This window comes from Salvia splendens, chromosome 21 (genome assembly GCF_004379255.2).
Source record: "Salvia splendens isolate huo1 chromosome 21, SspV2, whole genome shotgun sequence".
NCBI lineage: Eukaryota > Viridiplantae > Streptophyta > Magnoliopsida > Lamiales > Lamiaceae > Salvia > Salvia splendens.
The window spans coordinates 24,249,426-24,388,640 of NC_056052.1; the positions used below are offsets into that span (position 1 = coordinate 24,249,426).

Here is a 139,215-nt window from a genome sequence, read left to right on the forward strand (position 1 = left end):
TTATTGGAGATCCTAAAATATAAAATAATAATATCTTGCTCAATTATTTTTATTTGAATGAGGTATGAGACCATTACCGTCGCCCATTTCCTACAAGCTTCAAACCAACCAACCAACTGTTATTATTCACTATCAAGATAAGACTATATTATCTTACAATAAATACAATTTAATCTAAAGAGCTCGTGCTTTATAACCATAAGAAAAAAATAAAAAGAAAAATCTCAGTTTTAGCCAGGTGTAAAATCAAGATAAGACTATATTATTTTACAAATAAATACAATATAATCTCAACAGCTCCTGCTTTATCTCCATAAAATAAAAAGAAGAAAAATCCAGCTTTAGCTTGGTGTAAAATCAAGATAAGACTATGTTATCTTGCAATAAATACAATTTAATCTAAAGAGCTCGTGCTTTATTTCTATAAAAGAAAAAAGAGTAAAAATCCCAGCTTTAGGCAGGTGTAAATTAAGATAAGACTATATTATTTTACAATCAATACAATTTCATCTAAAAAGCTCGTGCTTTATTTCCATAAAAAAAATTGGAAAAATCCTAGCTTTAGCCAGGTGTAAAATTCCTACTTTGACTTTAATTCTTCATTTTGTAAATTTGGCCGTATCAAATATCAATATATGATGGAAGAGTAAAATAAATCAAATAATTAAGATTAATTGAATAATTAAATTTGGAACCGGATTGACTTTTGAGTTTTGGGTATGAAATTCAATAGAAGTTTTCCGCATTCTAGAAATTATGTTTGGTGAGTCCGTAAAAACCATGCAAACGATGTCGTTTTTTATGCCCCAATTCCTTGTTCATTATGCCCTAATTCTAACAATTTTTCCTAGACGTACAAGCACATAATCTTTATGATTATGTTCTCAACTACAAAAGGAAAAAGAAATAATCTACCTTCAATTTAGTTCGTTGATAGTTGCATTTTCTGTAACCAACTTTGGCCGACAACCATTTAATACCATCTTAGATTTTTATATTATTACATTTTTCTTCTGGCAGTAGTTGCCTTCAAATGTGCTTGATGATAATAATGTAAAACTAAATGTATACTCGATAGGGATTCTTTTTAAAATAAGAACTACTAATTTTAAAAAACTAAATTAATTAACTTATTCTCAAAAGGATAATATATTAAGTATTTTTCTTATTAGTAACAAATTTAGATAAAGATTTATTAAAATTATAAATGAGCATCATAACATTTTCATGAAACGGAAAAAACCCACAAGAATATGTAAAGAAAATTTCGTAAAACAACATAAAAACTTGGCAATCCTTTTATGCATGCGGCCTCGTTTGAGGGAACGTGATTCTAAGTTATAGTTATGAGCACTGTTACATCTACGCACAATATATTATTCAAATTTTCAAATAAACAATTTTATCTTTTATGAATAAACAACATTATATAGTTTATTAAATAAAAAAAATCAACACATGACCAAGGATTCCACATAAAATGAGAAGAGAAACGAAATTTGCCATAAAATTTCTATTTTTTCATTTATTTCGACTATCATATAAAATGCAATTTCATCAATGGATTTCAGAGAAATGGAATAGATGAAAAAGTATAAACCTTCCTTGATTTCTGTCTTCCATTTTTTTTTTAAAAATGTGATCGTGCCTCAAATTCTTTGAGCAATCGGTTAGTCAAATGCTTCATGGATAGATTGAATGAAATAAATTCACCAGAATTAAACAAAATAAAATAAACATTGAATAAAAGGAAAAGTCAAATAAGAGTTTGGAATTTTAGATATTTTAATCATATCGTGTGCTTTTTCTCCCCATTTCACAGGGCATAATTATTGATGCATAATATGGTTCATTTAGAGTCAATGAGAAAAATAAAAATTTAACCCAAGGGACGTGGTCGAATAGTATGAGACTCGTCTATCATTAACTAAGTGGTCAGGATGTCTTTGAATATAGAACAACCTTAAATCTTTGGGCTAGGTACCCTTGATAATTACAAATAAAAATTAAAAACTAAAATAAAATTGTGAACTCGACTGTCCTTGCCAAAAAGTAAAATCTATTTCAATTAGTATTATTATTATTCTAATAAAAATAAAATCAACGTACTAATTACTCTTAGTAGTTTATAGTTATACAATTGCTTCTAGAATTGCACTTATATATTATAATATTTTGATTTTTTGAATGATTTATTCTTCAATCAATATACGTATCTTAGGTCTTCAGATAAAAATGTGTCTAACCAAAAGTGCATAAATAAAAATATATGTCCAAAAAATAAGGATTGGGCTTATAATATGGAGCTGGAGGTATAATATGCTGTTATTCTCACTTTCTCATAGGCACCCTTATATTCCTGAAAAATCATTTATCGACTGAAATATATTTAGCAAACAAACCCAAAAATTCCAGGAAACTAACAAGAATGCCCCCACATTTTCATGGGCACTGCATTTCTATACAGAGTTCATAACCAGACTACATCCCCTTTCAATAACTTCAAATTCTGGTTCCATCATTAGTTTCACAGTTGAGCCAACACGGTGGAGATGGCGGGGAGGTGCTGAGCAACGAGGCGTCCCGCGTCTCTCCACATCGAAACCTCTCTTTCTTTCTCCTCTAGCTGCTGCACCGCGTATTCTAAAGCTGCTTCAAGCTCTTTTATCCTCTCTTGCTGCCTCACCTCCAACACTTGGTACAACTTTCTCTCAAGCTCTCTCGGAGATACGCCGTGGAACTCATCCATGCTATATTCGTGTCCTTCGCAGCACGCATTTAGGCTCAATTCAGCTGCATTCTGCTCCACATTTACCTGTGCCATCACAAAATTTGGGGAAATCAAGAATGTAATGAAATTCAAATTCGTTAAGCCTATCATCAAGAAATAAGTGATCAATAGAAAATCTGGCATTTTGTACCTCTGGATGTAAGACTTCTCCATCCTCTTCGAGTTGAAGAAGACCGATTTCAGCTTCGAGTTCTGCCTCAAGTTGATCCATTCTCGAACTACCCTCCAGCCTAAATTGATCGCAGCGGAAAACAATTTCAGGCTGATTGACATCATTTGGGGATGAGCATTGAATCGATTCATGCTGCTCCTTATACATGATTTCTTCGACATGAGCTTTGGTGGATGCAGAGGGCATGTAAAGGTGTTCGTCGTCTTGATTTTCGATCTCTGTTTGGAGATGCTGCAGAAGAGATTCAACTCTTTTCCTCAACTCAGCCATCTTGTTGAGCTCAGTTCTAACAAGATAAATCATACCATACCCAATTCCAACGTTGACTGGAGCCTCTTTCCCAATTTCTGCAGAGAGAAACTCACAATTCACAAACGACTCCATCGAAGCTATAATTGAATACTACTATATTCACAAATTTACCTGAAAAATCTTCCGAGGAAGGAGATACCATTCCTATTTCACTCTGTACATCTAGATCCGCATCGATTTCCCCTTTCCCCCAATTTCTCTCTGCGAATTCTGTTCTCGAAAACCTAGATTTCCCGCCATTGAACCAACGCCGGAAGATAAACGATGGCGACATACAAGTTAAGCTCCGGCAGATTTCTGTCCTCCGCCGCGGCCTCCGATCCTTCACCGCCGCAGCACCGTCGCAGCTCATCGTGGAACAACAATACGAAGAAGCTCTGCTAGGGTAGGCTACTTATATACAGAATTTGAATCGCATTGCTGAATTAAAACATAAGTGAATTAAAGTATATGGAAATCTGATTTCGAGTTTCCATTAATGGCGGGCAGAGAAATTGAAGAGCGTTTGGTGAGTGAGCAAATAAATCGATCACGGGAATTAAGTGAAATGCTTCAAATTCATTCATGGGGGAGGGAAATTCTGAAAGGTGGCGATTTTCGAGATTTCTGTATTTAATTGGGTACCTAACGCAAAACCCAATATTTAAAGTGCTTCAAATGTAAATGATTGCCGATTCAAAGTTTGATAGAAACAAATAAAGGTTGGCAAATTTTTGGAAAAACCACGTGAATGTCAAATTCTAATTCACCTCGCAGCTATAAAATATTAGTTGAAAATTTTAATAAAATTCGATTTTATTTGCCATTATGTTATGAAGAATTATTTTGTGTGTGGACATCATTGCCAGTTAGTTAAACAATGGAGTATTATATTTTAAACTGAAAATATCAATATTTATGGAAAAGTAATTGTAAAACCCATTTTGTTTGTCCATGAGCATTCTTACACTTGGTGATATTCTTTTCATTTGTAAAAAGTGATAGGCTAAGGATTCAAAGCTCATATAATAGACTGTCAAGTGTTAACCATATTAGCAACGACTAAAAGAAACACAAAACACCATTAATTTTATACCATGTCACGGTCGCACTTTGCTAAGGATAGCAAAGTCGGGAAACCGTGACTAGGGGTGGGAATTAAGAATAGGGGAAGAGAAAAGGAATAAACAATGACTGAATATTCACTTAGAATTAAAGGGAAAACCAACTCAAACAAACTCTTAATCACCAGAACTTGAATGAAAATCTTACTTTTCAATAAATAATTATCAGAGTACAGAAGAACAGTCGATGCTATCTAGAACCTTAGTATGCAGCGGAATGGACACGGTCACATGTATGGAGACATGCACCTCCGAGAGCCTCTACATAAAATAAAAAGAAAATCATAACTCTGCTCAGCATTCTCCACCATCACTGCTCAACCTGCACATTTAGAAATATATGCATGGCTGAGTACAACGATACTCAGTGAACACATTGCCGAAATATACACATATACGTTGAAAATATTACCATGCCATCACAGTAACACTCGAGAGTTTTCTCTTAAAAAGTCTGAGCTTACTAAATTCTTTGTGAGCTAAAGTTCGACTGATAAGTCTAAGTTCTTTCTGTACTTCTGCCATATCTGAACACCAAGTGCCGTGGAGATGGTGCTCTTCCACGGTCACCTACATCTTTCTCCAGCCCGGGAGGTGGCCACCTCCCAATGGCCTCCACTACATCATCTTTGTGCCGTAAAAGGTGGTCACCTTCCACGGTCACCTGTGCACACTAATCCGAGTAGGGACACCACCCTCACTCGGACCCGAATTCGATTCTTACGTTCCAACCAAACAAATAGGCTCCATACAGATAAAACAAATCATTTATGGCAAGACAACATCATGTGCATAAATAACAAACATAAGTTTTTTTTCATTCACATTAGTATGTAGGATAGAAAAGTTCACCTCGTGCGTTTAAATTTCTTAATTCGGATTTCCATACTCCGACCTTGACTTGCTCGTAGATATAGCCTTTTGAAAACAATAACGTATACTTAATCAGACTCAAGAAAGCATCTACTTAAAATGCATGCATCCTACATCTGTTTTCATTTTGTTATTTGTTCTTTCTTAGGGATGTTCTAAAATTCTTTTATAGCAATTAGCTGCGTTAAATACTTCCTTTCTTTTTTGGTTTATGCAGTTGCCCGACATCACACGTCCCCAAAATCCACACCCTCTGCCCCATTATGCTCATGGCTAAAGTCACAACTCATTACGTCATGGGATTTAATTAAGGCGCTATCCATTTCAGTAATATATTTTGGAAAAAGAATCGCTTCAAGAATTATTTAATCGTTCAGATTTTAATGCAGTGTCCTCGGCGGAATTCCGTATCCGTGCATACCATGCACAATGGCGGATGTCCCGCCGCGAAATTTCGCCATGTCTGTCGGAATTCTGCCGGGACGAACGCCATTGCTGATGCTCTCATGTGAGGTTTGTGTTTTCCATAAAGTTGTGCAAGATTCCTATGTGATGAGAAGAAATAGAAAAGGGCTAAGAGTTGTAGTTACCTGCTGTTGTTGAAAAACTACCTTGCTAACTCTGAACTCTCTCACTTCTCATTCTTTGAAATTGAATGAAGTAATTGGATTGTTCTGTTAAATTTTTTCTTGTGTGTGGGAGTATATACATACGCATGAAAGATGGCATTTTGTTGGAGATTTTGTTAAGACGGTGGAGTGATTTGGCAATAAATTGAGGAATCCACGTGTGGAGTTGGGAGATGGAATATGTATTGGGCCTGTCATAAGAAAGAAGGAGAACATGAATTGGGCCCTCTCCATGGTGACTCCAACGAATATGAAGTGGGCTGGGATTTAGTTTATAGGCCCACATATATAAACCTTAATTCCCTGGATTCCGTTTCCTAGTTTTAAAGATGTATACAGGTAGTTAGACTCAGTAAAATAAAAAGGTTGGTTCCTTTGGTGTGACAATGTACTTATTTATGTATGACATTTAATTTACTAAGAATTTTAATACTTATTTTATTCTTTTGATCTTTTGAAATTTTCGGCTAAATATTTGATGTCATTATGAGAATAACTAAAAAGATGGAAAAAGTCAACTATTATTCGATTACGTTATACGTATCACTTATCTCATCTTCATAGGTAACATGTGGAGTATTAAGACAAAAAGATAAGAATTAGATTCGATACAAACCGATTAAATTATAATATCCTACCATCGAAAATTGTGGATCGATATATCCCTCATTTATAGCGGGTAGAATCACTAAAAAGTACACTAAAAAATACAATTGCCATTACAACCAAACAAAAGTAATACACACACATACATGTTAAAAGCATGTATAGAAGTCGTAATTTATGCGATAAATATATGACTTCAAAAATATTCCTCCCTCCGTCTCCTAATAGGAGTCGCTCTTTGACCGGGCATGAGTTTTAAGAAATGTAGAGAAAAATTGGTTGAAAAAGTTAGTGGAATGTGAGACCCACATTTTTATATTGATTTTATAATAAAATGTGAGTGGAGTGAGTTATAGTGGAATGTGGACGTACCCTTTATGGTAAAAATAAAGAGTGACTCTTAATGGGGGACGGCCCAAAATGAAAATTAGCGACTCTTATTCGGGGACGGAGGGAGTATTATTTATAGTGATATCTATGTAGTAGTAATACTTTTATTTATTTGTTTTCAATAAAGATCTCTTCACTTTTCTTGTTTATTATTGTACAGTTTGTGTGATAAGATAAAAATAGGGAGCCAATTCAAACAACTTATATTTATTCCCTTTCTCAATTTAACATTCCGGGCCTGATGTGTAGATGGGTTAAGGGTGGATGGATTGGCTCATTTATCCAACACAAGCTAGTGTGCTTATAACCTACTTATTTCATACTCCTTTATCAGTAAGTTATAACTCTAAGATCTCTCTTTCTTACCAAAGAGGTACAAGGTACTTAGGTATTTTGGATTAATCTATAAACATTTTTAAGCATATAGTAATAGTGTGCCCCTTTTCTATTCTCTTAACAAAATGCTATATTTAAATAACTCCGACCAAAGGTATATTTTTTGTTTGTTTGACAGCATATGAATGACTGAGATGTCTAGTAAATTATAAAACGTTAATAAAATTTAATTTGTAATTATAAGTAGATTAAAATAGGAGAGCAAAACCTATAATATTTTAACCTATTAATTAATAAAATAATATATATGCCCTAATAATACTAGTACTTAACTCTTGCTCGATAAAATTGAACAACCTTTTATGTCGTTGGTGACGATCACGTGAATCGCACGACCAGAATCCAACACTGAAAATGAAATAGAGACGACAAAAGCCGCACCGTGCACTCCGCCTTTCACTTACACTTTTCATATCTCTCATTCTCAATAGTCAATACCCTCACCCCCAATTTCTAGTTTAGGGTTTTTTCGAAACATCCGGTAATTTAATTGGAAATATGGGTGATTGTTGTGAAATTGAAGAAGGGGCGTATGTGGATAGCTTGCTGAATCTGGAGTGGTTGAGGAGGAGTCTGGTGCGAGAGGAAGATAGCATCATCTTCAGTCTGATTGAGAGGTCCAAATATCCGATCAACTCGCGATTGTACGATCAATCCGCTGCGCCTTCTCTGCTGCACTTGTTCATTAAGGATTCCGAAGCTGTTCAAGCTACGGTATGTGTGTGTTTGTGTCTTTCAAATTTGAGAGCTTTGCGTTTCTTCTTTTTTGTGAAAGAAAGACCTCTATTTTTTTTGCATCCTTGCTCTGTTGATAATCATGATGCCATCATTCATACATAAAATGTGCGATATATTAAGTGCTTTTTGACCATTTACCACTTGATTGTATTGGTTTGCATTCTAAAAACAATTATCATAGGATAAGCAACAATATTGCAACTGCATCCAAATATCTAACTCCAGTTATACCCTTCTAATTGAATTTACTTGCATATTTTTTCAATATATTTTGCACATTTGGTTGAGTAAAAAAGTTCATAATCATTCTGTTTGCACTTTGCAGGCTGGTCGTTACACATCACCGGAAGAAAACGCATTCTTCCCGGATAGCTTACCTCCTCTTAAACACAATCCTGTAAGAACTAATCCCAACTCACACTCTCCTCATAAATCTTGAAGATTTATTTTGGAACTTTTTAGGTCTTGCATCCTTCAGGAGCATGCATCAACATAAACTCCAAGATACTCAACCATTACCTCAACACACTGATCCCTCTCATTGCTGCCAAGGGCGATGATGTTGGGAACTATGCCGCCACTGCAGCCACTGATCTAGCATGTCTGCAGGCTCTCTCGAGAAGGATCCATTATGGCAAATTTGTGGCTGAGGTGAAATTCAGAGACTCCCCTCAAGACTATACTCCGGCTATACTTGCTAAGGTAGTTTCATCCTTTCACTGCAGCATCTGAATTTGTTTGGTTATGCTAATGTGATGGAGGATGGGCAGGACAAGGATGGTTTGATGAAGTTATTGACGTTTGAGAGCGTGGAAGAGGCGATCAAGAAACGAGTGGAGAAGAAGGCGATGGTGTTCGGGCAGGAGGTGGAGCTTCAAGAAAATGACAACTATAAGGTTAAGCCTGAACTGGTTTCTCAGCTCTATGGGGAATGGGTCATTCCTTTGACTAAATTTGTTCAAGTCGAGTACCTTCTTCGTCGTCTTGATTGAACATTTTTCCATTGTGTCATCCCCTCTTGATGAACTTCAACACTCAGATCAGCATTCTTTCATGTATTTGAGTTTGTGTCCGAGGAATTAATAAAATCTTCAATGCTTGCACCTTTTCTTCTTTGTGAATGTGAAGTGAATTAGTGTCTATGTTTCCTGATATGTTTTGAGCCTTTTAATGAATTAATTAACGTTAATAGTAATTCATCTCCCTTCTTCAATAAGCGTCCTATTAGAAAATGCATTTTGCCACGAATAAATGCAACTATTTGGGTTAAAACACAGCTGTTCTAAATATTGGAAAATTAGCTATTAACATTTAAGATTAAGCAAAAAGTAATCCTTTAATTTTGGGGCTTCTTTTATTTTCAATCAAGTTTTAATTTACATATACGTACACTATCGTTATACGTATAATATAGTCCAAAATTAATACTCCCTCTTGGTTGATCTCACTAAATTACAAAAAGAAGTGATTTTTTGGAAAAAAAAAGATTCGGTTTGAACTTTAATGAGCAGTACTGTTGTACTCAATGTTTTAAAAACCGGACCGGACCGGACCGGCCGGTTCGACCGGTCGGACTGCGAACCGGTAGGTAGTCCGGTCCGGTTCACCCCTTTAAACCACCACTGCATTGAACCGCCGTGAACCGGTGGAACCGGACGGTCGGACCGGTTGGACCGTGAACCGGAAACCGGTTTTCTATTTTTTTTTTCAAAATTTTTAAAAATTTGTTGTTGGTAGAAGTTGAACTCATGACCTCTCTTCTAGTTAAGAAGACCTCTAACTCATTATCAGTAGTTTATATCTGCTGCAACAATAGAAGTTTCACAAGAGAGAATGTAGTGTGTAGAATGGCTGAATTGTGGTGATTTTGGAATGGATATGGTAATGACTGAATTGTGGTGATTTTGTAGTGTTTGATTGCTGTTTCACTACGACTCAATTGGGTGGTGACGAGTATGAGGTGTATATAGGGGATATTGTGGATCAGCTCCGCGAATACTTCCCGGATTCTTCGTTCATAGTATTTAGTTTCGGAGATGGGGATTACCAGAGAGATATCACTAATGTTCTAGATAAGCATGGCATAACAGTGGTTGATTACCCCAGCCAGAATGAGAGCTGCCCGGTGCTCACGGTGGAGATGATCCACCACTTTCTTAGGTTGAGTGAGAGCTGGCTCTGCATCGGGCAGAGGAACGTGCTCTTGATGCATTGCCAGAATGGCTCCTACCCTGTCCTCGCCTTCATGCTGTCAGCATTCTTGATATATAGGAAGCAATACTGTGGGGAGAGGAAAACTTTGGATATGGTGTACAAGCAAGCTCCTCCTGAGGCTATGCATTCGCTCTCGCCTATAGACCCATTGCCTTCACAGTTGAGGTATCTGCAGTATGTGTCTAGGAGGAACATAGGGTCCCGTTGGCCTCCCTTGGACAGGGCTCTGACGTTGGATTGTGTCATTCTTCGAGCTATCCCCAATATGGATGAAAAGGGGGGTTGTCGTCCCATATTTAGGATATATGGACCCGATCCGTTGATGGCTGCTGATCCAAAAACTAAACTGCTCTTCTCTATGTCGAAAAGAAACAAATCTGTGATTTACTTTAGACAGGTAGTATGTTATTTGAGGTTTTTTGACCTATGTTTAAGTCTTATGATAGTTTGGCTCACATTTGATATATGCTTCATTTTTTCTCGTATGTGTGAATGTGATTATGTTTCTTCAAATCATTTTAGCTCAAAAAAATGAGGCCATTCTGTTTTAGTGTTTCCTTCTCAATGTTCATCTTGATCGAACTTTTTCTTTCAGGCAGACTATGAAATTGTTAAACTTGATATCAATTGCCATGTACAAGGTGACGTTGTGCTTGAGTGCATAACTCTGGACGATAGCCTGGAATACGAAGAGATCATGTTCCGTGCGATGTTCAATACAGCGTTTATCAGATCAAACGTACTGATGCTTACCTGTGACGAACTTGATACATTGTGGGACGCCAAGGACCACTTTCCCGAGGACTTCAGAGTCGAGGTAAGCACTCATGCCTAATTCCTGAATCTGGCATCCTTAACTTATTGTAACGATGGATTCTTGTCTTTCTGGCTGGATGTAGGTTATTTTCTCTGACATGGACTCCACTTCTTCAATTGTGATGCTGGACTCACCACCTAACCAAGAGATTGAAGGTCTTCCCATTGAGGCGTTTTCTCAGGTTCACGACATATTCAACGACCTCGACTGGGGAGACACTGAGATAGACAATGCTCTTAACATAATCCAACAAATGACTGTCTCTAGCATTCTTGAAGAGAAACTCGATTTTACTAGAAAGGAGAGCTGGCAGAATCCTGCTCTGATTGAGAAAGATGAACATGTGGAAGATTTGAAGGTTACTTCTTCTGGTGATTTTCATGCATTGGTTGAAAATGAGACAAGTTATCCACCGGCCTCTTCAAAGTCGTCCTTTGATTTCGATAATTTTTATACCAACAATACTGGACTGCATGTTTCTGTTCAGAGACCTGCTCAGTCCAAAATCATATCACCGCGATTATCCCAAGCATCACCATTTAGTCAACCCGCGTATGTTAGTTCTCCGCAAGGCTCGTTGGGACGTCTCACAAGGTACCGCAGTGCACCAGTTGGGATTACAGCTCTGCTTGAAGATGATGATGAGATGGAATCTCTTCTGTCAGCAGTCACTCCGAGTTCAATGAAATCGGGATTAGGAGCTGTTGCTTCTGCTCCTCCTCCTCCTCCTCCTCCACCACCACCATTGCATTCTAGTCCTGACTTATCTCCTTCCACACCGCCTCCTCCCCCACCGCCTCCTAATATAGGAACAGCAGAGCCTCCAAATTTACCATCAGCACCTTGTCCTCCCCCTCCACCCCTACCCTCATCTCCTAAAACCATCCCTCCTCCAACAGGGGCGACCCCACCTCCGCCACCAGCTAGGTATGTTCCACCTCCGCCCGCTCCATCAAAACCTGGTGCCTCTTCTTCTATGCTGTTTTCATCTACCACTGCTGCAGTGGGTGGAAAGAAGTTGCTAAGGGCCGGTGTAAAATTCCAAGCTAAAAAGGCATCCCTCAAACCGTATCACTGGTTGAAGCTAACAAGGGCTATGAAGGGCAGCCTATGGGCTGAGACACAAAAACCCGAGGAGGCATCAAAGTATGTCCCCACACCTTTTATAGTTTTCTACCTGAGTCACTCTCACCAGATTATGCAAGTGGTTTTAATTTTTTCGTCTTTTCTTATGTCATCTTTGCAGAGCTCCCGAGTTAGACTTGGGTGAGCTCGAGAGTCTTTTCTCAGCTACTGTTCCAAATTCAGATCCTCGGAAAACATACATTCGTGGCTCAACAGTCAGATCTGATAAAGTCCATCTGGTAGGATTAAGCAGTTAAAATTTAACCTGAGCATATTTTCTTTTTGCAATCATGTTCTAGTATGATTGAGCCCCCGAAGGGCATACACAATGAAGGTCTTGAGAAACATTTGAACTCCTGCAGATTGAGCTCTGAAGGGCGTACAACTGTGAAATCATGCTGACAAAAGTTAAAATTCCTGTGTCTGATTTGATGGTAGGTTAAAATGTCAAGAGTATTCACATAATGTATGTCTTTGTGCAACCTCCCTGGTTATGCTTTATCACGATTTAGAAACATCAGCTATGCTCCCGAAGTAGCAATCGTTTGCAGGTGATTGTGAGAAGTAGGAAATGTATAATCTGGGATGATGTTAATGTGAAGATACCTGATGATTGTGAATCATGTTTGTTGTGGTGATGAGAAACAAATAAGCCCCAAGTTATTCTTCCATTAGCTTTAGAGTTTTGTACAGAAACATATAGATCCCTCATAAAATACAAGTTATCCCTTGAGCATGTCGTTCGCTTCCTCTGATTGTGGTATGGGCATTCTTTTGACAGAAATCAGCCCTTGCTTTAGATGACTCAGCACTGGATGGTGATCAAGTTGAAAATATCATTAAATTTTTTCCAACCAAGGAAGAAATGGAACTCCTCAAGGTATTTCCTTGTTTTCAGTTATCTCATATGTACGAGCAATAGTTCAAGGCGTATCGGTGGCTATAACTTTTTCTTACAGAATTACAAAGGTGACTTCGAGAACCTTGGCAAGTGCGAGCAGGTGATGCCATTAGATGAACAAATTTCTTCTCAAGTCTGATATCAATCAAGCTGGTTTCATTACCTTACTGCATTAGCTTAACGTTCATGTTTTGCAGTTTTTCATGGAGCTGATGAAAGTTCCACGCGTTGAGGCCAAGCTAAGAGTTTTCTCATTTAAAATTCAATTTTGCTCCCAGGTCTGAGAATAGTATACTTGCCTCTGTTTATTGTTAGTCCTTTCCTTGATGTATTGACTGGTGAAATAAGTAGTTGATATTTTTCAATTTGCTGAACTACATTTCCGCGCAGATATCAGATTTGAGACAGAGCTTAAACGTCGTGAATTCTATATCTGAAGAGGCAAGTGATTTTACTCTCTCTTCTCTATAAACTACCATCTTTTGGTGAGAATTGTTTTTATCAGGTCAGGAATTCTGTGAAACTTAAAAGGATCATGCAAACTATTCTTTCACTTGGTAATGCATTAAACCAGGGAACTGCTCGAGGTGAGTTGAAACACCGTTTATTTTGTAATTTGAGAGTCTTAAGCTTACATTTATACTTCCATTCCTCAGGTTCTGCAGTTGGATTCCGATTGGATAGCCTTCCAAAACTCGCTGAAACAAGAGCTAGAAATAACAAGCTGACACTTATTCATTATCTGTGTAAGGTGGTATCATCATTTCCATTATACGCACAGTCGATGAAGGTGACCTCTTATACATATCCCTAACCAAATCGCTTAGGTGCTAGCCGAAAAGTTGCCAGAAGTGTTAGATTTTCATGAAGATTTAGTAAATTTCGAGGCAGCAACAAAGGTATTCTCATGTCCTACTCAACTTCCCTTTCTTTTGATTTTGTACAACTAATTGTGTCTGATACTTTCCGCTGCAGATTCAACTCAAGTACTTAGCAGAGGAAATGCAAGCCATTACCAAAGGGATTGAAAAAGTTGTACAAGAGCTTACTGCTTCTGAAAGTGATGGAGCTGTATCAGAGACCTTCTGCACGGTAATTCAAACCTCGCCCTCGTTGAGTATGGCTTTTCCTGGCTAGCTTTTTCAGACTATACATCTCAGTGTTTGGTCAAACGGATTTCTTATTTCCAATCTTCATACTGAATTTTTAGATTTTGAAAAACTTTTTGGGCACTGCTGAAGCGGAAGTAAGATCTCTGGCTGCACTTTATTCCGGAGTGGTAAATTCCGAGCCTTGTTGATATGATTCTCTCCTCCCTCTATCTCTACTTGGCTACTCTAAGGAATTTTGACGTTTTTTTAGGGAAGGAATGCAGATTCATTGGCTCATTATTTTGGAGAAGATCCTGCACGTTGCCCATTCGAGCAAGGTATTCTTATTCATGTTATATTATAGCTCAAATCATCGAACTTTCTTTCTTCATCATGGATAGGCATTACTCACCACAATTTTTTTACCTTTTCATGCAAAATGAGAGATTGAGATGGTTGTGCAGTTGTGTCAACTTTGCTCAACTTTGTGAGGATGTTTCTAAAGGCTCACGAGGAGAACTGCAACCAACTGGAGCTCGAGAAGAAGAAGAAGACGCAGGAGGAAACGGAGAATCAGAAGCTCAAAGGAAATGCTTCAAGCAAGGAGCTGGACAATGAGAATGGTATTGCAACTGCAACAAAACTGTCTGGACTTCTATAAGCCTCAGCTGTAAGAAAATCGACTGATCAACGGGGCCCGGGAGACGGTCTAAGGCGATCTTCACCTGTTATTCCCCTGTAAATAACAAGAATCCATATTTATTTAGTCCACTTTTGATGTAGGAAGGTTGAGAAATCTGAGATTTGGAAAAGCTCTTGTTTTTTTGTGTTGCTGATTTCTAATGTAATTTGCAGATTCTTGATCACTGTCCGAAAAATTATTTGTGAAATTATTACAACAAAAGTGCGCTTATCTTGAGTGATACAATATATTGATAAAATAACGTAAACTAATTCACTGTTTATTTTGATGTATTAATAATTTTGAGTTTGTTTAACCATCTTTCCATTCAAATATTCATTTTATTTGTATTATGATAAATGGAAAAAAAATGTGATAAAGTCGTTAGGATGCTTTAGTCTTCAATTCATATTTTAGTGTGAATCTATCCAAAGTGTTTGTTTGGTACAAGGTCTTGCGCATTTATTAAAATTTTAAAATATTATTAAGGAATTGAGAGGAATATAATGTTGCAGGTGACTTCAACTTTTCATTTTGGATAAGCCCAACTCAGCTACTCTTATCTAAGCTATTGACTCCAAATGGCAAATACATTGAATAACATATATAGAAGAGTTTGATTCTTGTACGCACTTCTCTTTTCTCAACCAAAAAAGTCAACAAAGAGAAACATTATAGGGAGAAAAACAAATTACATAGTAAAAAAATTGAAAAAATGCAAAAAATAATAAATACTCCATCCGTCCTCGAATAGGAGTCCCGTTTTTCCATTTTATCCATCCACTCACATTTCATTTAAAACTAATATATACAAGTGGGACCCCTATTCCACTAACTTTTTTCATCCACTTTTTTTAACATTTTTAAAACTCGTGCCACTAAGAAATGAGACTCCTAATGGCGGACGAATGAAGTATTGACTAGTCCAAGTCAATAAAGATAATAATAAAAGTATAATGCATAGCACGTGTTCCTCCTCAAACTAAAGTAAGTAGACTTTAATTAGAACTCTATATGATTATTAATTAAATAAGTGGTGGCGTGAGAAAAAAGACTATTTTTATTAATCTCAACCATAACCTCAACAAGAGTTGTGATCAATCGAACCAATTTTAAAGACCGAACTAGAGATCAAATCTGGGCCATTAGATCTAGTTTTTTTGATGAGATGTGCTACTGTGTAAATTTTTCGGTCTTCATTACAAGCTCATTTTACTTCATTGTATAGGTTTATTACTTCATTCCGTACGTAATACCTTGAAACTACAACATGTTTTTACTTTCTTCCAGTAGGTTTTGAAATGATTCAACATATGTTTCATTTGAATTCATTGACCTGAGTTTTTACTTTATTTACATTAAAAAATACAATTTATTCAAGTGCGTTTATTACTTCATTCAGAAACGTTATTACTTCATTGGATAAGGTTTTTACTTCATTCCAGTAGGACTTCAAATGCTTCTACACATACTTCATTCAAATAATTTATTACATCATTCCATGTGTTTATTACACCATATCAGCGTTGTGGCGGTGGTGATAAATATTGTAGAGAGAAAGAACGACACCCGACGGTGAAACCGCATTTACGTACTGGAATGAAGTAAAAACCTACTGGAATGAAGTAAAAACCTACTGGAATGAAGTTAAATCTTCGTAACATGTTAGTATGACTTATTTACCTTCGGATGAATTAAAATAGGCTCGTGATGAAGGCGAAAATAATTGATAAATTTGTGTCTCTCATCCATAAAAAACTAGATCTAAAAACCCTAAATTGGTATGGTTCGGTGGTTCGGTCTTTAAGAGTGTATTTTTGAATAATGAGACTCACTTCAACAATATTTAATTTATTGATGTAAAAATACACATAATTTCTACTCAGAAAGCACTCTTGAGATTAGGGACGGAGCCAGAAATACTATATAGTTGGTGCAAAATTCCATACAAAGACATTTTAAGGATTTTAGAAGGGGCATTTATAAAGGTATTTTCAAAAAAAAATTTAAAAATAATGATCAAAATAGCACAGATGAAATTTTTTGAGGTGGGGCATTTGCCCCTTGTAGGATGCATGTACGAGTTGAGATGGAGAAACTGTCGTCGTTTTCCTCGGATCCGTCGTCTAATATTCTGCCGGTGATGGCGGCCACAAGCGCCGCCGTGAAGCTGTGATTTCTCGTTAGAGATGAAGCCATTTGCTCCACCAAAACCTGCTGATTAATCTCACTCTCCTCATTTTCGATTCTTCTGCATATTGTAGGATCAATGTTTGCTGCTGCAGGGACTGGTTGTCCGACCGGAGACTGGAGCGGCGACGCCGGTATTTCGGTGCTGGAGGGGTGGTGGTTGTGCTGCCCTTCATATATCACAACTAAAAGAGATGGATCGCCGGCACTTCTTTGTACCTATATATTAAACAACATTCTTATTTTCAAGCTCATGTAGTGTGATAGTATGATTGATTTGTAGTATTTGCCAAAATTTTATGGTTTGGAAAAAGGCCTATTAGAAACACGATCAAATTCTTGTTCATCCCGCAGCTTTAAAAAAACAGTCGGGAGAATCATGATATTTTAATTTGTTCTTAATTATCTCGTGGAAAAAAATGTGAGAAATTTGATCTGATATTAGAGACGATGAATCATACGTAGACGTTACCGCCAATGAATTAATTGGCATCGTATGTTCATAAATAAAACATTGTTGTTTGGTTGAAAAACATTACAGTACATCACTGGTGTGCGACCATATTATTTTACCGTGAGATAGAACAACTCCAAATTTCATGGTTTTTCCGACTGATTTTCAAAGTTGTAGGACATGCCAGAATTTAACCAAATTGCATGTTTTTTCAGGCAATTTTCCCTTAGCAAAAATCTAATCTTTTGATTAACTAATCACTTTCATCAACATGTAGGGATGGTGGTTTTCTCACCTTCTTCTTGACAGGGCAAGTTGGGGAGAGTGAGCACTTATAGTAAGCTCTTGGAGAGGGATTATCCCTAGTCACTTTTTGTCCATATTTCCTCCATTGATATCCATCCTTCACAATCTACAAGAGTTCAACAATCCCAATGAGAAAACATTATCAAATCTTTGAATTTCACTAAACTTTATTACAAGAGAGTCTTGTAGTATCAAACTAATGCACGTAACCCGAATCTTGACTAGTCAAAGAGTAACTAGCTAACTCACCAGGCTTGTATCAGATGGATCGATTCGGACATGAACTCTCGAGGTGTTCGACCTAATCTCCCTTGGCCTGCCCGGTGAGCACTCGCCGCAGCAGCTGTGGAAAATGTGGCCTGAGTTTTCGAGTTGGTCGGACTTTCTTTTCCTCGAGGCTAAGAGCTCTTCTGCAAAATCATTTTTGGCGAAATCTTGGTAGTTTCTACAAACAATGGTGAGTAATTCGTTGAGTTTCTTGTTCTCCCATTTCATTCTGCTCAGCTCCTGAATCAGCTCATCATTCTGCATTGCATCATCATCATCATTACAATTCTGTTAAGCCATAGTAATTAAAGCCATTCATTCTAGCTATATCTTCAAAATTAATATTAAAACCGATTACTTAATCATTCAACTGAGCGCAACTTAAATGATAAAACCTACTAAATAACAAATTTAAGGATTCAAATTATCAGCACTACTTTTATGTAAAAATGAATAATTCAATAAACTGTTTTTGAAAAATAAAATTATTTCCAAAGAAATTGCTGCTTACCGATGTTTCGTGCATGGGTTTGGAGTTGAGGTCTATAAACTGCGGATTCGTCTGCAACAAGGTTTTCTCCATTTTTCTTGAAGATATGTGTGTGTGTGTGTGTCTGTATTTATCAATGATGAAGATTAGTTATACACTTTGTTTGGTTGAGTGTTTTAGTGAAAGAAGGAAAATTGTCTGAATGGTATAGAAAAGAAGAAGTTGGAATTTATAGAGAAAAGACTGTTGAATTTCATTCTAAAGTACTCAAAAGTCTTTATTTATGAGTCGGAAAGTTCCAGGAAGTTGGTGTTAGTAATAAATTAATTGCTCCCTTTGATTTAGTTTTTTTTCTAGCAACAACTATTATAATTTCCTGGTCCACTATTTGGTAGTAGTATAATTTGATTATTTATATAATTAATTTGTCTATAAAATATATCTAAAAATTATAATAAGCATGTTGAACTAATTTTGTAATTAAATGTAATGTCAAGTCAATTAGTGGAATGCAAAATAAAGACTTTAATGCAATTCCAAAATTCGGTGTTAAGTAGGGGAGTGTATATATTTGTTACTGTTTTTCTTAATTTATAAAATATTAACATGTTATAAATTGTGTGGGGTATGTATAGTAGCGAATAAAAATTTGTATTCACATTCATAATATGGCGTTTGCTCATATCATGAGGCTGCTTTTATATTATTCAACAATTTTAATGATTTGATTTGTTAAACTTATTGATTAACTAGTAACTACCAACACTGTAATTAAGAGTCACTTAATTAAGTAATACAGCTACAAGAAAATTGCGAATTGGTGACTTAGAGTCAATATACATATGTGTGTGGTCTATTTTTCCCTCACTTTTACGTAACAACTAATGGCATAGAGTTGAATATGAGTCATATGACATAATTGTGTACGTCATTTGGTGACGTAAATTCACATTAGCAAAAATTGTTGTAAACATGTGGGACGACGAGGTTCATCGTGTGTGATTATTGCTAGGTTGTCGTATTAGAATGAAAAATTGTCGAGAAATAAATGAAAACGAAATATAAACCCTCAATTTTCCACCCAAGAAAGATACGTTTTACATTATAACACTAGACATCAATATTGCCTCATATATACTTCCTTTCTTCGTCTATGTCTCATTTGAATTCGGCACAAATTTTAAGAAATACTGTATTAAGAAAAATGGATAAAAAAAGATAATGGAATGTGGAACATATCTATCATTATTTATTTATAGTAAAAGTGAATTAGGGCTTCTAATCACAGACAAATTTAAATTGTAAACCGAGACTCCTAATGACGGAGAGAGTAGTAAAATACAGTAATTAATTAAAATAAATTATGTATCCATGTAAGTTAAATACATATGTATAATTTCTTGATTTTTTTAATAAAATTAATAAGTACTACTACTATACTCCCTCCGTCCTCAAAATATTATCCAAGTTTGACTCGACACAAATTTAAAGAAATGTTAAGAAAAGTGATTACAAAAAGTTAGTGGAATGTAGGTCTCATGTTTATATATCAATTTTATAATAAAATATGAGTATAACGATCAGTGAAAAGTGAGGTCCATTTATCAAAATGAAAAAAAAAACAAAGTAGACAAAATTTTACGAACGGACCAAAGCGGCAAAACTGAACAACATTTCACGAACGGATAAATTATAAAATAAAATTCAAGCAATCAAACATATGGTGATTAATGTGGACATAAGAATTATTTGCGCGTTATGAAAAACAAAATAATGGAAGTTATGATTCAAAGACTAATTATGAAGGTAACTGACATATGAAATGACTTGATTTAATGGTAACGGATTTATACAAAACCATTGAAATTTTAAGGCAAGTTTCATATTGTGACGTCATCATGGTTAGGTCATGGAAATGACGTCACCAAGAAAAATCAATGAAGAATATAGTATTTGTAATCATGTAGACCTGACCAGCTATTGCTTCGTGACAACTTAACTACTCACAGTCGACAACATGTATTTGGATTAATCAACATCATAAGTTATTTTTTTATTATTCTCTTCTTGTTAGTACATTTCACAATTTGCCAATCAAATAATGCAGCGTGTGTCTGTGTCACTCTGTGGAAATGCAACGACTTTTACCAAAACTAATCCTGCAGTAACAAAACACGAGGCCCAAATTTAAGTTGGCCTGAAATAATGGGCCATCAGGCCCAAATAGTTTTCTTTCTATTTTACAACCCCTAATAATGGGCCCTACCTAGACCGTTAATCAAATCTATTGATTTTGATTTGAATATATAAATAAAATAAAATGAAACGCAACTTAGATCTCTTTCGCACGTCTACGATTTATAAATAGCAATTCATATACATAGAGTTATATGTACACACATTTTATGTTATATGTTGACAAATTTTCAATCAACTAACTACAAACCAACAAACATGTGTGACCTTAATTTGGCCACTAAAAATTAATAATAATTGAGATTAAAAAATATATAAGCAAACCAACCTTACCCCTCAACACAAATTTGATCATCACGATTGAACACATTGTCCCCTTGCCAAGTCCAAACCACATCCTTCAAGGCCGGCCTAACATCCTCCTCGCGAAACTTCACATACTCCAACGTGTCGCCCGAGAGCTTCGAGAGCTCGACCACCGTAACCTCGGGCGCCACCTTGAAAACCTCGGCCGTGACGGATAGCCTCCCCTTCCGCCCCTCGGCGGGCCCCACCAGCCTCAATTTAAAGTCCTTGGTCCTAGCAACCCTAAACCCTAGCTTCTTCGCCACGACCTCGATTTTCCCCATGATCACCCTGGCCGAGCATCTCGACGTGAACGTCGATCCCTTCTTCCTCCGATCCTCGAACATGTTCGAGAGATCGAACCCCGTCGACATCGACGAGATGAACTGAAACGCGTTCAAAAACGCCGGCGACGACGGGGATTTCTTAATCGTCTCGTGCACAACATGTCTCTCATTCTCCTCCTCCTCCGCCACCTCGAACACATCAGGTCTTTTAAAGCCCTTGCGGAACCACGTGGCACGCATTATCCCGGGAATCGAGATCCTTTTAGTGGGGTCCACCACTAGCAATTTAGAAACCAAACGCCTCGATTCGCTCGAAAACCAAGGGGGAATCTTATAATCACCCCTAAATATCTTCCTATACATCCCATTCAAACTCTCCTCCTGAAAAGGCAAAAACCCCGCCAACAAAACATACAAAACGACGCCGCACGACCACACGTCCGCGGTCGCGCCGTCGTATCCTTTCATCTTGAGGACCTCGGGGGCGACGTAGGCGGGGGTCCCGCACTGGGTGTGGAGGAGGCCGCCGTCGTGGAGGGCGGAGAGGCCGAAGTCGGAGATCTTCAAGTCCTCGTTCTCGTCGAGGAGGAGGTTCTCTGGCTTGATGTCGCGGTGGAAGACGCCGCGGCTGTGGCAGAAGTCGAGGGCGCTGACGAGCTGCTGGAAGTAGCGGCGGGCGGGGGCCTCGCGGAGGCGGCCGCGCTCCACCTTGGCAAAGAGCTCGCCGCCGCGGACGTACTCCATGACCACGAAGATCTTGGAGCGCGTGGCCATCACCTCCTTGAGCTCGACGATGTTCGGGTGGCGGACGAGCCGCATCACCGCGATCTCCCGCTTGAACTGCTCCATCATCTTCTCGCTCTTGATCACTTCATCTTTTTTGATGACTTTGATTGCGACGCATTCGTCCGTCGCTAGGTTTCGGCCGAGGTAGACCTTCGCGAAGGTTCCTCTTCCTAGAAGCCTTCCCATTTCGTATTTTCCTAGCACTATTTTCTTGTTTTCAGTCATGATATGAATTCTGTCTCAAAAATGCAGAATTAATTTGATCAAATAATTTGAAGTAGTAATAATGTTGTAACTTTAGGGTTTGGTGATTATTTATAGCAGGGCTTTGGAATAAAATATTGTATTATCTGCATTTCGCATAGCACTACTTTTATTTTAAAAACATTAATGGTGAAGCAATTTCATTAGTGGGACACCATATTTCCATATATGTATAGGGACTATATGTTAGATAATAGTATTAAATTAATCTGTTGTGCCAGAGTTATCAAATTATAATTAGGAGTGATAACTGATAAGTGGTAGTAATATATAATTATGTGAGATACTACTAAGATTTGTCTTAATTATGATCTATGTTAGTATTAATTAGTGTTTAAGTTTAATTTTAACATAATATTTGGCTGTTGGTTTGACTAATTAATACTTGAGTGCTAACTATTTCTTAGTTGTTCCTTTGTTTGACTAATCACTATTAATTTGAGATTGGATAATCCTAGGTGGAAATAGTGGTAGCTGACATCGATCTGAGTCACACTTTGTTTGACAAAAAAAGCATGGAACTACCAAAAACAACAATTTACTTCCTCCTGCAAAGAGTTGAAAAAGTAGCCCACGCACTTTTGTTATCTGAAATTTTGTGATACAATTGATACGAAATCATGTTTCTCGTAATTAAACATTCGATTCAATATATGTAGCAAGCTTTTCTCTAGTAATTACTTTTGACACAATTTTGGACATATTTTATTATTATTTTGTATATATATATCATGAATTAGGCCTGCTTTTAAATTGATGTTAGTTATAAACTGCCGGTTTGCGGTCGCTTTCTGGTTCTATTTAGGAACTAGGAGAGCTATTGTAGATTGATTTAAAATAGTGGTATTACAAAAGCCGCATGCTTTCTGGCGTAATCAGCTTTAAGCAATTGATCAAGTCTGTATATTAGAGTACTATATTTTTTCATATGTTTATTTTCAATATTAGATTATGATAAAGACAAACTTATTTGGTTCTGTAATGACGTGTGGCGCGCCTTACTCAGTTTACTACCCATATACTAGTATTTTAATTTAATTATATACTCCTAATAGCGTTGAAATTCGATGTCACTTGGTTCACGCAATATATGATTAGATATATATATATTAAGTGGATGTGCCACATGTAGAGGCTGTTAATTTGATGTGTACAAACAAATCCTCACTTGTTATTGTCCCAATATCCACCCCAATTAGGATTATTCGATATCCGTGTTGGGTATTCCATACTCGATATTGCGGGCACCCATACTCGACCTGAATCGATATTTCTATATATGATAATGTGAAATTTCCAAATTTGACTATGCTGAGTTTGACCCTTCTATTGTAAATACTTCAAACCAAATATTGGGCTTTTCCGACTATTATTAATATTTGATTATTGTGAGAGAAAAAAAAATTATATGATCAAATATTGAAATTTTTTCCTCTTCCAATAATAATAGCCAACAATGTCCCCAATTTACAGTATTAATTTTGGTGGCTTATTTCTTTTATTCGCCACATATATTTATGCCGTTGAGTCTCACGACAATAATTTAACATAAGTATTGAAAATTAGGTTTAGAAATGTGATTAACTAAATTCGAATTTGTTAATTGAATAAAGAGGCCGATTGAAAATTGGGCTACAAAACCCAATAATTGAATTAGGTCAAAATAATCATCTACTTCATCCTCGTTCAGAATTGCAGAACAGACGCTGAGGCAGAGGGAGGCAGGGGTGGCCATGGCTCATGGCCGATTCATTAATCGATCATTTTCCTATTAGAAATTTAGAATGTATTTATGATTGATATAACTATAGCAAAAAAATATAAAGATATTATGGCATAGAAACATTATGTCAATTAATCATCATTTTCTTATTAAAAAATTTAGAATGTATTTATAAATTATAATTGCATAAAAGTACCATGACATAGAAACATTATGATCATTTTCCTATTAAAAAATTTAGAATGTATTTATGATGGCCCAATTCAGTAATTAAGAAATAATTATCACACGTTATTCCATAATCAGCCTATTAATCTATCAATATTTATGGTGGAAGAGTTGAAGAAACAAAACTTCATTGCATACCTAAAAGCCAAACTTATATTGATATATAGTTGGGTATCAAATCGCCAAGATTGTTTTCAAATTCTGAATGGCGAATCATCCAACCACATGCCTCCTTATCCTCCTCATCTTCCACTCCATTTTCCTCCAATCCCGAGCTTGCCACCCTATGGATAGAGAGGCGCTCTTTGATTTCAAAAGAAGAATCACGGCTGATCCCTCGGAATTGCTTCACTCTTGGATTCCTGACAAAGATTGTTGCACTACATGGAAGAGAATTGCGTGCGACCCTTCAACGGGTCGAGTCATCAATTTGACCCGTCCCGGGGGTTCTTGGGAATCTGATTCGAGGCCTATAGATACCTCAATGTCTAGAACATTGTCCCCTTTTATTGGGAATCTCTCTTCTATTCAATTTCTCATCTGAGTAATTTGAAGGAGTTAAAAGGGGCATCTTGTTTGAATTAGGCAAGCTTACTAACTTGCGCTACATGTTTCTGGGTTCAAACGGTCTCAAAGGGTCAATCCCGAGCTCTATTGAGGGCTTGAGTCTGTTACAAACCCTCGCTCTTGACAGGAACCGTCTCACGGCCCGATCCCCCAAAATCTTTTCAACAAAATGACACCTCTCTCAACACTCTCGCTTAACGAGAACATGTTTTGTGGACGAATACCACCCTCGATAGGGAAAATGGTCGAGCTAAGATACCTCTATTTTGGAGACAACAATTTCAGCGGAATCGTGTCTGTGTCCATAGGAAGGCTTCAAAACCTCGTAGAACTAGACATGTCAAGAAACCAACTAGTCGGGCCCATACCAAACTCAATCGGAAACCTATCCAATGTTAGCTATTTTATTGTAATTGGATTAACTTGATTGATCAATATTATCATAATGAGACATCATATAAATTTGGAAGTGCGGAGTGTACGCTTGTTTGAATTCATTATGATTAGGCGGGGGTTCGGGGGCAGCGCCCCCGAGTTGCGGGGTCCAAGGGGCAGAGTTCCATTAATGAAATTTTTTTATTTCCATTAAAGTTGTTGTGTAGAAAATTCATCCGAAAATATAATTTTTGATAGTCGAATGACTGATTTGCAATTTTCAAAACTCCTTAAAAAACTGTTAAAATCAGTTAAGAAATGGAAGAGACGCAATGCTTCGTGAAGAGACGCGATGTTTTCTTTTCAGGCCTCTTCTTATTGATCTTTTTTGGTTCAAAGTGTAATCGCAGAATAAACATACGAAACTTCAAAAACCTGAATTGTATCCGATCAAATATTGGTAGAACCACCAAATTGATTTGATCTGAAAGTGTTATTCACGCCTTTCAGTATATCCAGTTGTTCACGTTTCAGTAAATCTCCCTAACATCCAATCTCATGCATTTCATTATGTCTCACAATCGCCTCAGGGGAAGCATCCCATTGTCCCTCGGAAATATGAAATCCCTCAAAATACTCGGCCTATCCGACAACGCACTCTCCAGCCCGATCCCTGACTCCATCGGCAACCTACAAAGGGTTGTAACGCTGTTTATGGGATACAACAATCTCAGCGGCAACATCCCCACAATAATTGGCAACATGACTACCCTCCGATCCGATTCATATACCTCTCCAACAACAACTTCACAGGCGAAATCCCACCAACCCTATTCAGACTCGAGAAACTAATCGAGCTAGATAGACCTATCCACACACGGGCTTTCCAGCCCGATCCCGCCCCAAGTCGGTGCTATGGGCTCTCTGTCTCGTCTCATTCTCTCGCATAATCCGTTGGGAGGAAAGATTCCAGAATCTTTGGGGAAATTAGGGAATCTGTTTGCTCTGGAACTCCAAGGAAACGGTTTATCTGGGGAGATTCCCAAGGAGCCGACCGAGGCGAAGAATCTGGGAATTGTTAAGCTATCGGAAAACGGCTTGAGCGGGGAGATTCCTGAGGGAATCTTAAATCTTGAGAATCTCAAGGAGTTTGATGTTTCTAGGAATGAGTTGAGTGGGAAGATTCCGCGGTATAAAATCAAGTTGTCGGCTTCGTCGTTTGCTGGGAATCCAGGTTTATGTGGGGACCCACTTGCTCCGTGCAACAACTAGGACTCATAAATTATGCAATAAATTACTCTCTACATTTTTCACCAAAAAATTATGCAATCAATTACTTTTTCAATTATTTAATTCTATTTTTGATGGGGTGTATTGATTGAAACGTGATGCAAAATAATTAAATAGAATAAGTGGATTTTATTAATGAATTAAATAAACTTCTTATAATTTTATTTTTAATCTTATATATCAAATATCTTATTAAAATAATATTAGACATAATCTTAATGTCAACCAAACAGCAAAATTGAATCCAATATTACTCAATCTTATACAAAATCCATTACAATTTATCTTATATTGTATCTCAGTGTCATCTTATCTATCAAATCGAACATGGCACTTAGTATAGTGTTTATCAAATTTGGTGAAAATCTACATTTTGTGTTTATTGTTGGTTCTCACATGTTATGCTACGTTGTTTCTTCATTGTTACCTATAACAAGTTATATTATGGTTAAATAATCTCACTCAAGACAATATGGAAAGCAAAGTCGGTTAAAAATTACCTAAAGAAGAGAAAAAGTTGGAGTGCTTATGGGGATTACTTCCTAATTATCTTAGTTTCATTATTTCAAGTTTCTTTTATTATAATTTAATTTCTTATTTTTACTCATTGATTCTACATTCAAATCTTTTTTGGTAATGAAGTGTGAGTTCAAATTGTCAATAATCGACTTTTTTGGTGGAGTGTGGGTTCAAAAAATGTATATATAAATTTTTGGGTTTTTAAAATTTATATCACAATCAAGCTAAAAGTAAACACAACAAGCATTGACCATTTTTTTGACAATTTACTTTATGTACTTCAACAAATCATAGCAAATCGATGCTAATTCCTAGCTTGCTAACTCTATTCTTGTAAAAACGAGAAATGCACACAATATTTGTTACAAAATGAGGTCTTGCTCAAACGGGTAAATTTCAACATATAACTAGCAACCATAAAATAAATAAAATGTGACCACAATATCAATTTTTATAAAGTCGTACTATAATAAATAAAATCAATATGTTAAAATTTAATTTCTTACTTACTTGCTCCATAACTTAGAAAGAAATGTTCAAATTATCAATTTGACTTTCATTAAGTCATTTTATTTTCCAATTATTTTCTTACCATTGTTTGAGTATGAAAAGTCAAGTTTTTTCCACGTAAGGTTTTTTTACTTTAAAAAGCATATCGTTGTATAGAGGATTTTTTACTTAATTAAACTAATACTACATGCCAACAAGGGATTCATGTCAAGTAAAAATACAATGGTCGTTTCTTTCTCACACGACACAAAATACATATTTATAGGGACGTTAATTTAATTGGAATCCATAACAGAATAACCACACATTCCTGAAATATGAAGAGGCCCAACAATGGTTGAGAATATTGAGATTCTTTTCAGATTGTGCATTGGGTATGTGGGTGTTAATTAAAATTAATATGACATATGAGTGCAAAATGGCAGCTCTATAAGTTTTCACTGGGATCCATTCCTTATCGAGATGGCCGGTGTGTCCGCCATAGTCCCCTCTCCATCAGGATCAAAGCTTCTACTCGTGGCAGAACTCCACGAACGTCAATAATTCCCTAAAAATCGCAAGTCCAAAATCAAAATTTATTCATTTCATTGATTATAAAGAAATTATAGCCGAATAAAGAAATAATAGCCTAATTTGTCGATCAATGATTACAAATCCGTGCCATTTTCAAATTAAAACTCGTGCTATTTTTAGGTTTTATTAGATGGAGGGAGTATAAATGATCCTACAACTCCCACCCAAAACTAAAATAAAATAGATTAGCCCAATAAAGAAATACTTAATAGCCAAAATATAAATATGTTGTTGATTAATGATTATAAACCAGTGTCATTTTCAAATTAAAACTCGTGTTATTTTCAAGATTAGCGAAGAGAGTATAAATAATCTTTACTGGGATAAATTTGATTGCTTGTAACCCTGCTTGATAAATCTGATTGCTTGAAATCCTTTATTCTATTTCAGGCCCCATTATCTTTTAATGAACATCAGATAGGTCAAGAAATAAGTATTTCATCTGTCCCATTAAAAATGAAACATTTTCCTTTTTGGATTGTCCTATTAAAAACGAAACGTGTCCTAAAATGAAAACATCTCTATCTCTACTTTTTCATCTCTCTTCATTAACTCACAAAACAACACTACATAAAAACTCGTGTCGATTCCCAAATGTTGCATATTTAATGGAACGGAGGGAGTATTTCGTTAAACATGAATTTGGATTCATGTTTTTGGTGATGGAGTGTGGGTTCAAATTGTGAACAACCGACTTTTTTGATGATGGAGTGTGGGTTCAAATTGTCAACAATCGACTTTTTTAGTAATGGAGTGTGAGTTCAAATTGTCAACAATTGACTTTTTTGGTGATGAGTGTGAGTTCGAATTGTCACCAATTTAAATCAGGCAAGCTTAATTCTATAATCCAAACTCCTACTAAATTTCATGTATTGTTTGTGAAGATAACGTAGTATAATACGCTACTGTGATGTAGTCATAGTGTCACAACTTGCATTATAAAATCTGAACATCAAATTAAAACTCAATTGTACGATAAATTTGTGAAGTAAAAAGGTTAAAACAAAATAAAAATAATAAAATAAAAATAAAAACCAAATCTCCTCCACTTTTACCGGAACAGCTGTGAGAATTTTAGTAGTTTATAATTTGAGTTTAATGAGAGCTTATATATATCAGCCGACTGAAAAACGTTCGAGTGAATGGGCTCTTATTTGGCAATCCCAATTAGTCATCCAAGTTTAAGGTCCAGCCCAATATTATCTTAAATAAGTTTTGGGCCATTATATTGTAGAATGCGTAGCCCAACCAAGTAAATTTATGTTTCTAGTTTAGAGTATTAATATCATTGCACTTTTTCAAAGTACTAGTACTTTTTAATTTAAATGTGTATTTGTTGAATCTCATATATTGATTTTTATAGACAAGGAAAAAATCATTTTAATATTTATTTCTTTTTTTCTGAAAATTTTATATATTAAAAAACAAATTAGATAGTTTATACTGGAGTAGCGAGCGTAAGCAAATATCTCCACCATTCATAACTTTCTATAAAATATATGTTTCAAAAGAAAAAGAAGAATATATTTGAGGATTTTAATTTTTGAATATGCAGAATACAACTAAATAAATCATTCAATGATAAATAATTTTGCAATTGTTCAAATGTACTAGAAGCTTCATGATTTGATCATCCCCTCCATCAGTTAAGATTGAGGAGCATTAAATTATCGAGACATGATGTTTCATTTTCCTGCTGTATGAACCCAGAGCTGCGTGCGTCAAATTAATACACTCATGAATTCAAACAAAATACTATAGCAAGAAAAAGAATGATCATCATGCACTATTTAAGTGTTTATTCAAAACCATTTTGTAAAAATGCGAAGTAGAGCTGAAATGTGGGCCGTGTTATCACTGCCAGCGTAGAAGTATATTGGACCACAATTTGAGCTTTTGCCTCATCCCAAATTTATAGCATAACATCCAACTAATTTCACAATATTATGGGACCATCTTTCACTTTTATCTCATACCTACATTTTATTATATGCATGCGTATTCAATATTTTTGCTTATAAATTTTCAGCCAACGACAAATGATTACTAGCTTCTCACTTAAATAAATAATAGCTTTAAAACATAATATTGTCCTTAATAAATTAGAATAATACTAATTTAAAATGTATCTTGTCAAATTAAGTATATACAGTAAGAAAAAGTAAATTAAAAATTGAAACACAAATTTTGATATCTATCTCAATGAATCAGATTTCTCTCATCGTCATCATCGTCATCACCAAACATTATATTATAATAGTAATTGAATACTGCAGCGGCGGTGTGAAAGGGATCATACATACGCGCATGAGTATTAATTGTGTGGATATGTATACGAGTTATGGCGGAAAATGTTGTGGTACAATTCGATTCGTCCAACGATCAGAGGCCAATGCGGCGGAACCGGATTGGTGGAATCTGCAGCAGGTATTTCCCCCCTTTGGATAATTTCTGGAGCCGCTGCTTTTTTTATTGCTGAATTATTTTAGGTTTTGATCACATATGCACATTTCTCATCTTTTACTGAATCAGAGTTTCCTCTTTAATCATAAAATCATAATTATATTAGAAGAAATGTGTTTGCCTTAGAGATATTATTATTTTCTTTATTGATTGTGCAGATTACGTTGTAGTTTCATTAGATACATATGAAATCTAAGCCAAATGAGTTCAAACTGGAGCTATATTAGTGTGGTACACTTGCACAGTAGAAATGTGTTTTTTTTACCGGAGAAACTCATGGAAGTTGAAGTGCAGTTAACAAGGAGGGAAAATAGAGATAAAATTGACATTGATATTGAGGTTATGGTTACCATTGTATCAGTGGAATAAATTATAGGCATTCAATTGGAAAATGGAAGGGCTTAAAAATATATCTGATGGTTAATGGGATAGCTGATAACTCATTTGTATCTTCTGGATGCTGCAGAAATGCAGTTGATTGGATATTGTATGTAGCAGAAAATTTATCTGAATCCTGTTTCTTAGTATTTTTTGATGTACCAATGAATTGATCATTTTAATTGGCTTTAACAGAATTCTTAAACATTATCTGCTTTGTTTGCATAATTGCATTACAAAATTTAAGTCAGCTGATTGAATAAAATCTTGATATTGTTTAGATTAGCATTAGACCAGAAACAATTGAGGAACCGAGGAGTAAGGGAAGATGCAAAAGTTATACTATGAAATGAGTAAATATGTTTCTTTAAGAAATAGCAATTGCTATGCTGCTGTTTAGGGTTATTACAGACTTAATATGGTAGGGTAAACCACTTATATCTGGTTCAAGTCCTATCTTTTTGTATTCATTTAATGCTTAAAAAACATTTACATGCCTTTTATTTAGAAATCTATTTGAAATAGCAACATCTACTAAAATTGTTTTTCCTACAGGTGCTGCTGCAGAGCCATTGTAAAACACTCATAAACCAATAAGCCAAAAAGCTGCTTGGATGGAAAAGAGCATGAAAGCTAATGAAAACTGAGACAATGAGGGGGGAAGGTATGGACCTATTCTGTCCCACTCAGTCTGTTTTTATGACTTTATAAACGGTCCAAGTTCGTTTCATCAAATGACTTAATCATGTTGAGAAATAAAAATAAATCAAAATACTGAAAGTTGAAGAACCACATTTCATATTGTTATATGGAAACTACTAGAAATCCGGTCTTATTGCATGTTGACATTTTCATCGCTGTGTCATTTCTGGTCTTGTTGCATAAGGAAACTACTAGAATCTAAAACAGTTCCATTATTGCATGATAATATTTCTCTGGTGCATTTATTTCACTTATTTGACTGGGAACTTGATTCATGTGAAACTATTATGCCCTCAAATTTGATTCTCTGAACTCAGTCTAGTACTTAATCTTTGAGTGAAGCAAAGTTAAATTTTTAGACTTATATGCAATCTTAGTAAGAGTGGCATGTTCTTAGATGACGTAAAAGTGACATATTAAACCTCAAAGATGGGATTTGGCTTATGAAGATTTATTTATCGTCTTAAGTATTTCTTGAGGATTGAACTAAACTTGGACTGTTAAATTTGTTGCTAGTCAGGAATCTGGTAAAAAAAACAATTGAATTTGACTTTCTGCAGCAATAGGGAAAAATCATATGTGAAACTTCCTCAACTACCTACTGAATAGTCTATCCCCCTCAGATTAAAAAAATCTATTCAAATAAAAAGAAATATAGTTGTTAGCCAAAATAGGAAAATACCAAGAGAATTTAAAAGCCTAGACTGTGTTGGCAGATATTTATAACACCCACGACCACCTCTTCATCCTACCTGTTATCTGCATTCTTTACTTCAACTCCCATTTCTTGACCATCCTCTCTTCATCCTTCCATTTTCCATTTTAACTTATTGAAATTGAAGATCCATATTTGAGAAATCTAGTTAGTTAGAGAAATATGAAAGGTAAATCTTCTTTTTCAATGTCTAAAAATGGAGTAGAAACTGTGAGGCTTGAGAAACTGAATGAGCCTCATTTGTCAGGTGCTTACATTCGAAACCTTGTTAAACAGTTATCATCCTCTTCCTCTTCAAGAACCAAAGAATCATCCAATTCCAGCTTAGAGGGAGAAGGAGATGGGAATTCGAGCAACGGAAGCTTGTTTGGAATTAATTGTAATGGATTTTCTGATCAGAAACAAGAAAAATCCCCTCCGCCGCCTCAACTACGCAAAAAGAGAGTAAGGAGACGGCTGCATACCAGCAGACCTTACCAAGAAAGGCTGCTAAATATGGCTGAAGCACGGCGAGAAATCGTCACTGCCCTTAAGTTTCATAGATCAGCTATGAAACTAGCCAGTGAAAAACAGCAGCTGCATCAGCAAATGGAAGTAAGGTCTGAAACTCAGCTCTTTGAGTCTTCATCTCATCAATTTTCTTTAGAACATGAAGACAAATTGAAGTGCAGGAGAAATCCAAGAGTTTATGCTTCAAATTCCTTAATTCCTGATAGATTCCCGGGTAGTTATCTTGATAATTTCTCCCATCCACCGAGATTTTCTTCTCCTTATTCTTGGTCCGTTTCTCCTATTCCACCACCACCACTTGTCCAAGAAAATTTCAACTTCACACTGCCCCAAACACTTGGCCTCAATCTTAATCTTCAAGGATTTAACAACTTGGACTCCACTTTCCACTGCAGTACAAATCATTCATTAATTTACTCATCCTCATCAACCTCTTCCTCTTCCCCTTCCCCTTCCCCTTCAGCCACCACCGAGGAGATTCAATGCATGGAACCACCAGCTTCAGTGGCAGAGTTTGAAGATTCTGGGTTGCATCCAGTGATGGATGATGAGGAGATTGCTGAGATCAGGTCAATTGGGGACCAATACCAGATGGAATGGGATGATACTTTGAATTTGGTGAATTCAGCTTGGTGGTTCAAATTCTTGAAGGAAATGGAAATCACACCTGAGAATCAGAGCGGTCAGGATTTCGTGAACTACCCATTTGATGAAGTCATGGAGTTCCCAGCCTGGCTCAATACGAATGAGCATGGCAATGATTTTTGCTCGGACAATTACTTTGACGATCCTGCTTTGCCGTGGTAAAGAATTAGTTTGTTTCTGTTATATGCTTTCTGGTCTTTTACATTTTCACTGGTTCTCTTATGTTTTCTCTCTTAATATCTTGCATGTCTCATCGAATTAAAATCCTTTTTCCTTGAATGTGAAATAGAAGGAGATTTGAGCCACATTTCCAGATCATTGACGGTTATGCGTTTTTTGTTGCCTTTTTTTGCTCGAATTTTCAAATTTTGCAGCATGGATATTGAAAAAATTGAAGGGATGGATGGTGACTGGTTACCCTCTGCCTGAGAAAGATTGATTGTTTGTTTTTTCGCATAATAATCAAATCGCCTGTAACCGTTCGTCTTCCTGCCGATCACTTGAGCACCCCCGGAACCTATATTATCTATTTCTAAATATTGCGAATAAGACTTTTCAGGCAACCGAATTTTGTTGATTGAAGTTGTATTTTATATATATAATATATACGTATTCTGTTTCCTGTAATTGCAAATTCCCATTTTCAAGCTTGATATATAGTAGAACAGAATCAGAGTAAATTCCCATTTTCAAGCTCGAAGTATCATATTCCTTTGAGCAACACTAGAAATTTTGGTGAAAATCTACATTGGAGATTGCCTCTATCTCTGTTTCATGTTGGTTATCACATGTTATATTACGTTGTTTCTTCATTTCTACCTATCATAAAGGCTCTACTCTAATCATTTGAAATTTGCTGTGGCCTTTGAGGAGCAATTTCAAGCCCACTAGCCAATGTAACAAAATTATCTAAATTATGCACCAGGAAAAAATTGGAACACAACGTCCTTGCGTTAAGTATTGGAATAGTGTAACATATGTTAAAGAAAACCAAAACATCTAAAAATCCCCATTCCCCTGCAACGGATACCTATCGATGCAGTCGAGCCAGGGGCCACTCTCCGGCCTCCGGCTCCTCCTCAGCGACTTCCAGACGACGCTGTTGCACTTGAAACCCGACCCAAACGACAGCTGCCAGACTCGATCCCCTCTCCTGACCCGCTCCTTGGCCTCGAGGTAGGCCAGCTCGTACCATATGCTGCTGCTGGAGGTGTTGCCAAACCTGTGCAGTGTGGCGCGCGACGCCTCCAGATTCTTGTCGCTCAGCTTCAGGTTCCTCTGCAGCTCGTCCAGCACGGTCTTGCTCGCTGCATGCACGCAGAAGTGCTCGAACGCCAGCTTGTAGTCCGGGATGTACGGCTGGCCCCCCTCGTTTCCGAGCACCGTCTTCCACACCAGCGTCGACAGGAAGAGGAGCTGCTCCGAAAAAGGCAGGACTAGCGGGCCCAGCGTTGTGATGTTCGTCTTGATCGCGTCGCCTCCGACTTCTACAAGATCTTTGCTGATTTTTATCCCCTTGTGCTTCTCGCTGTCTTCTTCTTGATATACACTCCTACACAGTCACGCTTATAATTATATATACACTTAATTTTTAGGGTTAATTACCGATAAAATCACGAAGAATAAATCATTTCCGATTTGACTAACATCTTTCAAAATCTGAGTGACAATTTGCATCTAATTACATTTATTTTAAAAAATTAGTTTCCTAACCTTAAAACGATATATTGTTTAGTCAGTCAAGTCTCACATTAATATACATTTGCGTCACTAAATTTAAATTGATGTTGTAAAGTCAAAGTTCAGAATCACAAAGGATAGACTAGAGTTTGATCAAACTCGCGTGATTTTAAGATTGATGAGATACCTGAAGCTGCGATTGTCAGCGCCCTTGTGGGTGCGGACGATGTGCTCGAGGGTGTACTTAGCGCGGCGGTAGTCACGGCGGCGGTTGGAGAGGAGGAGAGCGGAGCAGCCCATGCGGAAGTAGCAGTTGGGGATGAGCATGGAGCGGTCCTTCCCGGGGTACCAGTTGAAGCCGACCATCTCGGTGCTGACGACGACGGCGTAGTTGTTGGGGTTAGCCTGCAGCATGTCGCGGGCGAGGTCGAGGGCGATGAGGCCGGCGCTGCAGCCCATGCCGCCGAGGTTGAAGCTGAGGATGTTGCCGCGCATCTTGTAGTGGTTGATGATCATGGCCGAGAGCGACGGCGTCGGGTTGAAGAGGCTGCAGTTGAGCACCAGCACGCCTACGTCCTTGGGGCGTAGGCGTGTCTTCTCGAAGAGCTCGTCCAGGGCGCCGAAGATCACGTTGGACGCCTCCGCGCGCCCCTCCTTCATGGTGGCTGTGTTCTCCGGCGACCCGATGGATTTCGGGACGTAGGTCTCGTCTCCGAGGCCCGACGAGTTGAGGATCCGCTTCTGGAATTCGAGGCTTGCTTCGTCGAATTTGCCGGATTTTCGAGCTAGCTCGATGAATTCATCTTTTGTTACCTGCGTTACATCAGAATTGATTAGCTAATAGTGGAGTAGTTTTTTATGTTTATTCATCAAATGATTTTATGTTGGTTTTTAATTATGAAAAGGGCTAAGAGTACGATTTTTACATGATTTATGAACTGATAACTAATCCTGATTTTGAAATAATGAATCATAAGTCAGATTGCATAATTTTTTCCCTCTAACAATTTCTTAAAAATTGACTTGAAGCAAAGGGTCTTTCAATAGTAGATTCAAGACTGTAGATTTGACTATTGAAAGAAAATCAGATTTGGATTTTGGAAAAGAAAAACTATGGTAGCTACTAGCAAGTCCATTTTGTAGTTAAATCTAGAAATTGGGTGACTGGGTCGAACAAAAGGAAGTCTTATCTCGATCAAGATTTTTATTTACAAGCATAAGTATTCCATTGGTAATTTATCAAAATCATATATCATGTTCTATATATTAAATACAGCACCTCTCATTCGGATATTAATCACATATACCGCATAAAGTGACTGTTTCACTTTTGTTTCCATTTTGTCCCATCAAAAAACACCAAAACAAAAACCAATTGGTGATAGAGAGTCCCATAAGAATTATATTGATTTCAGTTCTCTCTTCATGTTGCCAACAGAATCTATATTATTTAACTAATTAACTCAATAATAAATATATATATAGATAGTACCTTGTAATCATCGTTTGGTTTGTAGCAAGCAAAATCAACAAGATAAATGGAACGCGGCAGCGAGAGGAAGTAAACTGACACCGTGAAGACAAACAGAGCCACGAAAGCGACGACGGTGGCGAGATCATACCCGGCGGTGCTGTCCCAGACCCTCCGCCACATCTCCTCCCTGCTCAGGCTCCCCACCTCCGCCCCAAACACCAACACCAGCGCCGGCACCGTCGCCAAATACACCCCGTGATTGATCAAGTAGTGATACCCCAGCCTCACATACTTGAGGTTCACCGAATTCACAAACTCCGGCAGCCTCCGCCGCACCCTCACCGAGAACGTCATCGACCCCGCATCCGGCCCCGTCGACTCGATGCCGCGGTTCACGATTTCCGTCGACAGCAAGTCATGCTCCCTCGCCATATTCATCGATTTTTTTCTCGATAAAGGGATTTTGGTGATTGAAATAATGTGGTGGGGTGGATGATTGTTGAGATGAGAGAGTGGTGTATTTATGGTGGTGGTAGAGGGGCCGGCGGCGGAGTAGGGTGGTGGGGGGATTAAATGTGAGCACTGAAGGTAGTTGGTTAGCTTTCATAACCAATAGTATTTATTTCTTGCATTTATGACAAGTGGTTCGAACTTTTACGAGTCACATCTTTTAAGTTTCATCTTACTGGCAATTTCGTATAGATTTGGGCTCTTCTTTTCGTTTTGTTCAATTTAATTTATAAGTATTCAAGAAAATTATTTGTGTTGAATTAATGGTTCTCTCCATTGCTTAATGTTTATATTGCCTAATTCCAACCAACTTTGTAGTAGGAGTAAAATTTTATTATCATTACCTACACCAAAAATAACTAATGTTATGCCTTTGGGATATTAAGTTTCTTTAAACTAAATAGTCAACTTTACTAAAACAAGTATCGGTGAATATCATTTGCATATTTATTTGATGTTTATCGAACTATTCACGCCGATAAATTAGAAAAGGAACATTACTCTCTTGGCTGATTCTGTACATTTACATCATTTTTCAACCTAGTTAGGCACCACAGATCGATAAGATAAAGGTATTAAGCCACGAAGAATTAATTGGAAATATTAATTTATCTATCGATCAGTCACGCGGGTTGGGTTGAGAAATTAATTGCAATTCTAATATAGTCCGGTTTTATTAAAAATTTACGTTTGATAGAACTCTTCAAAAAAAATTTTGACTTGAATTGGAAACTTTTATTCAATAATCAATAATCATGTATGTCTATTAATTAATTAGTGTTTATATGCATGGATTAGGTGGGCGTGAATACGAAATTAACTAAATTATGCACGGGAATTTATTGATCGTATTCACGAACTTTCCTAAACTTATCAATTACTCCATTATTATTGATATAAGTTTAAACGATGTTTGTGCATTACGATTTTTTAAAAAAAGCTTTTTTTTTGCACATAAATTAAAAGCTGTATTTGATGATTCCGCGAATTTTTGATGATGATAAATGCTCGTAAAAATAAATTACGACACAGAGAATTTTACGTGGTTCGATTTACTGAGGTAAATCTACGTCCACGGGGAGAAATGGGGGCAGGTTTGTATTGCTTGATCTGCGAATTACAGCTTACAACACAGACTTGCTATATGATTATTTCTCTAGAGAGATTCTAACCCTTTTCTACCAGATCTAAGTTCTATTTATACATTGAACTAAGATCGTGGCTTACATCATCACTCTAGGTCGTGGAGGTCGTGTAGGTCATGGCCTAAGATCGTGGCCTGAGTTGACGCCACGTGGTAGTGGGTGTGTTGGAAGTTGTGGAAATCCTGCATGGGTCCACTAACTCCTTGTTCGGTCGAATACTGAGACCGAACTGCTTTGGTTGCCGATCTGAGAGTAGAGCTTGATGCCGACCTGAGAGCAGAGCTTGATTGGTTGGCTTTTACCGAGCCGTAGGCTGAGGCCGAACTCTTTGGTAATGCCGAACTCCTCCGAACTCTTTGGTAATGCCGAACTCATACTCTTCCTTGGGCTTGTTTAGTTCGTACCCCATCACTACCCCCCCCGAAAGACGAAGTGAATCACTTCGGCGAAGCGAGTCACTTCGGCATTCTGGACAAAGGTACGGGGGAGGCTGACGTCAGGGGACGTGCCTTGCATGTGACTGCATTAAATGCGACAGTAAAATCCGGCCGTTGAATCCTGAAAAGGTGGGATTCGAAACGGTGCGACGATTTTGAAATCTTCGCCGAATCTGATAAATATGCTCTTTCTTCCTCATTTGAACACCTTTGCTGTTGCGTCTTCTATACTCTCTCTTTCTCGAGAAATTTTCTTCCGCTTTCAAGAGCTTCTTCAGACTTTCTTCACTTTCAAAAAGTAAGAAAAATGTCTTCTTCTTCTTCTTCGGTGTCGGGTAGCGGTAGGAAAGGGGATAAGGGGTCTTCTAGCCGGAAAGAATCCGGGGAGAAGACCGTAGAGTATTTTCACAGTATCTTGAGTAAGGATACTGTGATATCCCTTCACGAGAAATATTTTTTACCTGGGGGGAAGGCGGTGGTTCCCGACGATGATCATAGGGCTAACGACCCGCCGGAGGGTTATGCCACCGTTTACGAAGCCTGCTTAGAATGCGGGCTTCGTTTTCCTCTTCCCCCACCTTTTGTAGAGCTTCTTGATTTTTTTCAACTCCCTTTAGGTCAGGTGACTCCGAACTCTTGGAGGCACTTATCGGCTTTTGCTGCCGAACTGCGTAGGCTAGATAAGGATCTGTCTCTGAGGGCAATCCTTAATTTTTTCCAGTTTAAAAGGAAGGGATCTTGGTTCTACTTGATCCCCTTACAGCCTTTTAGGGCCTTCTGCCGAACCAAGTGGCCGAAATGGCAAAACCGTTTCTTTTTTTATAATAGGACTTCGGCTCCGGGCTTTCCTTGGAGAAGGCCGAAGTCCGTGATTCCCCATCCTCGGTTAGAACCGTTGGCCGAGCTCGAGGGCGAGCTCAATAAGATTCCTATGATTAGGAAACAGTATTCGGAAACTGAGCTCGTCAAGGGCGACCTCGTGTTCAATATCTCGTCTTCGGACGAAGAGGCCGAGGGTGAGGATTTCTCTTTATCTTTATGCTCTACTGCTTTAACGAAGAAAACTAACCTTGTTTTCTTGCTTTTTGGCAGTGTTCATGCTGAATAAGGCTATCCGAAAGTCCTCCGAGCTTGAGGAGCCGGAGAAAGAGAAGGCTACCAGCTCGGCGCCTGATGCCGAGAAGAATCCGAAGAGGCAAAAGACCTCTTCGGGTCCAAAGAAGCCGGAGTCGACTTCGGCAAGTAGGAAGGGGAGGACCCAGAAGCCCCCGAGAGCGCCAGAGAAAGATGTGGTCTTGGCGCCTCCTTCGGAGCATATCTGTGAGCCATTTTTATGGCCCACGGACTTCGCCGAGGTGAATTGTCTTCTTGATTCTTTGGCTTGGCTTCTGTCCTGTATTTTTGGTGCCCTCTGTTGACTTTTTTCCTTGTCCATTTTCAGAGGAACGATATGCTCTCCAAGCTCGTCGCCGTCGAACTCTCCAAAGCGTCCAATGACTATGCCGAGATGCAGAGGAAGTTGGCGGCTGCTTGTCATCGGGCCGAACAGGCTGAGGCTAAATTTGAGAAGGCCAGAGCTGCTAGGATTTCGGCCCAGGATGAAGCTCAGTTTGCCAAAAACCAGCTCGTCATCCAGCGAGAGCAGGCGAAGCGGAGCGATGCTGCTGCCGTGGTTGCCCAAGGGGAGGCTCTCCGTGTTTACACGGAGAAACTCTTTTTGAGCAGCCAGTTCTCGGCCTTTGTCGGTAGCCTGGTAAGGCTAATTGCCGATAAGGGCGAGCAGGGGGCCGATGTCGTACTGCCTCTGTACAGCCGAGAGATAGCAGCTCGGCTTCAGAATCTGCCGCTCCTTGAGGAGCTCGCTTCATCTTCGGTCCTGCTTTCTGCAGACCGAGTCCGGAGTTGTCGAGCTGATCGGGACGAGAACCTGGAGGCTATCTTTGCCTCCGTGGGACCCGTTTCACCCGCTTCGACTTACAACGGAGAGGGTGAGGCCGAGCCGCTGGAGCGGGAGGCCGAAGTCGAGCGAGCCGGGCATCCGGAGAAGGAAGCCGATCAGGAGGCGCAGCAGATCGGCTACGGTGGCGCCGAGCAGGCTGGGGAGAGCAAGGAGGCAGAGGCTGAAGCTGAAGCAGATAAGGAGAAGGAAGCTGAACCTCACCGAGAAGGCGGAGACGAAGCTAGCGAAGTATGATTTCTCCCTTCTCTTAGTTTAGTTTCTTCCTTTATGTAAAATGGCCTTGAAGCCCTCCTTGTATAGAAAAATTTTTTTCTTATGAATGAAAAAATTCTTCTTTCTGCTCTTGTGTCTTCGTATAGCCTTTCGTACTCTCTTACTCCTGTTGTGGTTTACTACCTGCTCGGTAAGCTGAAATGCCGAACTGACGTAGCTGCTTTGTATTCTTAACTCTCAAGGAGCTGGAGATACTTCACTGGAAACGGCTGTACTCTTCGGCTTTAGACGAAGCTGAGAAAAGAGCTATAGCCGATCAGACGAAGAATGACGAGCTTCTGGCTCGTTTAGTGAAGCTGGAGGCCGATAATAAGGACTTAGAGTCCGATAAGAATGATCTGGAGGCCGAGCTGAATACGACCATTGCTGAGAGGACTGCGTACGAGGATTACATCCGTGTGCGCGGGGGAATGACCATATCAGATGTTCAGAGTCGAGTTGACGAACTGTGGGAGGAATATAATGTACTCCGGAGGAACAATGCGCTGGAGAGCTCGGCTTGCCAACAAGTCGTGACATCATTGCGGCGCTGGGCTTCTCGGTACAACATTGTTCTTTCTCGGCGCCCCTCCATAGAAAGATTCCTTCGGCATATCGTGCCAACAGATGCTCGCACTCCAGATCAAACCTTTGATTCACTTGCTCAAAACCGTACTCCAAGTCAGCAACGAACTCTGGAACAGCCGGAAACGTCAAGACGAGAACAGGCTGAAGTTCGTAGAGGAGCTGTGATTATGAGTGAGCAAGATCAACAAATGCTTCGTGAAGAGACTCTTCGCCGCCGAGGTGCTAGGGCTTCCCGGGCTCAGAGAAGAGGTGGCAGGTCGATTAGAGCATCTCGTCGACCTGCTTATTCTGCAGCTGCCTGGAACGCCCGAACTCAGCTTCACGAGGATTTTGTGAATAGATGGCTCAACTTTAGCAACCCTGGACAGTAGAATAGTCCTTTGTAATAGCGTAACGCCATCTTGTAGGGTAGCGGAGTTGTGTGCCGAACAAGATTTGAAAATGAAATTTTGTTTTTGTTTTCGCTTCTAACACTGTATATTTACAGCTTAGCGAAAAAATTTCATCGTACTTGTCCTCGGTCTTATGAAGTAAACTTCTTTGACCGGACTTGTCTTTGGTCTGATGAAATAAACATCTTTGACCGGACTCGTCTTTGGTCTGATGAAATAAACATCTTTGACCGGACTCGTCTTTGGTCTGATAAACATCTTTGACCGGACTCGTCTTTGGTCTGATGAAATAAACATCTTTGACCGGACTCGTCTTTGGTCTGATGAAATAAACATCTTTGACCGGACTCGTCTTTGGTCTGATGAAATACACATCTTTGACCGGACTCGTCTTTGGTCTGATGAAATAAACATCTTTGACCGGACTCGTCTTTGGTCTGATGAAATAAACATCTTTGACCGGACTCGTCTTTGGTCTGATGAAATAAACATCTTTGACCGGACTCGTCTTTGGTCTGATGAAATAAACATCTTTGACCGGACTCGTCTTTGGTCTGATGAAATAAACATCTTTGACCGGACTCGTCTTTGGTCTGATGAAATAAACATCTTTGACCGGACTCGTCTTTGGTCTGATGAAATAAACATCTTTGACCGGACTCGTCTTTGGTCTGATGAAATAAACATCTTTGACCGGACTCGTCTTTGGTCTGATGAAATAAACATCTTTGACCGGACTCGTCTTTGGTCTGATGAAATAAACATCTTTGACCGGACTCGTCTTTGGTCTGATGAAATAAACATCTTTGACCGGACTCGTCTTTGGTCTGATGAAATAAACATCTTTGACCGGACTCGTCTTTGGTCTGATGAAATAAACATCTTTGACCGGACTCGTCTTTGGTCTGATGAAATAAACATCTTTGACCGGACTCGTCTTTGTGTTCTAATTTGGCGATTTTCGTCGCCGGGATCGAACTTTCCCTTGTCCTAATTCGGCGAGTTTTATCGCGTGGATCGGACTTTCCCAGTTAACCGAAGTGGTCTTATGCAGTAAACCTTTTTGACTAGACATGGTCGTCCTCGGTCTTATGAGGTAAACTGCTTTGACCGAACTTGGTCGTCCTAATTCGGCGAGTTTTATCGCGTGGATTGGACTTTCCCTTGTCCTAATTCAGGCAAGTTTTATCGCGAGAATCGGACTTTTGTTGCAGTTCGTTTCAGACGAAGTGCTTGATTCTTAAGCAGAATTGTGGTCTTGTATCCTCTTTAGAAGCTTTGACACACAATCGTGGGCTTGTTGCAGCTCGTTTCAGACGAACTGCTTGTTTAAGCTGAATTGTGGTCTTGTATCCTCTTTAGAAGCTTTGACGCACAATCGTTGGCTTGTATGTTCTAAAAAGGGGATCAGCCTTTGAAGAACGAGATACCTCAGTTTTATTTGTAAGAGACGACACTCACATAGACAGACACAACGCACATAGAGACAAGAACAAGTAAAAAAACAAAGAAAACACATAAGACTGACTGACCGGACTGTCTCTTACAAATGGAACTTCTTGAGGTTGGAAACGTACCATGTTCGGGGTACTTGTGCTCCTGACGCGTGAGTCAATTTTTAAGACCCTTTGCCGAGGACTTCTGACACCCGATATGGACCTTCCTATGTGGGCTCGAGTTCGCCCAGCTTTTCTGCTCGGCTTACTTCGTTGTTTCTCAAGACGAGATCTCCCACTTGAAATTGCAGCTTCTTCACCCTTTGGTTGTAATACCGGGCTACTTGCTCCTTGTACTTGGCTGCTTTTATGCAGGCCAATTCTCTTCTTTCTTCGGCCAGATGTAGTTCGGCTCCGGTGTGACTTCGGTCATTTCGCCGGCCTCTGATTCCGGCTGCTGTGATTGCTATGCTTGATGGTGCCGAACTGATTGCTCGGCACTTTTAAGCGCAATCTGCGAACACACTTGCTCTTTTTCGATCACCTCGGATGACCGCTATCTCTCCTTTAGTGGAGAAGGTGTTCGGCGAGGATGCCTCTGATCGCTATGACCGGGCTTCTTTTTGTCTTCTCTAGATGAGCTGTCTAAAGACCGTTTTCGACGGTCTGCCTCATCGGCACGAGAAAACTTGTCCGCAAGGTCCCACATCTCTTGAGCTGTTTGCGGACCGCACTCCACGAGCTTTCTGTAGAGAGCTCCGGGCAGGATTCCATTTTGGAATGCCGAAATGACAAGTAGATCATTGAGATTATCTACCTGTAGGCATTCCTTATGGAATCTCGTCAGGAAGTCGCTGATCTTTTCGTCGCGACCTTGACGTATAGAAAGCAGCTGAGCCGAAGTATTTCGGGCTTCCGCTTTCTGAAAGAACCTCCTGTGGAAAGCATCCATCAGATCTCGGTAGGATCTAATGCTGCCTTGAGGAAGGCTGTCGAACCACCTTCTGGCGTTCCCGATGAGCAGCTCGGGGAACAGCTTGCACATATGGACCTCATTGAGACCTTGGTTCGCCATATTATACTGATAGCGTCCCAGGAAGTCATGAGGATCCACGAGTCCGTCATAGGTTATCGACGGAGTTCGGTAGTTCTGTGGAAGGGGAGTTCGGGTAATATCGTCCGAGAACGGAGTCCTCAATACTCCGTACATGGCGAACCCGACATTTCTTCGGTATGGAGGAGATGGAGTTCTCCTGTGATTCCGGTACCGAGGATTCTTTCTTCTGGAAGACATGACACTACTGCGGTAGTGACTGTCTCGTATGGAGGGAGAGGGAGAATCCGCCGTTTTTGTCCCCGGCTGCTTTTGGCTTTTTTGCAGGAAGGTTAAGAATTCCTCCTGCTTTTCCGCCAAAAACAGCTTGACAGCCTCGTTCAAATCGGGCTGCTGGGAAGACTCGGTGTGACGGCTTTTGGAGCGGCTTGTTCCTCCACCATGAGAACTGGTGGTGGATTTATCCCTAGGCTGTTTTCCCGACCTATGGGATGGATTGGCTTCCTCCTGGTTCTCACGGGCAGGAATACGGGTACTCTGCGATCTGGTATGCATTTTTTGGGTGGAAAAAATGGATCAAAAATTCGCTTTATCACAAATTTTGTTCTCTGTTTCCCACAGACGGCGCCAGTGATGATTCCGCGAATTTTTGATGATGATAAATGCTCGTAAAAATAAATTACGACACAGAGAATTTTACGTGGTTCGATTTACTGAGGTAAATCTACGTCCACGGGGAGAAATGGGGGCAGGTTTGTATTGCTTGATCTGCGAATTACAGCTTACAACACAGACTTGCTATATGATTATTTCTCTAGAGAGATTCTAACCCTTTTCTACCAGATCTAAGTTCTATTTATACATTGAACTAAGATCGTGGCTTACATCATCACTCTAGGTCGTGGAGGTCGTGTAGGTCATGGCCTAAGATCGTGGCCTGAGTTGACGCCACGTGGTAGTGGGTGTGTTGGAAGTTGTGGAAATCCTGCATGGGTCCACTAACTCCTTGTTCGGTCGAATACTGAGACCGAACTGCTTTGGTTGCCGATCTGAGAGTAGAGCTTGATGCCGACCTGAGAGCAGAGCTTGATTGGTTGGCTTTTACCGAGCCGTAGGCTGAGGCCGAACTCTTTGGTAATGCCGAACTCCTCCGAACTCTTTGGTAATGCCGAACTCATACTCTTCCTTGGGCTTGTTTAGTTCGTACCCCATCAGTATTCAATTTCCAAGATTCTAACTTTTCACAAAATATGGAGTACATATAATTCAAGTACTAATCCCACACTAATTTTGACACTAAAAACTAATGTTAAAATAATACTATAATTTTTGAGTGAGATCAATTGTAAATTAAATATGATCTTTGCACTAATTAATTTTGAGGTTACGTATATACTAGTTCGAGTTCACATAATTAAATGGCCCAAATTCTATTCAATTACACAATTATTGTGAACTTGGATATGGTGCTATATTTTGGAGTGAATAATTGGTTGTATGTGTAGGGATTTTTTTTTCCTTTGTGTGTACGTATGAAAATCAGTTACGCATTATTGAAAGAGTTGCGAAATAGAGACATTTTATAAATTTTTTAAAACATATAAATAATTTAGTATTAAAATAAAGTAACAATATAATAAGTAGTATATTAAAAGAATCGTGTGCGTAAAAATTAATTTAGAGCATTTATTTACTCAAAATTTATAATTAAAATCAGTTCATAATTCTTACACTAATTAATGATGGTTTGTATAGATAGATCAACTAATAATGCTTGAGTGTGACTGAACATTTTGAATTTGACATAAAACAGAATGTAGAATAAAGTACCTACATTGATAAAATATGATTAAAAATTGTCTACTGTGTTAGTAGAAACTAGAAAGTACTTCTTCCTATCCATAGATATTCACTTTCTTTTCAATTTGTCTTAACAAAGATATCATACTTCCATTTAAAAAAATCAATAATAAATTCAATTATATTTTTCTCTTTAGTGTTTCATAGTAACATATTCAATAACATATTTTATTTGTATTTAAATAATTTTTCTGAAATCTGTTAATGGCCAAATTTCCCCAAACCAAATCTGATTCATACGCAACAATTTTCCAATTTTATCCTTTTTCATTTTTCTTTGTTGTAATTTTAAAATAAGTCCAGCCCAGTTATTATTGTGGCCCATATTCTGAAGTTAGGGACCTAATCAAAGGCCCAAAACTTCAAATTTTCAGTTCGCATTGCGGATTTGGGGCCCGCATTCTCAGCGAAGCTCTGAGGGTTGCAGATCTTCGCGACAAAGCACAAGTGCTTAAGGGTTGGTTAATCCGGCTTGAGCTTGTTAATTTAGGGTTAATATTGTTTACCTGACTACCTGTTTATGCTGTTGTTGGAAATGTGAACTAATTGATAATGTGCTGCCGTAGTTTAATTGAGTTCACTTGATTTAGCTGAGTTGAAGAATAGGCAGTGGTTGAGCTTGCTTCAAATGTTTACACAGCTAATGATTATTTTGGATGTCGATTGGATTGTCTAATGAACTATTTAAGCAAGTTTTAATCGAAGCAAGTTTTGAGTCATCACGAAGTCGAAATTTGTTTGGATTAAGAATTTGAGTTGACATAATTTGATTCTGAAGATTAATCTGAGAAGTTGATTTTGTTGAGTTCAAACAATGGATAGATGTGATCATGCACTTCCAATCCTGCATAATGTACAAGTTTTGTACTCCTTGCTATTTGAGATCAAATGTGTGTGATGCATATCCAGCAGAGTTCAGCTTTTAGAATTAGAACGTGCTTTCAAAAATCTATGAATCTGTTATGATGCAATTCTTTTTACCACTTGTGAATTTCTTTGTTAACATAGAAAGTGGTTCATTGACACTGTTTACTTGTTTAAGAAGTTGGTTCATAGTGGATGGATGTGGTCATGCACTTGTCCTACATTGTTTAGAAGTCTTGCACTGCTGATTGTGTGACACCAAAGATGCATAGGAAAGCTAGAATTTGTAATGCACACATAAGAATCTGTTATGGTGTAATTCCCCACTATCCCTTGCACATTTTTTCATTGCCATACTTGCACATATAAGAATTTGTTTGGAATAATTCCAGTCACTTCATTCCAGAGTTGAGGTTGTATTCTATATGGCTGCTCCTGATTCATCCATTAATAACCATCGGCTGCATTATTCTGTCAAAATAGGGTATAAAATACTAGAAAAGATTCCTGAATCAAAATTCCATGCCTCTGAAGCTGCTTCCAACCATATTGCTTTGTCTGTGACATCCATATGGAACTCTGCTGCTTTGAATTTAAAATCACTCTGTAAAGGAACGGCACTAGTCTTTTCGTCAAGGTAAATTTGTTTTTTTTTTTTTGCTAACATAGTATATAGTTTTCAAGACAATTTTACTTGATTATTTCACAATTGTAGGTCTGGCTGTTGTTAAAGTGATATGAAATAATCCCTTAATGGTGCTCTCATTTTTGAGTTTGGCAGTTGTCTTGTTACTGGGGCTTTTGAGATGTTTTAACATTTCCTGTAAGATTTAAAACAACTCCTCTATCAGTTATTATCTTGTTTAAGTGAATTAAATGAGGGCCTAATGAGTTACTTTGCCTTTGATGTATGCTACTGTATTTTCCAATGAGCATGAAAGACAGAGCATCAGCTAAGTTTCTGTAAACATTCTAGGATAGAAAACCAGAAGCTTGTATTTCATACAAAAAAGATCGATAAAATAGGCCTCAATGCTCAAACTGAACTCCCAAGCTAGGGAAAAGATTTGCATTTAGCTTTGGGGCTCGTTTTGACATGAGTTTGTGGACCACTAACTTTGGGGCTCGTTTTGACATGAGTCTGTGGACCTTGAATTCGGCCGTGGGGTCGTTTTAGGAGACCCTATTTCGGTGTCCCGTTTACATGTGAGTCCAGTCCAATCAATCAACTGGACATATTCTTTACTGGCGAAGAGATGTTGTTATGTAATGTCAGTAATAGTCTTATTGATTGGATGGTAGTGGTGATTGAGTTGTATATTGTTAACTTGCCTTTTGTTTTCTTTTTTTTCCTGCACAGGCCAAGAATATCCCCTCACTGCCCTGTGCCATCACCATCCTCCCAATATGCTTTTTTTGCCCCTTTGGCGGAATGGGTGTGATAGACATTACACATGCAATGTATGTATACATGTTTTTTTTGTATATGTCTCTGTCACTGTGTGTTTGTGTGTGATCTTAAAAATTACTAGTGCTATATAAAAAATTAGATAGATGTAGTATGATTGTAGAGAATGTCAGTGTGTTACCGCTCTATTTAATTTGAAAAGCTGATTTATTGTCTTATGCCAATATATTCCTTCTGAAAAAGTAGTATAGGACCATTTGCATCAGGATTACATGTATAAACACACATTTTTGTTTGTGTAGATATTGGTGATGATACATGCCATATTTCACAGATCACTAAATCAATCCTCGAAGCTCTGCTTTTCAAGTACTTAAATCTCATTTCTCGATATTTGATAGATCAAATTGGGGGGAAATCTTCACTTTGCTCCACTCAATTAGGCTGCAAAACCGGTTACATAATGTGTTGTACTGATCATATTACAAAGTGGAGTAATGTAGTAATCAGTTGGTGGAGGATTGGTCATTAAACTGTACAAATAGTGTCACCCATATCACCCACCATCTGCATTATTTATATAAAAAAATCACTGCCTATTTGACCTCAATTAACAGGTCAACAACCGGCAAATTTGCATGCAAAATTTAATATATTGGCTTTCGCCAAATGTAACATGTGTGACGATGGATGGATAATATAATAAGCTTATTTTGCCGTTCAATATTGAGGTACTACATTATATTTTGATCAAACAGATACAATCCCAGTCAGAATCTACTTTATCAATTGGGTTAGATGAAAGCTATATATAGGGACTTATATACTGTCATGATGCAACTTTAATGATCAGTTATTGAGTTGACTATATAAGAGATTATCAATCAAACAGATTAAGACACTCCATCAAATTAAATTAGAAGACCTTAAAATGGTCAACTTCACCCAACATCCACAGTAACAATATTGTATCATTGTGATATAAGGTAGGTTTGCTGTCACACTATAACCGGTGAATACAATAATTTTGGACCCCATTTCGTGAATGAGTGATGCTAAATGGCCATAATGTGGTCGGCCATAAAAAGTTAATTTAGTCCATTTACATGTATAAAAAAAATTAGAATTACCGATATAAACTTATATGTGTGTGAATGGACTTGTGAGTTGATACTTATCTTTGAATTTCATTACGTAAAACACATTAATATCACGAATTACTGTATACGTTGAGCAACAATCAAGAAATGACAGTAGTAATAAGTTGAGCAAAAACTACGAAAGAACAACACTAACATGTTGAGCAACATATAATGAAGATGATATAAAAGTAAAATCAAATAGTATTAAACCAAAAATTTGAAAAAAAATCAATTTTTTTTGTTATTTACTTAATTTATGGCTGGTCATAATGTGGCCGCATAGCATTATTCTTCGTGAATAGCAACCAACTGTCATCAGATCAAACATTTCTATTTGCTTTCTCTACATAATTTGCTAATACTTACTACTCCATTAATAACAATAATTTTTTTAATAGTGTTAGAAATGAATACTCTCCGGGGCCAAAGTTTCAAATTTAAGTAGTAGGAGTACTAATTAATTCCTTTTAAGTCTGAGTCTATCATATCTCATTTTTATTGTAAAGAGAGATTGATTTTATACATACACACTTGGTAACAATGTTTGGTCTCAAGGGACGAAACACACTAGGTTAACCCAAAAATATTATCGATTCACGAATGTAAAATGTTTCTTAATTTTTTTTTCATAGTAAGAAGGGGTAGAGAAAATGTGTTGAGCCAATATTCGAGCACCGGACGCTATGGTGCTGAAGTTCTCATGAAACAAACCAAGATAGTGACATTGTTAGTGCTTAGTCAAATAGGAAAACTCAAAACCCAATGATAATAAAAATAAGGGATGTGAAGTGGACCATCATTTTAAACTACGAGATGCATGGTCCTTGTTTGGCTCCTCGATTTAATGATCAAGAACAAGAGGTTTGTTTTGCTACCAAATGTGGGAGTGATTTTCAATGATCATTTATATGCCTATATCACTATATGCCTCACCCCCCCCCCCCCCCCCCCCCCCCCTAAAACTCATGCTGCTAACTCCTTTTAGATTAATAATATTGACTTCATATTTAGAATCCATCACTAGTTAAGGATTATTTTCACAATTCAATCAATTAATAGCTGCAAATCATCTTTCATTTAGTGTTAGAATATCAATTCCTTTTCTTATTTTGTGAATCACTATAAAAATTAAAAAAATAATCTCATACCATGTATAAATAATCAGTTTCTCCATTAACAAGCAAAGAGTTGTTCATCCATATTAACTATAGCTTTTAAATCATTGATCTTAAATTAATGGACCACATCGCGACAAAAAAATAATAATTGAAAAAACGGAAGCAAGGATATAAAAGTAATTTTCGCATAGCCAACGTTCGTTTTTGAATTAAGATTTGAGCAAACAGTTCAAAAATCAATGGAAAAACGCCTATGCGATGCGTCCATGGCGTCGGCCTTTCGCTCTGCAAAATTTAGAGAGATGAAAATAAAGTGATTTTCGGTTCACGCCAATTCCCACTTTTCTGAACCTCATCAAAAAGCAAAAGGACGAAAAAGGAAAAGAGCATAAAATCGCAATTTCATGAAAATTTCTGCTTTAGATTATTCTCCAGTCTTTATTTCACTTCATATGGGGCACTTCACTCCATACATCCGTTAAAGTAAAGATTTTGCATTTCCATAGCCCTCATTCTTCGCCTTTCTCTCTTATTTTCTTGAAAAAGGATTGTTTTTTCCAAAGAATTTTTAAACTTCGCGTGTTCTCTCTGTGTGAAAAGTAGATGCATTGACCCTCAAAGCTTTCAATTTCCCTCCCCTCCCTTTAATGCAGTAAACTGAATTTGCGATTGAGCTTCGTATAAAAAGAAAATCTGTGATTACAGAGGTGTATTGCATTAGTTGATTGAATGATTTAGAAAATGGGTGGTGGAATTGGGGGAGGGAGGGTGGAGGTGATTGCTGCGAAGGGGTGTTCAAGGCTGTTCATGGATTTCTCTTCCTCATTCAGAGGAATCTCGACGTTTTCTTTGGAGCCGCCCTGTCCAGCTGCCGCGGCAGTGCCAGAAACTCCGGTGAAAACCGTCAGAGCGAGAGGCCCTTTCTCTGGCCTTGTCATTTGCGTGACGGGCCTCTCTAAAGGTATGCATACTGCTACTAAATGTGTCTAGCTCTGTGATTTATATGTGTGTTGTATCAGTATTGTGATTGTTGTTGCTTAGTTTGGGTATATGTATGTTGAGATTGATGAATTTAAATAAGTTTTATGCAGTCTCCATATAATTGAGAAGCTCTTCTTGCTATTTAGCTTTACATAAAGAGAAGCATGTGGCCATTTCAATCCCTTCTTTAGTTGAAAGTGATGGTTGATCAACCTTGTTTTGTTGTGGTTGAATCAAGCTGTTTTGTTAATCAGTGATCCCAATTTTTTAATACCATTTGTGACTCTAAAATGTTTTCCCATTGTGAAGAATTATTGATGGCCTGTTAATAACTTAGTACAGATATATCTTCTCAATTATTGTGTTCATTTGTAGAAACAAGGAAGCAGGTGAAGGAAGCAACGGAGAGATTGGGAGGTCAATACAGTCCTCATCTCCATCTTCATTGCACTCACTTGGTGGTTCAGATATCCTTTTGTCAGTGCACGTTTTAGTATTTAGGTTCAATAGCACTGTTATAGTATCCTCGACTGCATTTGGCTATTACTGATATAGAAACAAGAGTTTTATTTTAGTGAATCTCCCATCAAATTATCTTGTGGTGAGATATTAGTTTTTTCTTCCTTTCGTTGCAGCAGATGAACATAATTGTAACCAAATCCACTATTGTTACTTGTTTAAGAAGCCTGAGTATGGCTGTGTTACCCTTAATGATTATTACAGCTTTCAAGGACGTAAGTTTGAGCATGCTATGCAACATGGAACTACAAATGGTTTACTCCTGGTAACAATTGGGTGGTTTGTGGATAGCGTCAAAAGGAATGGTAATAGTTCCATTTATCTGTCTTTTACATAATAATTTTTCTGCTTTTGTAGACTTTATAAGTTTTTAATGTTGTGGTTACCGTCTTTATCCATCAAACCCCATGACCAGAGTTAATTGTGTTTCTGGTTTCGATGTAGCCTGTTTCTAAGCGAGTTTCTTATACTTCAAAGATTCATTTGAATAAAATATATTTTGATGAGATAGATATATGCACCTGCTAATACTTATATATTGTGCCAGAGATAATGATAATATCTGTATCTGCCTGTACGATACTGAGCATAGCGGGACTGTTTTTTGGTATTTAGATATTTTGGATACTGGGATACTAGAAAGATAAAGTATTCTGAACCTTTGCTTTCCATCTTTGTTTCTTCCTTAACCTGCCTTTCCATTAAAGTAAGTCATCTTATTGATAGCTTATTTTATTTAGCAAATATTGGTATGTATTATGCATCTCAGACTTGGTTGATGCAATATTCACTACTGCATGCATTTTGTTTGAGCTACAATGGGTGATAACCACTGGGTTTATTTCAGTTAGGCTGAGCGAAACTCTGTACAGTGTTAATAGCATCGGAGATAATGGTCTAGCAAGTAATGACTCGAAACGGCTTGATCAGAACTCTGGTGCTGAAAATTCGTGTCTGCCTTCTGGTTTGCTTAAGCATAATAAACAACCTGAATTTTGTGGAGCTCCTGGTTCCCAGTTTTCAGAGAGGGAGAGTAAAAGATACACTACTTCATCATCCTTGTCCGGTCAATCCTTTTACGTTGATGTAGATGTACCTGCAGAACTTCTCAGTAAGGTAGGCTCGCAGTTGATTAAATCTATGGTCTCCATTTGTTCTCCAATCGTACTTCCTCGTCTAAACTATTTTTAATGCATTTTGAGAAAACTGCATCAAATGTGTTCTTAGGTTTCTGAGGCTCTCTCTGCCGAAGGTGCTACCTTAGTGGATCAATGGTTTGTTGGCTGCAATGTTAATTATGTAGTATGTGAAGGACCTTCTGTACAAAAATATCTGGGTCACTCGACCCACGTTGTAACAGTAAGTTCTCCTTGTCACTTGTCATATTGCTTATTTATTTAAGGGGTTCTTGCGTTGCTTATTAGAGAGCTGAATAAGGGTGCGGCCTGGCAGATTATTGTGTTGATATTTTGGTTAGGATTGTGTGAATTCACTCGTTCTATCCAGTGAAATTTAACATATCGTGCTCATGATGCCGTCTTTTTCTCCCCCGCAGCCACTATGGGTTCTAAAGTCTGCAAAAGAAAAATCTCTTCAAAGACTCGTCCATTTATCAACCGATCTAGCCAGGTATACTGGAGCAAGGGTTGATAACCCCCGGCATGATGTTTCCCATGAGGTATGGACTAAATGCCTCTACTTAACCCTTACTTTCTCTTTTCCCAACTTCCATTATTACATTTATAATCACTTGATAACTCGAATATTTTATATCCACAACCGTGTGAACTTGATAGATATATTGTTTAAATTGGAGGTGGTTTGATCAGAATTTCCCAAAACTTATTCTGTATTTTATGGAATATAATGTTCAAATTGTTAAGGACATTCATTTTTTCTGTTTTTGAGTAGAAGTTATATTCCTTTCCGCTTGAGTTTCACTTGGAATCTTTTCAGGGAGTGAATAGGGTGACTTGTTCTGCTGATAAAGCAAGTCATGAAGCGAGGCAAATAAAGGTGACCCTAGCCAAAGATGGTGTCAGAAAGCGTCGGAACCGTCAAATGCAGGTTGATATTGTTTCTTGAACTCATTGATAAAAGGGTATGGTCAATCTGGTGATGACTTGGTGGTGGTATTATGATTGCAGACATGTCAGACTCCAATACGACCAATAACGCCAGGCAGTCTTTTGGATTCAATTTGCTGGTCAGTGTCCGAGCCAACCTCGACTGCATCCATTTATACAGAGTCCTCAACTGTCGAGAATGGCGCTGAAGACCAGCCACCGGTGTTTTTTGATGCCAAAGAAGATGGAAAAGAATCCGAGTCTTCATTTGTGAACTTATCCCGACCTCTCACAGAAAGGTTAGCTAAAACTCTTCTCTACTCTTATACGAAAATCATTTTCTATTGCCTTATATTCTGTGTACTACAAACTCGAAAAGTACTGCTGTATCTGATAGTTTTTCATACATGTCAAATGCGCAGTGAGAAGACCGAGTTAATACTAAAAGGCCCTTTCCTTACGATCATGTTCCCTGTCGACCGGTACTCTGAGATGGGCCCTTGTTCGAGAACATTTTTCAGCAACAAAGGGTTCACATGTTTGCACGTGTTAGATTATATCTATGCATTTTACCAGGTATGCTTTTTCCTTGGTATCTTAGGATTCAATGATGCAATGCAGTGATCTTACTATATATCACTTGATTTTTAGGAGAATATGTCTAATGAGGAAATAGAAGTTGCCATCTACACAGACTCGAGGCATGCTGACCGGCTCAGGTCCATCTACTCGAGCAAGGAAACAGCAGAGTGCGGTCATATAGAATTCAGACGGATTGATTTTCTTGGCAGTCGGAGGAGTTTTGAAATGTTGAAACGCGTTCAAGGTGACAGTAACAGTAACCTCTACGAGTTATTGATCAGAGCCTGAGCTCCGTATCGTGGCAGAGAAGCAGTCGCCTCTCTGAATATCCCATCAGTTTCTGCTAACATATTCAGTTTGAAACAGGGATATATATAAATCTGTATATGTTCATAATATCAGCCAAGTTGTGTTTCACATTGTCAAAAGTGTAGTTTTTAGTTTTTTATTTGTATTTCTTGCTGAATTAGTTGGTGGTGATAATTCAAGATACATGTTATACTCTTTTATTCAAAAAAATAATGTTTACATCTTCAACAGTTTGATTTCTTTAATTGGTTCTATAATATTTTCATATTGTGTATCACTATCAATCATCATTATATTTTTATTTTCATTTTTATTTTGCATTTCGAAGTTGGGCTGTTAAAGTAAGCCCAATACAAGATATCAAACTCAAAAAGCCCAATACAAGATATCAAAATCAAATCTCATGTATATGTCCATATCAAGACACTTAACCCCACTTTTAAAAGAGAGGAGAAAACTTTCTAACTCACATTTTGAGAAGTTGAAAGTTGAGAATACATATAAATTAATGTGCCTAACTAATTCTAAAAATATTTATATAGTGGTTTTCATAAGGATTTTAAACAATAATTATGTATTAGTAATAATTGTAACGTAAATATTACACTATATTAGAGGTTTTAGGTTCAATATTACATCACCTAATGCAAACCTATATATACACTATGTGTAGTTTTTTTTAATAAAAATCAAACAAACCAAAATTTTGATAGCAACGTTTCATTTAAGCATCGTGGATAATTGTCGTTCAATAGTTCTTAATTAATTAATTTAATCATGTAATTGCGTATTAATCATATAAACAGAGAAGTGTCAAGCTCAACCACTCATTGCGCAATGACAATTTTATTGGAGTATAGTTTGCAAAATTTATTCGGTAAGAAAAATATACAAGATTGCATGCACTTTATTTAGTCCCATATCATATCCAACTTATAATAGTATCCCGGAAATGAATGATCTAGCATATAAATGTATTGCATGTAGTAAAAAAAATTCAACCAAAATAATTTCTTATTCGATAAATACTACTCCTATTTCATATGGTAAAAAACTACTTATTGGTTGTGAATTCGTACAAAATAAAGTGATTTTGGGTTAAATCTAGTAATGGGTTACTAGAATTCAACTTATTGAAGTGATATTCAAGCTCAACCTATATTCATCTAGCTAAAAGAAATAAATATGTATAGGAACATCTCTGATTTATATAATTAGATAAATATGTGATCAATTATTTTTATTGAGTTCCTCACCCTTGCCAGGAATATCGAGTCGAGCTACATAGACTTGACATTTTGACTAAAATCTTGCCTTACATTACACACTTATTAATTTGGTGGTCGAATGTTGTTGAGACTCAAAACCGGATTGATAACACTTTCCTGTCCCATCTCATATCTTATAGAGCTATAGCCCTTCTAAATTCCCATCAATAGCCATTTTCCTTCTCTGACCAACATTTTGATTTTGATTTGATGGTAAAGATTTCAATTCAAGAAACACACTAATCACAAGTAACCACATGATTTCTTCTCTCCACCTCTCACTGAAAACCCTAATTTCAAGATTACTGGAAACCTACTAACCCTATCTACAAGAACGAATAAATTACTGAGTTTCATCGCTTCAATTGCAAGGATATAGAGAGACCAAAAGACAACAAGGTGAAACTATGAGAATAACAACAAAACCAAAAAAATTTAATCTTTTATCTTTATTTATTACAGTTGGCTAGGCTTTGTCAACAGACCGTAATTCCTTAAACGGCTGTCTTTTGCTGAGTTTTTCGAAAGTTTCTTGTCCCTCATTCCTACAAAGGGAAAATGCCATTACATACCCCTCATATTCTTATCAATTTCCCCTCTCCTTCTTCAGCATTAAAAGTGTTTCTCCTGGTGTGAAAAGGCCAAACAAGAGAGAGAAATAGAGAAAAAAGTGATCTTTGAAGATGGGTAGAGGTAAGATTGAGATCAAGAGGATTGAGAACTCAAGCAACAGGCAAGTCACCTACTCCAAAAGAAGAAATGGGATCATGAAAAAAGCTAAGGAGATCAGTGTTTTGTGCGATGCTCATGTTTCTGTCATCATCTTCGCCAACTCCGGCAAGATGCACGATTTCTGCAGTCCTTCCACTACGTATGTTGTGTGTGTTTTTGTTTAGTTTCTTGATTTTTCACTACCTAATTTCTATGTTTGTCTTTTAAAGGCTTGTTGACATGTTGGATCAGTACCACAAACTGTCTGGAAAGAGGCTCTGGGATGCAAAACATGAGGTATTAACTATGTGTGTGGAATATCATAAATTTTAGCCCTAGAATTCTAGAATTTGGCAAAACCAACATGGGTTTGTGCTAAAAGTGTGTAAAATGTCTCAAAGATTGGATTTTGTGAAAGATCTTTATACAGTTTGAAGGTTTCCATCTCTGGATCTATCCATGGCCCTTTCTGTTTCTGCTACTAGCTACCATTTTAGCACTTTTCCATGACAAAGAACTCCAAAAACTGCATAAGATGTTACATCTGTCAACAGATCTGGTAAAAAATTGTCATTATCTCTCTTTCCTTTGGTTGCAAAAATTTGTGAAAAAAAAATTATGAATACTACTGCAGTTTCTTAGCACAAGAAAGGGAAATAAACTTATGTATTTATGTACCCTCAAATAGAGATTCAGTTGTAGGGCTCCCCTTTTTGTACTTGATGTGCTCCTTCTTGGCCTGTTGGTTCTTATCAAGATTTCAGTGGTTTTTTGATTGAATATATCATTAGCTTAATCTATAGATCTGCATATTTATGTTTATTTATTTATCATTTATAAAGGATCTACTAACATAGTATTACTGTTGAAAAATGCAGCACTTGGACAATGAAATCAATCGAATCAAGAAAGAAAATGACGGCATGCAGATTCAATTGAGGTTGTAATAATCTGGGGTTTTCTTTTTCCTTCCTTTTTCTACCTTGATGTTTCCCATCTTCCCATTTTTTTCTTGAAATTTAGAATCTTTTTTTTGGCCCAGGCACCTGAAAGGAGAAGACATATCTAATTTGAATTACAGGGAGCTGATGGTGTTGGAGGAAGCCCTTGAAAATGGAATTACAACTCTCAAAGCCAAACAGGTCCTTATGATTACATACATATATTCAATAGTACTATTTTATAAATGATTATGTATCTAAAACCTCCTTATTTTCTTTTTTTACTGTTACAGATGGAGTTTGTGCGGATGATGAGGAAACATGTATAAACATCACACCACATTCTCTCAATTTTAATTTTTCTCACTTTTTCCACACATGTTATGTATGTCTACTAATGTTTGTGTTACTAAAAATAATTCCAGAATGAAATGATGGAGGAGGAGAACCAGAACCTTCTATTCAAGCTGGTAATAGTTTGCCTACATAATACATACATCTGAAATTGTGCCACCATTTGATTGAGAAAAATGTTCAATTTTGCGATGAGCAGCGGCAGATGCATCTGGATCCGATGGATGATAACGTGATGGAGGCGCAGGGCGTGTACGATCAGCAAGTCGCAGACTATGAAGCTCAGCAGCAGATGCCCTTCGCCTTTCGCGTGCAGCCGATGCAGCCTAATCTGCAGGAGCGTTTCTAAGAGCTCCTTACCTTAAAATTTACAAATAACAACACAACTTGGGATTTTAGTTGATGTTTGTGGAAGACTACTGTAATGTAATGTGTTAATTTGTTGGTTGTCTAAGTGTGTGTTGTGAGTGGTGGTGGCTGTCTTGTTCAAGCCTAACTACACTATTCCCTCCTAGTATTTTGTGGTGACTTGTAAGAACACTTTGTCATGAACTAGTAGTGTGCTTTATCATGAGTTTGCATATCTATATCTATATGTGATAATAGCTGTTTAAGTTTATGGTATTTTTCACTCCATCTCAAATTCTAGGGTTTGAGATAGAACTTGAATACCAATGATATTTGTATTCCTTTTCCCTTGAAATTTTTTTTTTTGGGAATGAATCAATGATCAATAGGTATTTCATCACCCAAAATACTAGAGGGCCCATAAGCACATAATTTTATACTTCCGTTTTTTTCATAAAACTATGGACATTTTTCATTTTAGTCCGTCTCATAAAAATAGCCTTATGTCTCTTTAATGAGGTGAACCTCATTATTCACTAACAATACACCAATTACTACTTTTTATTTTTCTCTCTTATTTTACCAATTGTGCATAAAACTCGTATCATCTCAAATGTTGATATTTTATGGGGCAGGGGAGTAGTACTAATTAAATGTAAGAGTAGATCCAAATCTGAAAACTGAGCTCGAAATTTTTATGTACAAGTGTCACGGCCGTTGTTTTATGATTAATACTTTTCCTTTTTGTAATAGGTAACTATGAATATTTCACAAAAGTAAGAGATCTTGCTCTATCGGATTTACAATTTTTCATTTTGATTTTTTGACTTATTTAGTATTTTAGTGTTGTCATATACTAACTGGATCATTAATTAGTTATTGGGCTTTTATTTCAATGTACAATTTTATTTTATACTGTATGGGCTGAGGCCCATTTATCACAATTAAGCTATTGGGCCCATATATAAGAAACTCTGGCCTTTATTCATTTTATAGTTGCTTGACAATTCATAGAAATAAATGTTAAATAAATTATTCTACTTATAACTTTGATCAGTTTGTATGTTATTTCAAATAACAAATAATCAAGATGGTGGTTAATAAATGGTGGGCCCAAATGGTTTTAGTGGCCATTGAACCTTAAAAGGTGTTTAGGGGCCCATTTGAAAGCTTATTATTACACAAAGTCAGCATGGCCTACTAACTCAGTAATTATGCTTTTATGCTACTCTCCGTAAACATAAAAAGAAAGTAATTAAAAGCAATCTTTTTCTTTTTTGAGTGAATAAAAGCAATCTATGGCACTTAGAATTGTTGGATAAAAATGTTTCACATTTTTTTGCAATCATTGACTATCACAGTTGTTAGTTTAAGATAAAAATCAAACCCATTTTTTATTAGTCTATAATGGTATGTGTTTGGGGGGGCCATATGGATTTAAAGTCACGGTTTAAAGGTGTCCAAAGTTTCTTTCACTACATGCATGAATTTGAGAGCTTTTCAATTGATGTAGAATTTATATGATGATGTGACAATTATTAATTGTCTTCATCCTCTGTCTTTTTTATTAATGCTAGCTCTTTTCAAATTTAAAGAGATTTTCAAGGTTTCAAAATACCTTACATCACCATGGTCCAATTAAGTATATTTAGCTAGAGCCTAATTTCATTACACATGCATGTAAATATTGGTGTGTGATCTGTAGCTATACACATGCATGTAAATGTTTGTTGAGTTTGTCGAAAATTATATTCAACACTGTAATAGGTTTATCGAGATGTTGTCGACCCCATAAGCGGTTCAATTCAAAATAAAAGGGAAAATGATGGAATTTAATGAGATATATAAATTGATTAGTAGAGATTATGTGGTAAAGAATTTAGCTTGCGAATTAAAAGATGAAGTTAGAGAAGATGGTTAAGTGTCACATTGCTTTTTTTCTTGGAAAAAGGTGGAATGTGGAGGAATAATTTAGCATATTCAGTTATCACAAATGCAGTCAACTTTTTTGTGTTTTTTTTTTATTATTTCATTTGTGTTAGTATTTGCCAGATTCAAATTGTACGAGATATTCTGATAGTACTGTTCTGCAAATATACTCCCTCCGTCCCGAGCTACTCGCTCATTTCCTTTTCGGCACGGAGATTAAGGAATGAGTGTATAGGAAAGTAAAAAATGACGGCTGTAGGTGAAATTTTTTACTAAAAATGGAAAGAGTGCAAGTAACTTGGGACGCCCAAAAAGGAAATACGTGCGAGTAGTGCGGGACGGAGGGAGTATAAAACAGTTATGACCATTTGTGTGTCTTTAATTGTTTTTCCAATGTTTAATAATTATATGTGTTCTCTCTGAATCTGTAGTTTGCAAAATTGTTAGAAAATAATTTCATTTATTTATATACACACGTGTATGTGATTATAATAAAATAATTTTACTTGCGAGTCTCTATCAATATTTTTTTTGCTACGTGTATCCAACTAATATTAAGTGGTTTGGTTAGTCCAATATGTGTGTATAATTAATTCTCATATGTTCGTGTTCGTGTTCGCACTCAAGCTCACCACCAATCCACCGATTTCAACGAGACGGTCGCATGTATTTGTAGCAACTAGCAACCGAGGTCCTCAAGGGCCAGCTAGCCATATACAAAGAAGTTGAGGTGTGTATAAACAAAGCACATGAATCAATTTTTGTAAAGCCTGCTTAAAGGGAAGCAAGAATCTCCCTAAAAGCGAAATAATGGAGTGTAGCAGCAGACATTAATCAATTTTTGGTGCTCACTTTTTGACCACTTCTCTCTCTCCTTGTGCATGCAGCCCAATGAGGAGGTCAATGAAAAAGACTCCAAAAGAATGTTGTTATCTTAAAAGCTTTGGAATCCAATGTGAACTTGGATTTCTTAAGCACCTTAAATCTCTTTTCATTTCATACAATATACATCTTTCAACTCAATTACTAAAGTCTAAGCTTAAATCAGTTTTAGTCTTAATCAATCTTATCAATTCGGCAATAACATATATAGTGATACCATGAAATTATATATAGTACATGTCAAATTCTAAAAGAAGTTGATTGGAATAGAATGGAATGCAATCTAAATATATATAGAACTTGATAATAGTATTCGGTAATCTATAGATTAAATTAAATGATAAAGATGAGACACAAAAGATTCCGAAAAGGCTTCCAAATTCCGAAAATTGTTATTATAAATTCCGAAAAACTGACTTCCAAAGCCTTAAATCTTGACGAATAAATACCGTACAAATTTATTACTATACTTGATAGAAATGGTCCCTTAAATTTAATCACATATTGTTGGTTGATGGAGTAATAAACATACACACTTATTACTAGAAAAAAATTGGCTCTTAAATTTTTTAAGGACTCTTGGTCTTAACTTTAGTTGCATGTTACGTACAATAAAAAAGAGCAATTTACCACAACTTTATCGAATTTATGGAATAAAATAAAGATGGTGGACACGTAGATATTAATTAGATCTCAAAACAGCAAGGAAAGTACATGACAATAATTAATATCTCAAACCAAACTACAATTACTACTAATAAAAGATTCAGCTCTGCGTACCATGAATTGACCTAATGCTCCCTAAAGTTCAAAAAAAAGGAAATTAAAATATTACAAAAGAAAAAAAGATGAAAATAGAAAATGACGAAATTCCAAAGTAGCTCCAAAAAGAAACATTCATCCTCGTCCTTTGTGTTCAAATCTTGATTATCTCTTTCATTCGCTTCCAATTCTTGAACCTGAAAACACAAATCAAATTCAAATCAATCATTTAAATTAAATAGATATGTCCAAACAACGTAATAATTGAAATATAATTATTTCGGGTGTTGATTTTAAATCTATACCCAAAAATGGAGAATTTGTTGCATTAGAACGAAGATTTGCTCCCGGTGTCTCTCGGTGCATTGCACCTAAAGCACTCCATCCTGCTCGCGAAATTGTGCTCGTTGCAACCCGGCCTGTGTGAAGCAGCAGTATTAGTTCTCATCTCATGACATTATAAGAACATGTAATTCTATATTATTGTAAAAATAGAATTCAAATTTTATGCTATATATTGCAAGAGCAAATTCATATAGAATTGGGTCGACTGGTCTCGCTATCAGCCACAAGGGCTGGAAAAATTCATTAAATTCGGCCTTTGACTTTAGTATGCGACAACTCAGTCCCTACCTACCCTCCTATGTCATTTTGGATGTTGGATAATTTTGGTTCTTTACCCAACATCCAATTACAAAAGTCGCACCGTCGATCTTCCTCTTTTTGTCTAACTCTAAGAGTTTCGTTTCCTGGATCCGTCATCGTATTTTTTTTAAGTAGAATTGTACACTGTATTACATTATTAATACTAGTCCACCATATTATGTACCAAAGACACGTGAATTTATTCACAAAATTAGATATTAGTACTGTTCTATCATGCAACAAAACCGACTTAGTAACTAACTAAACACAAATCTTTAAATAGTAAGTTACAACGTGTAACTAATTAATTAGTACTTATTATTCTTACCTGGCGCAAATCCAGTCGCCGGATTTCCAGCCCGAGCGGCCACCGGCGCCGGCCCCTCCGACGCCGAACCCGAAGGCACGGGCCCTCGACATCTCAGAGTCGAAGGCGGCGGGGCCGCTGTCGTCCTTGGCGGCGCCGCACTTGAAGCAGCTGGAGCGGCTGGCAAAGTTGTGGGCCCCGCAGTTGGCAATGGAGCAGTACCAGTCCCCGGGCCTGACGTCTGGGCCCGTGAACCCAAAGGCGACCGCCGCCGTGGCGGACCCTCTGCCCCCGAATCCGCCGTAGTCCGCCCTATCCCCGGGCCTCGGGTCGCCGCAGCGCTGGCACGAGTCCCTCCACTGGAAATTGAGGTGCTGGCATGACCTGCAGTTCCAGTCTCCTGGCCTGTTCATTTTTTCTCCCTATACATAAAAATTAGTCACATTTTCCCATCTCACAAAATAATTAACATGCATATACATATAATAAGTTAATAAAGAATGAAGAATTTGATGTTGGGAAAGATAGAAAATCTTACAATGAGCTAGGAAGGTTACAAATTTAGAGCTAAATGTGGGATAGGATGTGTGAGAAAAATGGTGGTGGTGAAGAAGGGTTATATATAGTGGGGAATGGGGCTCGAGAGGAAGGGAATATTATGGTGGTGGTGGTGCATCATTTGCAATAATTATGTATAATGAAAATATGGGATTCTGTAGTAAAGATGGTAAATATTTCGTGGAATTTGATAAAGCTTATCTGCCTATGCTTTTAAGGCTACTGGATTTTGGAGTGTCTCAACAAATTCCACCCTTTGCTTTCCAGCAATGCCTTTCTTTTCAAATTTGCAAATCAAATCTTCAAAAATACTTATAGCTATAAATTAATTTTAATTGGACTAATGAACCCTAGTTAATAGTTAGCTTATTCAACTAATGAAAAATGAAAAATGATTGAAATCCACAAGAGAATTGATAGTCAAATTTATTTATAGAGGTTGCATGCAAAATATTAGTATAAATTTAAATATATGTGAAGTTCGGATAAGCCAGAATATTTTGTACATGTGACAAAAGAAGACGACCGTTAGGGCATCCACAATGTCTTTCGCCCAGCCATAGCCCAGCCATAGCCCAGTCATAGCCTAGTCACAAACTCCTCCTGGTACATCATCAGCACTAAAAATCCTCATGCCACATCATCAGGACAAGCAAATAGCCCAGCAATAGCCTAGCAATAGCCTAGCCACATCACTCCTAGTTATATAAAATAAATAATAATTGACAATCACACAAAATACGGAATTAAATTTACGACACAGATACGGAAAAACTCAATAATAATATTAAAATTTAAAAAAGTACATTAATTAAAAAAACACAACTAAGAATGAGTTTGTCCCACATCAAAAGTGGAATATAAAACATTCAAGGATGTCTCTATACAAGAAAAACAACCAAGAATGAGTTTGTCCCACATCGAAAGTGGAACATAAAACATTCAAGGATGTCTCTATAAAAGAGAAACAACCAAGAATGAGTTTGTCCCACGTCGAAAGTGGAACTTAAAACCTTCAAGGATGTCTATATAAAAGAGAAACAACCAAGAATGAGTTTGTCCCACAAAAAAATATTAAATAAAAATTTTTTTAAAATCGGCTGGCCGATTGCTCGCCGATCGGGAACCTACAATGGCGGTCAGCCGATCGGCGAGCGCATCGGCCAGCTCCCGAGAATCGGCGTGGGCACGCCGATTTTTTCGCCGATTTGGCGGTCGCCGGTTCCAATGGTTCGGCAAGCGGACCGGCGAGCGCCAGAAATTGAATAGCCGGCCCGCTCGCCGCCATTGGAGATGCTCTTAACATTAATATTCCAAGCGAGAAAAAGAAGTAATTAGCATTTATAATTGCCAGACAAATTGAATATTCCAAATCTTTTGCAATGACCCCATTTTATCTAATTGTTTCTCTTTCTATAATATACCCTCCAGACCAACTCTCCAGCAAGTCACTATTTAAGTTAAAAATTGTGATTCCTTTTTCTTTTATTTCTTTTGAATATTCGTGGTCTCGTACTTGAAGCTTGAGTTGTAATATGGCAAGTCAAATATATGCTACTACACTCTCAACTTTAATCACTTTAATTTAGACACTCACTAATTTTAGGACTAAATTTGTCATTTTATTACAAAACAGGCCGGTGAACTTAAATTGCTTTTTTTGTCGGTCTCATTCACTTTATGTAATTACAGGCAATAATATGGCACTCCAATTAAATGTATATATAATTTCAAAAAATTATTATTGAGGTAGTGTTTTAGTATCAGTTATGAAAAACTAATAAAATTGTGACATACTGAGGCCTGGCTTTACCCAGAATAAACTACAGTATGAATTTATTTATTTTAATGTAAAAAAATAATGGAATTTTTTGGATGCAATGATAGAGTGCAGTGTCCACTCGTGTGTGTCAGATTTTAATAAAACTATCTGAAGCTGAAATCGAAGGAGTTGCATGGCTGGAACTCCCAAGGATGATGTTGGCCAGCAATTTTGAGTAAAAAAATATTTCTTTTTTTAATCCATTAAGGATGTATACTAATTAATACTATTAAATGGGAAACTTAATTGGGGGTGTTTCAAAAATGAAAGAAAGTGAAAATGGTAGAGTTTCGATAAAGATAGTCGAAGCTGATGATGGAAGAGAATTGAAGTAGTCTTCGAGGTTCAATTTGACCATCTTTTCTTTTATTATCTTTTCTTTTTCCCTCTCTATACACTGCCATGGCTTTTTTGCTGTCACATTTTCTTTTGCCCTAATGATCTTTAATTATTTATACCCAGTTTGAATCCCCCCTTCCCTTCTCTCTCAAGCAGTGAAATTAATACTACTAATTAATTAAGTTGTTAATTATGTAATAATTGTATACTACTACCGTTTACTATATGGAGTACACATTATGGATTGAAGATATCATAATTTAATACTATAACAATGGTTTGAATGATTAATATATGCATATATGGTTTATGTAGGTGGGAATTGGATGGGAAAGTGGGAAACTCCAAGAAACAAGAAATGGTAATAATGGAAATGGAAAGAAAAGAAAACCCTAATTAAGACATGCATGAGCATATCACCCACCATTTTCTTGGGGAGTGTTAAAGAGAGCTGTTGCAAACTGTGAAAAAAGCAAAAAGAAAGGAAAGGAAATGGGGACTGATTCGATTCCTCTCTTTGGGAGATGCTTCTTAATTTTCATGCAAGACCACAATCACAATATATATTACTACTAATATAATGACGTTACTATTTTCATGACCCTAAACTTGTTACATTTCTACTTTTACTAGTGAAATTAACCATAAGCTGATGACTGTACATTTTTGCCTTATTGCATCTAAGTTCTAACTATCCACTTGAAAGTGAAAGTAATTATATGAAGATCTAACAGATTCTAGTTTTATCGAAAAAAAACAGAAATTGTTGAGTAGTTGAAATTCATGAACATCTAATAGATTCCATTTTTATACGAGGTGATTTGTTATTATTAAAATTAATAGTTATATAGAGGTTATAAATATGTGATTTTTCATAATTTGCAGTTATAGTATAGTCTAAAATTTCACCATTATGTTGTGCCACTTTAATTTTGAGGTTTTCATAATTCACACTAATTTTGCGATTTGTTTGTATCAAGCTAATGATAACATCGTTATTTTGTAATGAGAAAACTCTAATATTGTAATGAGCAAGTTGTAACTCTAGATTGATGAATCTTATAGCTATGGTGAAAAATTAAGTATTTTTTAACTATCACATCCACCATCCAAATTTTGATCTAACTGATATTATGTGAATTTTGTTTTAAACTTAGAGCATCATTAACCCCATCCCCCATTTTAGGCCCCAAGTCCACTCCACGTCATCATTCCCCTACAGTTGCGGCCCAGGCCCCAACTGCTCTAACCCTGCAGGCCCCAACCCGGGCCGCAACTAATAAATGACATTATTCACAACTTCAACCTATTTTACTCGTAAATGCAATACGTTGAATAATTCAAACCGGGAAAATTTATTGTTCAGTCGAAAAAAGAAAATTACAAATCCTAGGAAAAAAATTACAAATCCTAGAAAAAAAATTTTATTAAGCCCTAAAAATAAAAATTACAAGTCCTAGAAAAAATATTGAAATAATTTAGAGGATAGAAATTGAGAAATTGGTGGAAGAATGTTGAAGAAATGGGTATAAATGGGCAAAAAAATAATAAAAAAAAGGGTTTGCGGCCCTTCCCGAACCCTCCAACGCTAGCCCGGGCCGGACCCCAGGACCGGCCCAGGCCGCAACTTCCGCTCGTCCAACGCAATGCCCGGGCCGGGACTCGCTTTTTGCTGCCCGGCCCCTAGCGTTATTGATGCCCTTAGGTCTCTGTTTACATCCTTGGTGTATGAGTGTATTCCTACGAGTGTGTGTGTGTGTGTTGAAAATCAAATTAACTTAGTTTTGAGTATTAGATCAAAATTGTCTTTAGATGCAAGTTATCGACTCATCCAATATTTAGATAACTGCACCATTATTTGGGACTTTAAGACTTAATTTATTACGCAATCTTTAGTGGATACATTCTAGAGATGTATGATTGTATCCTAATCCAAGATGGCAGGTCTAATACTCATTTTTTTTAGTCTTTTGTCAACAAAATAAGACATACTTATATATTTTTTGTAATATCATATTTTAACAAGCTATATTGCTATCTCATGGTATGTGATTAGGTGAATACTGGTGATTGGTGGATGTCCCCTTCCATCAATTCTGGCATTTGACCTTTTAAATGGTCAAGAAATCTCATAGTAGTTTAGCTTACTTAAATATAACAAATATTGCTGGATCAGAGCTTGACTATTTCAAAATTAAAAAATAAATTCCCTTCTACTTGAATGAAATATATAATAATAATCTACATCTACATTAGCATTGCTAAAGACCTATATACAATTACAATTAAAAAAAGCATAAACTGTGCAGTCCTGTTAGTTCAAAAATGCAGGTTGTTTAGGCAGAGGAAGAGCAGCTACGTCGTTGGCCGCCATGGCTACAAAACCCGGCATGTCCGGGCGATCTGCAGCTCGTTCCTGCACGCACAGAAGCCCTAACCGGACGTACTTTTCTGCTTCAGTAGCCGCGCATAAGTCAGCCTGCAGCGTCGCGTCCAGGAACTCAATGCTCCTCCCTTCTTTCCACAGCTTCCATGCCTAATTAGATTCCATTTCCCTTCATGTTAAAATCATTTCCTTTTCCATGACTAACGAAACTGAAAAAATGAGTGACTATCGAAGCTTACATAGCCGAGCAGATTGAGAGAGTGATCAGCCTCAAAGAAGGAAATATTCCTCTTGCCACTGATGATCTCTAGCACTATAATGCCAAAGCTAAACACATCCGATTTCTCCGAGAAATTGCCATCCATAGCGTATTCAGGCGACATGTAACCGCTAAACACACAAACACAATACTTATGCATAATGCTAGACAAAAATGCAACTCCATACAACACACTTGGAACATGAGTTTCTTACTAGGTGCCTGCGATTTTGGTTGTCTTTGCACGAGCTCCGTTCTCACCATAAATCCTGGCCATGCCAAAATCAGAGATCTTGGGGTTCATACCACCATCCAAGAGGATGTTGCTCGCCTTGAGGTCGCGATGTATGACCCTCAGCCTTGAGTACTTGTGCAGGTACAGAATGCCCTGCGCGATCCCTTCAATGATTTGAACCCGAGTCTTCCCATCCACTAATGATTGTTTGGATTCATCTGAAGCAGAGGAAATTGTTCAGCTACCAGATTTTTGCAAATGACGAGATATATTCTTGAATACGTACCAAAGATGAAAGAATCCAAACTTCTGTTGATCATGTATTCATACACTAATATGTATTCTTCCCCTTGAATGCAACAGCCTAGAATTTTGACAAGATTCCTGTGTTGAAGCCTTGAGATTACTGCGACTTCGTTCCTGAACTCCTTGGCGCCTTGAACGGATCGCTTTGAAAGCCTTTTCACCGCTATTTCTTGGCCACTCGGGAGCTTTCCCTGCAACGAGGGAGAAACCAATTGGAACACTCTGGTATTGGAAAAGAATTCAACAGAATAATAACAAACATGTTGAAACTTCACCTTGTAAACAGGTCCAAAGCCGCCTTCACCAAGCTTGTTTTCTGCATTGAAAGTGTCTGTTGCATTCTCAATCGTGTCGATGCAAAAGCATGTCAAGTTGTGTCCTTCTCCAATGAACTCAACATCGTTGGTTTTCCATATGTCAATAGTAGTGGCAGCTTTAGGATCTGTTACCTTGTTCGCTGACAATATCCATACAAAGTCAAGAAATCACATTGAAACATCATATGCATATTCATCTGTTCTACTTGTTCTGTTTCTGAGATGGAAGATGGTTTAAATTTTAAAACCTGCAAAGATGCATTTATGGCGTCGTCTGAAGCACCACAAGACTACAGTTGCTAGAATCACCGGAACAATTGAGCTCACGAGGATGATCATTGCCAGCCTCCTTCTCTTTCCACCTAACCGAAAAAAGAAACAACAATTCAAACTAGGAAGTTATGACATGGATCATCACAAGAACATAGCCACAACTATTTCTCTACATTTCAATATAACATCAAGAAAAAATTTACCTTGCTTCTTGTTTGCTGCAAAGCTCCGTACATGAAAAACACCATTCCCACTGTGGCGATCAACATCACTCCTACTTCCATAGTAAAGCCAGCAACCGGAATCGTCCCCAAAGGCGAAAGCCACGCAAGAACAGTTGGTCCGGCAAGTCAGCTCACAGTCGTCAAAGTCATCAATGATCGAAACATTCAAAGCCAACATGGACGACGCCACGGACCCATTCACCGCTACAAACACATCCCCATCCCGACAGTCCCTGGATGCCCCATCAACCAAACACACGGTCGCGTTCTCCTCCTTCCAGGATGCATCACACAAGTCGTGGCGCATGAGGGAGAGCCTCCCTCCCTGCAAAGCATACTCGTCGAGCTGCCCAGTCGAGGCTATCACCAGCCATGACATGTCGTAGCCATCAACGGTGTTGAGAGTGAGGTAACTCTCGTGAAGGGTAGAGGTATAGCTGAGATTGAAACTAGAAAATGGATTCTTGAAAATGAACCTAAATCCATCACTCTCCAGCCAGCCTACATCCATGTGGCTGACATCTCTGTTCCAGACAGCAACCTTTCTTGAATCCTTGTAGGTGGTCCCCACCGAGAACGTGCCACGGGAGGGATTCTGAGGGCTCAGCCACGACAGCAGAACCTGCCGTCGTGGCAGAGCTCCCTGCAATCGGAACCAGCCAAGTCTCATCCCGGGAAGTAAGGTATCAGTTGGGAAATCGAAACTCTGCCATATAATCACACCTTCCTGCTTGAGAATGAGGTTGCCAGAATCAAGAAGCGTAGCGCTGGTGTTCGAGCTTGTTGCAAGCCTACCATAGTTGACAAGCATAGGAGCTTGCTTTCTGTCGGTTGCGATCAAGTTGCCGTCGTCCCTGATCTGAAAATTTGCATACAGATGCTCGAGTGGATTGTCGCGATTCGCCACCCACACGGGCTTCTTCTTAGCAAGATTCTTGAACCAAATCCCCAAGAACACATGCCCTGAAACTGCATCTTGGAAAAATCCCAGCTCGAAAACTCCACCAGCTGAAACTAAACTATCATTCTCTTTCATCACCGTGTTTGGCCTTATTGTATCTTCTGCATTAGATAACCAAGCAGAAGATAGCAAGAATAGCAAACACGCAGCATATCTTTTCGACATCGTTTGAGCAAGCACCATCAAAATCTTGAATATGAGATAAAAATTCGATCTTGCTGCAATAGATTATGTTTTTTTAACAAATGTAGAAGAGATAGGTACGAGTGCACTATAATTAACACAAAAAAGAGTTCAAAGTCAAGAAGCAATGTCAAAACCATTTTTTTATCTACCCAAATTAGACTAAATGGACAAAGATCACTTGTATCTGCTGCTTCACCTAAACCACAAATTCTCCTTTTCTTCACCTTTCAGTTTCAATCACAACATAAGATATTAAAATGATAAAAACAATACTACTATATTCATAAACACGAGATTCTGACTTATTGTTGTATCTATATTAAACCAAGCAGAAAGAGAGAGGAAACTCATTATCTAATTATTCCACAGGATTATTACTTCTACAAGATAATGATATTCTAGCTTTAAAATATGATACAGTTGAAACGTTCCAATGTTTGACTAGTTAAACACCGTGGGCATTTCAAGTTATAGTAGTAAATAATGAAGATATTGCTTGATTTTCTTTGATATCTTTAGCATTTCAAGAAACCTTGAAAAATTTGACTGCCAAAATAGTCAGTGTCACTACATAGTAAAACCACCCAGAAATTAAGTGGAGCAGTGTTTTAAAAACTGAACCGGACCGGCTGCGAACCGGTGACCTTTCCGGTCCGATTCATCATCTAAAACCGGCAGAGGGTTGGCCCGTTTTGGACCGAGTGAGCCCCCCCGGTTGGACCGGAAATCGATTACCAGTTGAACCGGTTCAAAAAAAAATTTAACTTTTTGAAATGAATTAAAATCAATTTTTAACAAAAATTATACTCCACAATATTCTTCTTTCATTTCATATTAACCCATACTTGTATTGGGCTACGAATTGATAAAAAAAATATACTTGAAAAATCATTTGTGACTCTCTTTATAGTCATCTTTTACAATCTTTTCCCTTTACTTTTTCAATATGTGATGTAGTTTCTTTTGTTAATATGTTTCATATTATATCAACCATATACCATGATATATCTATAATTGAAAGCTATATACATATAGTTTATATAACTAGATCATAACTAAAAAATTAATAAGTTTTAATTAACTTCCAAATAAAGTTTTAGTAACTAATGCTTAGATTGAAAAATAAATCAACTATAATATATAATGAAAGAAACGTTTATAACGTAAATTCTTTTTTGATACATAATAAACATGAGTATGTATATTTATGTATAACTAGTATTACTTGTTAACAATTGGTATATATTATATTTGCATATCTATATATTATTTGAAATCAAATTATATATTGTATTAATGCTTGTTTATTTATATATTTTGAGTTCAATAGTATTATACCAAATATGTACTCCATCCGTCCCATAGTAGATGACACACTTGGAGATTGACACGAGATTTTAGGTGATATTGTTTTGTGTGTTAGGTGGAAAGAGAAAATATTATATTTATATTAATATGAGAGAGAGTTTTTTCCAAAAAAAAAAAAAGAAATATAACATCTTTTGTGGGACAAACTAAAAAAAAGTGTGACATCTATTATGGGACAGAAGGAGTATTAAATTATATACTCAAATATATAAATGCTACAGTCTTCCAGTTCGACCAGTGGTTGGACCGGTCCGACCAGTTGAACCGTGAACCGATAGCTTCACCGGTTCGCTTACCGGTCCGGTTTTTAAAACATTGAGTTTACTCATACTATATTAACATACTTCAACCTTCAGAAGCATTTCATCGAGAACATGTTGAGCTCGGAATAAAATGTAGTACTACTACTATACTGCACAACAGACGGGTTACATTACATCATGAAAAATGAACTCAAATAAACTCACCAGTGTCTTTGTTTTGAGGAAATTGCTAGCAGAAATTGGCAAATTCCCTTTGAGAATTAGAATAAATCCAATGCATTTTATGAATTGATGGTGAGTGTTTAATGTTGTTAGAAAATTGCTAGCTTTGACAATTTCCCATTGAAAATTAGACTAAATCCAATGTATTTATGAATTGATAGATAAAGTAAACCGTTATTAGTAGTCGTAACTCCATATTTGCAAAATAGTATTTGGCGTTAGAATTATGAATCGAACTAGTCAAATTATTAGGTAGATTGACCAAAAATCCATCTTAATTATATCCACCTATTAATTAGGCCTCATCTTTGTGCTGTCTAATTATGTCAAGTGGGGCATAAATTAATTATTTGACGAAAATAATGATTTTTTTAAAGAAAAAACACACATCTTATGAATATTTTTCTGAAACGCTGAAAGTTAGAAGTACAATTTACTATCTATTTTTGTGTCTTTATAAATATCTTAAATATTAATTTTGTTGATTAATTTTAATCGTATAATGGATTCCAAACAAATTAAAAAATATTTCATTCACTACAGTATATCCAAGAAAATTAGACTGTCCGGATCGTGTGTGTTTTAGATAGAGTTATAAAGGGTAGAATAGATATACCGACATTTTCAATCATTTACATTAAATTAAAATTTTACACTACTTTTTAGTATATGTCTCAGTAAAATTTTTGCTTTACATCCATGTTTGGTATTTATTGTTCTATAGAAAAATATAAAAATGGGTTTGAGATTGCAATATGATTAGAGAAGTTTTTTACACTAAAAATGAGATTTAGTGTATAATTAGAGATCATTTAAGCATCTTATGTAAGGAATACAAAATTTTGTGCTATAATACCTGTTTTAAACTTTTAAGACAAACAGTAGTACTTCACTTATTCTATTCTAATTGGCACATTTTTTTTCTTTTTTAGATATCCATACTAATTGATATATTTTTTAATTTTTTTATTTTCTCCATTCAACGTATAAAATAACCTGTATAAAATCTAGTGGCAAATAATAAATGTATGCAGAGAGCTTTGCACTTTGATCACTTTAGAAAATTAAGTAGAATAATTAATTTTAAAATAAATTAATAATTGGGCCTTGAAGCCTAGCCAGCGATAGTTTTGGGCTGATTATCTACACATAAGCCCACAGTATACTAATGGGCTTAAGACAGCTGGTACTTGAGCCCTAACCTCCACATGAGGCATTTCCCGCCGAAGTCTGGCTGAATTTAAAACCGGTCTATCCCAATATTAATTAAATTATTTATTAATTTCTATTTTTAATCTTCCGACACGAAATGCAATAAATCTATTTATTTAGGTGTTGAAAACAAAAGGAAATCATGCTGTGTATCGTATATCACTTGCTTATTTGACTCCATAGATCTCTAAAATGGAAAATAAGTGGAAAATGCGAAGGCTACAACCATCTATCTGAGTTTGCAATTAGGGTTTCAGGAAAATAGGGCCTTTGCCTGAACATTCCAAACCTGCCTCCACCACAATTGGAATTCTTACTGCTCAAGTACATCAAATTTCTCTTCAGATTATCCTTCATTTCAATGTGGATCTATCTTGAATTTTACTACTTCCTTCTGCATATTTTCCTAGCTTAATTTTCTGTGACTGCCAATTGAGCTGATTTAGAGTTGATGGTGTTAGTTTGATTTTGAGAAAAAAGGGTATGAGATGCCGGTAAAGATGGGTTCTTGGTGAAATTGAGACATGTTCTAGTCATTTCAGGGGACTCTTATTCTTGAATTTGGATTTCATTTATGATTTTCAATTAAGCAAATGATTTGGTTTTGAGGGATGGGGCTGATGAAGATATCATTTCATTAAATTGGATTTGTTTAGATGATGTTTGAGCTGGATTTTGGCTTTTGAATATTAATTTGAAATGCTATGTGAAGTAAAATAATGCTGGAATTAGGAATAAGGTGCTTGAGCTTGCTGTATCAGAATTTAGAAATGACACTTCTTTCTTTTTGTTTGTTACTTGATCAGGACTGTTGTTGTAAACATGGGCTCAAGTGATCCAAAACTGTCCAGTGAGTATAATGCAAGGACCAGTGAGGATGTAACTATCTCATCTGCAGGCGTAATTAGGGGAATTGAAGAGGTAGATGAGGGAAATGGATGGATTGTTGTCGGTGGAGAAGAAACTGATGCACGAGACACCATATCTAGCTCTTATTCTCATATGGTTGAATCTGAGTTTCGTGAATATCAAGCGTTGGGAAATCAGCAAGATTCGATGACTGAGGTCGAGAATAATCCAACAAATTCACCCATTTTTTGCCATGTTAAAAGTTCATGTTTATGTAGTTTGCTCATCACCTAATAAGTTGCAATTGCAGAATGTAGAAGAAGTAGGGCAAACTTGTGCCTCGAATCAATCTTCTTATTTCCACATAGGACCAGTTTCGGAGGAAGCTCAAAATAATCTTGAGGTTTGAATTATGCTACTAAAGGAAAAATAAATAAACCGAATTATCAAATGTTGAGGCTACTTTGACGATGCTGCAAATATCTGGACCCAAACATACCAAGTTTTATTATTTAAGTAATTTCACTTCGAATAGTATAATCTTGTGTGCGTGCATTCTCTTTACAATCTTGAATGACAGTCATGAAAAATCTAAGTGAAGTATATAAGTGTTTTCAAATGCTATATTAAGCACCGATACGCAAATTTCTTCAAATGAAAATACTTATGCTTTAATAGTCGTTTCAATAGTGGTTTATAGGCAAGTATTTAACTGCAAATAATTATGCTTTAGTAGTTGTTTATGTAATCTTGCTCTTTATGAACACTAAATATTGCTTGTCCATATGTTTTCACTCTAGTACAAAGAAAAATCTTAGAAATTTACGAAATTGATCAGGATTTTCAACACCATGGGATGGATAGACGCAGCCTCCAACTCGAAGATAATCATTATACTGTAATAAGTAGGCCAACCCAAAGTCCTTCGAATAGTGGTGGCTCCAAATCACCTTTGGACATACCATGCACTCCCATCAAGGGGAAAGAGACTGAGAAAAATCAGCCGCTGTATCCTCAAAGTAGGAATGATACTGTAAATATTACCAAGCCTTCGGGTATTGGCTTGCACCTGAATAGTATCATCTATGTTTTGCAAGCTGGGTCGGGTGCAATAGTGCATACAAAATCTGCTCAGACCTTTAACTTCAGCATACAAGGAATGAAGTCTGCGTCCACAATCAACTCTCATCTCTCTGATGCATCAAAAAGTTCTGCAGTATTCTCTCCTGTTGAGAATGTTTCAGCATGCACTGATGATAGTGGGCCTAAAATCCATGACTCGGCAGCAGTTAATTCTGTTACATCTTTACCTTCTGTGATTGCTGAATCTTCTAATGGACCTGTAGCCAACCAATCAGCTCAAGGTAACAAGAGGGTGTATACTAATATCAACACAAATGACATTTCGGAGGAACTCAATTCAAACCCCAAAAAGAAAAGGCAAGCTTACTTGTTATCATGTTCAGTTCCACTAGTTTATATCTTAAGGTTTTGTTGGGACCAATCTTTGTTAATTTTCCAGGAAGAGATCTTCCGACTCCAGTGATGGTGATGGTTGCAAAAGGTGCCATTGTAGGAAGAGTAAATGCCTAAAGCTGTAAGTCCTTCACTGCTCTGTGTATAGTTATTTGCAGCCACCAGTTGACCCATTGGTAATTTGATTTCTGCAGGTATTGTGATTGCTTTGCTGCTGGGTTATACTGTGCGGGATCTTGTGCTTGCCAAGGGTGCTACAACAGACCCCAATATGAGGACAAAGTTATTGAGTCACGGAAACAAATTGAATCACGGAATCCTCTTGCATTTGCGCCGAAAATTGTAAAACATGTCACTGAGACACCTGCAAGCAGTCCTGGGGTATTAATTCAATATTGTGTGTGATTGAAATATATGTAAAATAATATTTAAAATGTAGATTTTTTCACAGGAAGATGAAACACTCCTCACACCCTCCTCGGCAAGGCATAAGAGGGGGTGCAATTGCAAGAAGTCCATGTGTCTAAAGAAGTACTGTGAGTGCTATCATGTAAGTAGTTGTGTATTCATACATTAACATACAAGAGCATTTCCTCTTTTTTTACTTTATGTTCCTATTTTCCTTTGCCATAACTCTATATCCCTGGTTTATTGTTATTGATACGTCTCTTTATTGTGGAGAAGTCAAATGTTGGTTGCTCAGATGGATGCCGATGTGAAGGATGTAAAAATGTGCATGGACGAAAAGGAGGTATGATTTTGGACTATATAGCTATTTCCTAGTGATGTAATCCTAAGCAATCATATCCATGTTTAAATCCTAAACTCTAATGAAGTATAAAATCTTCCCATCATTTTATTTCCTGGTTTCCCAATGAATGCTTTGGGATTTAATATATAGTAGAATGGACTTAACTAATAATTTGGCTTGGCCACTTTTACAAAACAAAAACGGATGTTAAGTAGTTGCTGGAAGAGTCTGTTGTACAGCCCTGTCTCTACGGTCCCTTGCACTGGGGGCATTATACCATCTTAAGATGGATAGTGTATCACTTGTTTATGAAATGCACACTTGATGTACACTCATTAATATGCACCAAGATAGCATGCATACTTGATCGATAGAATATTTGCTTATTTGTCCATTAATTTTCATTATTTTTGTTTTACTTTTTTTTATGGGAGTGCGCATGAACCTTATTTCACCTATTTCAACCAAGCCCTTCATCACATGAACCTTATACGAGATGAATAAACTCTCATTTCTGGCCATTCATCCCCTTCTCTCACAAGTGCTGTTATATATCGATATTTTTTCATTTTTATTGTCTTGCCTTGCTCACCATGTTACTGTCCTTGTAATAAGAGTAGCAAATGTATAGGTATTTAAGCCTCAATGACGCATATCAACTTTAGTACATATGTGGACTGAAGTTTGATTGGGTATGCATACAGCAAAGTGTCTTCTGCTTGTCTTAACTGAGCTCGACAACTGTATGATTGGCATGGATAGTTAGTAACCTTTTGTATCAGTAGAATTAAGTGATCAAATTCTTGCACATTTTTCAATTGCTGGAAAAGTTGAAATATGCTCATTCACTTGATCCCTTATTTCTGTAGAATATAGCTTGGAGAAGGATATCTTGAGCAAGGAAGGCACTTCTGAAACAACAGATGGCACAAATGGTGGTTCAAGTCATTCTGAGCTGACTCCTCAAACACCAGCAGTACAGTTCAAGTAAGTATGATTTCCCCAAGTAATATTCGGAGACATCTTAAATATGCCACTAGTTGCCTTTTTAATATCTGCATATACACGACCACAGGAAGGATGTTCGAGAAGGAAGTCTGCGTCCTAGGCGGTGTTTCCAGTCACCTGAATCTGGTGTCATCTCTGTAACACCAAATGCCATGACCTCGTTGTCGCCTATAAACTTAGACGATAACACCATGATTTCAGAAGCTGCTCTGGAAGATCTGGATGTAGTATCTTCCCAGGAGGAATTGTTTCTTAGTAATGTAGAAACTCCAGGTGAATTCTCATCAGTTCGTCACCGAACTGGCAAGAAAGGGATTCCTCGTGGAACCAATCACTATTCTCCTGTTGGTTCGCTTAGTTTGCTTCGGTCACCAGGCACCCCTATGGCCCAGTCTAGTGCAAGTAGACAACTGAAGGTAATCGACCTTGATGGTGAGACGTCCAACACCATGCAAGATGATACACCGGATATATTGAAGGACAGCCATGCACCACACAATGCTGTGAAATCAAGCTCCCCGAATAAGAAACGTGTTTCCCCTCCTCGTGCTCTGCGACATGGGCCTGGTTTGTCCCTAAATGGCCTGAGAACCGGGCGCAAGTTTATTCTGAAAGCCATACCCTCAAGCGCAGGTTCCAAAAGAGGCGCACCACAATAGAGAGATGGCCTTCAAGATGGTTCCAGCCATAGATGATCAAAACTGAGAGACAAAAGGTGCCATTGTAAATGTCTGAAGAAAGCCTTCAAATGAGGTGTGAAATATCCATTCCATTGATCCATTGAAGAGCTTCATTATCGGATGATGCAACACTTTAAACATTGTGGTTAGAGCGTTGGCTCCCAAATTCTGCCCCAGATTAATTTACTTGAACTACATTGTGGATTGTTTATGATATCTTTCCATAACTTATTTTCTTGGAAACTCACAGACCTTTTACTTAACTAATAAAGGCCCTAGTTGGGAACAATTGATGCAATTGTGATGCACGTATCTATTTATATTTCTGCCATTCCATGTTCAAATTCTTACTTATACATCAAAAGATTGCCTTAAGTAAAACAAAAATCATGAAATTAGCCCAATTATTAACATAGAGTTATTAGAAAGAAAAATGCAAAATTAACTGCAACTCAGATTCAATAAAGGTACAGAAAAAGCAAAAATATAAATACTTTTGGATGGGAATGAGCAAAAAGTTTTATCTCAAACATTAAAGTCACAATGCACCACCAGGAATACAAAGGAAAACACACTGTTATTTTACACAGTATTTCTATCCTATTCGTAATACTTCTTCAACCTGTCATAGCTACTAATGTTTTATTTTGATTTCTTCTCACGTATACCCCCAAACCGCCTCACGGATTTCTCAGTTTACGATCCCTGAAGCCCCAATCGTGCAGCTAACCAGCGACAAACTTCATCCATCTCTTCCTGGGTGGTGTAATGCCCGAGCCTGCATGAATGCAAACATAAGATTCATTCGGACGAAAAAAGAAGCTAGCTAACTCGGTGTTACACAGGTTAATAGATTTGGATGTATCTGTACCCTCCATATGATCTAAACATTAGGTTTTGGAATCCAGCTGAACTTAATGTACGTGCAGAGTTTTCTCCGTGTTTATAAGCCACAACGTCATCCCCTGCAACAAAGATTCTTTCATATAGGAACTAATAATTCATGATGAAATTGTAGTTTAGGTAACAAGAACACAGGCATAGCAGTGGGAAACTGGATGTTGAACATTTGAGATAGTGAGTAAACATAAATCATACATACCAGATCCATGACAAAGCAAAATGGGCAATGATGCTGCACGACTTACAGTCTCATTGGACCTTTCGATTCGGTTCCTTAACATCCTAGAAAATAAATAGCCGTTGAGTGCAAAAGAGCATGCGATCAAAAAGAGCATGTTGATTATTTATGCAATGTACCTGGAACATGGAAGCCAGCCGCTGAGGCCGATAACACAGCTCAAGTTAACTAAGTACGGGTTTCTATTTGAGTATTGACCAAAAATGTGGCATGTGGCGGAGTAAAGAGCAGTGGCAGCACCCATACTAAAGCCACCAATACCAAGTTTGACTGTGAATATGTAGCAAAGATTTGTATGCATCAGTATTTTGTACACAACTTGAAATCAATGCATAAAAGTAATAGTTTAAGTTGTCTGTAGGGTCATCAGATCTTCCTGATCCCGACTAAGATCCTTTTGTGCGTGTTAAACTTATGTAACCAGGGAGATTGTTGTAAATCCTTTCGAAATTAGACCATAGCATTTCTTCAATGAGTTCGCTGGACAATTTGATGATTAAAATGTGCTCATTGTGAAACATCTCTAGTAAAGGAGTAAATTTCATAGAAAAAAAGGCACACAAATTCTGGAAAACCACCTAGAAAATCAAAAACTAAATGACAGTCTAATGCTACATGCACCCTTTTGAAAGCCAAACACCTTTTGCAATGATATAAAATTGTTGCTTCTCTGTGTTTTGTTGATTCTTTCATTTCTAACCAAGCTCTTATGCATATATCGTTTTAAAAGAAAATTTATGATGCTTTGAAGAAGAAACTTACTGTTGGCAGGCTCTGTTGATAGGAGATTAGCAACATGTGCTGCTGATGCATCTAATCCTTGTAAATCGTCCGGTGCATCCTCTGAAAGATCCTGTGCATCGAACCCTGACAGTAAAGAAGATAAATATGTTATTCGATAGAGTGAAAATCCACCATCTACTGTTTAAAAATGATTTACCACTGATTTAGAGCTTGCAGCAGCATAGAAATTCCAGTGGCAGAAGTTCGAAATGGTTATAGGGTAAAGAAAAATATCTTACAAGCCGTGCAAGGAAATCCCCCAAATAAAGAAACTGGACGAGTAGGAGCAGTTGGGCATATCCACTTTACCTGCATTATCAATTTAAACTTCAAAATGAGACAAACAACATTATTTCAAACTAGAAAGGGATTGGGTTATTTGTTGCATCACACAGATGTTGAAAGACAAGGGATGACTTTGAATTATATCGAATAACTCACATTCGGAAGAGGAAGGCTTTCCAATTGCTGAGACCAGCTGCAAAAACATGAATAAAATTAGAATCACAGTGGATCAGCAACGACAATAAGAATATGCATAACACTGCATTAACCATCACTTGAGGCTTAAAAAAGTTGCCAGAGTTAAATATTTTAATATATCTTGACTCTGATATTTGAGCATCCATTGGCTCACACATAAGTAAGCAACACAGTCTAGAAGGAAGAATGATGAATAGTATTGACTAACAAAACGAGTTAAGAAGATCATTCTCTGGAACATTTTTTAATCAAGTTGACAACACAACAGCAGAAACTTGTAGCGAGTTAAGAGTTTATACTTGCTCCAAAAGTTCGTGTATCTATATCTCCATAGTGTGGCAACTTACATAATTTTTGGGACCACAATTTTGACTAAGCGGTTAATTATAATGATAGACAAATACAACAGTCCTATCCTCAGACCGGCTAATTCTTAATTAAAATACAACAACTTACAGCCTGTGATTCAAATATCCAGATGGATACAAACTATGCTTAATGCTTTTAAAAGTGGGAAATTGTGGTTAGTGAGTTAGTGGTCCCCTGCTCTACACCTTCTACATAGTAAATTAGTAGCAGACTTGGTTAAAAGACTAGACGACACATCCTCATCACAGACGTCATGTTGATTATGCAACAAAAGACGAGTAAAAAATCATAATTCGAGGCATCCGATCATTTACCGGCCAGTGACTGGGCAGAACTGTATTCCGTAACACAACAAGGATGCACTCTTTGCTTATTAGTCACATGTTTGTAGTTTAATTAGTACAAAGATTAGATTAGACCAACCGGAATTCATACAGTTGATCAACACTATTCATGCAATTCAAGATGAATGTAATTATCACCATTAAAAAGTGAAACTTCCTATCAACAACATGAATGCACATCAAATTCTTACGAACGAAAGAGGACATAATACCTCGACCCTTTATCACCAAGATCATGTAGCCAAATTATTGTTGCTTGATGCCTCCCTTTTGGCCTGATGACATGAGTCCTTCCAAACTCATATGTTGTCCGAGATGATTGGCCACCTATATATGGTAAGAAACGTGTTTATAGCACATTCTGTAACTGATAACAATCACTTAATTATGTGACTAAAAATAGCTGAGACACTATAGTAATCAACCAAAGGAGAGTAGTTAACATACCCCCTGCAGAGCTATTGAAGCTCATAGCTCGCTTCGATTTTATAGCGAATCAATGCACGAGAAAATGTGTCCGAGTGATTGAAACTGAACTCCTAGCAATGAAATGAAGATCACATTGTCACATGTTATTTATATTTGAATTTCAAAGTGTGAAATTGGGATGTAAAACAGTGTGCACGGGCTGGACTTAGCATACACCACTTTGCATAAATGGAAAAAGATAAGGGAACCCTGAAAACGATAGAGAAAGCAAGACAAAAAAGGAAGCAATGGAAAAAGAAAAAGCAGAAATCTTTATAACCACGGAGATGATAGAGGAGAGCCCATCACAAATCAAGAAAAGCACAATAAAACCAACTTCGAATAGGCTTTTGCGGTGCACATTCTCACAGAATCAATTCCAGCTAAAAAATAATGAGAAAAGCTATCACCATTTTCTTCATTTAAGCAAGCAAAAAGACAAAACTCAACATTAATCCTCTTCATTGTAGTCTAATATATGCACATATGCAGTTACAAAACAGCTCAAAATAGAATCTTTATTGCAAGAATGTCAAGAAATTCAGAAATATCAAAATCCCAGAAGCTGATAAGTGAGATTACGCAGTAAAAAATTCTGATAGAAGATGGTAAAGACTAAAGATTGAACCTAGCGGTGTGAAAATGTGAAGTTTAATATGGAGGCGAGGTTCTAGAGATGTAACTATTGAACAATGCAATAAAGTGATGAGGCTTTTCCGGTTCTACATTCCTTTTTGTCTGCCTAATTGTCTAGGGCATCAACATAGGAGTACTTCTCTTTAACTAAAGCAGGTATTCCCATTTAAAAATTGCAAAGAATTAAAAAAAAGTGCTAATTTCATAGTAGTACAATTTTTAGACCAAGCAAATCCCAGAATATATGTTATGAATAATGTATCATAATTAGTTTGTTTTGAATGAAAAGCTTCAAATTACTACAATTAAGAAAGGCGAGTGAGTCCTTGTGAAGATTAATTTGTCATAAATCCAAGTGATCAAAATTTCAGAAATGAAACTAGGTTTTTTTAATTCCTTTTTGTTTTTTTAATTCATTTTTAATTTCAGAAATGAAACGTGTTGATTCATGTTAACATTGATGCTTTTCTTGAAGTTAGAATTATTTTGTTTGATCAGAGAATGCTGTCAAATACAGTATTTTATTTGTTTCATAGCAGAGATGATGTGTGTGAACTATCTTTATTACTGTTACTAATTACATCACAGTATAATTAAACACGTAATTTAAATTTGGAATCGCATGCTTTAACATTTAAGTTTTGGATATTAATAAAGAATTTCATTGATATTTTTTTTCATATATTGGCTTTATTCTCCGTTGAATGCTCTCAAACCGATTAAAGAAAAGGTATAAACGAATATTTGACAAATCATCCTTGTTATGAATAATTAAGTAAAATTTAGAACAAATTAAAAGTAGTGTGAAGTAATGTAAAAGTGTACATAAAACTAATCTAATGGATTAACTCTAATCTGTTTATCTTTTTTGTCTTATAAAAGGACGAGGATGACTCATCATCGTGTCCCATATTCTCTAAATTTGCTGTCCAAATGACCAGCAATATTAATAATGAATATGTAATCATGCAAATACTTTTGGCGCTATAGTAATAATAATTTTATTATCACCACAGTTAATTTAATTATAATCACAATTAACGTGTGTATAGCATATTACCATGTTGATATAGTAATAAAAAACTGTAGATATGTAAAAAAAAACTAAACAGGAGATAAAATATGAAAAATGTAAAACAACCGAATCAAGAAATATATTTCTTCAAATGTGTAATTTGCAAACTATGATATGAAAGGAACAATTATCTCGAATCAGTGTATAATTAACAAATGCTAGTCTTTTGTGGATGTTTAAGCGAATAAACTTTCTAGCATGAAAAGATAGATTTATGGTTCAACCTTTGCTATCCCATTCTCCAAATTAAAAAAAAACACACACACAATTTGTCTTGGGTGATTAAACTCATGAAGTCATGATTATGCAGATCGTCATAACTCATAAGTTTATATTGCTTTAATGGATATAATTAACTTTTTTGGTTAATTGTGACATTTCACAACTTTATCCTGTCAATTTACCATCAGCAATTCTATATGTCATCATTGTGTGGTATATTTTGTCAAACTTTTGTGCTTCACAACTCAAAAGTAAAAATCTTTGAATGCTGATCACATCTTCAAGTATATCACATACATGCAGATGCTCTTCTAAAATATTAATGACAAATTGCACAAGCATTTTAGTATAAGATTGGTTTGCTAATCTTTATATTGGCGAAGTTTGGAGTATATCTGAAAATAATTATATGGTGGAAATAAATCAATAGTGCAATTTTTGAAAATTTTGATTATTTATAACTATTTTCCCTTGTACTTACTTATCAGAGTGGATACTTATCACTATTGTATCAAAAGATAGACAGATTATATAACTAGATTGGGCCTAAGCCCATTAGCCCAATACTCATAGGCCAGATCTTGGACCTAATTTTGATTGCTTTGGATTAAGTAAGATAGGAGTAGTATCGACTCACTGTTTTGGTGATCAATTTGTGTTAATCATCCTAAAATTAGTACTTCAAATAAAATCATAAAATCGAATTTATAAACTTTTATTTGATTATTTGAAAACTTCATCTTGGAATATCATGTATGCAGTCAGTAATCATACTTAGAATCTGGTGACGTTCGTGAAATTTGAGATTAAAATCTTTATTTATGGGATCGGCATTGCTTTATATGCTCTACTATTCGGGTTAATGAATGAGATAATTGCATAACATATTATTTAGTCTAACTGTGAATAACTGGATATATATATATATATATATAGGGAGCGTTATTCTCCTTTTCACATCTTAGATCATTTTTCCTTCTTAATATTACGCGTTAGATCTAAGGCATCAACGGATCAGATTGATTCTATAAAACTGGTTCCGTGTTGCATTATAGAAGTGGTTGTATGCATTACAGGGTTATTATTGACATTTGACGGAAAAGTAACTGCCACATTTTGGTATCTGCGAATAATGCACCACATGGTCACGAGTAATGCATGTAATTGACTATATAATGCACAATATGTGAACTGCAATGCATACGAATAAGATGTACCATGTTATGATGTTTGGACACACGTTTCTTGTTTCCCCTAAGGGTTTAATAAGCTTAGGGGCTAGGGTATAGTACGTAGACACGTATGTAATCTTCACATGGTAACGAGTAATGGATATAATTGACTATATAATGCACAATTTGTGAACTGCAATGCATACGAACAAGATGTGTTGTGTTATGATGTTTGACACACGTTTCTTGTTTCTCCTAAGGGTTTAATAAGCTTAGGGGCTAGGGTATAGTACGTACGCATTAATAACAAATTATAAAACGATACGAATAATTCACCAAATTGTCACGAGTAATGGATGTTATTAACTATATAATGCACAATATGTGAACTGCAATGCATACGAATAAGATGTACCATGTCATGATGTTTGACACACGTTTCTTGTTTCCCCTAAGGGTTTAATAAGCTTAGGGGCTAGGGTATAGTACGTAAACATTACTAACAAATTGTTGTTATTGGAATATACGTATGTGCATTATTTGGTTTAGGTAGTGCATTATGTAGCTGTTAATTGTCATTACCTCAGTATATTATGCATTATTAGAGGTATTGTGTATATGGGTTAATCAACGGATTGAAGATTACATACGTGCATTTAGTAATGTCTACGTACTATACCCTAGCCCCTAAGCTTATTAAACCCTTAGGGGAAACAAGAAACGTGTGTCAAACATCATAACATGGTACATCTTATTGGTATGCATTGCAGTTCACATATTGTGCATTATATAGTTAATAACATCCATTACTCGTGACAATTTGGTGAATTATTCGTATCGTTTTATAATTTGTTATTAATGCGTACGTACTATACCCTAGCCCCTAAGCTTATTAAACCCTTAGGGGAAACAAGAAACGTGTGTCAAACATCATAACACAGCACATCTTGTTCGTATGCATTGCAGTTCACAAATTGTGCATTATATAGTCAATTATATCCATTACTCGTTACCATGTGAAGATTACATACATGTCTACGTACTATACCCTAGCCCCTAAGCTTATTAAACCCTTAGGGAAACAAGAAACGTGTGTCAAACATCATAACACAGCACATCTTGTTCGTATGCATTGCAGTTCACATATTGTGCATTATATAGGCAATTATATGCATTACTCGTGACCATGTGGTGCATTATTCGTAGCTGTTTCCAGCCATTATTAGATTACTATTGTACCCTCATAATGCACAAAATAGGACAAATAATGCAACACGGGATTAATTACCCAATGTTGATCTTGACCGTCCATTTCTTTAATCTAATGGTTGATATTAAGAAGGAAAAAGGAGGAAATATAGGAAAAGGAAATGAATACATCCCTATATATATATTGGTATGATTTCTTCTTGAGGTGATTGAAGAGTAGCTAGATTTTTTATTATATAAATGAGAATCAATATTAAATAATTTTCTATATATTCACAGTGTGATCTTGGTGACTCGATCGAACTTCATAGATGTTTGCATAATATTCCATATCGATGAATTAGAGGAGAACAATATGCATATGAATGACATTCATAAAAGAATAAATGATTCTAATTCCCGAAATCAGAAGAAAAACATATAATTACATATCTAGAGGAACCGTTGTGCATCTTCAATTAAGATGGCCACATCTGGTCAAAGAAAATTAAGAGTAACATGACTTACAATAATCTCTTCAATTTTTTTAATTAGAAAGATCAATAATCATTTTTATCTACTCTGACTCGAATCTCCATCTTATTAATCAGATAAAAAGCGAATATTTTCCCTATCTAATTTAGTTGGGCATTTAATCGAACACTATCTAATTTATACCTAGTGCGTAACATAAAATAGTCTTATTTTATTAATATAAGATAAGATGGCTGCAAATGAAGAAAGAAACTTTAAAAAACTGGTCAAAGAAATTTAGCTCCAGTCAACAGTAAGACTAACACTTGTACTCTTTTCCTTTTCTTATTTGGACACTTTTCTTGAACATTAGTTCAGTTGCAACTTGCAACAAATATATACTCCTTTTTACAAAATTTGGTTTATCTAATGGCAACAATATGATATGATGTAGTATTATATTTATTTATTATTACAGGAGTGGATGCTATTATAAAATATTTACAATCCTTAACTATTTTAGTAACCAGAATTTCAGAATAGTTTAGCAGTTAAATACTAATAATACAATTTCATATATGTATCATTAGCTTTTTTAAGGCGTTTTTCAAAAAATCATTTATAATACTCTATTATAGGTTAATAGTAAGAGTACTATATTTTTGTGTACATTGCTAACATTATTAATGGTGTTTGGTTTGATTGATAAGAACTCATCTATTTAATAGTACTCCTCCAGTCTCTAAAAAAAATGAACTATTTCCTTATTAGTCCATTCCTGAAAATTATTAACTTTCTAAATTTGAAAAAGTTAAACAACGCATTACCTTTACACATCATTTTATGTATAACTTATACCATTACACTACAATTACTAATGATGTAGAGTTCATTCTCCACTAACACTATTTACACTGCCATTTATCTCCCTCTCTCTTTGCTTACCAATTATACATTAAAACTCGTGCAAAACCAAAAGTTCATACTTTTCAGGGACGGAGAGAGTTCTAAGTTTCAGGTTAATTCAATATTTATCACAATCATTTCTAATAATTTCTTTCATCTCAACTGAATTGAGTCGTATTTTTTCATGAGTTGTTCCAACTAAGTTGTACTATTTTATTTTATTTTTGGCAAAAAAACATAACATCTATTAACTCTTACTTTACTCTTTCTTATTTTTTCTACTTTATTCTCTCTTACTATATTTTACTTTATCTTTATTTAATATGTTTAACAGAATTTTGTAATCTCCATATATACCTAAAAAATGTCTTAACATGATTTAACATATTTCATTTCTAACAGTACTATATTTCATGTAAAGAATATCCATCCTTTATATGTTGAATACTTCACATTTTGGTCAAGTTTGTGATATAGCTTAATCATTCTATATGAAAGACAAACACTCTAATTCACTTTAAACTCATTTTTCTACTTCATTGAAGAAAATAGATTGGATATTACCATAAACAAAAAATTACTCATGTTTAATTTACGGCCCGAAATATAACTATTGAAAATTTGAAATAGCTTCAAGGGAGGAATAAAATTATACTCCTATAATTTATTTTTAAATCAGGGAATGCATGAACTATAATATGTAATTGCATATAAATATAAATAGTTCAAAAAAATACAACGAGCATATGTGACAATATTTGTCCTTATATCCAATTAAACAATTAAAAAACCTAAATGATACATATCGCGCCACTACAAGTCTCCAATCAAGAAAAATACACTCTCAAAAGCTAGTAATATTTGACTGCACAAGCATACACCAAACACAACTACACATAAAATTCAAAAATATTCATCTCTGCTGCACTTTCTTCCAGCCTCCTACCTTGAACTTTAAATATTTAAACTTGTGCATGCGACTAACTTAATACTACTACACTCTATATTCCTATACTATAAATACATCATTCATCATCTAATGCAATTCATCAAACACCACAAAAACACAAGTATCATAACATTAGATATGGATCTCACAACCACTCTCCTTCTCCTCACAACCTTCCTCTTCTTCCTAATCAAACAATGGACCAAACCAAAGCCCTCCAAACCCCACCCGAACCTGCCTCCGAGCCCGCCCAAGCTCCCGGGGATTGGCCACATCCACCTTTTAGTGGGAGATCTCCCCCACAAAGCCCTGCAGCGCCAAGCAAAGAAACACGGCCCCGTGATGCACCTCCAGCTCGGGGAGGTCCCCGCCGTGGTGATCTCATCACGGGAGGCCACAAAGGAGGTGCTCAAGGCGCAGGACCCGTCCTGCGCGGACCGGCCCGAGAGCATCGCCAGCAAGATCCTTTGGTACGACTACACCGACATCGCATTCTCCGCCTACAACGACTACTGGCGCCAGATGCGGAAGATCTGCATCGTAGAGCTCCTCTCCTCGAAGAATGTCAAGTCCTTCGGCTACATCAGGCGGGACGAATCGTCCCGCCTGATGAAGTCTCTAGAAGCTTCTTCGGGAAATGCGATTGATTTGACGGACAAAATCTTCACCTTCACCAGCACCATCACCTGCAGAGCTGCGTTCGGGAAGGTGATGACCGATCGCGAAGGCCTCATTGCTCTGTTCAAGGAGGCCGTCGCCATGGCCGGCGGTTTCGAGCTTGCTGATCTCTTCCCGTCGTGGAAGCTCTTCAGCGTCCTCAGCTGGAGCAAATATAAACTGTGGAGAATGCGCGGGAAGCTCGATTTGATTCTCGACGGAATCATCGACGAGCATAAGCGGAAACAGAGCGGCGAATTCGGCGGAGAAGACATTGTCGACGTTCTGATCAGGATGCAGAAAACCGGAGAGCTCAAATTCCCCATCACTACCGACAACATCAAAGCTGTGATTTTCGTGAGTAATCGATTCAATTTATTAATCACACACAATTAGGAATTTTTCGAATTCGATTCAATTTTGACCTAATTTGAAAAAAAAAACAGGACATGTTCGTGGCGGGGACGGAGACGTCGTCGACGACGACGGTGTGGGCGATGGCGGAGCTGCTGAGGAACCCGCACGTGATGGAGAAGGCGAAGGCGGAGGTGCGGGGGGCGTTTCAGGGGAAGGCGGCGGTGGAGGAGAGCGACGTTCACGAGCTTAAATACTTGAAGTTGGTGATTAAAGAGACGTTCAGGCTGCACCCTCCGATTCCGTTGCTGCCGCGGCAGACGAGAGAGGAATGCAAGGCCGGTGGATATGCAATTCCGAACAAAACGAAGGTGATGTTCAACGTGTGGTCGATGGGGCGGGATGCGAAATACTGGGACGAGCCGGAGGTGTTTCGGCCGGAGAGATTCGAAAACAGCCCGAAGGATTTTATTGGGAATGATTTCGAGTACATTCCGTTCGGGGCGGGCCGGAGGATCTGCCCCGGGTTGAATTTCGGGCTGGCGAATATTGAGCTGCCGTTGGCGAAAATGCTGTACCATTTCGACTGGAAGCTGCCGAAGGGAATGACGAGTGATGGTTTGGATATGAGTGAGGGAGAAGGCCTTACTGTTTCTAGAAAGGCACCGCTTATCATTATTCCGCAGCTCTGCAATCCTACCAACTAACCATGGACCTCATCAATCTTTCAATAATTATTTTCACTCTTCTGTTTTGATTAATTTCACTTTTCGTCTACTATTTATGTTTTTGTTTTCGTCTGTAATTATATGGCGCTGGCCTTAATAACGGCGGTACTTTTCATCTCTCTATATATAAAGGGATTATTATTGCATTCTTATCTGTCAGCTCTCTGTGGAGAAAATAACCATATGATCATGCAATAATGAGAAATGCGCCTTTTATTTAAGATTGTGATATTGCTAATTTCCAATTATTATGGCTCATCAGTTTAGTACAAAATTATTTACTAAGCTCATCGATAACCATTTATACTAAATTCAAACTCATTTTTTAATATATATCACACCAAAAAATAATTTTTCTTCAATTATTTACATTAAACTCAAATGTTACACCATTTAAATACACGTATCACAAATTTTTGCAGTACCCTCATATTTGAGGTTGTTCCGTAGAAAAATACAACAACGGATTTGGGTCTGCAATATTATTAAAAAAAATTTACACGAAAAATAAGATTTGAGATGTCCATCATTAAATATCACGTTATTTTGGGTAATTGCATTCCACTAATTTACTACTCCCTATGTCTCATAGAAGATGTCTTGCTTTCCTTTTTAGTTTTGTCTCACTAAAGATGTCACATTTCCATTTTTAGAAAAAAAATTCATCTCATAATAATATAAATATTATATTTTCACTTTCCACCTAACACACAAAATAAAACCTCCTAAAATCTAGTGTCATCCTACAAGTGTGACATCTTTCGTGGGACCGAGGGAGTACTAAACTGGTAAATTGCATGGATTTGAAGAAATACTAAACTGGTAAATTGCATGGAATTGTAAAGCGGTTACATAGGCGGCTGTAGAGTATGGGTTTCGTATTTGCAAATTTAATTTCAAGGTAGGAGGCGCAGACATATCATAATTCATAACTAGTGTCTAGTTGCCTCAGTTTTATGAGTATAGGAATTAGGAATTACCTAAGACATTTGCTATTTGCTAATTTAATTTCGTGCTTGTGCCGTCAAATTTAACTGTTTTCCTCTTTTGTGATTTTTAATGAACATAGATTTGTAGTATGTTCTTTGAATACTATATTTAGTATTCATTTTTATTATTCCTTACCCACTTCGAAGTTCGAACTGTATACAAACATTTTGCTTGCTCTTTATCACTGAATTAGATATATAAAAAAACATTTATTCTGTTGACTATAATTAATCAAAGACGGAGTATTATACACTCGTCCTCAACAAATAATACTACTAAAAGTGCCTTATTTTTAAGAGTATGGAGTGATTCAAGGTACTGTTAATTGTTTTTCTAAGCTAATAGTAATTGATATAAGGATTAATTTCTATAATTTGAATTTAATAGTAACACTTTTCATTTTCAAATTTTCATTTAGTTTTATTTTATTGGAATATACTGTAAGTATTTTACTATAAATACAGTATCTTTACAATGTTTTCAGTTTTTACAATCAAAATGAATTTTTACCTTAATTAATCTACCCTATATTATAAAAATAATTGAAAACTTTAATAAATTGGAGGATGATTAAATAATCAAACTACGTTCAAATTCATAACATAATTATCTAATCGAGTAATTAAATAAGTCAAGTTATATATCACAAATCTAATCATTTAAATAAGGAGTATTTACTTAAATTAAAAATTATTTTATTAATAGTATTAACGCTTACATCGCATATATCGAACTGTAAAAACAGAGTAAATTTAGCAACGAGTTGAAAACTCAGTCACAAAACTATCATATAGCAATCGAATTATCATAGTGCGTGGGGACCACAAAGAGACCGTTTTTCCGACCGACGGCGATCCCCTCGCCCTCCGCCATATCCACGCTCATTCCCTCCGGCATCTTCCATTCAAAGTGATAGAGAAGCTGCGCCAGCGTCAGCTCCACCGTCGCCAGCCCGAACCCCATCCCCGGGCAGGCTCTTCGCCCTCCCCCAAAAGGAATATACTGCAAGTCACTGCCCGCAAAATCCGCGGAACTCCCCTCAAACCGCTCGGGCCAGAATATCTCGGGCCGGTCCCAGTATTTTGGATCCCGGGCCATGGCCCATGCGTTGACCATCACTTTAGCTTTGATCGGGATTGTTTTGCATTCTTCTCTGCACGCTCTCGGAAGCAACGGAATCGGCGGGTGCAGCCTCAGAGTCTCTTTGATCACCAGTTTGTATCTCAGCGCCTCCGCGTCGCCCTCTTCCTCGCTCGTTTTTCCCTTCACGGCCGCTCTGATCTCCGGCTGCGTCTTCTCCATCACTACAGGTTTCCTCATCAGCTCCGCCATCGCCCAGTCAATGGTTCGTTGACGTTGTCTCAGTTCCAGCAGAAATCATATCCTGCATATATATATTTGTCAGAAATATATACGAGCAAACTCTTGCTATTATAACTGATTAAAAAAAAGTAATGGCCTTACGAAAATGATAGCTTTGATGTTGTGATTCGTTATTGGAAACTGAAGCTCTCTGTTTTCCTGCATCCTGATCAAAACATCGACTATATCCTCCCCGCCGAACTCGCCTCTCTTTTTCGAGCGGTGCTCCTCCACGATCACATCCAGAATCCTGTCAAGCCGCCGCCGCATCCTCAGCAACCTAGACCTATTCCAGCAGAGAACACTCAGCAGCTTCGACGACGGAAACAAGTCCGCAAGCTCAAGCCCTCCGGTCATCGTCAATGCCTCCCTCATCATCTTAATCAGCGTGTCGCGGCCCTTCACCACCTTCCCGAACGCCGCCCGGCACGTGGTGGCGCTCGTGGCGGAGAAAACCGCCGCCGTGAGGTCGACGGGACCTCCTGCGGAGAGGCGGACGGTGTCTACGAGGCGGTCGACCTCGTGACGGCGGAGGAAGCCGAAGGAGCGGACGTTGCGGGCGCTGAGGAGCTCGAGGACGCAGATCCTGCGCATCTGGCGCCAGTGCTCGCCGTAGGGGCTGAAGGCGAGGTCGGCGCAGTCGTACCCCGTGATCTTGGTGCCGATGCTGTCTGGGTGGTCGGCGCAGGAGGGATCCTGCGATTTGAGGACCTCGCGCGCCGCCGCAGGGGAGGAGATGATGACGGCGGGGACTTGGCCGAGGCGGAGGTGGAGGATGGGGCCGTATTTTTTGGATAGGGCGGTGAGAGCGTGGTGGGGTAGTTTGCCGATGAGATGGTGGAGGTGGCCGATCAGGGGCAGCCGCGGCGGGCTCGGGGGGAGCTGGTGGTGGTGGTGGTGTGGTTTTTGTCTACGTGACTTGATTATGAGTAAGAAAATGACAGGTGTCAGGAGGAGGAGGACGGCGGTAGTCAAACTAAAGGTTGACTGGAATTCCATGGAGAGAGAGAGAGCGAGAAGGTTTATGAAAAGTGGGATTGAATTCCTTGAATATTAGTGTTGTTTGTTTGATTTAAAGTAGGCAAAGCAATACCTGTATTTATAGTTAGCCATTTTGATGAATAATGATGTGATTAAATTCCGATTAAATTCCGATCCTTGTCACACAAAACTAGGGGTTGAAATTGGATCCATAGGTTTCAAGCAGGGACGGAACTAGACTTTCAAATAAGCCGGTGCCGAAATTTAAAAAAATAAAAATAAAAATAAAAATAATTATTATTATAATAAAATATTCAACTCAAATAAAATGTCTTTACAATTTTTTTACGAGACTCTAGATGATAACTTTTTCGACGTGTCGCCATTTCTTGAAACCGTCGAAGGATGTCCTCATTTTCAATTTTGTTAAAAATTTCCCTCTCGGTATATACAACTAAGATATCATTCATCCAACCGTCAATCAAGAATCAAACCTTTGATTTTCTGGAAAATACATGTTGTAATTTGCTGTCTCTGTTCGACAGTCCGACTCCAAAGCTATGTTATAATTCGCTGCCTCTGTTCTGGTTTTAGAAGGAGAAGAGCCGCTATTGAAATTTTAGATTTGGGCTTCAATTAGGGCTGTATTATTTTTTTCATTATCAAATAATATTACATACCAATAAAATATAAAGGTCCAACTTAAAGTCCAATAAAATAAAATTAGGGACCTTCTTCTTCTTCTTCTTCTTCTTCTTCTTCTTCTTCTTCTTCTTCTTCTTCTTCTTCTTCTTCTCCTTCTGGGTCCGGTTCCGGCCAAGCCCCCGCTGGAGCGGTGGCTTAGCCGCCGGTGTCTCCGTCCCTGGTTTCAAGATTACGGTTCATGCTTAGCCATTTCCTCACTACAAAACAATTGGACTATAGTCCATGAAAATTTAATACTATTATCAGTTTTAAGTAAATATTATCTCCTCTTATTTATTTTCTCTTTAAACAATATTATAAGTAAATATTATCTTTTCTTATTTATTTTCTCTTTAAACAAGTATATGAATGATTGAACACAACCGCATGTGATAATATGTTCGAAAACTTTAATAATAGTCCACAATCCACATCTTATCCTATCAACGAATCGCCCTATCTAGCAAACACCGTCTTACTGAATAACATAGTCATCATAATTGATATTTTTCTTTAGTCGATAGTTTAGGTGTGAATATATATGATTTTTCCAAAAAAAAAGTTAGCTAACATATAGTACTTATATTTATGTCAAATTAATTATACAAGTTAAGATGATGTTATTTTAATGTGTATTAGAAATTAAAACATGAGGAGCATCTTATTTCTGTCTATTGTATGAAGGTCCATATATATTAACGCAATTGACCGCTTGTATGACTATACTATACTATACTATACTTTTAAAGTCAATTCACAAAGGCCAAACCCTTCCACAAGTAATGACTTACGTGATTATTCGGAAGCTGCTTAGGCGGCTAAATCAACTTGAAACTTTATCATCTTTTGAAATCAACTATATGAATGATTCAATAAAATAGAAAATATAATGAGGAGTTTTTTTCTTATATAAAACAAAAGGATACTCCACTAAAAAAGACTTAGAAATTTAAGAAGCAATTAGTCAAAGTGAGCTACAAATTTGGCAAAATTGTTGAATTCCAACCACTAATTATACATCAAATAATCTTCAATGAAACTGCGTAATGTGTTGTAATACTATCCAATCAACTGAACTAATCATATTGTATTTTACTAAATGCCACAGAAATTTATCGTGTCGATATATAATTCCATTAAAAAATATGGCAAGATAAATGTTATGGGAGGGTTGGCTATATTATCTCTATTGAAAATTTGGTTTATGTTCCTCCTTTTGAATGATTTTCTTGTTTAATTATGTGGGATAAGATTGTTTCAAGTAGACCTAGTGATATGTTTATGTTCTCAGCATCTAATATCTTTTCATTAGCTGAAAGGATTAGTTTTGCAAAAGATGCAAAACATCTACACTATGGTCTGTTTGTTTTTTGTTACTCAAACTGTTCGCTCTATTTTAAATCAGTTTCCTTGTTTGCTTTCACTCGTATAAATTTAGTGAGCGTTTGGTAAGGAAGATAAATAAATAAAACATGATAACAATACATATTTTATGTCATTTTTTATCATATAACACCAAGATAGATGAGTTTATATGATAGTCAATCTAGTATTTATTAAACAATTTCGATACTTCAAAAGGACATGCACGGGGCGGAGCCACAAAGTTGCTGGCGTGGATGCGACAATGGCTCGAAAGACCAAAGTTAATACAATACTATAATTTTTCGATACTCGTTGGTCGTAGATGGGTCGGCTGACCTATGCGACCCCACCTCCATCCATTCTTGAATTCATATCCACCCAAACAAACTTATTGTTGATGGTTTTGCGAATTTCTGATGGTGATGAATGCAGGAAAATGCAGAGTACGACACAGAGAATTTACGTGGTTCGATTTACTGAAGTAAATCTACGTCCACGGGAAGAAGGGAGGGCAAGATTGTATTGCTTGATCTGGGATTACAGCTTACAACACAGACTTGCTATATGGTATTTTATCTCTAGAGAGCTTAACCTTTTTCTATCTGATCTAAGTTCTATTTATACATTGAACTAAGATCGTGGCTTGCATCACCACTAATGATGGTTGTGGATGTCGTGGAGGTCATGGAGGTCCTGCATGTAGCGTAGGTCATGGCCTACGATCGTGGCCTGAGCTGACACCACGTGGTAGTGGGTGTGTTGGAAGTTGTGGAAATCCTGTATGGGTCCACTAACTCCTTGTTCGGTCGAATACTGAGACCGAACTGCTTTGGTTGCCGATCTGAGAGTAAAGCTTGATGCCGACCTGAGAGCAGAGCTTGATGTTCGGTCGAATACTGAGACCGAACTGCTTTGGTTGCCGATCTGAGAGTAGAGCTTGATGCCGACCTGAGAGCAGAGCTTGATGTTCGGTCGAATACTGAGACCGAACTGCTTTGGTTGCCGGTCTGAGAGTAGAGCTTGATGCCGACCTGAGAGCAGAGCTTGATTGGTTGGCTTTTACCGAGCTGTAGGCTGAGGCCGAACTCTTTGGTAATGCCGAACTCATACTCTTCCTTGGGCTTTGGGCTGATGGGCCGTCATTGCTGTTGGGCTTGTTTAGTACGCACCCCATCACTACCCCCCCCGAAGGGCGAAGTGAATCACTTCGGCGAAGTGAGTCACTTCGGCATTCTGGATAAAGGCAAGGGGGGGCTGATGTCAGGGGACGTGCCTTGCACGTGACTGCATTAAATGCGACAGTAAAATCCGGCCGTTGAATCCTGAAAAGGTGGGATTCGAAACGGTGCGACGATTTTGAAATCTTCGCTGAATCTGATAAATACCTCCTTTCTTCATCATTGAAGCATTTTTGCGACTGCTTCTTCTGCACTCTCTCTTTTTTGCGAAAATTCTCTCTCCGCTTTCAAGAATTTCTTCAGAATTTCTTCAGATTTTGCAAAGAGTAAGAACCATGTCTTCTTCTTCTTCTTCTGAGTTAGGTAGCGGTAGGAAAGGCGGTAAGGGGTCTTCTGGCCGGAAAGAGTCCGGGGAGAAGACCATAGAGTATTTCCATAGTATTTTGAGTAAGGATACTGTGATATCCCTACCCGAAAAATACTTTTTTCCTGGGGGGAAGGCGGTGGTACCTGACGGTGATCATAGGGCTGACTCCCCGCCGGAGGGTTACGCCACCGTGTACGAGGCCTGCTTAGAATGCGGGCTTCGTTTCCCCCTCCCTTCTGCCTTTATAGATTTACTAGATTTTTTCAGCTTCCTTTAGGCCAGGTGACTCCGAACTCTTGGAGGCACTTGTCGGCCTTCGCTGCCGAACTCCGTAAGTTAGGAAGGGATTTGTCTTTGAAGGCGATCCTTAAATTCTTTCAATTTAAGAGGAAGGGGTCTTGGTTTTACTTGATCCCTGTACAGCCCTTTAGGGCCTTTTGTAAAACGAAGTGGCCGAAGTGGCAAAACCGCTTCTTCTACTATGATAGGACCGCGGCTCCTAGTTTTCCCTGGAGAGGGCCGAAGTCCGTTATCCGTCATCCTCGGCCTGAACCGTTGGACGAGCTCGATGGCGAGCTCAACAAGATTCCCATAGTTAGGAAACAATACACGGAGTCTGAGCTCGTCAAGGGCGACGTCGTGTTCGACATCTCGTCTTCGGACGAAGAGGCCGAGGGTGAGGATTTCTCTTTATCTTTATGCTCTACTGCTTTAACGAAGAAAATCTGACTTTGCTTTCTTGCTTTTTGGCAGTGTACATGCTGAATAAGGCTATCCGAAAGTCCTCCGAGCTTGTGGAGCCGGAGAGGCAGAGAGCCCCTCGCTCGGCGTCTGAAGCCGAGAAGAATCCGAAGAGGCAAAAAACCTCTTCTTCGGATCCGAAAGAGCCGGAGCCGTGTTCGGCTAAAGGGAAGGGGAAATTTCATGAGTCCCCAAGAGTGCCGGGGAAAGACCTGGTCATCTCCGAGGTGGTTGCAGACATCCCGGAACACGTCCCTGAGCCTTTTCAATGGCCGACGAATTTTGTGGAGGTAAGCTTTCTGACTTGGCTTCTTTTCCACATTTTTTGATGGCCATTCTGTTGAGTTTTTTCCTTGTTCATCTTCAGAGAGCCAAGCTCGTCTCCGTGGAGCTCTCCAAAGCATCCCACGACTACGAGGAGATGCAGAAGAAGTTGCATCTGGCTCGTAGTCTGGCCGAACAGGCTGAGGCCAAATTTGAGAGGGCCCGAGCTGCTAGGATCTCGGCTCAGGATGAAGCCCGGTCAGCCAAAAACCAGCTCATCATCCTGCAAGAGCAGACGAAGCACCGGGAGGCTCAGAAGGAGGCTGCCGCCGTGGCTGCCCAGGGGGAGGCTCTCCGTGTTTACACGGAGAAACTCTTTTTGAGCAGCCAGTTCTCGGCCTTTGTCGGTAGTCTGGTAAGGCTAATTACCGATAAGGGCGAGCAGGGGGCCGACGTCGTGCTGCCTCTGTACAGCCGAGAGATAGCAGCTCGGCTTCAGAATCTGCCGCTCCTTGAGGAGCTCGCTTCATCCTCGGTCCTGCTTTCTGCAGACCGAGTCCGGAGTTGTCGAGCTGATCGGGACGAGAACCTGGAGGCTATCTTTGCCTCCGTGGGACCCGTTTCACCCGCTTCGACTTACAACGGAGAGGGTGAGGCCGAGCCGCTGGAGGAGGAGGCCGAAGTCGAGCGGGCCGGGCATCCGGAGAAGGAAGCCGATCAGGAGGCGGAGGCGAGGCCGGCAGGATGCGAGGCCGAGGTTGAGGTAGCTCAAGAGAAAGAAGCTGAAACAGACCGAGGAGCCGGAGACGAAGCTGGCGGAGTATGATTTCGTCTCCCTTCTCTTAGTCTAGTTTCTTCCTTGTAAAATGGCCTTGAAGCCCTCCTAGTGTAAAAAAAATTTTCCTTGTGAATGAAAAATTCTCTACACTTGTCTTCGTATAGCTTTTCGTACTCGCCTTTATTCCTGTTGTATTTTACTATCTGCTCGGTACAGCTGCCGAACTGACATAGCTGCTTTGTACTCAAGGAGATGGAGATACTTCACTGGAAACGGCTGTACTCTTCGGCTTTAGACGAAGCTGAGAAAAGAGCTATAGCCGATCAGACGAAGAATGACGAGCTTCTGGCTCGTTTAGTGAAGCTGGAGGCCGATAATAAGGACTTAGAGTCCGATAAGAATGATCTGGAGGCCGAGCTGAATACGACCATTGCTGAGAGGACTGCGTACGAGGATTACATCCGTGTGCGCGGGGGAATGACCATATCAGACGTTCAGAGTCGAGTTGACGAACTGTGGGAGGAATATCATGTACTCCGGAGGAACAATGCGCTGGAGAGCTCGGCTTGCCAACAAGTCGTGAAATCATTGCGGCGCTGGGCTTCTCGGTACGACATAGTTCTTTCCCGGCGTCCCTCAATTGAGAGATTCCTCAGGCATTTCCCGCCAACAGATGCTAGTACTCCAGCTCAAACCTCTGATTCACTTGCTCAAAACCCTACTCCAAGTCAGCAACGAACTCAGGGACAACCGGAGACGTCAAGTCGAGGACGGACTGAAGTTCGCAGAGGAGCTGTGGTTATGAGTGAGCAAGATCGGCAAATGCTTCGTGAAGAGACTCTTCGCCGCCGAGGTGCTAGGGCTTCCCGGGCTCAGAGAAGAGGTGGCAGGTCGATTAGAGCATCTCGTCGACCTGCTTATTCTGCGGCTGCCTGGAACGCCCGAACTCAGCTTCACGAGGATTTTGTGAATAGATGGCTCAACTTTAGCAACCCTGGACAGTAGAATAGTCCTTTGTAATAGCGTAACGCCATCTCGTAGGGTAGCGGAGTTGTGTGCCGAACAAGATTTGAAAAATGAAATTTTGTTTTCGCTTCTAACACTGTATTTACAGCTTAGCGAAAAAATTTCATCGTACTTGTCCTCGGTCTTATGAAGTAAACTTCTTTGACCGGACTTGGTCCTTGGTCTGATGAAATAAACATCTTTGACCGGACTCGTCTTTGGTCTGATGAAATAAACATCTTTGACCGGACTCGTCTTTGGTCTGATGAAATAAACATCTTTGACCGGACTCGTCTTTGGTCTGATGAAATAAACATCTTTGACCGGACTCGTCTTTGGTCTGATGAAATAAACATCTTTGACCGGACTCGTCTTTGGTCTGATGAAATAAACATCTTTGACCGGACTCGTCTTTGGTCTGATGAAATAAACATCTTTGACCGGACTTGGTTTGTGTTCTAATTTGGCGATTTTTGTCGCCGGGATCGAACTTTCCCTTGTCCTAATTCGGCGAGTTTTATCGCGTGGATCGGACTTTCCCAGTTAACCGAAGTGGTCTTATGCAGTAAACCTCTTTGACTAGACATGGTCGTCCTCGGTCTTATGAGGTAAACTTCTTTGACCGAACTTGGTCGTCCTAATTCGGCGAGGTTTATCGCGTGGATCGGACTTTCCCTTATTGCAGTTCGTTTCAGACGAAGTGCTTATTTCTTAAGCCGAATTGTGGTCTTGTATCTTCCTGAGAAGCTTGGACTCACAATCGTTGGCTTATTGCAGTTCGTTTCAGACGAACTGCTTGTTTAAGCTGAATTGTGGTCTTGTATCCTCTTTAGAAGCTTTGACTTCACAATCGTTGGCTTATTGCAGTTCGTTTCAGACGAACTGCTTGTTTAAGCTGAATTGTGGTCTTGTATCCTCTTTAGAAGCTTTGACTTCACAATCGTTGGCTTATTGCAGTTCGTTTCAGACGAACTGCTTGTTTAAGCTGAATTGTGGTCTTGTATCCTCTTTAGAAGCTTTGACTCACAATCGTTGGCTTGTATATGTTCTAAGAAGGGGATCAGCCTTCGAAGAACAAGATACCTCAGTAACATTTGTAAGAGACGACACGCACAGAGACAGACAAAACACACAGACAAAACGCACAGAGACAAACAAAGACCAAGCAAACCAAAGAAAGCACATTGACCGAACAGGACTCAAGACTGACTGGACTGTCTCTTACAAATGGAACTTTTTGAGGTTGGAAACGTACCATGTTCGGGGTACTTGTGCTCCTGACACGTGAGTCAATTTGTAAGACCCTTTGCCGAGGACTTCTGACACCCGATATGGACCTTCCCATGTGGGTTCGAGTTCGCCCAGCTTTTCTGCTCGGCTTACTTCGTTGTTTCTCAAGACGAGATCTCCCACTTGAAATTGCAGCTTTTTCACCCTTTGGTTATAATACCGGGCTACTTGCTCCTTGTACTTGGCTGCTTTTATGTAGGCCAATTCTCTTCTTTCTTCGGCAAGATCTAGTTCGGCTCTCAGTCCGTCACCATTCATTTCTGAGGAGAAATTGAGTTCGGGGACTGGGTATGCCGATCTAAACCGGAATCACGGCTTCAGTGCCGTACACCACCGAATTCGGCTCCGGTGTGACTTCGGTCATTTCGCCTGCCTCTGACTCCGGCTGCTGTGATTGCTATGCTTGATGGTGCCGAGCTGATTGCTCGGCACTTTTAAGCGCAATCTGCAAACTCTTGCTCTTTTTTGATCACCTCGGATGACCGCTATCCCTCATTTGGTGGGGAAGGTGTTCGGCGAGGAAGCCTCTGATCGCTATGATCGGGCTTCTTTTCGTCTCCTCTAGATGAGCTGTCTAAAGACCGTTTTCGACGGTCTGCCTCATCGGCTCGGGAGAACTGGTCCGCAATGTCCCACATCTCTTGAGCTGTTTGCGGACTGCATTCCACGAGCTTTCTGTAGAGAGCTCCGGGCAGGATTCCATTTTGGAATGCCGAAATGACAAGTAGATCATTGAGATTATCTACTTGTAGGCATTCCTTATGGAATCTCGTCAGGAAGTCGCTGATCTTTTCGTCGCGACCTTGACGTATAGAAAGCAGCTGAGCCGAAGTAATCCGGGCTTCTGCTTTCTGAAAGAACCTCCTGTGGAAAGCATCCATTAGATCTCGGTAGGATCTAATGCTGCCTTGAGGAAGGCTGTCGAACCACCTTCTGGCGTTCCCGATGAGCAGCTCGAGGAACAGCTTGCACATATGGACCTCATTGAGACCCTGGTTCGCCATATTATACTGATAGCGTCCCAGGAAGTCATGAGGATCCACCAACCCGTCATAAGTCATTGACGGAGTTCGGTAGTTCTGTGGCAAGGAAGTTCGGGTGATATCGTCCGAGAACGGAGTCTTCAATGCTCCGTACATGGCGAACCCGACATCTCTTCGGTATGGAGGAGATGGAGATCTCCTGTGATTCCGGTACCGAGGAGGAACAGGAACATGTCGGGGTTGAGGATTCTTCCTCCTGGAAGACACGGCACTACTGCGGTAGTGACTTTCATGTCTGGATGAGGAAGGAGAATCCACCGTTTTCGTCTTCGGCTGTTGGCTCTTTTGCAGGAAGGCTAAGAACTCATCCTGCTTCTCAGCCAAGAACAGCTTGACAGCCTCATTCAAATCAGGCTGCTGGGAAGACTCGGTGTGTGGACCTTTTGAGCGGCTTGTTCCTTCATCGTGAAAACTGGAAGTAGATGTCTCCCGAGGCTGTTTTCCGGATCTGCGGGCTGGACTAGCTTCCTCATGGTTTTCACGAACGGTATTACGGGTAGTGTGTGATCTGGTATGCATTTTTTTGGGGTGGAAAAAGGGTCAAAAATTCGCTTTATCACAAATTTGGTTCTCTGTTTCCCACAGACGGCGCCAGTGATGGTTTTGCGAATTTCTGATGGTGATGAATGCAGGAAAATGCAGAGTACGACACAGAGAATTTACGTGGTTCGATTTACTGAAGTAAATCTACGTCCACGGGAAGAAGGGAGGGCAAGATTGTATTGCTTGATCTGGGATTACAGCTTACAACACAGACTTGCTATATGGTATTTTATCTCTAGAGAGCTTAACCTTTTTCTATCTGATCTAAGTTCTATTTATACATTGAACTAAGATCGTGGCTTGCATCACCACTAATGATGGTTGTGGATGTCGTGGAGGTCATGGAGGTCCTGCATGTAGCGTAGGTCATGGCCTACGATCGTGGCCTGAGCTGACACCACGTGGTAGTGGGTGTGTTGGAAGTTGTGGAAATCCTGTATGGGTCCACTAACTCCTTGTTCGGTCGAATACTGAGACCGAACTGCTTTGGTTGCCGATCTGAGAGTAGAGCTTGATGCCGACCTGAGAGCAGAGCTTGATGTTCGGTTGAATACTGAGACCGAACTGCTTTGGTTGCCGATCTGAGAGTAGAGCTTGATGCCGACCTGAGAGCAGAGCTTGATGTTCGGTCGAATACTGAGACCGACTGCTTTGGTTGCCGGTCTGAGAGTAGAGCTTGATGCCGACCTGAGAGCAGAGCTTGATTGGTTGGCTTTTACCGAGCTGTAGGCTGAGGCCGAACTCTTTGGTAATGCCGAACTCATACTCTTCCTTGGGCTTTGGGCTGATGGGCCGTCATTGCTGTTGGGCTTGTTTAGTACGCACCCCATCAATTGTCCTTGCCAAATTTATACCTTTTGTTAGACCACGAAGCACCTCCTTTGAATTTTAATCCATAGTAGAAGGTTATTCTAGAATTTTTGTCCACAACTTTACATGGCCCTTGGACAATAATATTTGTCCACTTTTAAGGTTTAATGATCACCATTCCCATATAATTAAGATTACTTATAAAATTTGATATTGAATCAAACAAATGATTAAATTTCAACTTGATAGGCCTTTCGCGATAAAATTCATTAATGAGACGAGCCCAATGAAAGATACCATAACATATTTTTATTTTTTTGGAGAAAAGTATGACTAAGCTATCGACCTATCGTTATAATAGTACCATGATTAATGAGTAAAAATATAACATTACGTTAGTTACATAATAAAGTTTGCGTGATTTTGATGTTTGCTATTAAATTTTTAATAGGACAGCTACAACAACTTCCATGGACAAAACCGACAATTTCAACGTGCAAATATAGAATAAGAAACATGAGATCTTTAAAGTAGTACTATATGGTATTATTTGTGAGTATAATAATTATCTTTTTCTTGTATCCATATCCACTGTAGTTTGTTTAAGAGTAAAGGCCAAAATTGGTCCTGAATATATGTCCATTTTATCATTTTGGTCATAAACTTTATCTTTTGAATTTTTTGGTCCTGGGCATTTCAAATCGGATTACAATTGGTCAACCGTCAACAATTCCGTTAATATTTAACGGTCAACGATTTTAATCACAATTTTGACCAACTTAAACAATTTTTAATTATTTAATCATCAAAATTATTTTTTTAAATAAAATCATAAATTATTTATTAGAAATAATTAAATAATTTTAAAATAATTAAATTATTTATTCCAACTTAAACAATTTTTAAATAACAAAATTATTTATGATTTTATTTTAAAAAATAATTTTGATGATTAAATAATTAAAAATTATTTAAGTTGGTCAAAATTGTGTTTATCATAAAAAATCATAAATTATTTATTACAACTTAAACAATTTTTAAATAATTAAATTATTTATGATTTTATTTAAAAATAATAATTTTGATGATTAAATAATTAAAAATTATTTAAGTTGGTCAAAATTGTGTTTATCATAAAAAATCATAAATTATTTATTACAACTTAAACAAATTTTAAATAATTAAATTATTTATGATTTTATTTAAAAATAATAATTTTGATGATTAAATAATTAAATATTGTTTAAGTTGGTCAAAATTGTGTTTATCATCAAAAAATCATAAATTATTTATTACAACTTAAACAATTTTTAAATAATCAAATTATTTATGATTTTATTTTAAAAAATATTTTTGATGATTAAATAATTAAAAATTGTTTAAGTTGGTCAAAATTGTGATTAAAATCGTTGACCGTTAAATATTAACGGAATTGTTAACGGAGGACCAATTGTGATCCGATTTGAAATGTCCAGGACCAAATAATTCAAAAGATAATATTTATGACAAAAATGATAAAATTGGCATATGTTCAAGACCAATTTTGGTCTTTACTCTTTGTTTAATCAAGTCTTAATCTTGGTGAATAAAAGTGGGAATATATCTTCAATGAAATTATATCTCTTATTGAAATAAATAATTTATTATCTCTCCTCTATTCATTACTATAAAATCCCATATATTGTATTTTGCATTCGTCAATGCAAGATATAACTAAGTCCATCAAATATAAAATGTGTAGATCTATTTTCGCGGAAGTTGTTGTATATTAAGATAAGATAATTATACGTGGAAATCAAATTACTTAATCCAACTTATATTGTCAATCGTCCAAATTTTCATAAATCAAATCACTTAATCCAACTTATATTGTTATTCATCCGAATCCAGCATCAAATTACTTAATCTAACTTGTCTTGTCATTCATCCAAATTCAACACCAAATTACTTAATTCAACTTATGTTGTTAATCACCCAAATTCGATTATGATAATTGTGTCATATTTCTACTCATAAATAAAAGAACGTGTAAACACTGCTGAAATTGGCGCGTGACTCACAATATTCTTTCTATCACACAAATTAGGTGATTTCGTACAACTAAAGAGCGTGCAATACGCACTTGACCTTTTCTTAAATGGTTTGGATTAGTTTTTAAATAATAATTTTTGATAAATTTAAAATATGGATATGTTTCGAAAATTGAATAAATTAATTTTTTTTTGCTCAAATTATTGTTTCATCAAGCAAGCGAGAGAAATTCAATATGCATAAAGAAGAAGGGAAGAAACCCTAGTGGTAAAATCAAAGTTTTGTTTTGGAAGAAGAGAGAAATTCAGATATCAATTTCACCTGATCACAACTTCTCATCTCGAGATTCGGCTTTAATTTGAGGAAAAAGGTCAGTGATTTTCCAGTTTTAGGGTTTCATGTTGTTTGCTTTAAAATGTTAAATTGATCAATATGGAGTTGTAACTTTTGGGGGTTTTAACAAATTTTGACTCTTTATTACGTTTTGGATCTATATTGTTGATTATTTTGTTTGATTGTTCATTTTTGTTCATATTGTGGCAAGTCTAACAAGTTTCTGTTTATTTCCTACTTTTTCTGCAATAAGTTCAGTTTTAAGTATTGAATTCTTGTATAGTTTTTTAACAAAATGTTGAAAGTTGTTATTTATTTACTGCTTTTGTCCTGGAAATCAAGATCACAAAAAAAATTCATTTTACTGGCCAACCCTTTCCGATCAGCTTGATTTTAAGCAGAAACGAAAAATCGTGAGCAAACATCAAAGATTTCTCTTGAAAAATCTGGTGTTTGACTTGTCATTGTCAATAGATGTTGAAAACTACATTTGAATATAAATCTGGCAATGAATTGAACATCTGCTTTTGATGTGATTGAATATCTGGTAGCAGAATGCTATATTAATATTTCTGCTTCCAATTTTCATTTTTTTTATTCTGGATATATGAAACTTGAACATTGTATGATCAAAGTCCAGTTTTACTTGACATCTAAAACATGCTGTCAGTTTTGCATTTTGATTCTCCAATTTTATATGCTGTTAATTGTATTCTTCCGTTTTGTTGTTATCTCAGGCTCCGCTATTTGGTGTACTGATAATGAAATTCAAGAAAGGGGAAAAGGTGGAGGTTTTGAACCACAAAGAGATTCCAGTTTCATGGCATGTTGCTGAGATTTTATCTGGCTTTGGATATGCGTATCTTGTGAAGTATGATTCTTGTCCGGGTATGTCAAGTGAGCACAAAGTGGAGACAGTTTCAAAGGCTTGTGTTAGACCATGCCAGCCTTTGATGCAAGGTGTAGAGGATCACGTAGCTGGAGACGTTGTCGAGATATTTCACGAATATGCCTGGAAGGCTGCTGCTATCTTGAATGTAGTGCAAGGAAAAAGAGAAACTAAATGTAGGAAGATTTCCATCCGAGCAACTGCAGTCCAGAAACGGTATAAAGTAAGGCTGCTTGGATGCTCCATCGAATCTATTGTTGATGGATCAAACATTAGGATGAAGCAGACATGGCAAGATGGCAAGTGGATTATTTGTGAAAAGGTAGTTTCTGTTTTTCTATAGCAATGGTGTCATTTACATCTCACCTTTATTGTTGTTGGCATGCTACCTTTTTTAACCCTCTCCCTTTGTCTAGGGCACGGCAAGTAGCATATCATTAAATTTCTTGAGATTTAAAGACACTGATTTTGGAGATATATTCAACTATACAACACACTCCTATTCAATTAGTTCCTAGTTTTCTACCTCTGATCTCCTTGTTTCTGTTAATTGCAGAGTTCTCAAGGAGTTGGGGATATTACAGCTAGCAAGCCATCAACTTCGATTTTTCATAAGAATGTGAACTTCAAGATCACTCTACCTAAGGCAAGGGCTTCTCAGAAGAATTGCTTCAATGATTTGGATGAAACTCGATTTATGGAATTCCATCATGATTCAAGGTTCCTAAATAGGTTGTCCCCTTGTGGATCTACTACCAATGAATTGCACTACGGGCCTTCCCATAAGTTACAAGCAATTGAGAAAGACGGGAGGAAACAAAGACTGGATGCTGCTGCTGCTCCAGATCGAAAGGCAGGTTCTGTTTCTTACCCAAGAAAGATTTTGGGTGAAAAAAACATCCATGCTTCCCTCAAAATTATACCGAGTGCATCCAATCAAAAGGCGAGGGTGGACATAAATGACGTTCCTGGAATCCGACAAATGCGATTGAATAGTTCAAACAGTGACAATGCCTGCTCTGTTGGTAGTTGTAGTGGTGGTACTGATCGGAGTCCAAACAACATTGATATTCCTTCTATACACCTTGTATCTCGAGAAACAGACGCTGTTGATAGTGATGCTGACTCTGGTCATGCTTCAGAATTTGAGAGGATATGTAATTCTCTTCCTCCCCGAGAGGAAGTAGGAACCAGTATACGTAGATTAGAGTTGCAAGCTTATCGGAGAACTCTGGAAGCTTTGTATGCTTCTGGTCCCTTAAGTTGGGAACAGGAAACAATGTTGACAAATCTCCGGATCATGCTCCATATTTCAAATGACGAACATTTGAAGGAGCTGAAGCACCTAATATCTGCTAACACTACTGTAAGTGTCAGATGATGATAGCTGTGTTTTTTAATTACGACATTATATTGCATCTGGAATTTGCATTTATGTTTCAAACAATATAAGAAGATCTCTTATATTAGCAACTGTAAGTTAATTTTTTGGTAACACATTTGACTTTGTTTATAAGCTGTGTAGATTGTTAGTAAGAAACGCGTATCAAATTCTTTCCTCGGTCCACTACTTTATCTTATAAATAAAACATTGTTGTCCCATTTATTTTTGATTCATTAGCTGTTTTGATACATAGTTGTATATATCAAACAATCCGTTTGATTATACAGATAGATCTGATGAACCAATCTTGTTCAGTTTGTCTACTGAAATTGAGGATATGAAGGAACTGTAACTATTTGCTTCCTTTGTGCTTTCCGATGGCATATGCTTGTTTTTATCGAAAGTTGGGAATTTGTGCTATAAACTGAATAGTGCTCCTTCACATTTGGCAAAGCATAATTTGTGTTTGAAGATGGGTTATTGATCAATCTTCGAATCCCCAGGGCCAAGTTGGAGGCATCATGCTTGATTTGCTTCCATGGCTTAAAGCTGATACGATGGTTTGCAAGACGATGCAATCGTCGTCTACTTTCAAACTGTTGTTCCTCTGGCGCTGGTGCCCAATCCCAGCAGTCAGTCTACATTATTGTTTTATCATAATTCATAACTGTATTTACTCTGCTGAGGATTACTACTTTTTTGGCAGAATCCGAGGTACAAGGTTCACTTTCATGTTCCATGTTGAATTTGGTAGCTTCTTGTCTTTGTTTCATATACTTTTCCTTTTCCTTTTCCTATCATCAGATATGCATTTGGATATCTGAAATGTATATAACGCAAGTTTTGAACTTGTTTTATATTTTGAATCTGATTAATTTTACATTTGGGTGTAAGTTATAACGGAAATTCCAAAACTGGAGATTATCTGTTTTTCCAGAAAATGAATATTTCCCTTAATAGCAAGTAGATAAGAAAGAATATTGCATGAATATAGCAAGTAAATAAGAATATTCCAGTTAAGTAATCTTCTTAAAATTATCAGCAAGTATACTACATGCGGGTGTTGGAAAGTTCAAAATTATGTTTCACTCGCATCTCCAATAACCGGCGTCAGACCGGCGACGCCGATTTTTGGCCGACGCCGGTCTGACGCCGAACCATTGGGCGTCGGCGAAATCGGCGTCGGCTAAATAGGCGTCACAATCGGCGTGCCCACGCCGACGGCGTCCGATTTTATTTTATTTTATTTTTTAATTTTTCGACTGTTTTTAATGGAGAATGGAAGTGGAAATGTGGAGAAGAAGGAGTTGACCGAGAGGGAGAAGAAGGAGTTGACCGAGAATGGAAGGATTTTTTTAAAGGAGTTGGGGCTGATTTTTGTTTTAAAGCAATTGGGCCAATCTTAATTATTTGTTTTGGGCCCAGAAGGGTTGGGCTGATACCCTTTTGAATTAATTAAGAGTATTGATTATAATTATTTCAATTCCGTGGATTTAAAAACGAAATGAAAAAATTTTAATAGTATTATTCAATTTTTCCGTATTTGTCTCGTAAATTAAATTCCGTATGTTGCTACGATTGTAAATTAAATTATATAATTGTTATTAGTGATGTGGATAGGTAGTGTGAAGGCTATGTGAGGGCTATTTGATGTCCAGTTGATGTGGCAAGCTGATGTGACAGGAGAATTGTAGTGCTGATGATGTAGCAGTGTGAAGGCTATTTGAGAGCTATTTGACGTCCTAAGCTATTGGAGATGCTCTTAGGCGACCTAATAAATTGTCCAAGATGACGTTGGTCACATAAATAATAAATAATAAAAATAAATAAATATAATAAAACCAGAGTTGCCCAATGATGAACAAATAGTAGTACCATTTCAAATCTCACGCTATTAATTTATTTTTTAATTGTTAAAATGACATTTTGAACGCTAATCTGTGGAATTGGTATCGAAATTGTGACCCAAAATTAATAGTTTCTGGTTTAATAATTTAAGATTTCAAGCGGTTGTGATATCATTCAAGTGGAAATCCTAGTTCTTGGGTTATAATCATAAATAGTTGTATTAAATTTAGTTACTATGCTTTAGTGAATTGGTATTATACTTTTAATTATATTCATTTAGGTTGGGTTAAAAATTTTAATTTTTTTTATTCTAAATGACAATTAAATACCACCTAAATATTTATATTTAAGTTAATCTTTTATAAACTCACATTCAACTCCCTACCAAACCATTCAAAGTATCAAAACAGCATTTGAAGCACAATGCTAATCTTTAAGTAAGTTGAACTTTAATAAAAAAAAAAGGTTAGAAATAATTAAATTAAAGAGAATAAACACTTTAAAAATAAAATAAACTTAAAATAATAAATCGCCAACCATTGTACTCAACTTACACTAACTTAATTAGATATTTTCAGTGCTTGAAAAATCATTAGAAACAAAACACTAGTACTGTACTACTCCATATTATTGCAAAACCTATCAAGAACCCAAAAGGTACCAACTAAAAAACTAAACAGAATTTTATAAGATAATTGCTTAAAACAGCTGATACCAAGAAGATATACCAAAGTAAAAAAATTGTAGTAGTAACCGACCAGTTTGAACATCCAAGATAAAAAAGTATCAAAACCGGGTCTCTTTAGAGAATTCAGAGATTAAAAAGCAACATTAAACAACCAAAGAGCTCAACTGAAAATGTGAACTACATGCAAATCAAATTGTATTAGAAGATATACTATCTTCCCACAACCAAACAGGATCATATCATTTAATCCTCTTAACACTCCCCAGCCAAAATCAGCAAGAAAACTCTGGACACTATCTGACGATGAACACTTAATCAAATGCATCATCATCATCATCAGGAAGGGGCTGGTTGGCTGCAGCATCAAGCTCAGCCTCATGCCTGCAAAACAAGTTAAGGTTTAATACATCACTATCACCAGGCATATTAAGTGTTAGTGGAAGAGAGAGGTGCAGAAATTTACTGTTTCTGTGCAGCCAAGTCGATCTGGACTTCTGGTGGGGCAAGAGCAGGTGACTCAACAAAGTGCAAGTTAGGATCACTATAATCAAAGGAAGATATTAGCAAAATAACCAAATAGGATTAGCAGAAAGATTTAAAATTTATAGGTAATTACCCAGCAAGCTTCCTAGCCAGATAAAGGAAGGGCTTCTCAAAGTTGTAATTGCTCTTGGCAGATATTTCATAGTACTGCAAGTTCTTCTTCCTGTGGAAGGTAACTTGCTTGGCCTTCACTTGCCTGTTCTTGACATCAACCTTGTTTCCGCAAAGCACGATTGGGATGTTCTCACAGACACTGAAATTTACAGCATTAAACGTTGAAATACGATGCAGACAATGAAACTGATATACTATCAGGACAACAGTCGAGTAAACAATGCATACCGGCAAAGATCACGATGCCATGTTGGGACATTCTTGTAGGTTAACCGAGCAGTTACATCAAACATGATAATGGCACACTGTCCGTGGATGCTGCGCACCAGTTTAAAATTGTTATCATCAACCAACCAAATTTAGTGGGTAAAAATGCACAGGGATAAATCAATAAGACTCATTGGGTGGTGAACGATTATAAGATTTACATACTAGTATCCATCCCTAAGACCACCAAACTTCTCCTGACCAGCAGTGTCCCAGCAATAAAATCTGATCTTTCCGCAGTTAGTAAAAAAATCAAGAGGATGAACTTCCACACCAATTGTAGCTGTTCAAAGAAGTTCTCTTTGTCAATAAAAACATAAGAAGAGGCAAAAGAGGAAAAATGAAAATGAAATGTACTGAGACTATTGACAAAGTTAAGGCTTACGCTCATATTTCTTCTCAAATTCACCAGTCAGATGCCTCTTCACAAATGTTGTTTTCCCTGTCATAGAGTTACAGAGATACACCATTTGATTAGACTGATTCGTATGATCTTTCTTCAACTTATTGAACTAGACATTCGATACATACAAGCTAATATTTGAAGCATCAGACATTAATAGAATTTATTTTCCTACTACAAAACTTAATTTCGAATCACATAAAAAATTTAAAAGGCTAATCATCCTAAGACCTAGACTAAACCCAGACACCATTGTCTGGCTACCATCCTAAGACCTAAATCAAAACGAATAAGAAAACATAAATTTATAAAATAGCAATAAAACAACAGACTTCAGAATAATCCTAAATGTCTAAAAAGTAAATCAATGCTAATTAATCTCACGACACGGAGAAAAAAGGCTCAGGTTCTCCAACAACAGAATCAACGTTTCAAACCATATAATCGAATCCAGATGTAAAGGTAAACACATTAAAACAAAGAGAAAAACCTCTAATTCGAGATTTAAGTCGAATCCAATACCTGTACCACCATCGCCGACAATTACAAGCTTGAAGCTTGGGTAATCCACAGTCTGCTGATTCGGCAACGCCTACAAAATCACAAAATCGGTTTTAAAAAATCACAACATAGCCGAATCGCAGTAATTTAGCAGAAACGCTAAAATCATCTGAACACTAAAGCGAGCTCAAAATCGAAACAAGCTGAGTAGTGACTGCTTACCATTTGATTCTCTGCAGTCCTGGTAAGGTAGACAGAAAACCGAATCGGGGGGAAGAGAGAGAAATTGTTGGGATATATGCGCGCTGCGTTTGTATATATATTCTGGTGCCCTAAAATGTAGCGTAGGTTTTGCGGAGGACTTTTTGAAATGGTGCCGAAATGAGTAGCTTTAAGGTGACGCGATAATCTCAGCCGTCGGATCAAAAGATGAGCTGCATCACGTGCTCGACACGTGTTTCGGTGTGAATTTGTATGGAGGTGAATGTTCTAGAATATGTTTGGGCCTCCTGTATGGGCCTTGACTGTTTAAAAAATGCTTGAATTTGGGCTAAGATCCGGTTAGTACATAAGATTCAATTTTCAATTTCATTTTCATATAATATTCTCATATGTCATGGTCCACAAAATAATCTCATTTATAAATGCACGGATTTTAATGAAAAATTAATAAAGTAAGAAAAATTAGTAGAAAAAGGAGTAAGTAAAGATAGAAAGAAGAAGTGGATAAAATATGAGAGAGAAGGAAAATGGGAACAATATAAGAGAATTAGACATCTCAAAATGGTAAAAATAGACTATTTTTTAGTGGATGGAGGAAGTATTTTTCTTTTTAGTTGGTTCCATAAAAGATGTTAGTTTTTCTTTTTTAAAAAATTTCTTTGACATTAATATATAAAAATATATTTTATTTCTCCATTAACTATAAAATTACATCTCATAAAATCTTGTATCATAAGCCAAGTGTGATATCTACCTTGTGACGGAGGGAATACTCTATTACAATCGTATTCATTTCGATAGTATAATTGGGTAATTTCATTTTAAAATTTATTACTATTTATTTTTCATTAATTATTTTTATTTTTTCTATATTTAATTTATTATATACTATCTGTTTTTAATTTTCATTTCTAAAATAAATGTCTCGCTTATTATGGATGAGGAAAATAGTATGTAAATCCAATTTAAATAATTTTTTTTCATAATGAATTTTTAAAAACTGACTTTAATTTACAACCACCAATCTCTGAACTCGTGAATTTAGTTGTGAATAATAGGATTTGTAACAGTACTATATTCCAACTTATTCAAAGAACAAGGTAGGATCAAATATTGCACAGGCAAATTTCAAACATCAAATAACATTATATATGTATTGGCTCATCATTTGATTCTTATCAGCCACAAACTTTCCCTTAAAGCAGATATATATCCATGGCAAAATGATAAAACCACATCACTCTCTTCTCTTCTCTTCTCTTCTCTTCCCACCATATATCCTTTCCCATTTAATATTACACCTGAAAATCAAATCACACTCCTCTATATATACTGTTACACCTTAAAAACTTGGGATCCGGCTGAGGCTGAGTATTGATAACAGTAGCACAAAATCAAAATAAAAATAAAAAAAAAAGAGAAAAAAAATCAGCAGCCAGCCTTTGTAGCAACAAGAAATACTACCCTCAGTATATCCCAACACTTGCTCCATCACCCCTCCCCGGGGCCTCAGGCGAGCCGCCTTGGCTTGCGGATGCTGAGCAGCTTCACGTCGTCCACCACAGGGCCGCAGAGGGAGGCGTAGTCGTCGGTCCTCATGTGGTAGTAGGTGCTGAGGAACATGATCCGTGTGCGAGCAGTGGTTGCAACGAACCCCAGCACAGCGCGCTTGTATCCGCCCTTCCCCTTGGACTCGTAGGGGACCTTGAGCGTGTCCCTCCCAGCGAACGCCTCAACAATCATGGATCCCTCGCAGGCGTTGCTAGCATCCCCAACCGCGAAGGTCAGCTGGTAGGTCTTGCCAACGGTGGTCCTGGCCACTTGCGCGATGGCGCTCTCTTTGCCCCCCACGAGCTCTATAGCCCTCTGGCCTTGTGGGACGGAGAAGTGAGACGAGTCTATGTACTTCACGGCCTTGAGGGACTCGACCATCCAGGCCGGGAGGGGGGAGTTTTTGTCCTCTATGTTTGGTGGGATTAGGACTCCCCAGCTTGTGTTGGGGAATATGTAGGCACCTTCTTCAAAGTCACCATTTTTAAGCAGGTTCTCTGCAAACATCCATTGTTAGGCTTTGGACATGATCTTATCTCTAAAAATGCAGCATGAATTCATCAAAGTTGCAAGAGTAAAACAAAGAAGACTTATGAATATGCACTTAAAATGGAATCTTGAAAAATGCAGCATGATTTCATCAGAGTTGCAATAATAACAAAGGCAGCCTTATGAATATACACTTAAAAATGGAATCTTGAAAAATGCAGCATGATTTCATCAAAGTTGCAATAGTAAAACAAAGGAGGCCTTATGAATATACACATAAAAATGGAATCTTGGAACAAGATTAAGTTGGGGAGTAAAGCCATTTGAGTAGTCAAAAATGAGCAAACCCCATATCCTGTCTCCTTTGGCTAAACAAGTAGGACAAAAGCATTTTTGGCGACTTGTCGAGTGATGACAACAGAATAGTCCAGATGCAGAGGAGAGGGGGAGAAAAGGACAGTTTTGTCTAAGCTTGTTGAATAAGATCATTTACAGATAACTTATAATAAGAATTATGTGATTGGCATTGGCATTGGCATTGGTGGAGTGAGTGAACTTACTGTTAGTTGGCCTCGGAGGGTATAAAGCCCGAATAGCTATTGAATCAATGAGAGGTCCACAAGCCGGGTCTTCCTCAACGCCCGGGTTGTGGATGAGGATCTCAGCCACAGTGTAACTTGTCTTGAATGCCCACGCATACGAGTCCCAGCCATTGCTGCTGTACAATGTCTGGATTGGCAGGACACCAAAGTCGGGCGCCACAGACACGTTCACCCTCTCCTCCTGAGCACAGGTCCGGGCAGCGCTAAACGTTAGCGAATAGTACATCCCCTTTGTGACATTGATCGCTTGCTTGATGGAGGCCTCGTTCCCCAGCCTCACTGCAGCATACCCCTCCGGCACCACCAGCAGCATGTCGCCCTGCTTCTGCCCCGCCTTGATGTACTCAACGAAGCCGGAGATCTGCCATTTTGGTATTGCATGGGGCTTGAGCACCATGGAGCCATTGAGGCTAGAGGCAGATGGGGCCATTTCAAAGTTGCCATTGTCCAACAACCCTGCATATTTTTGCACATAGTGATTGATCTCAGATTTACCAAGCAACTACTTAGCTTCATAAAGTTTATGATACAAGACAAGAAAAATAAAACAGAAAAAAGAATTAGCAACATATCAACATCCCATCCCTTTTGGTTTCTTGATATGAAATTAGAATGTAGAGTAACATGCTAATGGGGACAGACACCTACATACATCAAGTAGCAGCAAGGACCAGCTGTAGATTTTAGCCTCAAAACTCTCTCTCTCCATGTGTAATCCCATGTGACTAGAAATAGGATTTTCATACTCATAGAATAATCATCCTAAAAAAAATATATGAAATGGGAAAAGGCAAATTGGCAGAAATATGTGATTCTTGCCTTTAGGGTATAATAATAAACTTTACAGTGTAGCATCATCACAGAATGTTTGTCACACTAAGTAATCAATAAAGAGCACATGGATTCACATATTATACTGCTAAGTCACAGAATTATACTATAGAGTATCCAAAAATCCAAAAAACTAATGATTTAGTTCTTGAACCCTTGGTGTCAATATCAGAAACGATCAAAACTATTAATTTTCCCCAAATGTGAAAAAGTTTATAAATGAAATTATGGTTTCTTGGTTAGAAAACCTTATAAATGTTGGTATGGTACGAAACATGAATAATTTGGCTGCATTTAACATATCATTAAATTGGCTGAGTAAATAATGGAATTCTAGCATTTACATATCATTATAGTGTTATACTCTCAATTTCCACACACACAGATACAGGCAAACATGAACAAAGTCTACAAAACTTGAAATCCACTCTTTACTACTCCATAATTCATGAATCCAAGCAGTTCCCATTTCCCAAGTTCAAATTTTTTGAAGAGGGAAAAGAAGATAATGCTCTAAAGCTATTGTAATGGCAGATAATAACAACAGCACAAGATAACATAAGCAAGCAAGAATTAGCCAAAAAATAGAAAGAACACACACACACACACACAACAGAGTTGAGTTATGAGGTTACCATCTCTGAAGGCATAAGCATGGTGGCAAGCAGCAGCAGCTAAGAACAACAGCACAGATAGAGCAGGGCTCCCCATTTCTTGATTCAGTACTGTGCTCACTCCAAGAGAGAAGGAAAGAGTACTATTGAGATTTGCTGTCTGATTTCAAGTTGAATTAAGAGACACCCTTTTTATGCATGCCACCACTCCAAACTAGCCTCAACTTTTGTTTTAATAACGTTGTTGCCCAAATCTTATGTCGCGGTCTTTACTCTACTCATTATTAATATTACCAGCAAAAAAAATCCAATATGGTTGTTTGGTATGATAAAATCAATCCAAAATAATTATACTACAATATGTTAATATTTTAATGTTTAATGAATATTATGAAATTTAAATTAGTAAATAGTGATAGGGATTTTTGGAGCGTAGCACGATGAGTCTGTGCTATCACATGGCCTCATTTAGTGATTGGGCAGCCATTTTTAGAGCTGAGTTTCACATTGAATTTTGTGTTCTATTTATGGAAAGGAAATATGACACAAAAATCAATTTCAGTTTCTTGTTGTATGCTAATATATGAAAGAAATTTATTACTACTATGGAGTAGTAATTTATAATCTCGTACATTCTCATGCTAGTTTTCTTCTTGTTTCCAAATGCTTTTTTTCTTTCCTTTTAAATCTTATTATAATAAGAATGAGGAGAAGAATTAAGAAGTTAATGTATTATTTGAAGTATTTTGATTTTAATTTAGGATTTCCAAATTTAGAACCTGAAAATTTGTGGTTACGCACACAACAAACCGGAAGGGATCACCTCATACCTTGCATAATACATTTTATAATGCACCATTAAACAGTTGACAAGTGGAACCTATTTTATGGGTAAAAAAGTTATTTCTGGAAATTATTCCCCAGTTTTGTTATTTCATGCACTTTTGCTTATTATATTTAATCAAAGAAGCTACGTAAATTGTTAAAAATATTTAATAAGTCAAATTTTATTTACTTCAAAATATTTATATAAAAAGATTAATTTTTTTATGTATTCTATCAAATTTAAAATTTCTTTTTTATTACTTTTCTAATTTTATTGAGATTATATAATTTTTAATATTGGTAAAAGATGTCGATCTTATATAAAAATGCAATTAACTAGAATTTGACCAAATATCATGTTTTATATAGCTATTATCGAAATACAAAATAATATAAAAAATATAGTACTCCATAAAAATAATTACAAAATTTTAATTAATTAATTTTTTTATATAATTAGTTGATTCTATTATAATGAAACCGAATTTTTAAAAAAAATATAGTCAACTAATTATGTCAACCTTTTTTAACTTAATAAAATTTTGCAGTTATTTTTATAGAATATATATAATAAATTTTATATTGAGATAATAGCTATATAAAACATAAAATTTGATCAAGCTTTAGTTTATTCACAATTTTATATAAGAGTGACATTCTTTTAGTGATATTAAAAGGTAAATCATCAAAGTAAAATAAAAACGGAAATTTTTGACATTTTTATATTTTTCAGAGCACGTAAAAGTTACATTTTCTCATATAAATCTTTTTAAAAAAGTAAAATTTGACTTATGATATTTGCTTAACAAGAGTTAACAAAATTATTTTGATTAATTATGGTAGTAAGAAAGTGAAGGGAATAATTTCCAGAAATAACTCTTTTAACCATAAAATAGGTTCCACTTGTTAACTATTTATTGGTGTATTATAAAATGTAGTATTATGCAAAGTATGAGGTGATCCCTTCCGACAACCGACTGATGAAGTTGTCCGATAGTGACTACATGTGCTTGATTGAACAAAAGTTGGATTTAGTTAGAAACTTACCTCAAATTGCTCTCCAGATGTCGAAATAAGGTTGAAGAGGATGGAACCTATGTTATTTATTTTTAGACTATGATACTAAGTTATATAAACAAAATACCAAGAAATTTAAGTAACTTTTTGTGATCGAATATTTTCATTTTCAATTTTCTTTAAATTATTCCATACAACTATCGGTCTGGTCTAGTCTAGATTAGAGAACTTATAGTAGTAATTTATTAGAAGGGAGAGTCAATTTATTTATAAATTCCATATCAACTGTCTTACATGAAACATCGGTGCATAACACATTTCATATACCAACAACCTAACATTCCAAAATTACATAAACAAATTAAATGGCGGTAAGTTGTCAAAAAAATCATCAAAGTTTAATCAATCTCATAACATTCAAACATAACTAACCGTTTTAACTTTCACAATTTTCTTATTTGTATGATTTACTGATGGTATACATGTGTAAAAAATAACTAAATTTAATGATCTTTTCGACAATTTAACCCTAAATATAAACTCCAGAAAAAGTTCATGCATGCAGCCCGATAGCGACCCCTCCGATAGATAAAACAGGGGAGAGATTGGGAACAACAAAAGTAAGCTTTAAGAATTAAGACTTTAGATCCGAGGTTAATAAGTTTGGTCGAGAGAGATCTAAAACAGGAAACGGACATGCCACGAGACTTGCGGGACCCACTGCAAGCGAATGGGCCCCACGTGGATACTAGTAAACTGTTAATTGGGCTTTCATTGACAGGTTACAACACGCAATTTACGTGGGCCTTAACTCACATCCTTTGAGTTAAGATGTGGGCCGTTAAAAAATCCTTCCCTCTTTCTTTGTTTTTAATTACAGAACATATTCTATTTATCTAATAAGAATATAAATAATTGTATATTTGTTTTTTTTTTCCAAAATCGTGGTAGAATTCTCCTAGTAATGGGCTCAATTTTAAGAGAATTAGTACTGATATATTGTAGTGAATATTATGATGCATATCATGTACTAATACTGTTATTTTTATAAGTATTTCGTACTTTCATGATATACTACTATTTATAAAAGTTATCAAAATTTCACCTATGTTAATTATTTGACGCTTGAGATTCAACGGTATATCAAGAATTACAATATTCAACAATATACCAAATTTTCGATATTACAGTCCAATGTCCACTAACCGCATACTATAATTTTTTTTTGGAGAAATGAAATATAGTAGTCCATGTTTCTTTATTTATTTTTGAGGAGATTGCATTTGAGAAAGTGATTTATATGAAGAGATAAAATGAGTATGGAAGTGGAACTGACAAATTGGTATCATAATTGAAAGTGGACTATGACTGAACATACCAAAAACCATTAACTCGTGTCTTTTACCATCTTGACAGCCGAGATTCTTCAAAAGCTTTTTTTGATTTCAACAAATTAATAGGAGTTACGATTTTAAGCATTATCTACATTGGAAATCGGCTATAAATATCAATAGAGGCTCTTTTTTTTATATATATATATTTTCTTGAGGATTTGTATATATAGATAATATGGCATTCCTATCTCTCTTGGTGGTCCAGTTGGTGGTGCACATGAAAAGCACACTTCACAATGCTATTACCAACTGAAAAATCGAAATAAATTTCATAATATTGCAGAACAAATTATATCCTCATTTTAGGCATAATTCATAAATTTGCACATGTTCATGTCTCTGTATTGAATATGAAAAAATGAATTGTGACCCAAAGCATGTTAACTATCTATTATTTATTGATACGATTCTTCCTTCTCAACAAAATCATTAATTTGCATTTGGTTTAACCGTTTAAATTCCACCGACTGCAGTTCATGATAATGATTTTATAAGGGCGTGTTTGCCTTTTATTACTATAAATAGACGGACATTAATCAATTAAAGTGATTTCAAATAATAATATATTCATCTCATTTTATATTATACTTGTATCCTATTTAATTTGCATGGAATTGATAGTTGAAAGATCTAAGTTATCTTTATCTGTTCATTAGACATGTGACCACATCGTGTTTTTTTTAACTGTAAATTTGGAATACAATTTTTTTTAACCATATAAATAAAAGGTGGTATGAACTTATAACACCATCCTTCAAATTTATACCAAACGCACGCTAGACATATTACACCAATATTCATATTTATGTGATCGTATCATATTTCCTCTCTATCGTTAGTATATTAAGTAAATTGCAACACAAATGAGGTGTCACCTCACAAGCAAAATTACAGCCATATAATTAATGATATTTTGAGGTGACATCCCAACAACCAATAATTTGGAGACAGTAATGACACCATGCTATGGAAAATTGTAAATCTACAGCTGACTCTTTTAGTTTAAATACGTGACCAAATATGGAGTAATTTCTTAATGCAGTTTGTTCTAATTATACATCCACGAACTTTTTAGATTTTTTCAATGGACACAATTATGACGTTTCCACCCTAAATTCAAGAATGTGGAGACTAGATTTTGTTGTGATTGCTGTCCAACAGATTTAGTGGTACCGTCGGGTCAAGAACAGTCAATTGCGGTTCTCTGTCATCACTTATCATGTTTGTGTGTGTTTAGTAGGAGATGTAGTAGGTGATCCTTAGGGTCCTAAATGATAGAATTGCAACCGGTTCGGTTTTATAAAAAAAATGGCAATTGTGATTAAAAAAATAGAATTGCAACCGGTTTGGTTTTAAAAAAAATGGCAATTGTGATTCCAAAAAATATAGAATTGCCACCGGTTGGGTTTTACAAAAAAAATGGCGATTTTGATTCAAAATCATTATTTTTTACATTTTACGGCTTCTGAACGCCTTTCCCACAAATTTTTTTCCGATGCTAAACCACAACCAAGCCGATATAATGGTATATCGATTCCAAATCAGCTTGCAAGAGGCAATTCCGGTTCCAAAACTGGAACAGTTGATTTGATACTAATCAAAATCTCTAGTTATACATGCTCATTGTGCACAAGGATAATTACAATTGAAAAGAAATTCTGAAGATTCACAAGTGTCAATGTGTCATCAGTCATCACCAATAGTAATGTCACAAAATTAACAAAATAATGCTATATTTAAAGAGACATGTAATAAAACTAAGGCGACAAAGTAGAAGCTGATTCATAGTTTCAAGAGACGGTCCATAAATTAAAGCATGGTCAGCATCACATGGAATGTCCATAAATTAAAAAAAATCAAGATTAATCGTCTATACTAAATCTATATACCTGTGTTGTAAAAATTTAAAATCCTTATAAGTTATAACCCATATCATTAATTTTTATCTTTTCAAATCCAAATAAACTCATCAGAAATATAATTAAAATCACCGATTTCATAGACAATCCAAAGATGAAGTTGTCAGATTTTATGAATAGAACAAGAATCAACGCATTTGACACCAATCCTATTATTAAGAAACAAACACAACCAGCAGCACATATATTCCCATTATATGTTGATAACGAGTAGCAAAAAACTGAATCTCTTATTAGAAGTCAACAGACATTACTGTCCTCAAAGAGGGAGAAGATCAGGATCACTTTTACTAGTTCAATTATACGTAATTCAGTTCAAGGGCCCTGAGCAGCAAGAAATATCCGCTCAGGGGAGGGTGCGCTGGTAAAGGGGTAAAGCTCCGAGTGCTTCGCGTTCAGCTTGCTCTCTCTTGACCTGCCATTAATTAACCATACCTATGAGTTTAAAAGGAAACTAGACATAAGAGGGAGGAAGAATGCACAAAATGCATATATTATACTTTGAAACTACTTAACCGCCACACATCATGGCTACTCATGGCAAAAAGTTGTTATCCTGTTGCTTAAATGTAAGCAAGAGCACCTTTCACCTTTCAATAACTTGCCTTTCATTGCTTAACAGAAGAGACCGCATAAAATGCTTCAAAACTGTTTTTGCAGAAGGCCAAAAACCACAGTGCTTATTCTAGAGATATGGAAGTTAGGAACTTACAAGAGCGAGCATATCCTGTAGGTAGCTCCGAAATGGTGTCTGCATAGCCTGTGAAAGAAAACAACTTGTTTATAATGATGCCAACTGACTGCTACTAATAAATAAGAAGTAACCATAATGGAACTGACTACTACTGAGAGCTATCACAAGTGATTTTATAGCCATGAACTCAGTTACAATGGAGGTGTTTGGTTAATGGGTTATGGGTTTTGAGGTGCCGGATTGGGAACCATACATGGAAGCTTCAATAAAGGGAACTTTTAGCTTGAATTGTGCTATGGTTCCCAATTCAAGCAGAATTCTCCAAACCTCTCAATTGTGGGGGAAAAGAAAGTGTTTCTCCCTTATTTCCAACCAGCTATAAACCAAGTAACATCTCATGCACACTATGAAACTGAAATGTTATGCTCTCTACTCTTGGATATGGCTACAACATATCCAGAACAGTCACATATAGGCGAATGAAATTGCAGAGACAATCATAAGAAAGCATAGGCTTTTAAAATGAAAATTTAGCTAGCTTTAATCATAAGATTAATAAAAAATTACGAAGTTACAACATTGGTACAAGAGACATTTGACAAGCATCAGAGAGATAAGCTCAGATCTGAAGCAAGAAAAACAGTAAGTAATAACAATGTCAATACAGCACAGCATTGTCAATCAACTGCAACAAATCAAAACAAAGCAAATAAGCAATTTATATAAAATTAGTTACAGACTTACAGCCCAGCCAACATATGAACCAAGAAGCTAACAAAAATTGCATTTGATCAACAATCATGATTACATAAGTATCTGCTCCACGTCTCTTAATAGTATCTCAATAAGAACAATTTTTTCCAATAAATGGACATCTACTTCACATGCTTTGCACGAAGTATTAGAGAAAATGGAAATTTAGCAACAATAATGAGGTATGATACTCAGAGACTAATACAACAGGTTAGCATGTGTAAAATGACAACATCTTGGAATCACTAACCAAGAGGGGAAGGACAAGATTTATGATGTATGGCATATTATCCTAGGTTAGTTTGAAACATTAGTCTGTCTGGCCACGTTGTTATAGCTTCTCATTGCTCTCAATCATATTAGCTGAACAGTAAAAAAATACTACTATAAAAAGTAATGTAATATGAAAAAATGTTCTATATTTCTTAAATTTCTTTTCACATGGGCAAGAGAAAAGCAATTTGTACTCAAACTCGCTTTCAATTAATGGCAAAATTTGCATTAGTATATCAATTACTGCACTAATACATGAAGCTTAGGGAGTGCAAGATCAATTTCCACAAGAATGTGTAACAATAGATTATACTCATAGCAGTATGGATTACAAATACAAAAAAATTTATACTTGTACCCAGAGAAGGGTTTTTTTTAGTACAGTATATCCATTCCATTGCATACATATACTCTCCATTTGTATACATACCGAGTCACTAAAAATATAGAAGTGAAATAACAACATTAAATCACATATGCATACACATCATCTCCATTCTCCATTTCTATACATACCGAGTCATTATGAGTCACGAAAAAGATAAAAGTGAAGAATTAATATTAAATCACATATGAAATTCAAAAGCCCCCAAACACACGCATAGAAGATATATTCAGCTAGCTTATCGTAACCTGCAAAATCGAATAGCTCGAAATGCAGAATCCAAAAATTTGTATTCAAAATCATCGCAAATGAGTACCTGTAGATCTTCAGGAAGGTACTCGTGCTTCATAGAAAGGTCCATTGCGCGCTTCAGCCGCTGGTTCCTGGCATCCACGATCTCTCTTGGGAGACGATCCAGCGCCTCCTTCACATCCAGCTCGTACATCGGGTCGAATAAATCGTCATACCGAAGACCTAATTTCACAAAACAAGCATTATACACGGCTAAAACTCGAAATCCTATACACCTCCAAAACCAAAAACGCACAATTTTCATCAAATAATTACCGAATCTCCGAAGGCGAGTGGACACCGCTTTCATGTGCATCGCGGCGAGCGGGTTTCTTTTCGGATCGACCAGCCATTTGGATAGAGCCGACGCCATTGATTTTCTCTTTTGTTTTCTCGCTCTAAAAATCTCTGTGGATGAATGTATTCTCGTCGATGTTAACCCTCTCTATATTAACTGGTAAGCGTTAATGCTTCTTGTATTAAATAAATATTCGGAACGATTCTAGGTCTAATTGCAAGGAATTGTAGGATAGCATCGAGAAGAAACGGGGTGTGCGGTTCCAGGGCTTCCGTTGGGCTAAAATCGGGTTACTAAAAAATAATATAGCAAACAATATTGTTGAAAGCCCCAATACTCCCTCCGTCCGCGAATAGGGGTCTCAATTCTTTCGCCAGACACGGATTTTAAGAAATGTTAAGAAAAGTGGGTGGAAGAAAGTTAAGTAGAATAGAGGTTTCATTTGTATATATTAGTTTTAAATGATATGTGAGTGAAATAAGTTGGTGGAATGCGAGGTATTTTTACCATTTATGGTAATTATGAACCGGGACTCCTATTCGCGGACGGACCAAAACGGAAAAACGGGACTCATATTCGCAGACGGAGTGTAATAGAAACCCATGTTTTATTTTTTAAATCAATAAAATCAGTTCTAAATAAAAAATAAAGTGAACTACATAAATGATACATGATTTTTCACTTTCACACATAAATGGTACCTGATATTTATTTTATATCATTTTTGGTACCCCATGACAAAATAACCCAAGGGACCAAACATGTGATTTTTTTGTTATGCAGGATATCTTTTGAAATTTCAATTAAATAGAACCAAATATGTGATTTTTTTTCTTCTTTTCTTATTTCTTTTTTTCTTCTTTCTTTTTTCTTCATTTTCTTCTTTCTTTTTAATATTTTATCTTCCTTTCTTCTTTCTTTTTTTCTTCTTAGTTTATGTTTCCTCTTTTTTCTTTTGTCTTATTTTTCTTCTTTCTTTTCAGTGTTTTATACATACATCTAATTGCAATCATAATATAAATCAATAACAAAACACATAATTAAATTAATTGTTTACAGTAATTAAATCAATTGAATATTTTTAATTAAATTATTTATACTCATTTTAGGTTGAAACACCTAACTAAAAATATTCAACTCTTTATCATTATGAATACAATTCACAATTTTAAATTTTGATTAAGACTATATTGATTAGTTATTAATTTAATGTAAAATAATAATAATTATTTATTAATTACTACTAGTTTTTATTATTATAACAATAATATTATTATAATAATTAAATATAATTATAATTATGATTAAGTAATTTTAAATGATATTAAAAAATAAATTAATTATTAATTTATAACATCAAAATAATAATATTAATATTGATTAATAATAATAGTATAAAGATGGAGGAGAATGAAAGAAGATATTATAATATCACTTTTCGTACTTAGTTTTGTCAATGCCCAAAATATCCTTTAGGAAACAAATGGAAAAATGAATTTGTTTAAAAGATATTTTGGGGTGAAAATTGCATCATGTAAAAAAAATGTGATTTATAGGTAACAAAAACGGTATAAAATAAAAATCAGGTATCATTTATATGCGAAAGTGAAAGATCAAGTACTCTCAATTTTATTTTACTACTGGGGACTCACCAGAAAAAGACACAAAAATTACAGTCCGATACCCCTTTTTACCGGATCATGCCGCAGTAAAAATAGGAAGACTGAAACCAACGATAATCCGAATTCTGGAAATTCATAACGGAAAAAGGAGTAGTGGAACATGAAGATGAGATGAGCAGAAAGCAAATCCACGCAAGGGTGGATGAAAAGCAGATTGAGTGTAACGCGAGTAGAATATGGTTGAAGGCGAAGGATCAATGACTGTCAAACCAGTCGACGTCGTAGTCCAACGGTCCGCGTCGGAAGGGGAGGAGAGCGATCAGAGGTATCCCGTTGACATTCTTCCCCCCCTCGGCGCCAGTAGCCCCCCTTCGCAAGATCTCGGCGACTTCGTCATATCTCCCTTCGATCGCCGGTACAGGTGCGTGCTCGTCATCGCCGATTGCATGTTAAATTTTGCGTGAAATCTAGGGTTTGATTCACATTAATTTTGCCCTAATTTTCTGCAGATCGTGGGAGGTGCTTCTGGTGGTATTAGTCTTCTACACGGCGTGGGTGTCGCCGTTCGAGTTCGGTTTCCTCTCGGGACCGACGTGGCCGCTCAACATCACGGACAACGTCGTCAATAGCTTCTTCTTGGTCGACATTGTGATGTCGTTCTTCGTCGCTTATCTCGACAAATCGACTTACAATCTGGTCATCGACCATAAGCAGATCGCGCTCAAGTATGCGAAAACGGGGCTGCTCTTCGATGTCATCTCCTCCATGCCTTATGAGTTGATACATAAAATTATGCACAATGTCAATGCCTATGGCTACTTCAATATGCTCCGCCTCTGGCGTATCAGAAGAGTCAGTTCAATGTTTGAGAGGTACATGACATGTCTCTCAATACATACACTATCCCCAAATTTTGGTTTCTCTAATGGTATGAACAAATCTCAACATTATGGATTCCATTAGAAAGCAACAATCCAGAGGTTTCCAAAGATATCTTTGATTTTAAAATGCAAAATAGAGTTGGTTAAATATCAAAATTTGGGCACGATTTATGCATTCACGTATAATTAGACAGATTCAATCTTGTATGTATAAATGAAGTTTGGTAAGTACAAGTGCAGAATGGAGAAGGACACGAACATCAACTACACGGTGGTTCGAACCGTAAAGCTTACTTGTGTGAGTATGTTGAGACAGTAGCTAGGTGCAGAGTGATAATGGATTTATGATCAAACTAAAGCTTGTGATTGGATTGTGTAGGGCACTCTTTTTTCAATTCATGTCGCTGCCTGTGGCTTCTATTCGCTGGCCACCAGGAATAAGGACCCACTGGGCACATGGATCGGAGCTATAGAGCAGGATTTTCAGAAGTTCTCTCTGTTTCACAAGTATGTTATATCTATGTACTTGTCCACAGTCACTGTCGCAACACTAGGCTATGGAGATTACCATGCCGTGACAAGAGGGGAAATGATATATACCATCATCTTCGTATTATACATCCTTGGATTGACAAGTTACATCATAGGAAACTTCACCAACTTGATTGTTGAATCCACCAACAAAACTAGGAAATTTGTAAGTCTATATATGGCCATCTGTGATTTTCTTGAATTTAAAATGCATGTTTTACATGATATCTACACTTTCAGAGATATCATTCTTAAGCCGCTGATAGCTAACATTCTGCAGAGAGAAACTATCAATGCTGCTTCGAGCTTTGGGAAAAGGAACAATATTCCGGAGCACATGCAAGATCTGATGATAGCGCACTTGAGCCTCAAGTACAGAATCGACGCTGAGGGGGTTCAGCAGCAAGAGACAATTGATTCCCTTCCAAAGGCGATTCGTTCAAAAATCTCACAATTTCTCTTCTACTCCCTTGTTGATACAGTGTATTTGTTCGAAGGAGTGTCCAATGACCTGCTCTTTCAGCTGGTAAGGACCAACATTGCCATATCTATATATATTTAAGTAATTTGCTTGCAACTCTAATACTATTATACTACTATTATTTTACTTGTTTTAGTTGGTGTATTTCTATTTTAGTATCTTTCTTATAATATATTCCATCCGTCTTGATAAAAGTGATTATATATTTTTATATTAGCTTTCTTACTTTTTAAAATGTATTATTGACATAATTCAATAATTATGCAAGGCAAATCTAGTTCTCCGGAAATGAATGTGTAGTAATCTTGCATCTCTAGATTGTTCAATTTCTTTTAATCTATCAGAACACTTCAGTTTTTATCTATGGTGTCTCAAATGTGGAGAAGAAATCACAACTAAGGCGGTGATAAAGATGAGAAAATAGCTATCGTAGATGCAAAGCGGTGCTGCACAATTCACATTACCTTTTGCATTGGTTAACCTAAAACAATAGTAGTTGTTATTATGTTATCCATCTGATAATGCTATGTGAAAACATCTGTAGTTTTGTGTTTTTGTGTTATTCACATTTCCTTTCTCACGGTCTATGCACAATTCACATTACCTTTTGCATTGTAGGTCTCGATAATGAAACCTGAGTATTTCCCCAACGGAGAAGACATAATTTTACAAAATGAAACACCGACAGATATGTATATTCTGGTTAATGGGGCAGCCGTAAGCTCTCTCTCTATTTCTTGTTTTCCATATTTTTCTCTATTGTTCCAAGCAGTAAACCCACATTTTTTCTTGATGCCAGGATTTTATTTCACACATAAATGCATCGGAAAGGGTAAAAGACCTACATTATTGATGAAGATTTTCTGCTTTACTATCATAACCGATTATTAGTAAATGCAAATGGTCCTAAAATATGTCTGTGGCAAATGGTTCTAGGTTGTCGGGGTTATGAAGACAGGGGATGTTTGTGGTGAAGTAGGGCTTCTTTGCTACAGACCACAAGTTTTTACTGTTCGAACAAAGAGATTGAGCCAGCTGCTGCGGCTCAATCGTACTGCATTGATGAACGTTCTCCAGAATAACGTTGGAGATGCAACAATAATTATGAACAATCTCCTTGAGGTAAATAAGCAGCATTCATTATTTTGACACAGACAATCTTGGTGAAATTAGTTATTGTTTTACCCAAGTAATAATACCTTAGCTCCATATGAGCAGTAGGCGCTCCCAATAAATTTGGTTCTATGCAATTGTTTTGGGTTTTTTGTTGCAGCATCTGAAAGGGCACCAAGATCCAGCGATGCAAGAAATTTTGACACACACTGAGCAAATTCTGGCTAAAGGAAGATTCGACATGCCTCTGAGCTTATGCTTTGCTGCAGATAGGGGCGATGCTCTGTTGTTGATACAGATGCTTAGAAAAGGTATGGATCCAGATGAGTTGGACAGCAACGGTCGCAGAGCTTTGGTAATGGATAATCTGCATTCTTTGAGTCTTGGTTACAAGTTACTAGCACAATAGTTTATGAACGTATGCGTGTTGTGCAAGTGCAGAATCTTGCAGCATCAAAAGGCTTTCTAGAATGTGTTCTTCTCCTCCTTGATTTTGGGGCAGACCCCAACAGCAAAGGTACTTACTTGTACTAGTTTCACGAAGACCTGCAAAACCATCTATAGCTGGTCCGAGTATTACAGCATCATTCCAATGCAGATTCTGAAGGAAATGTTCCATTATGGGATGCAATGTTGGGAAAACATGATGACGTGATAAAGGCGCTGTCTGACAATGGGGCAACATTGCCTGATGAAGATATAGGCTACTTTGCTTGCTCTGCATCCGAGCAGAACAACACATATTTGCTTCAAGCATTAGTGAACTTTGGTGGGGACATATCACAGCCCGACAGCCACGGAAACACAGCTCTGCACCTGGCAATAAATCGTCAACATGTTGAAATTTGCAAGTTCTTGGTAGAAAATGGAGCTGATACAGAAAAGCCAGACGCGGATGGCTGGACGCCACGAGCCTTGGCTAATTATCTCCACAATGAAGAGATCAAAGCTTTGCTGCAAACAAATTCGCATCATGCGGAACACAAGAGTGATCCACCTCAGCAGCCTGCTCAGAAACGGGTAGGTACTAGAGAGCGAAGGCCATACAGCGGTGATGTAAAGACGAGGAGAGGGCAGACACATCTGAGCAGCTCCCTTGCAGGGATCATCACGGCTGTCCAAAGACAAAGTGGATGTAAGTATCATGAAATTCAGCCTAGAACATTTTACTCGAGTTCATCATATCAAGAACCTTAACATCATTAAACTGCTGCAGGTTTATCCAATCTTGGGACGCCGCAGAGGTGTGCTAGAGTGACCCTTAGTTGTCCGGAGAAGGGTGACACGTCTGGGAAGCTGGTGCTTCTGCCTGGATCCATTGCAGAGCTGGTTGAGGTTGGGTGCCAGAAGTTTGATTTTCGCGCCACGAAAGTAGCGACAAAAGATGGTTATTTGGTTGAAGATATGGCTGCGGTACGAGATGGTGATCATCTTGTGCTGGCTGGTGGAGAGGAAAAGGCGACAATCGAACTTTAGAGCATGAAATGTTCTTGTCAAGTTTTGAACTGATTTTGTGTTTGTATGTAACTTGGTAAGTGTAGGAAGAGGGATCCCAAGGTTGATTGATGAATCACGCCATTGCCGCTTCTTTCATGTAGAGTTCGTAACGACATTGAAAAATGATATCGTATTATCTGCATATATATAGTGTTGTCATTCTTTTTCTTATTTTCTTTGTTTTTTTATATTCGATTTTATGTTTTCCGTTTTTTTTCTTTGGTTTTTTTGTTTTATTTCTCTTTTTTTATTTCTTCATGACGTTAGTATGTTTTATACTTCCTCCGTCCCACAATAACCGAGATGTTTTTTTTCTCGTTCTAGAAAAATGATAGTACTACAAAAAAGTTAAAGTCGAGAGAATGTAAAGTAAGAAAGATAATTTTCAAAATAAGAGCAAAATATAAGTGTTTCCTTATGATGAGGCGGAGGAAGTATCAACTTTTATTTTTCATTTAAATTAATTTATTTCGTGCATTTTCAATTTTTATATTATCACTTGTTTAATTTTTTTATTTTTTAGTTTTCGCACAATTACATTTTTACTAATTTAATACTACATGTAATTAATTTTATTGTATTGAAACGAAAATTTGAATACAAAAATTACTCCAAATAAATTTAAGTATTGTACACAAGTATTAGTGAATTAAGAAAGAATTTGAATAAATTCCATTAAACCATGCCACTTACATTCCTAACCCAAATATTACTATTACAAATTCATTAATAGCTGCAGCATATAATATAGTTGCTTCCTCTATAAACACTTCCCTCTTCCAACCCCTTCGCTTCACTTCTTCATCAGCCTTTCTTTTTCACTCAAGCCATTTCCAAATGCCACAAAAAATGGAGGTCCTTTGCACCTCATGATATCTGCAGCGAATAGAAGACCCTATCACTTCTTCCTACAATGCCGTTTCTCCCATTCGATCCCTCCTCGCGTATGTGCAGACGATAAGCTGCATTGATGATCTCGTGTTTATGGCCCACCCGAACCTTCTGGCACAGTCTGCACAACACGGACCAGTTAAGGACAGTTTTCGCCTAATCAACCCGTGGAATAACAGAAAGAAACAAAACGAACCTGAAGCTGCCTGTCGTTGAAGCTTATCGACCGGTGCTTTAGTTCACCTCTGCCCGTCGTCATCTGATCCAATATTTCAGCAGACGATACATCAGGGGAGCTTCCATCAGTGTCAATGTCGGACATGTCCCTCTCCTGTTTTTTTTCCATAAAACTCAAGAGTCAGTTTTTCAATGTGTTTTGAGAGGCGTCAAGAGGAGAAGATGAAGAAAAACTACCTTGAGGGAGAGACTGATGGATAGAGTCCGGTTCTTGAATGAGCGTCCAATGATTTCTTCGTACCGCGTCTAGTTCGCGAAGATAGTGAGACGGGAACACCTTGGGAAGAACGTGCTCTCATATGCTGATCAAGAGGAAGAAAGGCAATGGGAATAAGATCCCAGCAATCGGTATCCATGTGATTCCAAAGCACAACAGGAGGTAGGCGAGCTGAAATATTGTGAACATGAAGATATATTTGAACGGGACCCCCTCCACATACGAGGCATGGGAATCTTCGATGACTCTGCACGAGGAACAATGATGAGTAAGTTAAAAGAACGATGCTGCCTAAGATTCATAGAGTGTGATATACGAGGATTACTTGAAGTGACGGCCTGGTGGAACAAACAGCAGCAGAATCCTCTCCCAGAACTGGTTGCCGGGGAGACTGTCAATGGCCATGTAGGCGAAGTATCCCCACAAGACCGAGGCAGGTATCAACTTGAGCACGGGCATAGCACATATGGCAAGCCCCACAAGTAAGGACTGCAACAAGTTGCTGACCCGCTGCTCGTTTACTCGGACAGGCAAGTAGAGATCAATGCACTTTTCAGGGTCGAATGCGCTATCTGAGTCCGTATCATCATGGCTCATGACAGCTTCCTTCAGGCTTGCCAGGTCATTATCCGCAGCATGCTGCAGCAAAACACGAGATTAGATACTAACTAAACAGCAGCTGTACGAGACAGAAATGAGCACGTACTGAATGAGCACCACCCTCCATCTCAACAAACACAGCATGCATTCGCCCATATATCTCCGAGTTGCTCGCTTGCAGTTTCATACCCTCCTTTGCAGACTTCACCATTTTCTTCCGTAGCAACTGCAGATCATCAACACTCGATTATTAAACAGTTCTTTTTTCTTTTTTCTCATATGATGTGAGAATTTCTCCTTTGTCGTGCCTCCTACCTGCTTCTTAAGGACTGCAAGACTCCGCGTGTGCATAGGTGACTGCGGAAGAACACCATTCGAAGGAGGCAGTCCGAGCAATCCACAGATCAAAGTCTGAAACAACGATGGTACAACTCTCAGCCGAGCAGAAAACTTGAAAATATTTTACATACCATAACTCCGAGCAACATGATATCATAATGGTAAGCAGATGGCTTTTTCAGATTGAATTCCTTTTGTTGTGCCAGCTGTGAAGCTACACTGTGATCGAAAAAGTATAGACCCGCGATCATCAAGGCTGGTATTATCGCAGCAAAAATGTACATTGCCGGTACCTTCCCCATATCCTGAAATTCCATTAAACGAGACATTATGTACGTGCTATACAAAATCAAATAATTGTATAAAAAAGAAGCAATACCTTAATCACTGTCCAGTGATACAAGGATTCAGGATCCCGAGGATCGGGACAGAAAAGCCGCCTTGGGACTCCTGAAGGGATCTTGCGTGGTATACTATAGGACAATGCAGTCCATACTATAACTGCCAAGCAAACTCCGTAGTCTGCAATAAGGCTCCTAAACATGCCTGTCCAAATAGGCCAGAGGATATGAATCAACACAATGTAGTTAGTTAATGCTACGACAATGATCTAAGTATGCCATTTCAATAAATAAACTCATTGTACCTGAACCATAACGCCAGGACCTAGCTTGCGTGCTCTTGAGGGCAGTGATAAGGACCCCGATAGAAAATATGACACCGAGTAATCCATTAGTGTAAAGCCACTGGAATTGGAATTTCTCTTCGGAGGCATTTTCACCTGCTGGAATACTGAATTCACTCACCACACCCTGTTAGCATTCAACCAATACAAGTTACAAAAATGCAATTACCCTAGCATTTTTACTTTGGAGCAGCTAGTAGATGCTACAAGGGAAGGGGGCAATATAAGTTTACCTTGATGGCCTCTTGAAGGAAAAGAACTGTGATTAACATGCCGAAAAGTTCCCCTGCTACTCTTGTAAATCGCCTGATGATGGTGCAAGCATTGAATATAGCAAGAAGAAACAGCATCAAAGAAATCCAGACACACACCCTGACAAGAAAATCAGATGAAAAAGATTACTCGGTATGCTATCTTGCATGGAAAAGATTAAACGAAAGAAAATATTGATGCTAGTTATGTTTATGTACCACGCGGCCCAGGCTAGATACAGCTCCGTTCCCACAGTTTTTTTAGCAAAACTATAAAGGTAGGAGTACATAATGATGGTTGGTTCTGCAACCCCTAAGATCAATAATGGCTGGCCACCGAAAATTGAATGAATGACTCCACAAATAGCTGTAGAAGCAAGAGTTTCCGGAGTGCTCAAGCTTTCATCTGTAACGAAAGCAGAGTACTTATCAGTAAGTTGGAAACTTGCTATTAGTAAGTGGGAGAATCTCACTCTATGGGGCTAACTTTTCAGTTTTTATTCCTACACAAATTATTGTTCAAGCATATCAAAAGATACATCTATTGCCCTATAAAGTTCAAACTGACCTGTTTCTCGACTTAGCTGCTCGCCAAAGGCTATCACGGGAAGAACAGAAGCGAAGAATATGTAGGCTGTTGGAGCAAGAATCCTGCAAGGGAGAATGACAATAGAGATCAAATTCAGAGCATTGTTGAAACAGAACACCATCACTCGATAGCAAGCCAATAAAAAAGTCAGACCTTGCACCCGAGCCACATGAATCGAGCCAGTCCTTCTTGTAGCATGCTAACCGGCCTTTGAAATCCTTCGACTCCCCTGAAAGGAGTCTTGAGGCCATCCATGGTGCTTCCTATAATCAAGAAAAACATGAAGGTTAATAAAATTTCAAGAAATGTATGAATGCAACACAATTAATTATCACCATAACAGCATTGATGCATGGATCAATGGGTTTCTTACAAAGGAGTCAGTATTAGAATCCAAACAAGTGCAACTACAATCTCAAAAAACCCATCTTTATCATTCCCATTTGCACCATCATACAAATAGAAATAGCCCATTTCCCAGATAACACAGATCAAGAAAATGTTCAAGATGATTCGAAGCGGGAGTACCTTTTTTCCGCTAGTGCACGTGATAAACTGCACCAGACATCAACTTTATCACAAGATTGTTGCTTATATACATGGTGTGTGATTCGGTGTTTGTGGCAATTTCGTGAGTGTGTGTGTATAAAGTGGATGGTCCATATCCAAATCCAGAACAGGTGAAATCAGTTGCAAAAATAATTGAATCTCGCTCTCTCCTATAAACCATTCAATATCCATCAAAGACAACAACGCTACCAACTAACTTCATAACATATGAAATTAAAATAGGCCACACATTCTTAAATTTACAAAAACGTACATCATAACCACGAAATTGCGCACAATGGGCTGATCTGACTCGAGAAATGAAAATGTGGATGAGTAACTTAGTCGAATAAAAGATGATAAAAATGTTACTCGTGTCTTTTTTCCGGTTGCATTCGCAGAGAAGAGAGAAGAAAAATGCCTACCTCTTCTATATCTCTTACTCGTTTTTGTTCAGCTTCCTATTTCCAGCTCAGTTCATGTGAGTGTGAGAGAGATTTATGGATATCGAGCAGCGAATGCTGTGTGTTTATTCCAACTATATAAAACATCAGAGACTGTGATGGTAGTGGGCCCCACTGTGTATGCTGTTATGAAAAATATTAGCTGCCAATTTACTCAGTTACTACCTTACTAATAGAGGGATTTCTTTTGGCACAAAATTTAAGAATAATGTGTTAAACAAATGACGGAAAAAATAAGTGAGAATTAAGTAAGAAAAGTAAAGAGAATTATTTTTTGCCAAAAGTAGAAATGACTCAATTAACTTGGAACTTAGAATAATGACTATATTAACATGCTACGGTCCCTGTTGCACGGTAGAGTCCTATTTGGTTGGACACGAATTGTAAAAAAGTTAAATAAAATTAGGTTGAATAAGTTAGTCAAATATAAGTTACTTTTATAGTATATATTAATTTTATAATAAAATGTGAGTGAAATAAATTGGTGGAATGTATAACCCTATTTATTATGGTAAAGTGAAATAGAATTTTTATTGTGGAATTGATGAAAATGATAAAATAGATTATTGTTAAAATTATAGAAATATCCCTATTTTTTCTAATACGCTAGCGCATACAACCATAAATTTGCAGTGCGGTCCGGCCCTGCACGTTGCTGGAGAAGCCTAACCTCGGATCACTCCAGCTATGTGAGACCGAGCATGTGTTGTGGGTGGCTGGGTCGGACCCCGACCATTTTTTAAAACATCGTAATTATATTTTTATTATTTAATTCAGTTATTTTTTATCTATGAATATAATATGGAGTAGCAAATATAATATGGAGTAGCAAACAATCACAATTTATATATACTTCTAAGTAACGCAATTTTAGAAAATATAATAATGTAAATTTTATATTTGATCCATTGTTGGAAGCAATACTACTATACAAGACCCTTCTCTATCACGACTATTTGGCACTCACGGTTTAGTTGTGTCTAATCATTTTTATCCACCTCTAAACAAATGAAAATTACCCTTTGAAAAACAAATGCTGCCGGTTAGTATTTATAAAAAAAATGCAAATGCAATTTATCTTGTAAAACAACCTTGGACAATCTTGAAAGTGACTTTGAATCCTCAGCTATATATCACACTCTTTCAATTAACTGAACCACCAAACCTTTTTTTTTTTTTACCTATTTTTAATCAACACAATTTTACGTCCACCAACTTAAATTAAAATGGGTCCAAAATGATCTAAAATGATTATTTTCTACCGACAAACATTTTATTCTCTTTTCTTGTAATTCCTATACAAAATACTCCCTCCGTCCCACATGATTTGGGACACTTTGACCGGGCACGGGTTTTAAGAAATATAATGAAAAGTGAGTTGAAAAAGTTAGTGAAATGTGGGTCCTACTTTTATATATTAGTTTTATAATTAAATTTGAGTAGGAATGAATTAGTGGAATGTGAGGTCCACTACCAAAAATGGTAAATGTGAAATGGGTCAAATTATGTGGGACGACCCAAAATGAAAAACTTGGTCAAATTATGTGGGGCGGAGGGAGTATTATAGTAGTTCAAAATAAAAATAATGGTAGTACTATTATTAAACTTTCTGCGAAACAAACAAAAAAGCACAATAATTAGAGTTATCAGGAAAATACCGATATTTCAAACCAGCCAATTCGTGTGGGTCCCGCAAGTGCTAATTAGGAGTGATTACTAATTACTGCGAATGTAACTATTTTTAGTTACATTAGGACACCGCGTTTGGTGTTTTGGCCGTATTTAATGACAGCTCCGCCTCACTCGGTTGCCGGCGCCACCGCTTTCACTTATCAATGTGTGTGTATGTGTCTCTCTTCTCATTTTCAATTTGAATTTTTTATGTAAATTGAATTATAATTTTAAGTAAATAAAATGATTGCTTTAGGAGAAATAAACAACATACAAGTAGCCCATACGAATATATGGGCCATGTATAGGCTTTTATATTTAGTGGGGGTCCAAAATTTTTATTTCTTGGGCCTTAATCTATAATTTTATGCTAATAGAAACGTGTTAAAGGGCTAGCAATAATACCCAATTTTCTCTACAAAGAAGCTATAATAGTAGTATGATATAGACTAAAGGACAAGGTTGAAGATCATAATTCATATTCAGTTCTAAGTTAATTATATTAAGGGATTCAGTGATATGATAAATTAATAAAATTAATCTAAGCTAATCACTGTTTACTTTGTTGATTTTTGGTGAATTAATTGAATTTGAGTGTGTTAGACTATCTTATACTACTTCGAATCTTAAAACTTATATTTAATCAATCTATTTCCTCGCTCAAAGGAAACACGCATGTTTAGGTTTCGATGCAAAGAAAAAATTATTGTAGGAATATTGCTGTTTCTAGAAATAAATTTGTCATAGCATTAGTTCTGTCACCATTTTTTGAGAAAAATATAGTGTCTATGGAATTAAATTTTAGGGTTTATCTCATCTCCACTTTAATATATCTTGTATCTTCAT

General features: G+C 37.2%; 18 protein-coding genes, 1 long non-coding RNA gene and 3 pseudogenes across 26 annotated transcripts; 10 read left to right on the forward strand and 12 right to left on the reverse strand.

The window, feature by feature from the left end:
• Positions 1 to 2,294: 2,294 nt before the first annotated feature.
• On the reverse strand, positions 2,295 to 3,869 carry LOC121783786 (protein POLAR LOCALIZATION DURING ASYMMETRIC DIVISION AND REDISTRIBUTION-like). The gene is made up of 3 exons (XM_042181967.1): positions 3,387 to 3,869; positions 2,922 to 3,310; positions 2,295 to 2,815 (listed from the first exon to the last, which is right to left on the reverse strand). The coding sequence occupies exons 1-3, from the start codon at positions 3,625 to 3,627 to the stop codon at positions 2,528 to 2,530; spliced, it is 918 nt and encodes a 305-aa protein (XP_042037901.1). The 5' UTR covers positions 3,628 to 3,869; the 3' UTR covers positions 2,295 to 2,527.
• Positions 3,870 to 7,594: 3,725 nt separating this feature from the next.
• Positions 7,595 to 9,116, forward strand: LOC121784684 (chorismate mutase 2-like). Its single transcript, XM_042182883.1, has 4 exons — positions 7,595 to 7,986; positions 8,336 to 8,407; positions 8,473 to 8,712; positions 8,781 to 9,116. The coding sequence occupies exons 1-4, from the start codon at positions 7,771 to 7,773 to the stop codon at positions 9,000 to 9,002; spliced, it is 750 nt and encodes a 249-aa protein (XP_042038817.1). The 5' UTR covers positions 7,595 to 7,770; the 3' UTR covers positions 9,003 to 9,116.
• An 812-nt stretch (positions 9,117 to 9,928) lies between these two features.
• On the forward strand, positions 9,929 to 15,062 carry LOC121784685 (annotated as a pseudogene).
• A 1,592-nt stretch (positions 15,063 to 16,654) lies between these two features.
• LOC121784526 (probable WRKY transcription factor 60) lies at positions 16,655 to 18,756 on the reverse strand. Its single transcript, XM_042182680.1, has 4 exons — positions 18,569 to 18,756; positions 18,040 to 18,315; positions 17,780 to 17,896; positions 16,655 to 17,249 (listed from the first exon to the last, which is right to left on the reverse strand). Exons 1-4 carry the CDS (start codon positions 18,638 to 18,640, stop codon positions 16,860 to 16,862), a joined length of 855 nt encoding a protein of 284 aa, XP_042038614.1. The 5' UTR covers positions 18,641 to 18,756; the 3' UTR covers positions 16,655 to 16,859.
• Positions 18,757 to 21,072: 2,316 nt separating this feature from the next.
• Positions 21,073 to 22,470, reverse strand: LOC121784413 (CBL-interacting serine/threonine-protein kinase 5-like). Its single transcript, XM_042182553.1, has one exon. The coding sequence runs from the start codon at positions 22,384 to 22,386 to the stop codon at positions 21,073 to 21,075; it is 1,314 nt and encodes a 437-aa protein (XP_042038487.1). The 5' UTR covers positions 22,387 to 22,470.
• Positions 22,471 to 30,368: 7,898 nt separating this feature from the next.
• Positions 30,369 to 34,250, forward strand: LOC121784807. Its single transcript, XM_042183045.1, has 4 exons — positions 30,369 to 30,637; positions 31,607 to 31,715; positions 32,716 to 33,781; positions 33,998 to 34,250. Exons 2-4 carry the CDS (start codon positions 31,688 to 31,690, stop codon positions 34,050 to 34,052), a joined length of 1,149 nt encoding a protein of 382 aa, XP_042038979.1. The 5' UTR covers positions 30,369 to 30,637; positions 31,607 to 31,687; the 3' UTR covers positions 34,053 to 34,250.
• A 270-nt stretch (positions 34,251 to 34,520) lies between these two features.
• On the reverse strand, positions 34,521 to 37,374 carry LOC121784806 (3-ketoacyl-CoA synthase 10-like). The gene is made up of 3 exons (XM_042183044.1): positions 36,796 to 37,374; positions 35,491 to 36,116; positions 34,521 to 35,175 (listed from the first exon to the last, which is right to left on the reverse strand). Exons 1-3 carry the CDS (start codon positions 37,213 to 37,215, stop codon positions 34,623 to 34,625), a joined length of 1,599 nt encoding a protein of 532 aa, XP_042038978.1. The 5' UTR covers positions 37,216 to 37,374; the 3' UTR covers positions 34,521 to 34,622.
• Positions 37,375 to 46,780: 9,406 nt separating this feature from the next.
• LOC121783806 lies at positions 46,781 to 48,901 on the forward strand. Its single transcript, XR_006046653.1, has 3 exons — positions 46,781 to 46,868; positions 47,759 to 47,912; positions 48,636 to 48,901. It is a non-coding gene; the product is annotated as an uncharacterized LOC121783806 (long non-coding RNA).
• Positions 48,902 to 51,163: 2,262 nt separating this feature from the next.
• On the forward strand, positions 51,164 to 55,645 carry LOC121783608. The gene is made up of 10 exons (XM_042181734.1): positions 51,164 to 51,904; positions 52,300 to 52,391; positions 52,646 to 52,748; positions 53,291 to 53,559; positions 53,671 to 53,802; positions 53,999 to 54,121; positions 54,400 to 54,510; positions 54,591 to 54,808; positions 54,932 to 55,085; positions 55,161 to 55,645. Exons 1-10 carry the CDS (start codon positions 51,685 to 51,687, stop codon positions 55,377 to 55,379), a joined length of 1,641 nt encoding a protein of 546 aa, XP_042037668.1. The 5' UTR covers positions 51,164 to 51,684; the 3' UTR covers positions 55,380 to 55,645.
• A 1,613-nt stretch (positions 55,646 to 57,258) lies between these two features.
• LOC121783215 (floral homeotic protein GLOBOSA-like) lies at positions 57,259 to 59,261 on the forward strand. The gene is made up of 7 exons (XM_042181222.1): positions 57,259 to 57,539; positions 57,610 to 57,676; positions 58,258 to 58,319; positions 58,422 to 58,521; positions 58,614 to 58,643; positions 58,746 to 58,790; positions 58,874 to 59,261. Exons 1-7 carry the CDS (start codon positions 57,352 to 57,354, stop codon positions 59,021 to 59,023), a joined length of 642 nt encoding a protein of 213 aa, XP_042037156.1. The 5' UTR covers positions 57,259 to 57,351; the 3' UTR covers positions 59,024 to 59,261.
• Positions 59,262 to 62,487: 3,226 nt separating this feature from the next.
• Positions 62,488 to 64,235, reverse strand: LOC121783700 (transcription initiation factor TFIID subunit 15-like). Its single transcript, XM_042181847.1, has 4 exons — positions 64,086 to 64,235; positions 63,569 to 63,969; positions 62,901 to 63,014; positions 62,488 to 62,792 (listed from the first exon to the last, which is right to left on the reverse strand). The coding sequence occupies exons 2-3, from the start codon at positions 63,958 to 63,960 to the stop codon at positions 62,924 to 62,926; spliced, it is 483 nt and encodes a 160-aa protein (XP_042037781.1). The 5' UTR covers positions 63,961 to 63,969; positions 64,086 to 64,235; the 3' UTR covers positions 62,488 to 62,792; positions 62,901 to 62,923.
• A 4,225-nt stretch (positions 64,236 to 68,460) lies between these two features.
• On the reverse strand, positions 68,461 to 71,694 carry LOC121783810 (receptor-like serine/threonine-protein kinase SD1-8). The gene is made up of 7 exons (XM_042181988.1): positions 70,246 to 71,694; positions 70,018 to 70,131; positions 69,728 to 69,909; positions 69,433 to 69,643; positions 69,127 to 69,364; positions 68,892 to 69,042; positions 68,461 to 68,802 (listed from the first exon to the last, which is right to left on the reverse strand). The coding sequence occupies exons 1-7, from the start codon at positions 71,408 to 71,410 to the stop codon at positions 68,581 to 68,583; spliced, it is 2,283 nt and encodes a 760-aa protein (XP_042037922.1). The 5' UTR covers positions 71,411 to 71,694; the 3' UTR covers positions 68,461 to 68,580.
• Positions 71,695 to 74,601: 2,907 nt separating this feature from the next.
• LOC121783785 lies at positions 74,602 to 79,540 on the forward strand. Of its 3 annotated transcripts, none has more exons than XM_042181964.1 (10): positions 74,602 to 74,802; positions 75,285 to 75,543; positions 75,638 to 75,730; positions 76,166 to 76,767; positions 76,871 to 76,924; positions 76,998 to 77,184; positions 77,255 to 77,353; positions 77,488 to 77,554; positions 78,424 to 78,541; positions 78,630 to 79,540. In XM_042181964.1, exons 2-10 carry the CDS (start codon positions 75,301 to 75,303, stop codon positions 79,219 to 79,221), a joined length of 2,055 nt encoding a protein of 684 aa, XP_042037898.1. In that variant the 5' UTR covers positions 74,602 to 74,802; positions 75,285 to 75,300; the 3' UTR covers positions 79,222 to 79,540. The 3 variants fall into 3 exon arrangements, with proteins under 3 accessions (XP_042037898.1, XP_042037897.1, XP_042037900.1); XM_042181963.1 differs by having other exon boundaries at positions 74,603 to 74,802; positions 76,850 to 76,924; XM_042181966.1 differs by lacking the exon at positions 75,638 to 75,730 and having other exon boundaries at positions 74,603 to 74,802; positions 76,850 to 76,924.
• Positions 79,541 to 79,749: 209 nt separating this feature from the next.
• Positions 79,750 to 83,618, reverse strand: LOC121783672 (acyl-protein thioesterase 2-like). Of its 5 annotated transcripts, none has more exons than XM_042181821.1 (10): positions 83,413 to 83,618; positions 82,810 to 82,893; positions 82,575 to 82,689; positions 81,608 to 81,644; positions 81,406 to 81,475; positions 81,146 to 81,250; positions 80,503 to 80,653; positions 80,345 to 80,427; positions 80,114 to 80,207; positions 79,750 to 80,020 (listed from the first exon to the last, which is right to left on the reverse strand). In XM_042181821.1, exons 2-10 carry the CDS (start codon positions 82,832 to 82,834, stop codon positions 79,939 to 79,941), a joined length of 762 nt encoding a protein of 253 aa, XP_042037755.1. In that variant the 5' UTR covers positions 82,835 to 82,893; positions 83,413 to 83,618; the 3' UTR covers positions 79,750 to 79,938. The 5 variants fall into 5 exon arrangements, with proteins under 5 accessions (XP_042037755.1, XP_042037753.1, XP_042037752.1 ...); XM_042181819.1 differs by having other exon boundaries at positions 83,459 to 83,617; XM_042181818.1 differs by having other exon boundaries at positions 82,810 to 82,901; positions 83,459 to 83,617.
• Positions 83,619 to 89,568: 5,950 nt separating this feature from the next.
• On the forward strand, positions 89,569 to 91,406 carry LOC121784616 (cytochrome P450 71D95-like). Its single transcript, XM_042182794.1, has 2 exons — positions 89,569 to 90,466; positions 90,556 to 91,406. The coding sequence occupies exons 1-2, from the start codon at positions 89,591 to 89,593 to the stop codon at positions 91,168 to 91,170; spliced, it is 1,491 nt and encodes a 496-aa protein (XP_042038728.1). The 5' UTR covers positions 89,569 to 89,590; the 3' UTR covers positions 91,171 to 91,406.
• Positions 91,407 to 92,859: 1,453 nt separating this feature from the next.
• On the reverse strand, positions 92,860 to 94,594 carry LOC121784615 (annotated as a pseudogene).
• Positions 94,595 to 106,834: 12,240 nt separating this feature from the next.
• On the forward strand, positions 106,835 to 110,115 carry LOC121783409. 2 transcript variants are annotated; one of them, XM_042181471.1, is made up of 4 exons: positions 106,835 to 106,993; positions 107,694 to 108,167; positions 108,402 to 109,211; positions 109,733 to 110,115. In XM_042181471.1, exons 2-4 carry the CDS (start codon positions 107,718 to 107,720, stop codon positions 110,051 to 110,053), a joined length of 1,581 nt encoding a protein of 526 aa, XP_042037405.1. In that variant the 5' UTR covers positions 106,835 to 106,993; positions 107,694 to 107,717; the 3' UTR covers positions 110,054 to 110,115. The 2 variants fall into 2 exon arrangements, with proteins under 2 accessions (XP_042037405.1, XP_042037406.1); XM_042181472.1 differs by lacking the exon at positions 109,733 to 110,115 and adding an exon at positions 109,517 to 109,711.
• A 1,687-nt stretch (positions 110,116 to 111,802) lies between these two features.
• Positions 111,803 to 113,954, reverse strand: LOC121783453 (GTP-binding nuclear protein Ran1B). Its single transcript, XM_042181524.1, has 8 exons — positions 113,816 to 113,954; positions 113,615 to 113,684; positions 113,075 to 113,131; positions 112,855 to 112,972; positions 112,651 to 112,740; positions 112,382 to 112,561; positions 112,229 to 112,306; positions 111,803 to 112,146 (listed from the first exon to the last, which is right to left on the reverse strand). The coding sequence occupies exons 1-8, from the start codon at positions 113,816 to 113,818 to the stop codon at positions 112,077 to 112,079; spliced, it is 666 nt and encodes a 221-aa protein (XP_042037458.1). The 5' UTR covers positions 113,819 to 113,954; the 3' UTR covers positions 111,803 to 112,076.
• A 987-nt stretch (positions 113,955 to 114,941) lies between these two features.
• Positions 114,942 to 118,105, reverse strand: LOC121783522. The gene is made up of 3 exons (XM_042181615.1): positions 117,924 to 118,105; positions 116,416 to 116,913; positions 114,942 to 115,863 (listed from the first exon to the last, which is right to left on the reverse strand). The coding sequence occupies exons 1-3, from the start codon at positions 117,997 to 117,999 to the stop codon at positions 115,325 to 115,327; spliced, it is 1,113 nt and encodes a 370-aa protein (XP_042037549.1). The 5' UTR covers positions 118,000 to 118,105; the 3' UTR covers positions 114,942 to 115,324.
• A 5,009-nt stretch (positions 118,106 to 123,114) lies between these two features.
• Positions 123,115 to 125,934, reverse strand: LOC121783711 (cytochrome b-c1 complex subunit 7-like). Its single transcript, XM_042181864.1, has 4 exons — positions 125,730 to 125,934; positions 125,479 to 125,636; positions 123,770 to 123,817; positions 123,115 to 123,472 (listed from the first exon to the last, which is right to left on the reverse strand). Exons 1-4 carry the CDS (start codon positions 125,824 to 125,826, stop codon positions 123,404 to 123,406), a joined length of 372 nt encoding a protein of 123 aa, XP_042037798.1. The 5' UTR covers positions 125,827 to 125,934; the 3' UTR covers positions 123,115 to 123,403.
• Positions 125,935 to 127,496: 1,562 nt separating this feature from the next.
• LOC121785153 (potassium channel AKT1-like) lies at positions 127,497 to 132,047 on the forward strand. Its single transcript, XM_042183528.1, has 12 exons — positions 127,497 to 127,794; positions 127,883 to 128,245; positions 128,495 to 128,552; positions 128,634 to 128,951; positions 129,066 to 129,311; positions 129,885 to 129,983; positions 130,066 to 130,098; positions 130,203 to 130,388; positions 130,540 to 130,734; positions 130,821 to 130,896; positions 130,978 to 131,514; positions 131,596 to 132,047. Exons 1-12 carry the CDS (start codon positions 127,610 to 127,612, stop codon positions 131,853 to 131,855), a joined length of 2,556 nt encoding a protein of 851 aa, XP_042039462.1. The 5' UTR covers positions 127,497 to 127,609; the 3' UTR covers positions 131,856 to 132,047.
• Positions 132,048 to 132,525: 478 nt separating this feature from the next.
• LOC121783712 lies at positions 132,526 to 136,616 on the reverse strand (annotated as a pseudogene).
• Positions 136,617 to 139,215: the final 2,599 nt, after the last annotated feature.

Coding starts and splice junctions, on each gene's coding strand:
- LOC121783672 (XM_042181821.1), bottom strand. CDS start 82,834: ATGAGCTTCAATAGCTCTGCAGGGG. Junction 81,476..81,607: donor AAAGCCTTCCTCTTCCGAAT/GTGAGTTATTCG, acceptor TTGATAATGCAG/GTAAAGTGGATATGCCCAAC. Junction 80,021..80,113: donor ATGTTTAGATCATATGGAGG/GTACAGATACAT, acceptor GCATTCATGCAG/GCTCGGGCATTACACCACCC.
- LOC121783215 (XM_042181222.1), top strand. CDS start 57,352: ATGGGTAGAGGTAAGATTGAGATCAAGAGGATTGAGAACTCAAGCAAC. Junction 58,522..58,613: donor CAACTCTCAAAGCCAAACAG/GTCCTTATGATT, acceptor TTACTGTTACAG/ATGGAGTTTGTGCGGATGAT. Junction 58,791..58,873: donor AGAACCTTCTATTCAAGCTG/GTAATAGTTTGC, acceptor TGCGATGAGCAG/CGGCAGATGCATCTGGATCC.
- LOC121783522 (XM_042181615.1), bottom strand. CDS start 117,999: ATGGGGAGCCCTGCTCTATCTGTGCTGTTGTTCTTAGCTGCTGCTGCT. Junction 116,914..117,923: donor TGCTTATGCCTTCAGAGATG/GTAACCTCATAA, acceptor AAAAATATGCAG/GGTTGTTGGACAATGGCAAC. Junction 115,864..116,415: donor CCCTCCGAGGCCAACTAACA/GTAAGTTCACTC, acceptor GGATGTTTGCAG/AGAACCTGCTTAAAAATGGT.
- LOC121784413 (XM_042182553.1), bottom strand. CDS start 22,386: ATGACTGAAAACAAGAAAATAGTGCTAGGAAAATACGAAATGGGAAGG.
- LOC121784526 (XM_042182680.1), bottom strand. CDS start 18,640: ATGGAGAAAACCTTGTTGCAGACGAATCCGCAGTTTATAGACCTCAAC. Junction 17,897..18,039: donor ATCCATCTGATACAAGCCTG/GTGAGTTAGCTA, acceptor GAACTCTTGTAG/ATTGTGAAGGATGGATATCA. Junction 17,250..17,779: donor CTTGCCCTGTCAAGAAGAAG/GTGAGAAAACCA, acceptor TTTAATATATAG/GTACAAAGAAGTGCCGGCGA.
- LOC121784616 (XM_042182794.1), top strand. CDS start 89,591: ATGGATCTCACAACCACTCTCCTTCTCCTCACAACCTTCCTCTTCTTC. Junction 90,467..90,555: donor ACATCAAAGCTGTGATTTTC/GTGAGTAATCGA, acceptor AAAAAAAAACAG/GACATGTTCGTGGCGGGGAC.
- LOC121783786 (XM_042181967.1), bottom strand. CDS start 3,627: ATGAGCTGCGACGGTGCTGCGGCGGTGAAGGATCGGAGGCCGCGGCGG. Junction 3,311..3,386: donor TTCCTCGGAAGATTTTTCAG/GTAAATTTGTGA, acceptor TTCTCTCTGCAG/AAATTGGGAAAGAGGCTCCA. Junction 2,816..2,921: donor GAGAAGTCTTACATCCAGAG/GTACAAAATGCC, acceptor GTGATGGCACAG/GTAAATGTGGAGCAGAATGC.
- LOC121783700 (XM_042181847.1), bottom strand. CDS start 63,960: ATGAACAGGCCAGGAGACTGGAACTGCAGGTCATGCCAGCACCTCAAT. Junction 63,015..63,568: donor GGCGACTGGATTTGCGCCAG/GTAAGAATAATA, acceptor TGCTTCACACAG/GCCGGGTTGCAACGAGCACA.
- LOC121783608 (XM_042181734.1), top strand. CDS start 51,685: ATGGGTGGTGGAATTGGGGGAGGGAGGGTGGAGGTGATTGCTGCGAAG. Junction 54,122..54,399: donor GGCATGATGTTTCCCATGAG/GTATGGACTAAA, acceptor GAATCTTTTCAG/GGAGTGAATAGGGTGACTTG. Junction 54,511..54,590: donor GTCGGAACCGTCAAATGCAG/GTTGATATTGTT, acceptor TTATGATTGCAG/ACATGTCAGACTCCAATACG.
- LOC121783409 (XM_042181471.1), top strand. CDS start 107,718: ATGAAATTCAAGAAAGGGGAAAAGGTGGAGGTTTTGAACCACAAAGAG. Junction 108,168..108,401: donor AGTGGATTATTTGTGAAAAG/GTAGTTTCTGTT, acceptor TGTTAATTGCAG/AGTTCTCAAGGAGTTGGGGA. Junction 109,212..109,732: donor TAATATCTGCTAACACTACT/GTAAGTGTCAGA, acceptor TCGAATCCCCAG/GGCCAAGTTGGAGGCATCAT.
- LOC121783785 (XM_042181963.1), top strand. CDS start 75,301: ATGGGCTCAAGTGATCCAAAACTGTCCAGTGAGTATAATGCAAGGACC. Junction 77,185..77,254: donor CACCTGCAAGCAGTCCTGGG/GTATTAATTCAA, acceptor ATTTTTTCACAG/GAAGATGAAACACTCCTCAC. Junction 77,354..77,487: donor AGTACTGTGAGTGCTATCAT/GTAAGTAGTTGT, acceptor ATTGTGGAGAAG/TCAAATGTTGGTTGCTCAGA.
- LOC121784806 (XM_042183044.1), bottom strand. CDS start 37,215: ATGAATATGGCGAGGGAGCATGACTTGCTGTCGACGGAAATCGTGAAC. Junction 36,117..36,795: donor AACCAAACGATGATTACAAG/GTACTATCTATA, acceptor GATGTAACGCAG/GTAACAAAAGATGAATTCAT. Junction 35,176..35,490: donor GCTGACAATCGCAGCTTCAG/GTATCTCATCAA, acceptor GTGACTGTGTAG/GAGTGTATATCAAGAAGAAG.
- LOC121785153 (XM_042183528.1), top strand. CDS start 127,610: ATGGTTGAAGGCGAAGGATCAATGACTGTCAAACCAGTCGACGTCGTA. Junction 127,795..127,882: donor CCCTTCGATCGCCGGTACAG/GTGCGTGCTCGT, acceptor AATTTTCTGCAG/ATCGTGGGAGGTGCTTCTGG. Junction 129,984..130,065: donor TTCTGGTTAATGGGGCAGCC/GTAAGCTCTCTC, acceptor TCTTGATGCCAG/GATTTTATTTCACACATAAA.
- LOC121783453 (XM_042181524.1), bottom strand. Junction 112,562..112,650: donor TGGCATCGTGATCTTTGCCG/GTATGCATTGTT, acceptor TGTAAATTTCAG/TGTCTGTGAGAACATCCCAA. Junction 112,307..112,381: donor CTGGCTAGGAAGCTTGCTGG/GTAATTACCTAT, acceptor CTTTGATTATAG/TGATCCTAACTTGCACTTTG.
- LOC121784807 (XM_042183045.1), top strand. CDS start 31,688: ATGAAAACTGAGACAATGAGGGGGGAAG. Junction 31,716..32,715: donor TGAGACAATGAGGGGGGAAG/GTATGGACCTAT, acceptor CTCATTTGTCAG/GTGCTTACATTCGAAACCTT. Junction 33,782..33,997: donor GACGATCCTGCTTTGCCGTG/GTAAAGAATTAG, acceptor CAAATTTTGCAG/CATGGATATTGAAAAAATTG.
- LOC121783711 (XM_042181864.1), bottom strand. CDS start 125,826: ATGGCGTCGGCTCTATCCAAATGGCTGGTCGATCCGAAAAGAAACCCG. Junction 125,637..125,729: donor CACTCGCCTTCGGAGATTCG/GTAATTATTTGA, acceptor TTGTGAAATTAG/GTCTTCGGTATGACGATTTA. Junction 123,818..125,478: donor ACCTTCCTGAAGATCTACAG/GTACTCATTTGC, acceptor TTTCTTTCACAG/GCTATGCAGACACCATTTCG.
- LOC121784684 (XM_042182883.1), top strand. CDS start 7,771: ATGGGTGATTGTTGTGAAATTGAAGAAGGGGCGTATGTGGATAGCTTG. Junction 7,987..8,335: donor CCGAAGCTGTTCAAGCTACG/GTATGTGTGTGT, acceptor TGCACTTTGCAG/GCTGGTCGTTACACATCACC. Junction 8,713..8,780: donor CTCCGGCTATACTTGCTAAG/GTAGTTTCATCC, acceptor GAGGATGGGCAG/GACAAGGATGGTTTGATGAA.
- LOC121783810 (XM_042181988.1), bottom strand. CDS start 71,410: ATGGTGCTTGCTCAAACGATGTCGAAAAGATATGCTGCGTGTTTGCTA. Junction 70,132..70,245: donor TGCAGCAAACAAGAAGCAAG/GTAAATTTTTTC, acceptor TTTTTCGGTTAG/GTGGAAAGAGAAGGAGGCTG. Junction 69,043..69,126: donor ACCAAAATCGCAGGCACCTA/GTAAGAAACTCA, acceptor TTGTGTGTTTAG/CGGTTACATGTCGCCTGAAT.